The 141,444-nt window shown below is 43.2% G+C and overlaps 6 protein-coding genes and 2 non-coding genes across 12 annotated transcripts in view; 6 read left to right on the top strand and 2 right to left on the bottom strand.

The window, feature by feature from the left end:
- The window catches only part of RFX8 (regulatory factor X8), a 27,700-nt gene extending 2,308 nt beyond the window's left edge, over positions 1-25,392 (top strand). Inside the window, exons 3-16 of the mRNA XM_085533594.1 lie at positions 1,506-1,567; positions 2,643-2,729; positions 4,966-5,025; positions 7,172-7,235; positions 8,208-8,336; positions 8,421-8,498; positions 8,955-9,068; positions 9,783-9,933; positions 11,568-11,626; positions 14,396-14,552; positions 17,163-17,257; positions 18,011-18,125; positions 20,848-21,145; positions 25,032-25,392. Of these exons, the coding sequence (XP_085389720.1) occupies positions 1,506-1,567; positions 2,643-2,729; positions 4,966-5,025; positions 7,172-7,235; positions 8,208-8,336; positions 8,421-8,498; positions 8,955-9,068; positions 9,783-9,933; positions 11,568-11,626; positions 14,396-14,552; positions 17,163-17,257; positions 18,011-18,125; positions 20,848-21,113 (1,437 nt within the window). The 3' untranslated portion in view covers positions 21,114-21,145; positions 25,032-25,392. The remainder of the gene's footprint in view (positions 1-1,505; positions 1,568-2,642; positions 2,730-4,965; positions 5,026-7,171; positions 7,236-8,207; positions 8,337-8,420; positions 8,499-8,954; positions 9,069-9,782; positions 9,934-11,567; positions 11,627-14,395; positions 14,553-17,162; positions 17,258-18,010; positions 18,126-20,847; positions 21,146-25,031) is intronic.
- Positions 25,393-26,077: 685 nt separating this feature from the next.
- On the top strand, positions 26,078-43,574 carry CREG2 (cellular repressor of E1A stimulated genes 2). 2 transcript variants are annotated; one of them, XM_015850325.3, is made up of 4 exons: positions 26,078-26,472; positions 27,312-27,481; positions 37,869-37,982; positions 40,217-43,574. In XM_015850325.3, the coding sequence occupies exons 1-4, from the start codon at positions 26,083-26,085 to the stop codon at positions 40,362-40,364; spliced, it is 822 nt and encodes a 273-aa protein (XP_015705811.2). In that variant the 5' UTR covers positions 26,078-26,082; the 3' UTR covers positions 40,365-43,574. The 2 variants fall into 2 exon arrangements, with proteins under 2 accessions (XP_015705811.2, XP_085389733.1); XM_085533607.1 differs by lacking the exons at positions 37,869-37,982; positions 40,217-43,574 and adding an exon at positions 29,571-29,830.
- A 2,436-nt stretch (positions 43,575-46,010) lies between these two features.
- RNF149 (ring finger protein 149) lies at positions 46,011-67,675 on the top strand. Of its 2 annotated transcripts, XM_032441790.2 has the most exons (9): positions 46,011-46,735; positions 53,980-54,230; positions 55,756-55,824; positions 58,584-58,666; positions 59,127-59,223; positions 59,738-59,767; positions 61,918-62,113; positions 62,426-64,442; positions 67,052-67,675. In XM_032441790.2, the coding sequence occupies exons 1-8, from the start codon at positions 46,276-46,278 to the stop codon at positions 62,482-62,484; spliced, it is 1,245 nt and encodes a 414-aa protein (XP_032297681.1). In that variant the 5' UTR covers positions 46,011-46,275; the 3' UTR covers positions 62,485-64,442; positions 67,052-67,675. The 2 variants fall into 2 exon arrangements, with proteins under 2 accessions (XP_032297681.1, XP_015705824.1); XM_015850338.3 differs by lacking the exon at positions 59,738-59,767 and having other exon boundaries at positions 46,012-46,735.
- On the top strand, positions 64,692-64,805 carry LOC116652827 (small nucleolar RNA SNORD89). Its single transcript, XR_004306046.1, has one exon. It is a non-coding gene; the product is annotated as a small nucleolar RNA SNORD89 (small nucleolar RNA).
- Positions 67,676-69,175: 1,500 nt separating the features above from the next.
- CNOT11 (CCR4-NOT transcription complex subunit 11) lies at positions 69,176-75,612 on the bottom strand. The gene is made up of 7 exons (XM_015850331.2): positions 75,115-75,612; positions 74,804-74,968; positions 71,995-72,147; positions 71,256-71,458; positions 70,431-70,633; positions 70,062-70,158; positions 69,176-69,518 (listed from the first exon to the last, which is right to left on the bottom strand). Exons 1-7 carry the CDS (start codon positions 75,524-75,526, stop codon positions 69,321-69,323), a joined length of 1,431 nt encoding a protein of 476 aa, XP_015705817.2. The 5' UTR covers positions 75,527-75,612; the 3' UTR covers positions 69,176-69,320.
- Positions 75,613-87,019: 11,407 nt separating this feature from the next.
- Positions 87,020-135,342, top strand: TBC1D8 (TBC1 domain family member 8). 3 transcript variants are annotated; one of them, XM_015850356.3, is made up of 20 exons: positions 87,020-87,214; positions 95,744-95,854; positions 99,621-99,739; positions 101,289-101,517; positions 105,195-105,435; positions 119,636-119,843; positions 121,007-121,201; positions 122,060-122,242; positions 122,659-122,809; positions 123,405-123,619; positions 124,471-124,588; positions 127,891-128,176; positions 128,675-128,804; positions 129,118-129,216; positions 129,784-129,852; positions 131,197-131,437; positions 132,152-132,217; positions 132,799-132,888; positions 133,055-133,155; positions 134,368-135,342. In XM_015850356.3, the coding sequence occupies exons 1-20, from the start codon at positions 87,088-87,090 to the stop codon at positions 134,824-134,826; spliced, it is 3,438 nt and encodes a 1,145-aa protein (XP_015705842.2). In that variant the 5' UTR covers positions 87,020-87,087; the 3' UTR covers positions 134,827-135,342. The 3 variants fall into 3 exon arrangements, with proteins under 3 accessions (XP_015705842.2, XP_015705834.2, XP_085389707.1); XM_015850348.3 differs by having other exon boundaries at positions 95,744-95,899; XM_085533581.1 differs by lacking the exon at positions 122,060-122,242 and having other exon boundaries at positions 95,744-95,899.
- Positions 111,088-111,159, top strand: TRNAP-AGG (transfer RNA proline (anticodon AGG)). The gene has a single exon. It is a non-coding gene; the product is annotated as a tRNA-Pro (tRNA).
- Positions 135,343-135,825: 483 nt separating the features above from the next.
- On the bottom strand, positions 135,826-140,637 carry RPL31 (ribosomal protein L31). The gene is made up of 5 exons (XM_015850369.2): positions 140,610-140,637; positions 140,152-140,268; positions 139,358-139,483; positions 137,070-137,182; positions 135,826-135,893 (listed from the first exon to the last, which is right to left on the bottom strand). The coding sequence occupies exons 2-5, from the start codon at positions 140,256-140,258 to the stop codon at positions 135,862-135,864; spliced, it is 378 nt and encodes a 125-aa protein (XP_015705855.1). The 5' UTR covers positions 140,259-140,268; positions 140,610-140,637; the 3' UTR covers positions 135,826-135,861.
- Positions 140,638-141,444: the final 807 nt, after the last annotated feature.

The raw sequence follows: 141,444 nt of genomic DNA, 5'->3' as shown, positions 1-141,444 counted from the left end.
TACTGGGTGATGATCACTCTTACTTCAGGTTTGAGTGACTGATCCCACACAATTGGTTGACCACAGCCTAATGGCTCATCACCCATCAGCCAAGCCATGGGTGGAACTGGTCTGGTTCGGTACAGAGGTCTGCCATGAAGCTCATCGCCTTACCATCACTTAGCAGTCGATGGAGAGAAATAAGTAGTTACATACGGTTCCTCTCACCCTGAATGAGTCATCTCATCAGCTCAGGTGACTCATGCCTGTTTTAGAACTGCCTGTTTTTCTCCATTGACCATGGAGTAAACCAAGAGCAGCTTACACAAGGAGCCACGTAGGTGAGTCCCACCTCAGTATGAGCTGTGGCTGTGCTGCAGGAGACTGAGCTGCAGTTACACTGCTTTAAAATACAGGTGCTCATGTAAGCGGTTACAAGAGGCCGGTGAATAATATGAGCTATTAATAATTTGTCAAGCTGTAGTAACTCGACCGCGCTGTATGTAAGGATTTTTGCAATCAAGCCTTGTGTGAATGAAACTGCAGTTATTTGAGATGGCACTAATTTAATCTGCCTGGTCCCTCTGCTCCAGTATGTCACTGTCTGTAGAGGAGGCCTCAGTTCACAGGATGGCCTTTTGGGACAAGGAGAGTATGTACCACATTGAGAAAGGGAGCAGCTGAGGTGTGTGCATGCAAAAATGTGCAAAAAGCAGAACTATATGAGCACTGTTGTAACATGCAGGTCAGGGGATGCAATCTGACCCTGTGCAGGCCTTTAAGCCAACAAGGTGTATGCTGCACAAAGGGCTGCAGAGAAGGATCACCTGGCTACTGAGCCAGCACTGTGCCCTCATTCCTGTACAGCTCCAGCACCCCTTGTTAGGCTCTGCCTCCACAGGGGAGCTCATGCAGAATAATCGTGGTGAAGTGAGGTATTACCCTGACACTATCATATTATTCTGTAGGGCTTAACCTTGGCAGGTGCTGCCTGACCCCAGTTCACATTACCACAGGGGTGGACTGGAGGTCACTGTGCAGTGTGGGGATGGAACCTCTCAGAAACATCAAGTTAGAGCCCAGCCTGCAAGTGCTTCATGTGCAAGTGAGAGGGTTGTGTAAGTGAACACTGCACAGATGAGGAGGGCTGGACAGGGATGGAGGAGCTCCAGCCCCTCCATAAGCCCCATACAGATGCTTCTTGCAGATCAATTTCCCCTGGCTGTGCTGCACCCAGCCAGCTCTGGGTGGTCTCCTGGGTGTGCTTCAGTGCAGGCAAACCAGGCTGATGTGAAACAAGTCTCACCTGAGGGACGTAATCCATGAAATTACTCTCATTTTGATCCACAAAAGCCTGATTGACTTCAGTTCAGCAGTTACCATTTGAGAGGTACGTAGGGACAGGTATTAGCCAGCAAGCAATGGAAAGGAAAAGAAGTGATCAAGGAGAGAAAACTGTAATGAACGCATCTTTGTGTTTTTGAATGAACTTGCCAAGAATCTCTAATTTTCTGCTTGTTTTTTAGCTTATCCGGTTAGTTTTCCCAGGTCTGGGGACAAGAAGGCTGGGCACCAGAGGCAGTGCCAGGTATAGTGTCTGAATCCTTTGTTTGCAAAACATGGTGAGTGACTGCACTAGTAAAACTGGGGGCAAAAAATGGCAGAATTATCAGCTTCAGCTCTAATATATCTTTTGATCTCTTCCTTCATCTCCCTTCTCTTCCCTTCCTTTTGTCCCTTTAGCAGAAGTATAAGGATTGGTATAGATACACTTTCATTGATTCAGTGTCCAAATATATATTTACACTTTGAATATCCAGACTGGGAGAAACAATGCTTTAAAGGGCACTGAAATGCAGTCATTTTAGAAGCATTTGGAGTGGCTGTAGAACTCTGGCTTTGAATTATAATCTTACTTGATCTGTGATTTTTCTCCACTAGCCTGGACCTGCTGTCTTGATACAGCAGCTTGGAGTGCTTGGCCACAGATGCTCCCAGCATTGGTTGGGATGGTGCGTGCTGCCCTGTAGCCTTGTGCAGTCGTTTCCCACCAGCAGAAGCTCACCCTCTACTGGCTGCTGAAGGCCAGGAACTTCCCCATTCACCCTGTGCCAGATGCTGGTGTACTCCTCCATGACCAGAGCAGAATGTTAACACCAGAATGTGCATAAAACTATAGCAGTTCTTCTAGATTTATTGGTTTTATCTTCCACCTATTGGCCACCCAGTCCCAAACCTATTGTAAACCACTGTGTTGCAAGTGCCCACTGTCCTCCAGCTTCAGTGGGAATGTGGGGTCCTCTGCCTGCTGAGAGTCTGTGACTTCTCTAATTATCCTGTGCAGAGCTGTTGCGCTGTATCTGCTGGCTTATGTTAGTTCACTTCAAAGAAGGTATCATTCAAGGGCAAAAAAAAAAAAAAAGAAACCCCAAACAAGTAAGTAAAGCTTGTTAAGTCATTCTAGAAACACTTGTGTAAATATTTTGTGCCAAGGAAATAAATTTCCGAAAGAATTGATAAAGTAAATGTAGCATTTATCTTTTCACTTTGTCTTTTCTTCTTGTCCAACGATGCTTTCAGTAGAGGAGTATCAATTATTTGCTAACTGTCTCAAAAACCACCTGCTTGTCAGTTCACCTTCTCTTTTAAAACTTATTTTCTAGATATCACTATGATGGAATAGCTATCAAGAAGGACTCTTCCTTTTATGGACGTTATTGCTTTCTTCTGTCTCAAAAAAATTATCGCAGGTTTGTTTTCTGAGTATTTTCTAGATATTGTCTGTACATAGAAGTCTGTTATTTCTCATGGCTGAACATCATCAACAGTATGAGTATTTTCTTCCTCTTACACACACTATAGAAGTGCCGTGACATTAAGCAATACTCCTAACAAGAACATTCAGTTTGGAAAAAGTGCCTTATCTAATCAGATTTCTTTGAATCGGACACTGTAGAAAGGCAGATCATTGCCAGACCGAAGGGAAGAATGAAACACGTTGAGGCTCTAAATGGAAGCTCAGATAAATGACAATTGCTTCTTGACATTGTAGCACTTCTGTTGGTAAGCAGTAGGCTGAAGAGATACGCATTTCAATAGAAGGGACATGGTTTAGTGAGAACAATTGGTGATGGCTGGACTGGATGATCCTGTAGGTCTTTTCCAACCTTGGTGATTCTGTGAGGAGAACACATGCAACGGTGTTAGCTAGTTTTTACTAAAAGATGAGGCATGCTACTTTGAAAATATTGTCTCTGTTTTGTTTTAAAATGTCAGGTTTTAAAGTAACCTCTTGTAAGGGAACAGCAATGAGGTGATACGTAAGACAGGTGTGGAAACTGACTGCGAAAACAGAAAAACAATCTAAAAAAGTGATGAACATAAGGTAGCATAGAAGCTAAGTGAAGACTTGATCTCAGCTCAGTTGTAGGCAGGATGAGGAAGGCCATCGCTAAGGTCATGGCTGAGGTAAATGAGCTACAGACTTGCATTTCTCCTGGGAAGAAGGAAAAAAAAGAAATGTGTATACAAACGAATTCTTTACTTTGGTTTCCATTCTTTTAAATGGGTATGTAATAGCTCTCTATGGCATGAATGTTCTAGGGATACAAGAGAGACTATTAAGCACTCAGATATTCTGGCGATGATGAAAGCTGTTTCACTGTCTGTGGTATTTTATTGTATAGTTAATTGAATACACGCTGCAAGAGAATGGAAAAATTATACCCACGGGTTTGCTGCCTGTCTTTGCTGGTTAGATGGCAGAGCAAAGCTGCAGCAGTCCAAGCAGCCACAGCGGAGCAAGGATAAAGAGTGGAGCAGGGCAAAGGCTCAGGTTCTGCACACAATCAAGTGGCAATCAGTTGTTTTGAGACCAAACAAATTATTCATAAGCAATGTGAGGCTCATTTCACATGAGAACCTTGCTAAAGTGATATCCCTAGCTACCAATGCAAGCTATATTAAATACATATACGTTCAGATAAACATCAGCTTTCTCGCTGCAATACTCTTAGGTAAGTCTGTTAACTATGAAATTATCTTGTGTGACGCTTCCTTTATTTAAGCTGTTGTGTGAAGTCACAGAGCTGCATTTTAGAGCACCTTTCACTCCAGACCCAGCCACGTGCCCCCATCTAGAGCCAACACGTGCACCAGCAGTACCTGGGTGTCACCGCTGCTTCTTGGTGCCTGTTAAAGGACAGCAGAAGGAAACAGAGAGAAGGCAGTAAAAACAAACAAATGAAATGCAGTCAGATGCACGTGGTTATCATAATCCCAGATGACTGCTGCATCTGATGAGGATGCTCTTACAAAGCACCTGTGAGCTGCTCTGTTTTGAAATGTTGAGTATTTCTGAAGATACATATTCTGTTGTGCTGCTGATAATGTGAAAGTAGAGCAGGTAAGCCGAGCTGTGACCAAATGGGTCTCCAAAGGTATTACAGAGATTTAAGAGGGTATGGGATAATTTGAAGTACACTAAGGTGACTTTTAGGAATGGGAGCTTTGAGGATGAGGTCTCCCTACAATGGCAGCTGCTCTGGCAGGTCAAAGTGGTTTGGAATATGGCAGTGCTAAAAAATGCCAAGGAGTTCCAGCTTTATAAGAATAGAATCATATCATAGAATCACCAAGGTTGGAAAAGACCTCTAAGTAAGAGTTACTTCATGATCTAGGAACAGGGGAGGCTTGGGCCTCTTTCTAGCGAAGCAAACCTGTAACTTTTCTGTTACAAATACTAGTGTGTTTCCAGGATATTATCTTTTCTGATCTCAGTGTAATCCGTCAGTCCCATTCACCATTCTCCCTCCATTCATTTTCCCTTCCTCCTTCCCATTCAGCTCAGTCTTTCTGCCATCCCTACAAACAGACCTCCCCTATCAGCTCTCATTCCCCCTCCCCAGCCCCATGGGAGGCAGAGCTGAGCTCATTGCCCTCACCTCCCCACCCACGTTCCACTCTGTGTGCTCTATCTTTGCCCAGGCAGTGCTCTCCAGGGAAGAGTGTTTCTGCGTGGCAGCCAAGCACCCCTGTGGGCACCGGGTGAGTCTGAACCTATTTTGCTAACGATGCTCGTCTCACCTGGCAAAGGTGAAGTAGGGGCAGGTGGAGGGGTAGTGAGAAGGAAGGCTTCAGCCTGCTCCCCAGCAGCCTGCCAAAGGAGAGGTGAGGTGCTGAGGTGTGTTGCCATAGCAGCAGTGGCAGAATGCAGCTGGCTGCCTGCTTGGAAAGAGCAGGAGCTGGAAAATGTTTGTTAATTGTATTCCACAGGCTTTAGGAACCTGCAAGGATGAGACTTTTGACAGCAGTGCATCTGTACTGACCCATTCTTTTGTTTGTGGGGACCAAACACATGCAGCATTAACACTGTGCCAGGTCTTCGGTGGATGTAGTCCTTTGGCTTTCAGCACCAAAATGGGGGTGAAGGAAAAGGGAGGTGGCGTGTGTACCAGCCACCAGCAAGGACAAAACAGTGCAAAAAACTGGCTTCCACCTTCCAAAGAACACAGTCCCCAAGAGCCCAGGAGCTTGAAATGGCTTCACAGACAGGGAGCGCAGGGGTTGGAAGGGACCTCTGGGGATCACCTGGTCCACACCCCTGCTAAAGCAGGTTCCCTAAAGCAGGTTGCACAGAAGAGTCCATGCTTGTTCTGAATGTCTTCAGAGAAGGAGACTCCACAACTTCTCTGGGCAGCCTGTTCCATTGCTCCGTCACCCTCACAGTAAAGCTTTTCCTCGTGTTCAGATGGAACTTGCTCTGTTGAACTTTGTGCCCATTGACCCTTGTGCTGTCACTGGGCACCACCATCCATTTGGCACCTGCCCATTAGATATCTATGAGATATGATAAGATCTCCTCTCAGCCTTCTCTTCTCCAGGCTGAACAGCTCCAAGTCTCTCTTCTTTTCTCTATTCAGGAGATGCGCCAGGTTCCTCATATTCTTTGTAGCTTTCCACTGGACTCTCTACAATAGTTTTCTGTCTTTAATGAACTGGACAGTCCAGAAATGGACACAGCACTCCAGATAATATCTCCCTTGTAGGCCTTTCCTCTGACTCTTATGGAGAGAACCCAATCCTTCCACTGCCATTACCCAGCTCCATGCAGCCCAGACCTTCACTAATGTCAAGGGTTATACCTTCTCTCCTTCCCTGTCCATTGCTCCTGAAGAGCCTGTAGCCATTCATCTCAGCATTCCAGACTTGCGATCCATCCCACCACATCTCACTGAGGCCCAGAATATCCTGGCCCTAAGACTGGACTAAAACTTCTGGTTCACCTTCCTTATTTCCTATGCTCCATGCATTTGTGTTGAGGAACTGAAGTTGGACCAGAAATTGGCTTACTGGCTGGTGTTCCTTCATACTGTTCTTCAAGTGCCCTCCTACTGATATCTGTTCTTCTTGACTCTGGGCAGCTACTGCTGATACTGCCTTCACTGTTCCCCTTTCCCAGCAGCTTTAGGCTTGGCAGGCCTGTAGCCAAAGTTGTTCTCCCCTTCTTTCAACAGATGAACCACAACGCTGTTCACAACAGACAAGGTTTCTCAGGGAGAGTGCCACTGCCTTTCTCTCCTGCAGGATTCACTTCAGCAGCACAGGCGTAGGAGGAGGGAGGAGATGACAAAGCAAGAAAGCAGCCTACTGCTGCCCAGCTCTTGGTTTTCCAACCAAAAGCTGATTGTTGAGCTATTGCAGACCCATGAGAATGCTGAGAGTGTGGAGCATCAAGGAAGACTTTCAAAGTAGGCAAAGGGCAGCCAGGAAAAAGTTGCTGTCTGCACTGATAAAGGGAACAGAAATTGGGGTTACCGTGCAGTCAAAGCTCAAAGACAATTATGATTTCATTATTTCTGTGTCTATGATTTTTATTTTCACTCCAAATGAGTAGCCACTACAAGTTCAAAAGCATGAATATGGTACAAGAAGTTGGAAGAGATTGCGCTGCTAAAGGGCTAATATCTTGCTGTCTGCAGTGAGTAGCTCTGTTTTATCTTGAAATTAGTCTCCAGATTCATTAGAAAATCCTGGGGCCACTGAACGATGGGAAAGGGAGGGATTTCTTTTCTTAAACACTGCCTACATCAGCCTAGTACTCTCAATCCACTTTGAGATCATTTTCTCACTAAACACAGTATAAATTGGTGGGTTTTTTTTAAAGGGCTTTATGTTCTGTATTTTACCACAGTGCAGACGCCTGCAGTTCTGGAGATGCAGCTGGTTACGAGAGCAATAGCAAAAAAAGAGGAACAGTGAGTTTCAGATAGATCAGACTTATAACAAAATGGTTCTCTGTGTGCTTAATTAGAAATTCTGTATCATGTTGTAATGAAATACAATTAACCCATCACATTCCCTGAAGTAACCTTTGTCTGTGTAACCTCATTAAATGCTTACTCCCACTACTCATGATGTGGCTAAGTATTTTTATTGTCTAAATATCAGCTCAAATAATCTTTGTCATGCCAAGTGTTGAAATCATGGCTGACCGCCCAGGTTTCCAACACTGGAATTGTTAGTTGGGCATCACCTTCCTGGTTGGAAGCCCACCACTGCAGGCCCTCTTGCTGTTGTGCCAGTGTCCTTTCAACTCACTGAGACTATATTGGCAAGGGAATTCTATAAAGCACTGTGAGGTGATTAAGAAAAGAGAATGGAAGCCCTGCTCACCAAAGGCTAGGCTGACTGGTGTCAGTTCTCGAATGCAGTAGGGAATTGGCTTGACGCTGTGGTGGTTGGAAGCCAACCCACAAAGCACAAGCAGCGGGATTATAGAGATCACAGCAAGGGAAAAGGAGACTGTGTGTCTTTCTAGTTTTTTTCATGGTGCTCAGAGTGCATGTAACAACAGCTGAAGAAAACCTTGGCAGATAGTTGACAGAGCATTATTTAGAAGATAGCTACCGTCAAAATGAGTGCTACAGAAAATATATGTATAATATACGTGTAGCACGACATATTCACTTGGTTAGAAAATAAATTAATGTACTGTTTGGAATTTGAACTTTCAGTCAACCATGCTTGTTTCCTTCACCCACCTCTACATTTTTCTACAAAAAGAACAAGCATTTCTGTGAATAATTACATCTTATTAAACAATAACAACATACAACTTCAAGAAAGTGCTTAGTAAATTTAGCAGAAGTGATAAGATAACTGTGCTTTTTTGTTTTGTTTTTGTCTTTTTTAATTCTTTAAATTACACTCCAACGCTTTGGAGCAAGGATTTGCACTGTTTTCCATCAATCACTTATCTGAAAACTGAAGAAGACAGACTTGCATACGTTTTGCCTGAATTTGGGCTGGCCTGCCCGTGGGAGCAAGAATTACTGAACAAATACCCCTATGAGATGGTATGTTTAAGTATTCAGTAATCAAGCAGTTTAGCTCTTTGACTACACAATCTGTTTCACACTCTTTTTGCTTACTTTGTCCAGGTTATACAGATTGCAAATGAGTACAATAGCCACTGCCAAGACATTTTACAGGTTGTGAAAATGCAAGAGCTTGACAAGGTATGCCTTTTTCTTCAGTAAACTCCTTGCATGATAGAGAACAAATATGATAATGAAACGGTTTCTTTGTAGCTTATTTGGATGATGGTTTTATTTAAGGTAGACATTAATTTATGAACAAAAAGAGCACTCAATCGAGATACACTGGAATTCTTAATTAATGTGATCAACCCTTCTAAGTCGATCACCTTAGAAGGCCATGGACACATATATTCCATTATATCCACATATCCACAGCACATCTCTTTGTCTCCCTGCTCTTTGTCATGCTTCCTTGCCCGGTTCACCCCAGGATGCTCCCAGTGGTGTCTGAACCTGGCTTAAGTCAGGTGGGGAGCCAACCTCTGTGATCATCTTCCTGCTTACGTGCTAACGTGTATGTTCTTTCACTGAGCCACACATCACATGTCACTAGCATGAAACTGGTGAAATTTCATAAAGGACTTTGTGCAATAGGTGGAAGACTGCATCACATCATTCTGGAAGTCTCTACAGCCTGAAAAAATAGCGTTTATATCCTTGCCAGATATATGCCAGCTGTTCAAGTACTATGACAGATATCTATTCAAGGTACTGTAGACATGTTTGTTGTAATTACTTTATGATTTTTGTCCTAGAAGTTCTACCTGGAGAGAAAGATCAGTTGTTTACTGTGTACTGTACAATGAGATTTTATTTTCAGTGTATATGTATATATAAATTTTGAGCCAGTGAGTTCGGATTTTGAAAGGAGACAGTGGAATTTGAGACTACAGCCATTTGCTTCCGTATCTTCAGTTCACAGAATATGCCAAGTTAAAAGGGATCCATAAGGATCATCAAGTTCAGTTCCTGGCTCTGCATACAACCATGGTTGAAAGTTCTTAATACCAATAGAGGATGATATTATAAAAGTGATCTGGGATTCAAGAATGAGGATATGAATTTGAAGTTCAGCTTGATTGCTGGATTCTAAACTACATGAGGGTTATTTTTCCTTTGGTAACTTTACTGTATTTCTCAGTGACGTTCCATGTAGATGTACACAGTTTTCTGCTCAGAATAATTTACTTCTTATTTATGGCAAGTCATCAGGCATCATCTAGTAATTAATTCAGGAGGCTCTACTTGCTTCTAGGACCTTTTTCCTTCTGCTAATAAATATAGTTTAATTATTGCCTTAAGAGGAGGAAAAAAATGATCTTTTTCGTGACATAAATTGTAATCACAGGTAAAATGTGTTTCATGCTGCTGTAAAAAACCTGTAGTGCAGTGACCATGCAGCTCCATGTATTTACATTGTAGGAAATGGATAATATTCTCCTCGGTGACTTCTTGGAGGAGGTGTCTGTCCACTATCTGAAGTCAATCAGAACATTCAGTAAAAATGTTAAACTCTGGCTGCTTAACGCTTTGGAAGAGCTTCCAATGCCACTCCAAACATCCAAATGTAAAGGTGAGTATGAGGAACAGAGTGATTCTCATAAAACAACTTTTGCTTCAACTGCAGAAAACACTGGGTTACAAGGCTATTAAATTATTTTATAAACATTTTAGCTGACGACCTTGATAGTAGGAAGGACTAGAGTTAGTTGGCACACAGCTAAAAATAAATGGTCTCAATTGATGTGAGAACAAATTTAAGCCCAAATAATTCTGAGTTCCTGGTTAATTAAAGTGTACTCGAATCTTTTTAAAGACCTGTCTTTTGCCACACTCACTTTGGCTGTGTTGATGACTCTGAAAAATAAGCACCCTGCCCTCTGAAGTTTAGGTAGTGTTCTGTCTCTTCTCCTTGCAAGTGGTTTTATGCAGATAAATTAATTAATGACTGTAGGGCACTCCAATATAAAGTACAAAAAAAGAATCCAAAGGCCTGTAGGGAAAATGTGACTGTCATTAGAGCAGGATTAAAAAATCTTGTAATATACAAAGGTGTGTGATCCTAAATATGTACACACATACATACTTTGTTTTATGTATGCAGATATGTTCATAGGTACAAAACGTTCAAGGTCATGTTGGGTGAGGCTTTGGGCAACTTGATCTAGTAGAAGGGGTCATTGCCCACAGCAGTGGGACTAGTTGATCTTCAGGGTCCTTTTCAACCCAAGCCATTCTATGATTCCACAGTTTATATATTACTTAGAATCATGGAGTGGTTTGGGTTGGAAGGAACCTTTAAGATCAGCTAGTTCAGTTATGCTGAATAATTAGGCTAAAGCAAAATGCTGCTCCGTTGCTCCATGAATGAAAACCATTTCTACAGTGAGAAAGATGGGATCCTGCACGGATACAGGTCTGTTAGTGCACATGTGCTCAAGGATGACTTGCAGTCGGTCTCAAACCCGGCAGTCCTTACATTCAAACAATTGACAGAGCAAATTTAGTAATCTGCTTTTAACACACTTCTGTGCATGAAAGTATAATACGTAATTAATCAACTACAACACTTTCGATGCATATCCTAGGCTTCGGGGCTTGTACAAACTTCAGAGAAACAGAGTTTACTTGAAAACCATTGTCTGTCCACAGATTTAAGTTATTTTATACTTGATTTTCAAAATCAGATAGTTATATTTTATTCTTAGAAAGGATACCCTTGGACCACGCTGTTAGTAATTCTAATGCATTATAGACAGGATCAAGTAGAGCAACAGAAATCAGCTTTTATTAACAGTGCTGAAGAACTGTAGATACATAAGTGTGAAAATGCAAACTCTAATCAAAACAGAACATTTAGAATTCATGCTGCCATCAGTCGTGACGGCATCTAAAACCATACTCATAAAATAATGTTGCTCTTGCTTGAGAAGTATCTCATGGAAAACATATTGGAAGCGTTTTTCCTCTGCATCGTGGATTAACATATTTCCAGTGGAGGAAGAACAGTTATCGGTACTGCTTGCAAGCTTTAAACTTGCAAGGTCCTCAGCATAGATAGCAGCTCAGATATCTCTCTGTGCTCTGAGTTAACCTGTCACTCCCACAGGGATCTACTTTACAATTTAAAGAGATCTGTCTTCATCAATATCTTTAAGAATGCAAAATATTAACCATATGAAACACCTGCCTCTTCTTCTTTAACAGAAGTTACAGTGTTTATAAAAAGACTCAGGAGAAAGACAGATCTTTCTAATATGGCCAAGGTATGTTCCAGAATCCATGGAAAAAAAACCAACCCTGAGTATCTCATTCTCTAAAGAAGCCAACAGACAGTAAGGATCATTTATGAGATGCTCCACTGCAGTAGAACAACAGCAGCACAGGTGTTATTATCTGTATACTAACCATGGTCCAAACCATGCTCACCACCCTACTTATTTCTGCCCACAGTAAGTATGCTGAGGGGCCCTCTGGGTTCTGTGAGAGCCTCCAAGATGTGGTTAGTGGTTGCTATCCTGTACTTTCTCAGTGCTGCATTATTATGATGGGCTGTGCCCTTCCTGTAGCTTTTCTTCCATTGCTGTCCTTAAATACTTGCAAAATCACAGCACAAGCAGTACAAGATTCTCCTGGTATAGCCCATCTGGATTAAATGACTTCACTGTATCCCCACGGCAAAGGAGTAAAAGAGGGGAACTATGGCTCCTTGGGTTATATGGCAGCATCACATCTTTCCTTAATAAATGTAGTTTTCCTTTGTGGGGAAGCTTCATCACCAGCAACATACAAAAGTTAAACCTCACACTTGCAAAAAAAAAAGTCATTTTGGGGGTGGTTTTTTTTTTTGTTTTTTTTTTTTTTAATAATAATAATTTAAAAAAGCATAAATGTGCATAGGTGTCCTAACATGAGCAAAGGGTCTACTTCTATCAAATGTCAAGGACTTGTAGTTGCCATTTCCTGAAGCAGCACTTTGGAGATGCTGAACTCTAGGAAAAACTCAGCTTCATAACACTGTATGCTTCTTAACAGTGCTTCTTACACATCAAACCACCCCATCCCACACAGCTGTATGTGCCAGCTGTTCCCAGTCATTTGGACCTGATTGCTGTATTTAGACTTCATGCTGTTGCGCTTGGTCTTGAGTTTTAAACTAGCTGGAGGGAATTCTCCAGCAGCAGCCCTCTGCTTTACATTGACTGCGCACTGTTTAACCTGCACAAAGTGAACATTCTAGAACTGAGAACCTGGCTCAGGTCTACACTTAACATAGAGCACACTCTGAGCCTGGTTCCTCTTCATGCTAACTGGCAGTCTTTGCACAGGTAAATGACATTTGCACCTTCTCCAGAGCCTCTTTAAAAATACAAGCGAAGGGCAAGGGTATTCCAGAGTAACTGGAATTCCTGGTTTTAGCCTTCACAACATCTCGGGGTAGTGAGCCCCCAGGATTTGGTTATTTCTCATGTGAAAAAGTACTTTCTTTTATTAGTTGTGAAATTTGTGCCCTTTTTCATGCAGTTCTTCCTGCAGACCTCTGTCACATTCTTTCTCAGTTATTTCTGTCTCAACCTGAAGTTTCATTCTCTCATATGGGAGTCATTTGGTATTTCTAATCGTCCTTCAAGGTTTTCTCTCCCTTGAAAAGCACTTTGAATTTCAACCAGACAGGTGGTCAAAGCAGGTGACAGTGCTCCTAATGAGAATGGTTATTGAGGGACTGTGCAGCTGCAGCTTCTGAATGGTGTAAACACACTGTGCCTCGTAGAGCACTTTGCAATAATTTAGCCACCTGGTGAGAAAATCTGAACAATTTTGGCAGGGTCAGCATTCAGAAGGAAAAAGTAACTTTCCCATCGTGTGTAGATAAAGCAGGCTGATATTTGCTATTACCTGATGTACGGATATAATTAGAGTATAAGAAGGCGCAAATTCCCTGTGAGAAAGGAATGTGACTATAATGCTCGTCATTTCCAAGGGCTGATTCCTGCCTTTGGTAAGCTGTATTTAAGTGTTGTCAGGGCCAGCTCTTAGTAATTCAGAGTATTATGCTTTGTGAAGTGTAATGGGTAAAGAAAGAAAGCGGCCTAACATACTGGGGTATGGAGCTGTGTTGCCAGCGTTCTCACTGTGTGCTCTTGCTGCGACCAGCAGCTCTTCTTCCAATGCTGGAAACTCCATGTGAAGCAAGAAAAGAAGCTTTGTCTTTAACTTGGCTGAAAAAGACTACTGAGAGTCAGGCTGCTTGTGATATTTGAGTGATACCAACAGAATAGTGGAAAACAAAGGTATTGGGCTGAGGCTTATACTTGCAAGTGGGTGTAGTGTGATAGAAAGTAATGATCTCTACCACACACCCAATGAATGGCTTTTGTTCTAATGTTCACCAATGCTGAAGTTTTCACTGAAGTTTGCAAGTAACTTCAAGAAGAAAATCCTCTGCAGTATCTGTGTATGTAATATTTGTGGGGACAAATATGAAACCAGATTCATTCACAAATGACTCGCAAGCAAAGACATGGGACAAATTCCTTACTCGAACTCCATATTACGTGAACTAACAGAGTATTTCTAGCCTTATTTTTGCCTTCTCAAAGGCCAGGAAAACTCAAGAAAACTCACTTTTGAATGTAATCGGAACATGTATTAAGGACAAGTGGTATTGAGGGAAAGTAGATCCCAATACATCATTTCATTTTTTCAGACAAAGTACCATTATTTGGCATAACTGTACTAACTGCAGGCAAAAACAATTGCCCAGATGCTTCAAGCACCTGTCAGCCTTGTCTTCTCCATCACAGACACTACCACAAAGTCTCATTGAGAATAATATCACCCAGAACAAAACCCACTCAAAGACAGCTTAAGATTCATCTTCTTTGGTGCTTTTATATTTTTTAAATCCCCATTTGGAGTCTAGTGGTAAATTTAAAGCCACACTTCTAACTTAGCACTGAATAAGGGAAGCTGTTTTGGCTGAGTTAAGGGCTCGTGGAAGTGAAAGACGTTAACTGTTTTCTTGATAACTGCAGACAATGAGAATAGTCTTGAACAACTACAGCAAAGTCACCGTTCTGATCTCGGACTTGAATGCTGTCATCAGTCAAGGATTGCTGGATGTGCCTGGAAACCTCTTTCAAAAGAAGTATGGAAATCCAGATGAACTGCGGTACAACATAGAAATCAAATGTAATTTTTTTTTCTATGTTTTTCTATCCATTTAAGCCTCTGCCTGACGTTGTTAAAGCTCTAGCATGTTTATTCATGGCATCTGCCCTACTGGGAATTACAGGCTTTCAGTAACCCTAAGTACTGGAAAAGAGCCAATAAAATTGAGAATGGAGCACGCAGTTATATCCGTTTGATTTTAAAGGTTAAGAATGAAAGGCTTTGATTCTCTCTTAATGCTTCCTATGGCAGCGGGAGTGGGTTTTGTGCTCCCAAATGATACATCTTCCAAAAGAAGGCTGATAAACAGGGACATTCACGTTTTATGATTTGCTTCAATGAAAAAGAATTTCCTAGAATTACGTTTTGCATTTTCCCCTCTTATTAATCACAGTACATGAAATCATCTGCTGTTGGATTTTACATGCCCGTATGCTGAACTGGATGAAGACCTTTCAGCTTCCTCATCTTTTTGCTCTGTTAGGGCCTGCGGAATTGATGCTGCACTGTAAACACTAAAATACAAGGTTTTCATGCAGCCATGACATGATATATTTGCCAGTCTACTGAAAAGCAATGGGAACATAATGGCAAGTTAATTCTAAGCTTAACAGACTGCCATTTAAATCGTTAGCAAGAAACAGGCGAGATGGACCGGCTGTGCTTAGAGCTGATGGAGGAATCCTCAGCTCTTTGTTCCTGGCCCGCCGCAGGCGTGCTCCCTGACAGGGGATGCACCACCACCTGCCTGTGACGGCTTTTGGCAGGAATAATGATTCTCTTTGTTCGTAGAGCCATCAAGAGAACCATCTGAACAACATTCATATGAGCCTTAAAATCAAAAACCATGCACGGGAGTTTTTTATTACATCCATTTCATTCATCATTATCCTTTCATAAGCAGATTTATTGCATTTTCATTTTCCACATCTTTTCCCAATTGCTATTAATAATTAACAAAGTTTATATGTGTATGTTTTCTGACAATAAGTCCTGTTAGCTAGAAGGGTGTAGATTCAGAGAGATGCAGTCATGATGCAGCTTGTAGCACATAGTGGTAGCTTCTAATCTTTTGGGGAAATGTCTGCACTGCTTTCTGGCATTGCTTTATATATTTCCATAGAATACTACGGGATATCTGTAGATTTTGTTATTGTTTCAAAACAGTTCCCTCCTCCACAATGGATTTTTCTTTCTCAACCATATAGAAGCTAAGATAAGAAAGTTGGTATTGCATATAATAATATTCCAGCTTGCACTTGTGCACAGTTTACCCTTTCCACTTTGGCCATGATAATTAGATTAGTGCAGGCATGGTAGCAATGGCTATGGGGCTGGATGACCTGCATATCAGGGTCCTAAGGGAAATGGCTGATGTGGTTGTTGAGCTGCTCTGCATTGTATTTGAAAAGTCGTGGCTGACAGGTGAATTCCCTGGTGACTGGAAAAAGGGAAACCTCACTCCCACTTGTAAGAAAGGGAGGAAGGATGACCTAGGGAACTAAGGGCCAGTGGAGCCTCACTTCTGTACCTGGGAAGATGATGGAACAGATCTATGGCTCTCCGTCCACGTGGAGGCCAGTAATGTGTGGTGTCCCCCAGGGGTCCATCTTGGGACCAATACTCTTTGACATCTTTATCAGTGACATAGACAGTGGGATTGAGTGCACCCTCAGCAAATTTGCTGATGGCACCAAGCTAAGTGGTGCAGTTGATACAGCAGAGGAAGGGATGCCATCCAGAGGGACTTTGATAAACTTGAAAGGTGGGCCCCAGTGAGCCTAATTATGTTATGTAGCCCTGCTGAGAAGGACTTAGGGGTCCTGGTAGATTGAAAACTGAACATGAGCCAGCAGCATGCAGTTGCAGTCTGGAAAACCAACTGTATCATGGGCTGCATCAGAAGAGGGGTGATTGATCCCCCTCTACTCTGCCTTCATGAGGCTCTTCAGGAGTATTGTGTCAAGTTCTGGACCCTCAACACAGGAAAGATGCCAGATCTTTGGAGAGAGTCCAGAGGGGGGCCACAAAGATGATCAGATGGCTTGAGCACCTCTCCTGTGAAGACAGGTTGAAGGAGATTGTCTTGTTCAGTCTAGAGAAGAGAAGGATTTGGGGACACCCCATTACAGCCTTCCAGAATTTAAAGGGAGATTATAAACATGAGGGAAATCAACTTTTTACATGGATAGATAGTGATGGGACAAGGGGAAAAACTAAAGGAGGTAAGATTTGGGTTACATATCAGGGGAAGTTTTTCACTTGAGAGGGTGGTGAGGTGCTGGAACATTTTGCCTTGAGAGGCTGTGGTTGCCCCATCCCTGGGGTGTCCAAGGTGGATGAGGCCCTGAGCAGCCTTATCTACTTGATCTGGCATTGAGCAACAGGGGGGGTTGGAACTTGATCATTCTTGAAGTCCCTTCCAATACAAGCCATTCTCTGATACTATGATTCTATGGTTCTATGACATAAGCTTGAATTCTGACCAGTTTCTAAGAAATTGCACAGTTACACTAATCAAAATGCTATAAACAGAGGTCTTAATATATTTAAAGCCAAATATAAAAGAAATTAAAAACATCTAGAAATGGCAGCAAGCCAACCGCTTGATCTCCCTTCTTTATTTCACAGGTTTAAATGACCTATTATCTTCGCTGGCACAGTCTACAGATATTCGAGTTCTCCTAAGCTGTGTATCTTCAAATCTTCAGGCTTTTGTCATTCAGGTACAAGATGAATTTAACAATGTCAGAAAAAGAAGAGTGATGGCGGCATTTATCCCTCCGCAGCCTGTCAAAAGTTTGCAGGAGCTACATTGTATACTAGCAACATGACCAGACTGCAGATTTGCATAAATACAATTTATGCATGCTGCACAAAAAGAGAGAATTAATTGGCATACAAAACTTCCATCTGTGCAAGCAACTACAAATGTATTTCTATGCATATATCCGCTTTGGTGATTTCAGTATCTGGTCTCATTTTGTAGACGCAGTCTGTAACACTGCCTTGTAAATCAAGATCTATAAGAAAAATGTCTGTATAAATAAAGAGAACACTTAATGACTCCTGGAATTGCTGATTTATGAAACTGTTCATTTTCAGCAGGTTGTAGGAGAGTGATAAATGCTAGTACAATGGTTCTAGCTCTCATGAAAGATTCAAGTACCATCATCTTTGTGTATAGATCTCTCATGAGGTTACCAGTTCTTGCAACGCTTGTGCATCAGTGATCCAGAACTAGTGGTAGTTTGATAGTAGAGACAGACTTGGAGACATTCAGAACTTGGCTGGAAAAGACCTGAAATAAGATGACGTATACAAAGATCCATTTCAACTTAAGTTATTTTAACTTAATTTTCCATCTTTGTATGCAGTCTGCACAGGGAAATAGTCCACAACACAGTAAGGGACTCTTTTAACCAGCTTCATCATAATGCATTTATTTTTTATTTTTTACTTTTTCTCTCTATTTGCAGCCAAGCAGGAATAAACAGGAGTTTAGAAAACTGGCTGCTGATTTCCAGTTGAGATGGAACTTCCTACTATGCGCAGTAAGCAAGGCGATGACACTCAACTATGCAGACAGTTTTGGTAAGTGAGAGCCTTGTGCCTGTCATCTGATGTGACCTCAGATGGCTGAGGGACCAGATCGTTTCAACAGATGTGCAGTCAAGCTATGATCCAAATGAACATCACCTCTCTAGGATGAGCATAAGGGAGGAAGGGAGAAAGATGCAGCTGGAGATGGCAGAGGGGCAGGGCTCCCTGTTTTGGTAGGGGCTATCATTTGACGTAAAATGGATAACAGCATCCTTAGATGCAAACCCCTCTTCACCTCCGTTGCAGGAACTCCATCAGGAAGGGGTGATGGAGAGCTGGGGCACCAGCATCGCTAACCATAATAATTCCATATATCTCAAGCGGTAGCTTTCAGAATCCTATATTTTTTCTGTATAATACAGTAACAGCAGATCCAGATACTAGCCAAATGTGCAGCTAGTTCTTCCTAGAGAAGGTATAGGCTCCTTCCCTTTGCTTATGCCTTACACTGACACGTTAGGCTGACTGAAAACTAGACACTCTTTCAGCTGGATGAGTTTTGTCCCCGTTGTAGTGCTCAGAGCTGTCTAGCACCAAATCACACACACACTAATGCAAAGCAGAAGTGAGGGGCCTTTGCAGTCACATTTATTGGAAGTGCCTTGAAGTGGTACAGCTGTGTCTTGAATCAACTGTTCCTCTTCTATACTGCATCAATCCTAACTTCCTTTCTCTTTGTTTGTAAGACCTTTCAGAGGCTATATGTCTTTTATTTATTCTGGAGCAACGCACTCTCTCCTCTGGATAGCATCTCAGCCCAGACTGCATGAACTACCTTTCAGACTTTCAAAGAAGCACCTTCATAATTTTTCCTGTTCTGTCAGCGAGAGCTTCACACCAACAGCCAAAAAAACCCCTCATTATCTTCTTAGACATTCCCCTTCAAAGCTTAAGGCTTTGTGTTTCCTACAAAGACATAACAAAGGGCTATGCTAAGGTTGCTGCCTTTTATGTTCTTCAGTATTCTTTCCCTATTACTGGCTGTGCTTGTGTATGTACATGCACAGCACTTTTCTGCATCTAGCTGCTACCTTTTGCCTCATAATTAGATTACGAACTCCCTGGAGAAGGACTGAAGGTTTGCTCTCTGACTACATGGGACACAGCACAGTCAGGTCCCTTGTCCATGAGTGTCTGCATCAGAGTAATAGTAAAAATCAGTCTTCTACCTCTGCAGAAGTGTTCTGCACAAAACTCCCCAAAGTTAGATGCAATATTTTGTGCATGGAGTGAAAATTGTGAACAGATTCCAAGAACAGCACTGGAAGCTCAATGTTGATTGAAATTGCTAATGAAGATGAAATCCTCTCCCCTCTTCGTACCTCACAAAGAGTTTAATGTATTGCCTCCCTGTTCTCTAGTAGTTAATGGCTGGGGACGTAATTAATACCATCTGATGTAAAGCATCCTATCCCCCTGCTGAGCCTGCCTCAAACTAGTTACAAACACTGTTTTCATCTCACATAAGACAGTCTTATTACTGCACTTCATTAACACTGAGATTTAATTTATTTTCACATATGACAGAGCCTTTAAAATGCCTTTTAATCTTTCTCTGTGATGTCCCAATTAAACTGGTCATTATTATCTTCTTACCTAAAACCATTGGTTCCTTTAGACATTGCGTCATATGATGTAACAGTGTCCCGTCTTTCCCAGGTCTCTACTCCCACATTTCTACTTGAAGCCTTAGTGAACAACTCTGCACTCAGGCCATTGCTTTTTGTAAATGTCTTAAATCTCATCATTTCGTACAGAAATTGTGGGGATCCTGCAAGTCAGAATATGCTGCACCCACCGAGGACACACACTTACTTAGGTAAAATGTAGAATTTGGGGTAAATGTGTGTCATGTTAATACAGCATGCATCCTCACAACAGAAGTCACATACCAAAAAGCAGATCCAAACTCACTTCTGTCTAGGGCTCTTGCTTGAAACTTAGCACTACTGACACACAGAACACATGCTTCTGAGCTCGGGATTGTCTTTTGCCTTATTCCAACCCAACCTCCTCATGGGTGATGTTCAAGTGCAATGGAAGGAACCTGCAGTAAGTCTCCTGTAAGGCTGAAAGAAGCATCACAGCAGTCAGGATTAATGGGACTTCATGGCATTAAGGGACATGGTTTACTGATGGGACTCTGCAGGTCAGGTTGATAGTTGGTTTTATGATCTTGAAGGTCTTTTCCAACCCAGACGATTCCATAATTCTATGCTAAAGCTCTTCCATTACCACCTCCTTTCCAGCACATGTGCCTCTACTTACCTCATACACAAAACCTTACATCAGCTTAGTATCTTCTCTGAGGCATTCAGGGGAGCATTGCCAAGCCATGGTGGCTGGACAGTCACCTACAGACACTTAAGCACTTCCAGCCACAGATACAAGTCAAAATCCAGTGGCCTCCATGAGTCCTTCTTTCGGCTTTTGGCAACTGTAACTTGGTATCTTGGCATACCCAGCTGCAAGGTAGGCCATTTAATGTCATAAGTATTGAATAAACTGAAATCTGTATGAGGGTTAGCTTGGGGAGAAACTGAATAATTTATCTGTGTTAGGAGGGAATGGGGACAATGCATGCTAGTTAATAAGCTCTACAAGAGCAATGAATCTGGGGGATGAAGTTGAGTAGAAAAGTGAATAAACACAAACATATTCTTCTCTGTTGGTAAAATTAGGGATTTTTTTTTTTTATTTTCTTCAAATCTAGGATCCTGGCATTTGTTTAATTTGCTACTCTTGGATTACGTTGCTCACGTCTTCCAGTCCTATATAGAGGAGGGAGAGGAGGGAGAAGAAAGTTTTTGTGTCACACAGCAAAGCGACCAGCCTGTTCTGTGGGTTTATGAGCCCAGCTACTTTGGGGGCTACTTTGCAGAGGAGGAACCTCCAGCTGAAGCTTCTCAGTCAACTCTCATAAGTTTGATGCTGAACCAGAGTGACATCAGATTAAGCAACGTATATTCAGAGTTCTGAGCTGTCTGGGGGAGAAAGCCACAGAAATCAAGGTAAGATAAAATATTAGCTCTGAAGAAAGCTCGAAAGAAAGAAAGAAAGAAAGAAAGAAAGAAAGAAAGAAAGAAAGAAAGAAAGAAAGAAAGAAAGAAAGAAAGAAAGAAAGAAAGAAAGAAAGAAAGAAAGCATTAAGTTGTGGAAACTGGGAGAGGTGTAGACTTTGTAGTTTTGCAATGTGTGTGAAGTAGCACTAATGAAATCTAGGCTTGCATGGAGTTATGTCCAATGTCATCCGCACTACAAGCCAAAAGCCATCCTCCCACAATCCTTGTTGAGGGATTATAACCTTCACATTGCCTATCTCCCACTCGCCACAGTTCCCTCATTCTTCCTTCATTTTCTAGAAGACTTTCATCTTTTTGTTAGGTTCTCTGAGCATCACCTAAGCAAGAGCAGCCTTGTTCTGCTGGGTTTGGCACAGCTCAAGGGTTAGCAGGCCAAATGGTATTTACTGATCAGAAGAGAAAGCACATAGCATAGCCTTCTCTCATTGCTGGGAGCACTGAGAAACTCTCTTTCCTCCATCCAGCTACTACTTTTATCAAGAGATACTGCAGTGCAAAATGCTTTAGATCTTTCTGCCGTGCCAGACTTTCTTGCAGTCAGTCCCCTGGTTCCAATTAGCAGCATAAGGGATGACATACAGGTAGAAAACAAAATGTCTGAGTCTTCTTAGGACACAAAGCTAAATCTTAGGACATATCAGAATGCAGATCAAGCCTTTGCGGTTAATACAAGTGATATATACATCACTGTTTTCAGATTTCTGTGTAGTAAGAGCACTTAAGACTCAGAGAACAATGTGTTTACTAGAACACGGAGAAGAGCAAATGTTAATGGCACCAAGACTAATGAGGAAATAACATTTTCGAGGTGATCTTGCTGTTGTTATTTTACAGCTTATCCTGCATCTCCCAGGATGTAGTCAGCTTCCATAAACTAGGACCAGGACTGGAAACTGACTGTTTTAAATAGCATCTTTATTAGTTATAAAGACTCTTGGAAGGCTTTTAAATATAAGATACACTACAACCAGTTCAGTAATGAAAATCAGAGGGAGAAAGACACAAGGGAGACACACAAGAATGATTTACATATGTCATGGGCATGCTGGATAGATATTTTCACTGTTGGAATGCAGCATAATGAGCTGTCCTCCCATGCCACCTTAACTTCAAAAACAAACTGAGCTGGATGCAGAGTATGACCAAGGAATCCCTCAACCACTGATGGTCAGAAATTAGGAGATAACTAGTAGAGAACTAACTCAATATCTGCCCAGCTTCCTATGCTCTTTCACCGTTCTGCCCTTAGGGGCTTTTGTGTGACCTCTAGGACATATGCAGTGCTTTTATTTGACAACAGGTAAAGATTTGACTGGGTTTTGCTTTGTATAAGTGACATGCCTATAAATAAATGTGAAATAAATAAATGTGACCTCAAGAATAGAGCAAGGCTGGTTAGATTGTGGGATGAGTAGTGCCAAAGCAGGAGCAAATGACTGTAAAACCCAAAATGGGGAGTAATGTGACTTGTCAAGGTATCAGGGAGGGAAAGTAAAAGTGAAGGATGGAGAAAGCATAGGAAGAGCTTGGAGAGGAAAATCTTGCCAACTAAAGGACCTGAAGCCCTTGGTTTCACCAGTCCATGTGCAAGATGCTGATAGTGGAATGAAAAACAGAACCCAGTAAGAGCCTGTTAATGCTGTGCCTCAAGTGTCTGCAGATAGTGAGGGAGATGAAAAACTGAAACCTGCAGCTCAGAAGGGTTTCAGGAGCTGTGATAGGGTGGGCGAGTATTTCTGGCACTGATGTCCTTCGAATGGGTGGTAGCTCCCACATCAGCCATTACAGGCTCTCTCTCCATGGGTGTCATACTAACTCCATGGACTGATGAAAAATGCAGTTCCACAAGCATCTCCACCACCCACCACTTTGCTCATATTACCATCTCTGTAGACCCCTGATCTAGATATCCTGGAGATTCCCACTGCAAAGGAGTTTGTCTTCTGTGACTTTGGATCACCTTGCCATTCTCCCAGGCAGCCATCTGTCCCTGCTCCTACTAATCCCCCTTCAGCCAGAACCTGTGTATAAACCCTCAGCAGCTCAAACAGCACCCAGCAGCCAAGATGCTGTCTCCTAAATGGTATTTCAGCTGCATGACTTACTGCTCTGTGTTTCAAGGGTGTGTTTTGGATTTTTTCCCTTTAAATCCTTCACCTCACACAGCCTCTGCAGAACTCTTGGGCCTGGTGTCTCTCCGTAGCTCCCATCCTCCACTTCATCCTCTGCCAACAGCACCAACCTCCGTATCTTTTTCATCTTGTCCCACGGAGCATTTCTGTGCCTGTTATGCTCAGGGAAAAATCTGTTCATCGCACCTCCACCCGCATCTCATTGAAATTAGTGCTAAAAACTCAGTTCTGCTGTGAAACCCTGGAAAAATGAGAGGGAGGACTGGGAACAGAAATCAGAAGAGAATCTCCCAAGCTTGCCCTTGCATCATCATCAGCAATATGTGCCTGTGTCTTAGCAGATCTCTTCATGATCTTTTGGTTGCCACCTTTATTTTTCCTTTTCCTTCCCCATCTGTTTTTGATTCCCCCACCTCTCCTTCATGCTGAATATAAATTAAACTCCTCAGCAGAGACACCATGTTTTTCCACGTATTTTGAGCAATGCAGCATATACATATTGTGTAATTTGAAGCAAGAATACTGTTGAAAATCTTGAGAATGGAAAATATATTGCGAGCTGGTGTCATCTCCCAAGGAAAATATTCTTGTATTAAAAAACCAAATAGGGAGGGGAATGAGACAACACAAGATTTAAACAAACTGGCCTGATGGACAGCATTGCAGATTGAACTCCATCCAGCCAAGTGCAAGTAGTTTGAACTAATAACTGTTGGAACAAACAAAGATGCTCTGAGTGAACGTCAATATGTAGCAGGGCAACTCAGAGAACACTGGACTGATCTTCACTCCTTATCACGGAGCTTCCAGTCGCTTTCTCTCAGCAAGAGTAGCAATTTTTCATCTTGAAAATCCTATTTTGTGTTTCCTCTCTTTGTTCGCTTGTTACCAAATTAAAATCCTATTAAATTGCACACCTGCAGTGGGTTTATCTGCAGAGCGCTGCGCTGTGGCTTTTAATCCAATTCCACGCCTCTGTACCACACAATATACTGCAAATCAGAGCAAAGAGGATGAGGGAACACTGCTCATAGCTCTACTGGCAAAAAAAGGAAAGCAAATACTTTGGTTTGTTAAAAAGGGGGGGAAAATAAGGAAATAGTTAACTGCTTTACTTAAATGAATAGTGAATGCTCATCTGAATAGTCTGTGTAATACAGGGTATAGAAATCAAGTAAAACAATTGACTAAAATGATGAAAAATAAGAGCAAAGTGTTGACCATGCTTAAATTCATTGGCAAAATTTCCACTGATATTAAGAAAGACGAGATTTCAGAATGGAAAAGCAGCCCCTGGGAGGGAGGAGACAGGACTGGGATCATTTGTTTTGGGAAAGAATAGTTGATAGTAGTCACATGAAGTGTGAGAGCCAACAAGTTGCTGTGTCCTACCATTACACCTCTGCCGTCCTACGAGGAGGCCCAGTGAGGATATCCTCCTGTTGGGTTGACTGATGTAAAGTAGTTTGGGTATCTGCACAAAAACCGATAGCAAACAGCCAAAGTCAATCAATCAATCAAACAATCAATAAAGCAGAATATTGGGCAGGAAAGTAGACAGAAGACTTTCTTGTTTAACAAAGTTGATTTAACAAAGACTATGAAGTTGTTTAACATGATGATTTACATGATTTACAGTTCCTCCAATCAAAATACTTACACGTTTCTTTCCTAACTCCCAGCTCGCCCGGGTCATTTGGAAGACAAAACAGCCAAAACTTCCATTCAGTTGCATCTTGTGGTCAGAAGAAAAGCGTTTCTTACTCAAAGAGATGGACAGAATTTTTCTTTTCATTTTTGCCTCCCGTTCCCAGTTAATTTTCAGAGAAAATCAGCCTGACTTCCAGAAATACTTTTTAAGCGTAGGCCATCCTTACTTTCTAAGACAACTTCAAGAAATAATACTTTCATTCTCTTCAATTCAAGACCTTTCTCTGTAAATACTAACTGCCAAACTGTGCTAGTGAGACAGCTATTGCAAGCTGTCACGTGTTTTGGTTATTAGTCTTAAATTAAATAAATCTTCAGAATGAAAAAGTGAAATACGGGTTTATTGTTATTATTATTATTATTATTATTATTATTATTATTATTATTATTATTATTATTATTATTTCTTGGACGTTGGTCATCAGGGAAGCAGAAGGCCCTGCTTTGTCTTGAAAAACTCCTGCTTTGCTTCCCACTTGTGAAGGATACAAGAGTCGAAATCTCAGACCTAATTCTATTAACTGACGTGAAATAGGTTGCATATAATGTTATCAACTCGTTTGTGTCAGAAACTAAGCTGGTGGAATGTGCTCTACAAGCAGAGTATGAGCAAAGAATCTACACAGAGGAACCTGGAGCAAAACTATGTGTAAAGGTAAACTTAAAGAGTGAAATATATGCGGCGTTGAGGCATTTAAATAAACTCAGTATTCACATTTTAGCCTGATTTAGCCCTTGGTCAGCGATCATGGCTCTGGGCAGCATCTCCACACACATCCAGGGCGGCACGACTCGAGCTCTGTCCGCCGCCGTGTGGGGCTGTCCGAACGCAGCCATGACGGCGGCCGTCCCGCGGTCTCTCTCCCGCTCTCTCCCTCATCTCAGCGCCTTATCCCCGTTTCTCGCTGCTCTTTCGGGTCTCTCCGTGTCACAAACCGGCCCGGGGGGCGTTGTGGGAGGCCCCGAGGAGCCGCACTCGCAGCGATCGGCCGCGGGAGGGTGCTGCGGGCCGCGCCGCAGAAGATGTCTGCGCTGTGGTGCTGGTGGCTGCCGGCGCTGCTATGGGGAACCGCGGGCGGCTACGTGGTGCTCAGCTCGGTGTCCTGGCCGCTGCCCGAGGAGGGGGGAGCGGCCGACGAGCTGCACAGCTCCTCCACTGAGGAGGCTCTGCCCGGTCTGCTGGAGGAGCCGGGCGGCCTCTGGAAGCAGAGCTTCCCGGCCTCGGCGTACCGGGAGGACGCGGCTCTGGGCTCCGGGGCGGCGGCGCGGCGCTCGGAGCAGGGGGCAGCCCCTTCCCGCATGTTCTCGTACCGCCGGCAGCCCGCAGCACCGCCGGGACGAGCCGCCATCGCCCGCCGCATCGCCCGACACGGAGCATGGGGCTTCGTGGCCTCCCGGGCCGCACACGGAAAGGTAACGCGGGGCGGGGGGGGCGGGACGGTGTTGGGGGTGGGTTCTGGCTTTAAAGTGTTCCCCTTGGTGCTCCCTGGCACTCAGACCCACTGAGATAGCTGTGGCTGCCTCCTGAGCTCGCCCGCAGCCTGCTTCACTTGGTCCTGACTTTGTATTGTCATTTTAAACTTCAGAGAGCTGGGCTGAGCCAGCGGGAGCCTATGTTAGTGTGAACCAACACACGTTTAACACTGTATCGTTAATTACACGTATACAGCCGCACACAAAACTTCTGTCTGGTTCCACATCAGGCTGTCAGAAATTCCCTTGAGCCCTAAGACTTCAGCGCTGTTGGTTCATGCACTCGGCAGAACCCCTCGGTAGGACAGCTCCCATACGGACTGCAGTCACCTGGAGCATTGCATAAGGATGGGGGATAGGGACGGGGGCTGAACCAGAGGGCGGTGGGCATGGAATGGGCTGCACAGGGCAGTGGGAACGGCCCTAAGAGCTGGAGTTCATGAGTGTTTGGACACCACTCTGAGATACAGGGCTTAGATTTGGGGAGGTGCTCTATGGAGCCAGGAGCTGGATGCTGATCCTCATGAGTCCCTTCTGACTCTGGATGTTCTATGACTGTGTAATATTACTGACAGCTGCTGTTTTTGTGTTCTCCCCCATATCTGAAGACACTAGAAAGTAGTAATTCGGTAAATATATGTCTCTTGATGACAGCAGAAGATGGGAGACTGAGTAGCTGGGGGTTGCTGTCCTTCCTGCTAGAGCCCCCTATGAGATGAACAACACTGGGAACTGTCTGTGTGCAGAGATGCTGACCATGACTTATTTGGGTTTTGCAGATCCAAGGAATGCCCTATGGGAACCTTTTGCCTATCAGTGACGGTCCTGTCAATAACAGCACTGGGATCCCTTTCTTTTATGTGACACTAAAAGATAACGCAGTGGCAGATCTCCTGAAGGATCCTGTAGCTTCACTGACCCTACCAGAATTGGATGGAAATTTCTGCAGGTAACAGAATTTTATCTGCCAAGTATCACCCTCAGTGAGAACAAATGCAGACATATACCCTAATGATTCAGTGATTCTATTCAGGAACATTGTTTGCTGGGTGACATTGGTGGTAGGTGGATGGTTGGACTTGTTGATCCTAGATGTCTTTTCCAGTCCTAAGGATTCTATGATTCAATGACTTCAGCTTGGAGGTGTCTCCATGAAATCCAGGTGTTCAAGATCCAGTTATAACTCATAGTGATCTAGTCAATAATGTCTGCAGAGTTTCAAAGGCTGTTGAAGTCAGACTATCACAGAATCATTAAGGTTGGAAAAGACCCCTGAGATCACCCAGTCCAACCAGCAGCCCACCCCCATCATGCCCACTGCCCACATCCCTCAGTGTCACATCCACACGGCTCTTGAACACCTCCATGGATGGTGACTGCACCACCTTCCTGGGCAGCCTGTGCCACTGCAGCTCCGCTCCTTCTGAGAAGAAATCATTCCTAATAACCAACCTGAACCTCCCCTGGTGTGACTTAAGGCCTTACCTCTCATCTTACCATCCTGGCACTCTACACGTGTATATCATCAGGTTCAACTGCCAACCCATCACAACCACGCTCACTAAACCATCATAGAATCACTGAATCACAGAATCACCAAGGTTGGAAAAGACCTACAAGATCATCCAGTCCAACCATCCACAAATCACCAACCAGCAATCACTGTGTCCCTGAGTGCCATCTCTACTGCCACCTGACAGCTCTGGAAGCTCCACTGGCTGTGTTGTAGCTCCCCAGGATGGAGCTTGGTAAACAACAGTCTGTATTTGTCTCCAGAATATACTCTTTGTTTTCTTAAGAGTTAGATGGTGGTGCAAATAATCTTTTCTTAGTCCTGAGCATTAAGAGTCATTTCAGGCTAATGTCCCATTCCCAAGGAATGGAAGGCTGCCAGGAAACGACGGCTTCCTCTTGCAATGTAAAGCACCAATACATACTTTCCATCACAATATTTATTAAGGTAATTTATTATTAAGATAATTGATGTTTATTAAGGCTCCAGGAAGACCTCATTGCGTTCTTCCAGTGCTTAAAGGGAGCTTATAAACAGGAAGGAGGCCAGCTTTTTACATGGGCAGATAGTGATAGGACAAGGGGAAATGGTTTTAAACTAAATGAGGGGAGATATAGATTGGATGTTAGGGGAAAATTGTTTACTTAGAGGGCAGTGAAGCACTAGCACGGCTGCCCAGAGAAGCTTTGGTGCCCTATTCATGGAGGTGCTCAAGGCCAGGTTGGGCAGCCTGAGCTGGTGGGGACTGGGTCTGGCTGGGCTTTGATGTCCTTTCCAACCCAAACCATTCTGTAATTGTATGATAATTCAGCTTTGAATGGTTGAAAAGGTCAACAGAGTGGTAGAGCTAAGACTCTATTACTCCACATTACTCTGTTGCCTAAAATTATTTCATTAAATATTTTGAATTAATCATTTCAAATTGTAATTAAATTTATCAGTTGTTTCATAAAAGGCTAATGGAGCTTATTCTTGCTTCCTAAGCTCTTTCACTCAATCAAATAATGAGCGGAATATCTAGATCAAGTACTTAAAAATGTACGGCCAGCTCCATGTCCCAGCAGCAACACAGATGCCCTATTTTCAGAGGCTCAATACTCAGAGGAGCTGCCATTGATGTCAGCTGCTGGTGATGAGCACTTCTGAGAATTACACATGCATTTAGGCACTGGAGTGTGGCCTTTCATCCCTGACTTTAAACATCCACTTTTGAAAGTCTTTGCCTTTTATGTTTTAGCAGCATTGCTGCTTGATTTACCTGCTTGGGAAGCACCAATTCATGATTCATGATTTATAAAAATATGAAATTCAGATACATCACAACCCTTCAAGTATATTTATTCACTGTCACCCTATCAAGTACCTATTAATTTCCCTAACTAACCACTGGTCTGTTGTTCAGTGTGCTTGTGCTTTGTGCTGCAGCACTCTGGGCACTGCTAACCCCTATTCCAGGATGGCTGAAGCCTCTAATTGCCAGTGGCCACATTTATACACTTCTTGCCTCCTCTTTCTCTTGCATCAGCTCTGGGATTTGCCTGACCTTGAGTTCAAGCATAAATCTGAAGAAACTTGCAGTAGCTCACCGGGAGCCAGAGGAACACAAAGGAGAGTGGAGGAGAGAAGGTGGGAGAAAATAGGACACTCCCATTTTAGCATGTAACCATACTCTAAATATCGAGCTTGCTACTGAACAGAGTACAAGGATTCAGAGCCTAATCGCTGCTCCTTGCATTATTTATTTCGTCAGTCCTTTCAGTTTGTTTTTCATTATATCACTGTTGCAACACCGTAGCCTTCTGCAGCATCCCAGCACCCCACAGGAAGGCTTCAGCAGCTTCTGCCAGGCTTCTCCTATGGGTACACTGTGTCTGCCAAGGTGTCCAGAGCAGTCGTGTGAGCAGCAGGGAGCATCCTTAGAGAAGGACTTTATGGGGTGACGTAGCAGGCTTCTCTCTCCCCCTTGCTATCCCCCTGTTATCCTGGCAGACCTCATATTGTGCTAGATGTTAAGGCAGCATCTGTGAGATTTTCTTCAAAAAGGGAAGTACCCTTTATAGATGGTATTAACATCAGAAGTTCTCTCAGTCTAGGACATTATTAATTGTTTTGATTCCTAAATGATGATGCAAAATAGCTAAAGGAATAATGCTCTACTTGAGAAAGTTCACGTCCTTATATGCCAGCAATGAATTTGGCCTTGCAGCTTGTTTACATGTACAATTTTATTAGAATGTAACTATTAACCTACTCAAAGTTGTATGACTTAAAATAACTGAAAGCTGTTTGACGCTTATAGTCAGTGCTTGTAGGAGTGTTTGGTGCTCTCCTGGAGAATGCTGATGACCTATAGCATACAAAGAGAATCTCTGGCCTTTTGCAAGAAAACACTGCTGTGGTTTTGATAGTCTTCTTGAATCTAATGAGTATCAAGTGGCTTGTGTGCTTGTACATCTGTTTGATATTAAATTTAGTTGTGGATTTCATTTGTTCTGGTTCAGAATATACTCAAGTCTCAAACCTTGACAATAATACCCTCTTTCTGGGTTGTGAGGGGATATAGAGTGGCCTTTTTGGATTTCCAGCCTCAGTACTTAATCATCTGGGAAGAAAGAATTAGACAGCTCAAACTAGTCACTGTGCTAGCTTTTAAAATGAAAGAAAGAGAGCTGTGATACATGGTATCACAGTTGCAATACATCGTGCTGTTGCAGCTATAGCCTGGATTCCTCAACTCTGACCTAGAGATTTCCATTTCCCAGAGGGACACAGGCTGTTCCTCTCTGCAGACGCTCTCTGATGGTCAGGCCGCAGGAGTGTTAGTTAGCGGCGACACTGTCTGATCTGATGGCAGATAAATGGATAATGGAGGCAAGAAAAATTAAATGGTTCAAGGCTATAAATAGACTACACAGGCATGCCTATTCTGCAGAAAAACTGAAAAGATCGAGTCTTATTCTTACAGATTTCAAAGGGAACAAGACTGGGCCCTATACTAAAGAATAGAGAGGCTATTGTTCTGAATAAATTTCCCAACACACAAGCTGCTCAGAGGATCTCTTTCCAAGTAAGATCCTGGACCTGCCTCATTACAGCTGCAGTCTGGAAAACGGGCAATTAATTTTAAACATGTGTTGTCTCCCTGACATCAGGTTCAGCACATTCAAGGGGACCAAATGCAGCTTTCTGAGACGAGGAACAGTTACATGACTGCCATGGGCTGGTTTTCACACAAGAGGAAAGGAAAGAGAAGGGATGAGCTGAGTCCATAGGTTTGTTTCCCTTTGCTGTTAGATTGAGGATGGTGTTTCAAATCCAAACTGGGAGTGATTTTGAGTGACCCAGATTCTTCTGCTGATTTATGATGTGCATCAGAGATGGCTCCTTCTGAGCCATTCCACCCACTGTGTTTCATCTTCTGCTTGAGGTACAACACTGGCATGAACTAAAGCATCTCCAGCATTTTTGGAGAGCAGCAGGCCACCAGAAGGACTGCTAGAGGAGAGCACTTTGGTAGGTGAGAGTTCCTGTTTTTTGGCTGGTTGTTGGCTTACATGAATTGCTGATTTTATTCCTAAGGCAATCCTGAGAGAAAGACATACTGCCCTGGGTGACAGGCACAACCATTGAGGGGTCAGTTGGCAATGTGACATTTATCTGCCTCTCAGCACTGTCGTTGAATCCAAGGATGAACATAACAAAGCAATTTGGCATTGCACCTTCACACAAGGAGACATTATGCATAGAGAAGACGAAAGCTGAATCCAAGCATCCTTTAGTTTGTCAGAAGTTGAGAACAACCTCGTGGTGTTCTGTGGCACAGACACATTCCTAGTTCTGGTATTTATACTGGCCTTTTTCGAGTCATATGCAAATAATTATGTCAGGAGCTGTTCCTGAAAAAAAATATATCTGTATTTAAAAATTCAGGAAGACATCAAATTAGAAAGTCAAATATGAAACCTACTATCATCATGACCCAATGCACACAATATAGCTCCAAATTACTTTGTTGTTTTTTTTTCTCCTGTATTCTTAAATAACCAGCTTCCCAAAATCCCTGTCTGCTACACCAACATGTGTTTCTATGACTGTGCTTACAGAAACAGTTGATGCTATGATTCTGTTTGTTTTCTGTGAATTGTCTGTGGTTGAACTATATAAAACCTTCCTGGCTTAACCATATAGTTCAACTAAAAAAAATGGTTGTTACATTCAACAAAGACAGACAAAGTATCTGATATGATGTAAGAAATTACAATTAAAGCATTCTAGAAAGAATTCTCTTCTGGGAACAGACTTAAAACATTTAGACAGGTAGACTATGAGCACTAGATCACTAGGATGCAATGAAGCCATTGTACTCTTCAGCTTCCAAGCCTGACTTGAGGTCCATCATGAAAGACAGCTCTTCTGAAAGCCCAGGTCTTTTGAGTGTCTCTGCTGGCTCTCAAACACGGCTGATAAAGAAATTCTTGTCCAAGCCAGAGCAGAGCGAAACTGCCCTACCATATCCAGCTAAAGGCCAGCAACAGCTTTTCAGATTATGAAATTGCTTTCAGCGGAGATTTTCTTTGACGTTCATGCTGCGTGGATTAGCAGCACCAATGCACTCTTTATGCCTGGGAGACTCCATCAGTTAGTGACGAGCAAATGAAATGAATAAGGAGAATAACTTGCTTTTCAAAATTAATCAGATTTAATAATCAAAATTATGTGCACCCTAAAATAATTCCCAAGGGACGTAGCATTTCCTTTGTTTTTTTTCATGTAGATTTTAGAAGACAAAAAATTCTATGATGCCATAGTAGCTATTTGGGGCGAGGCAGATAGGGGTCCTGCACAGGAGGACAAAGTGCCTTCCTTGTGTGGATGGAAGCAGATGGGGATGAGCAGTGCCAGCAGCAGGTTCATCCTCAGCCAGTCCTAATGGCATAGATTTGTATGGATGCAGCTACCACTGCAGGACAGTCATGGCCCTTATGCCACACATGAGGTTCTCTAAAGTACCAGGAATAGGAATAGGAACAGTAGAGCTTTCTTCTTGACTCCCCCTTTCTACAGTTGCAAAAAGCTTTTACAGCTTCTTCTCTCTTTTGTTATGCTCAAGAAGTAGAGGTGTAAAGTTTCCTACTGGAAGGATGGAAAGTTCTGTCTCTTCAGGAGAGAGAAGTAGCTCCTCAGTGGGAAAAGCAAACTGGGGGAGAACAGAGAGATTGCCATCTATAGATCCCTGTTTCCTCCACCAGTCCCTGGAGCATCACTGAATACTCCCACCTTCCTACTGATTCCTTCTTGGGAACACTTGGTAGTCTTTCTCAAGTGCTTCCCAAACTCTTCTTTTGCTTTTACTGCTGATCTCTGCCAATCTGTTTTAACTTAGTAATGGACTGTAGAGGCCAAGGATAAGGGTAATACACAGGGAAACCATGTGCCAGGTCATAATCAGTCAAAGAAGGGATCTCAAATACAAAAAGGATCCCTAACAAAGTCCCAATACCATCACCTTGTGAACCCATAGAATGACGTCAGCCTGAACCATACATTCATCAGATCTGCACTTAGCTAGTTTTGGTACAGGAACCTTCTAATTATAATCTACAAGGTGGCTTGTGCAGTAAACAATTTAATGAGTAGGTAGCACTCTTTGCCCTGAACCACTCTTGAACTGTGACTCAGAAAGTGCAGAAGCGGTATGCAGTAGAATAAGTGGGACGTGTTCATCAGCAGAATGCTTCCCATCATTATTGAGAAGCATATTCACTTGGACACTGGTTTGCCCATAGCTCAGCAGAGCTAGCTAAGAAGGAACTCGGAGGCTCAGCTCAATGGAAGGGAATGCAGCTCTCTCTCCAACTTCACGTGCTCAGAGAAGAGAACTGCCCAGGCTGGGTCTAACTCTGCATACCTCATTTGTTCACCAGAAGCAGAGGAACAGAGAAAATCAATTCTTCTCTCTTCACAAATCAGATGAATAATTAAGAGAATGTCTCTTAATGCACCATGTTCTTATAAAGTGCATAAGCTGAATCCTCTTCCATTTTCATCTGGCTTCAGTTAATTTCTGCAAGAAGGTGTATATATTTTATATAAGCATAAATAAATAATCGCGTTCCTTATAGATTTGTCTTGTTCCACAAGTCGTTGCTTTCTCTTCCCTTCAGTTCTTATCACAGCCTTCATGAAGCCCTCTCCAGGGCTGTAGAAGACCTGATTCTCTGTCCAGGACCTAAGAAGTCATCTATGGTTTCCTTGGCATGGGGACTGTGCTGTCAGCATGCCTTCCCTTCCTATGGCTCTGCCTCCCCCACAGCCCCCATCAGCAGTGCACAAATCTTATATAAAGCTGTTCTTGCACTCCTTGTCCTTGAGCCAACCAAGGCAAAAGGAACTCAACGACTGAGAGCTGAATGTGGATCTATTTAGATAGAAGGCAAGAAATAACCAGGGAATGTATGAGTCCACATCTATTGATGTGAAGGAGGGGTACTTTAGTAAATATACCTTTAACTTTATCCTTAACATTCCTTCATTATCTTTAGTAAAATTATAAGCCATGTCACTGTATCCCCTTACTCTTAAGAAATAAAACCCATGTGTACATAAATTACAGCAGTAACACCAGTGAAAATTCAAGACCCATTCACAATACAGTTAGAAGAGATTTAACTTTTAGGGTTTTATTATTCTTCAGAAACTATGAAAGTAATCACACATTACTAGGGAAATCCTATGCCAAAAGTGACACAGAAACAGATTTATCTCCGAATTTGAAGAGCTCCTTTGACTGAAAAAAGTACTAATGTTAGTGGAAGATTAGAATACAAGGTCAGTGTTCTGAAACAGAAAACATATGATAAGAGGCAGTGTTAAAAGCAAAGCCAGACAAGTAATAATACTAGATCCATATGTGTGGTTGTCCTTGTTCAGCACTTCTAAGCTTCATCGTGCATGTTTTTAACAAACAATTTGCCTCATTTTCCAGAAAAATAAACTTCTGCCTCTCCAGAACGTTGCTCAGTTGTGCAAAATTCAGTCTGAATAACTTCTACTGGGAATGGTAGTATTGTGTGTGTCAGTGTAACACCCTGAGAAGAGAGAATAACATACAGAAAACTAAGGACAGAAGGAGGCAGGGAAAAATATACAGCAATAAAAAAGATTCCAGATATAGATGCACAGTGTGTGGGTTTTGTCATCAGCCATATATGAAGAGTGCTGCTTTTCCTGTAAATCAGGCGAAAGACACATCTGACACCCTACCAGGCAAAGAAATCTCTTAAGAAAGGCAGGTATCATTCACTGCATACCAGCAACAAGTCAATTGTCAACTCAAAAATCAGCAAGTACTGAGAGTTAATGATTATTTGCACGAGAAGATCAAATAATTGCCATTTGAGAAGGTATCAAACCTCTTGCTGCTCCTATGTTCAGCCTCATTTATCACCTTGATCACTCTGTGAAATGAAGACATTCTTTAATATAATCCCTGAAAGCAGCTAACATTTTACCTAGGAGCTGTACCAGACAAAAGCAGTTGCAAATAGTTCTCCCCGCTTCCAGCTGTTTTATGGCACTGCTAGGCTATGGATAAAATGGTTTTCGTATCCAAAGGGTTATTAGTTTAAAGCAAATGTTTTAACTGCAGTTTTGCTAGTGAGAATTTCCCTTCCATATTCTTAAGACTCAATGAGTTAAAAGTATAAAAATGCATATGGTGCCAAGGTGATAGGATGATGGCCTCAAGTTGCACCAGGGGATGTTCAGGTTGGAAAGAGGGAAAAAGATTATATCAGGAAGAGTGGTGAGGCTATCACTGGAACAGTGGAAGTGGAACAGACTGCCCAGGGAAGTCTTGGAGTCCATGGAGGTGTTCAATAAATGTGTGGATGTACTGCAGAAAACTGGGCTGCTGTTTATGGGTCTGAACAGAAAGTTTGAGCTTGATTCTTGGTGGCTGACCTTCACAGAATCACAGAATTATCAAGGTTGGAAAAGACCTAGAAGATCATCTAGTCCAACCATTACCAATACTTCCCAGCTAAATCATATTCATCAACACAACATCCAGACGTTTCTTGAACACTCCCATGGTCGGTGACCTTCCTCCCACGTGTGACAGAGGAAAAGGAGCGCAAGTGCAGTTTGTCCAGACATTGTTAAGCTGAACACTACCTTCAGAGAACAGCTGCTCCAGCTTGAACAGGATGCTGAAAAAACAGCCTAGAGATGATGCGACTGCAAACAGCTCTTTGGATCTTGGGCTACAGACTGTGCCAAGTGCTCACTGGGCATAGCTGAGTATCAATCAGCCTGTTGTATTTCCTTGCATATTTCTGTTTGTGGTCCTATCTATAAAAGCAGACACTTTATCCAGTAAGCTACGCAGTCTTTCATAACCATCTGTGGGGAATCTGCAGGTGTTAAATTAGCTGCAGGAGGATGCCCATATGTTTCCTGCATGTGATAGGCACATATTGAGAGTTACAACAAAAAAAGCCATTGCAGACTGCACACAGTTAAGGCTAAAGGGCTCAAGCCGAGATCTTTAAGTAAAACTGCACACAAATGAGATGTAATTTACTGCACTGCTTCAGATTAAAACGGAGAACAAGAAATGCAATTTTCATTTCCTAAAGGGCTTATGTTTGCGAGTGGGGACCCAGTCCTGGGCAATGCTGAGCAGTCTCGGTGTGCTGACAATGAGCCATGGAGATGTTCAGCACATTCAGGAGCAGGCCTTTGTAGTCATTTCATGAAACTTTTTAGCAATTTGTCAGTTTACGTATGATTTATATCACTGTACCATAAAAGTCAGAGTCAGCGGTTGTGCCGTAGATACTAATGGGAGTTATTTGTTATGACTGTATAGAAAGAGCCAAAAAGCAACAAGTACCTTCCCTGTCTCAGTTTGAAGGATTAATGCAGTTAGATATATTTTTTTAATAGACCTTCCTTGTCTCTCTTTCTCTCACTCTTTATTTTTTTATTCGTTCTGTGGTGAAGAGCAATGTAAAGCAGTTGAAAAATGGAAAGAAATGAACAAGAATTGATTTTCTAGGACAGGCAAAAGGAAAAATGACACACAAATACAAGTATGCGTAGTTATTTTGTAGGCACAGCCATATGTCACCTCACTAATTCTTTTCAGAGTCCTGAATTAGAGTCTGCATGTATGTCTGGAAAACCTGCCACAGGGATCTCTTGGAAAGAGTCTACTGCAAAGATGGCGAAGGGCCTGGAGCATCTCCCCTATGAAGAAAGGCTAAGTGAACTGGGTCTGTTCTGGCTTGAGAAAAGAAGACTGAGAGGGGACCTGATCCAGGTCTATAAATATCTGAGGTGTGGGGAGCAAAGTGGCAAGGCCGGGCTCTTTTCAGCAGTGTGTGGAGACAATGTACAGTGAGGGTGACGGAGCACTGGAACAGGCTGCCCAGGGAGGTGGTGGAATCTCCTTCTCTGGAGATATTTAAGACCCGCCTGGACGCCTACCTGTGTGACGTGGTGTAGGGAGCCTGCTTTGGCAGGGGGGTTGGACTCGATAATCTCTGGAGGTCCCTTACAACCACTACAATTCTGTGATTCTGTGATTTTCACATTTTAAAAATATATTTATTAAGGCAGTTTTTAAAAGCATACACTAAGGCTAAGCAAATGTATAGAGCAGAGATCTACATCAGGTGAGTATTCTGTCAACAGACCCCCCGAACAACTGAGGGCAGAAAAGACCTGCAAGGTGTGAGAAACTTTTGTAGTTCTTAATATTTATGTAAAAGCAAATAAAACAAGCTATTACACATGAGCATTTTTTCTCTGTGCACAGAAAAAACGTAGTTGATCCGGAGGATCCAAGGTGCGCCAGACTGACACTCACAGGACAGATGGTCACAGTGCCTCCAGAGGAAACGGAATTTGCCAAGCAAGCAATGTTTTCTAGGTCTGTATGTGATATGCATAGAGTGTAGTACAGTCTGCAAATTTGAGACAAATATGTAGATGTGGCCATTTGGTATGGAAAAGCTGAGAAGTAACAAGCCCAATTTACTTTGGGGGCAACAAAGTATGCTGAGACTTTGCTGCTTTGAAACCACGGGCAGAGCTTCACAACCTCCTTTTACCTACTGAGGCAAGTAATACGGAGACAGTTACTAAATGTTAGATATAAGTAGAACATGTGTTTTGTAATCATGTGGCTCTGAGGAGAGATTCCATGAGTACGGAGTGCATTTGTTAAGTGGGACATTGCATTTAGTAATTCTGCCTCAGCACAGCACAGGAATTGCTCCTAATCCTGACAATAGCCAGAGCTCTGCTTCCTTCCAGGTACCAGACAGAAGCCTATATGCTTCTGTAAGGCCAAACCTAGTGGTTTGGAAACAAGATTATGGATTGTCGGCTTCTCATCTCCTGGAAACTCTGCAACCCGATAGCAAACAATTTGTCCTTCCCAGCACTGCAGTTCTTGACACCTCCAAATGAGCTACACTGGAGAATAAATGAGTGTGCTGTCAGGCTGGGCCTGAGAGAAATATAGGTCCTAAAAGACATAGCAAGTGGTTGCACAAAGAGATTGTGCATAAGAACTACTTCCAAAGCCATAATATTTACAGAACACAGGCTCCGGTCAACAAACACAAAGCACAACCCTGACACCATTCACCTCATATCCAGTGTGTGCCCCACACCCTCAAGTCTGGCCTGTTTTTATCAGTGTAACAGGTATTAAAAGCCCAAACCTCAGTTGGGACACACACCTACAACACAAGCTGTCCTCCAAGCCTTGTCCTGACCAGTACAGCAAGTACTGTGGGGAAACTGGGATGTGCTGACATCCAGCATGGCCCAGATGCAATGTTCTCTCTGGCCTGCTGGGAAGGATCTGGGTAAACAGGTTTTAACAGGGTGGCATGAACAACAGGGTCAATCTTGAGAGAATGAGGAAGCTGCAAGAGAAAAGCAGGCAGGACAACTTAATTCTAGTTCTAGGTAGTGGTGGTCCAGCATAGAAGAAGGGCGCACCAAATGAATGTGATCACAGAATAACCAGACACAGTCCCCCATCATAAAGTCCAGTGCTGCAGACCAGTGCTTCTAAGCAGCCTTTGTTTTTTCAGATGCTCTGTAAGGAATAAACATATACACTGCAGCTGCTCAAAGGACTCCTTGGGGAAAACCCACAGGCAGCTGCCAAAATAGCTGGGTGGTCGTGGAGATGAATGTAGTTGACTTCAAGGAAGTGGGCTCTGCTGTTAAGCCAAATTTGGTCAACACCGTCAGAGTGCCCCGTCATCCCGGTGGTAATTAATGGATAAACAGAGAAGCTGCTCCAGGTGATTGCCTGGAGGTGATGCAGGTGGAGGACTGAGCTGCACCCTCAGCAGAGCCATAAGCTTCTCCCAGAATTAGGCATTAAACCTTCCGTACTATCCAATAGATCAGACACAGATAGCTGTGCTTAAATATGTGGTCTGGGTGCCTGTAGGACACCAGCAAATCTGCAACAAAATAATTTGCCTGTGGCTGCTCAGGAATTGGTATAGGTTGTAATAATCCCTGCAGCTTTTCCTTGGCCTGAGTGTGAATACTGCATCTCCAATGACCTACACGTGGCCTCAAGCTTCCACCCTCCTTCCTTACAAAAAATATAGGCTCACCAAGGAAGGAAGTGGAATACTGAATAAAACCACAGCCGAAACCATACTCCATATATGCCTTTAAGGCCGTTGTTTCTTGTGGACCACCATCATCTGGAGCCAAAAGGAAAGGAGCATCTGGGAACAGCTCAGTGAAATAATAACACACCCAGCAGATGATAAGGTTGCTGCTTGTTTTTGCTCATAACCATGAAAAGAACAAAACAGCAATAACAAAAACCACCTGAATTCTGTCAGCAACGCCCTTGAGATGCCTACAGACAGCTTAGGGGAGGCTGAGTGGACAACAGGGAGTTACTGGAACCCCCTCATCATGTTTTAAGCTGTAGTTTTAGTCACATTGAGGCGTGGAACACCATAAACCTTATTTCAAGGCAGAGCAAAAAAAGATGAATGATGGTGACTGTCAGATTTTGAGTTTCCTTCTGACCAAGCACACTAGGCTGAAGAATAAAGCAGACAAGGCATATGATTTGGTGCATCTTTTAATATATATATATATTCTTTGTCCTTCCAGGCACCCAGTGATAAGAAAGTGGCCTCGTAGCTACGAATGGTTCTTCATGAAAATGAATATTGAGCACGTCTGGCTTCAGAGCTGGTATGGAGGTGTTTCTACCATTGCAGTAGAAGAGTATTTAAAAGCAGTTCCAAGTAAAGCTTGATTGAATGGGCTTTGAGGGAGAGATTGATAGTGTTTCCTTTCTGAACACTTTACAAATTTCACTCTGAATGGTTATTTTACAGTGATATATATATACTTTATTTTCAAAAGGCTTCAAAATAGCTCTGTCTTACGTGAAGCAGGGTGAAAATAAACCAACACAGACTTTCAAATTATAAAGGAGAGGTAGACAGCAGCCCTACCCTGCAATGTAGAAACACGTCATTTCAAACAGGCAATGTATCATCTTGAATGCTTTATGTGTTTGTTTAGAGTTTCAGTTTTTCTTTTCTTTACATGCAGTCACTCACTAACTATAATGTTCTGTTTCACAGAGAAGGCAAACTTGCCTATTCAAAACCCTCCATGTATTGTGGAAGTATTATTGCTGCTCAGTCTCTCTGTCTAGAGGCGCTCTCTGCAAAACCTAATAACTGCACCTTTAGATACTGAAGTTGTTGAAGGATTGTGCTAAAACTGCTCTCATTTGCTAACTTGTATTTTCCACATGCATTTTTTTCCTAGTTGCCCTAATTTGATATTTCACTCGGAAATTGAGTAGAAAGGCTCCAAAGACTATTTGTGAGGAATAAAATGCAAGCTGCTCAAACAACACAACTTCAGTAGAACTTGTTTTCTACTGACACAAAGCTGGTTATACATGTTAAGAGCCAAAACCAAACCAGGCTCACAGGGATTATCCCAATACAACCATAAACATTATCCTAAGAAGAACTGAAGGATTCTCAGCTAGTCTGTTTCTGTTATGAAAGACAAAAAGTCTATCAATAGCCCGCAGTCCCCAATTTTTTGTACCCCATCTCCAGCCACCCCTTTATTTTTTAACTTGTTTATGTAATGGGCTTCTGTAAAACCTCACCAACAAATCTAGGTGTGGAGCCAGTCCCTTAATTCCCATTTCTTCCCTAAGTTTTAAAGGGTTTGTTCATGGTTGGTTCGTTCGTTCGTTTATTTATTTATTTATTTATTTATTTAAGAAGTCTGAAGAGAGATATTTCAGACCATAGAATGGCCTGGGTTGAAAAGGACCCTAATGATCATCCAATTTCAACCCCCCCTGCTATGTGCAGGGTTGCCAACCACTAGATCATCAAAATACTCATTTTTCTAGCAATCTTATTCTGCAATTCCTAATGGTGTGATAGTGGAAAAGGTCCCGTGGCTAGCTGGTCACATCATGACACAGTTTGAAAAGGCTGCTTTCCTTGTTAGGTTAAGAAAGAGGCAGATTGAGATGGCTTTCTCTGTGTCTCTGGGAGGGAAGCAGAGCCCTTGGCACTAGTCCACACCGAGGCAGGCATGAGTAGTGTGAGTTTCTCAGTGAGTGACCTGAGTTTTTACAGGTTAATCCCTGGCCAGAGCTCCAAGGCTGCTCAGGGAGCTGTGACCACCTGGAAGCCAATTAAGTGTAGCTGAGCTTATTTTGGTTCAGGCATGAAGAACATAATTCTCTGAACAAATCTGGGCACTGTGCTGTTTTAACTTCCAGGGCTACTTAGATCTTGGCTTCAAGTCTGCAGGCATCACAAATGTTCCTAATATTCTGTAAGAACTGAAGGAAGATGTAGGGGAGAAACTTTCTTTAGACATTTGGTAAGCATTTTTTTTCTTGTCTTATTGCCAGCGAGTCTGCAGATCTCTTGCAGAGGTAATTACACAAGAGGAGGAAGTGTCCTGTCTGAATGTATTTCCCGTATTTTCTTGGCAGATGAGCAGCATCCTCCCATCTAAACTTGTCCCTGAATCTGGTGCTGTGTAGTCCCGAATCAGTACAAATTTATAGAATACTGTTCAGTGAAATCATTCTTGATTCAAATAATTTTGCCACGGACATCTTTGTGCACTATGGAATTGACCCTTTGTCCACTAGGTTTAATGGGACTTTCAAAACAGAGGTCAGTAGGCAGAGTCCTTGGCTCTCAAAGGGAATCTCCACAGGTCCAAGCTACATATTCCTGTGCTTCCATCCTTAGGCAGCTTGGTAACAGGGATGTATTATCCATTACTGACTAACGCTCTTGCCTTAAAGCAGTAAGGGGGTGTATTTAGATATTTAGATAAAGAGCTTTACCTGTTTAAGAAGTGTGTGCTAGAAGAAAGGTTTTGAATTCATACTACTTGCTGTGTCCCTGCACAGTTAGATTAATTGGAGGCATATACCGTGTTATAAATTGACACATTCATCGGTGAGCTTTTCTATACCGACAAGCCTTGAGATTCTTGACAGAAGCTCAAGACACGAAGCAGGAATGTCACGTAAAGTGACAAAAGAGCCTTCATAAAGAAACACTGCTGTAAATCACATCTCATGCTTTCTTCTTCCAAGGAATAGCTACCATTAAAGTTCTTGAAAGTCTACAGAAATTCATCAAAACTATCATGTGCAGACTTTTGAATGGAATTTTCCAGAGCACAAAAAGGGGAAGACACAGTCGGTGATTTATTTAACCGTGCTTTACATTATTAATCACTCACTGCTTCCATTTTCTCCTTAAAGAGGCAAATGTATTGGTGGTATTGGCCGTCATAGGCCAAATTATGTTTGTAAAAGCTCTTAACTGAAAGAGTCTTATTAAGATAGAATAATGAGATCAGATTTCCTTGAGACTGTGAAGGGTCTCATCTTGCTTCAGCTTAAGTCAGTAGCAGAACTCCTATTTATTTGTTGTGCTTTGGTTATTAGATCAAAGAACTATTTTTAGAAGGCCTGGATAAGCCCTGGCAAATTTATTTCAGCTGGCTGATATGTAACTTATTGCCACGTGTCCTGTATTTTACTTATTTCTTTAGCTTCCCCAGAAACACTTGTTGTGCAACACCTATTATTTAAAACTTCAGCTGGGGTTTTGCAATATTTAAGAGATGCATTTAATCATGTCTGTGTATTTGCTGAGAAAAAGGAAGACAAAGCTCTGAACCCTGAGCTCAAATGTTTTGCTAAATTGTGCACACATCATGCATGCACAGTATTTAAGCACAGCTAGTCTCAACTGCTGTTCTTATTTAACCAAAGAATACTCCATTACTGATGAAATTTTCATCACTTAGCTGGATGAAGTCCCATATGTTTTATTTCTGGATGTGTACTGCAATCTGCAATGCATTTTGATTTCTAAAGATACTGAATGTTAACAAAACATCGAGGCCTATCGAGGACAAAATGCAAATAAAAACAGTTTTCAAAGAGGAACTGCAGTTAGTATATCCTTAAATGTGTGGTATGAGCCCGAGTAGCTTACTACTATTTATTATTATTATTATTATTATTATTATTATTATTATTATTATTATTATTATTATTATTATTGTCAGCCATTCAAATTTCTGCTATTTTTCTGTTTTCCCAAACCAAGCTAATTTCTTCCAAAGTACTTCTGGGAACAGAGAATCAGATCTGTCTCAGTGTAGCTTCCCATCTCTCTGGGGATGAAGCAGCTGGGCATCTTCTATCTCCCTTTCGTCTTCTCAGTTCTATCAGCTCTGTTTTCAGCATGGCAATTAATTGTTATTATTAACAACATCCGTTGTTCCTTTCTGCCCAAGGAGACTGAGCCGGCACCTATCAGGTGTGCATTAATGGTGTTTTGGAAGATTCCTCAGTGCTATTTTTTTCCACTGCAAGCCTTACTCTTGTAAGTTCTTGTTACAGCTTGTTCTTTTCTGTCTGCTTCCCTCCGGCAAGATTTCTTAAGCCCAGGCTGACAATTTACCTTTTCATTCTGTTTTCCCGCACCATCTCCTTTCAACAAAATCCAAGCTCCTCCACTACAGTCTCTACTTCATTAAAAAAAGAAATAAAAGAGGCATAGGGAACAGATTGTGCTTCCTATTTACACCTTACAATCTTTGTCCTGTCATTGGTTGGACTTCATTCTCTGTGAAGCTCGTGACAATAGTTTCCTAACCTGTACAAACCGCAATCAGCATCATTTTCTTGTTTTCAGTGACTCCATACTGTCCAAAGAACATTCCACACAGACGTTCCTTTCATTTTCACTTAATTTTATTTTACCTCCGTCCCATTTCTGGAGCAATGTCTATTTTGATTACACAAAGTACCTTTCACTTTTTTTTTTTTATCCAGAAAATTCTCACATGAACTACACTTTTGGGTTCACTAAAAATACTGGCATTTTTTTTCAACCTGCTTTTTGCCAAACACCTTCTGGCTCCTTCCAAATTCTGCTGCGTGCTGTTGTTCAACACTGTCAGTCTCTACCTCCTCTGCTCTGCCACTAACTCCATTCACCATCTCCCATTTAATGTCCTCTGGCGTTTTCCCTCATTTTTTCCTTCATTAACTACTTTTGCAGTTCAAATTTATCCTCCACAACCCCTTACTGTGCTCCATAGATCTGTCCTGACTGTCATCTTGACTTTGTTACTTTGATCTGGTTCTCACTATGCTCAGTGCCTTTGGAGAGAGTCCCAAAACTATACTGCCAAGTATTTGGGGAGAATGCTTGAGTTACTTTGAAGAATAGTTGAGGGTTTAAGTTTTGTGGTTTTTTTTGTGTTATTGTTTTTTATTTTTAACTGGATTTATTTTACCACTGACTGTAAGCCAGAACATGGGGCACAATGGCCTTGATGCAGACAGATGCAGTCCTCCTGGCACTAAGGATTTACTGAGCTCAAGGCCTTTATCCCAGTACACCCTCCTCGGAAAGTAGGCCAGGTGCTGCCAGATCTACAGTTATGATTTAGGAAGAAGACAGAGATCTGTCAACACTGTTGGACAGCGTACGTAGCCAACTGTGATGACACAACTGTTGACTTTTCAAAGAAAACTGAATGTGTGAGATGGTTCAAAAAGGCTGGTGAAAAGGTGATCCACTTCAGTAGCCGGAACAGTACATAGAAGCCTTTGTAGAATCACTAAGGTTGGAAAAGACCTCTCAGATCACCCAGTCCAACCAGCAGCCCATCCCATGCCCACTGCCCACATCTCTCAGTGCCACATCCACGTGGCTATTGAACACCTCCAGGGACGGTGACTGCACCACCTCCCTGTGCAGCCTGTGCCACTGCAGCACTGCTCTGTGTGAGGAGAAATTCTTCCTAACACCCAACCTGCAATACCCAGCAGGCTGACAAGGCGTTCCCAAACGTGCTATAGTGCTGTAGGAGGCTCAAGTACCTCTCTTATCTCAGCTTTTAGCTTTACTGACTGCCTTCCCCCCCTGCCCTGCCTCACACCGCGCTCTATTCCCGGCAGCCTCCAGCCGTACCTGCTGCCGTCCCACCCCGCTTCCTGCCCCACAACCCGCCTCTCCCTTGGGAGGACGCTTATTCTACCCTCGAACGTGGGTGAGGAAAAGGGTGGAGGCGCTGACTCACTCCATTCACGCATGTACCGCTGGGGCTCGACTGACCGGACTTCATTTTAAAAATAGATGGGGACAAGGGAAAACAACACCGGGGGACCCGCTGGTGCGGGGCGACGGCACTCGTAGGGCTATAGGGGCAGCTGTCAGCACACGAAGCTCCTCCATCCTCATACCTCCCGAGGAAGACGGGCAGATGGGACCCGACTGAAGGGGGGCAGTTGAGACCCACCCGCCCCCTCCCCACCGCCATTCCCGGGGTGGGCGGTGCCGTCCCGGCATCCCCCGGAGCGGGTCGGAAAGGCGCCTGCGCGGTCTCCAGGCCCGTCCTCCTCCTCGCCATTAGCGGCGCCGGTGTCTCGGCTCCGCCCGGGGCGGGGAGCGGGCGGCGGGCGGGCTCACCTGCGTGGCGGCGGGGCCAGAGCAGGAGCCGGGTGTGGAGCGAGGCGAGAGCGGGGCCTTCTTTTGTGTTGTTTTTTTTGCCCCTCCTCGTCTTCGTTCTCTCGCCTCTCCCGTGCGCTGCCCCCCTTTGAGCCGCCCCGGCGTGGCGGCGGCGGCCGGGCCATGGTGCGGCGTGCCCGGCTGGCGCTGGTGGCGGCGGCGCTGGTGGCTCTGGGGGCACCGGGCGGGCAGGGAGCCCGGGCTCTGGAGTGGTACACGGCGTGGGTGAGCACCAGCTACGTGGAGCCGCTCAGCAACCGCACGGTGCGGGGCAACACGGAGAGCGGCCGCTATGGGGACAGCTCGCCCAAGGAGAGCGCGCAGGGCCTGGTGGGCATCCCCCGCGGCGCCTCGCCCCGGCACATGGAGGGCTGCGCCGCAGACACCGACTACGACGTGCCGCTGCCCGCCGGAGGACGAGCGGCGCCCGACGGGGACCCGCCGCCCTGGATCGCACTGGTGGCCCGAGGCGGCTGTACGTTCAAGGACAAGATCACCAACGCGGCCAGGAAGCGGGCGACCGCCGTGGTCATCTACAACGAGGCTCGCTTCGGAAACAGCACCGTCTCCATGTCCCACCTCGGTGAGCGGGGAGGAGGCGGCTTTGTCTGAGCAGGCGAGGGGGGAAGCGGCCCTCGTGGTAACGCCGCGAAGAGCCGGTTGTATCCTCTGCTCCATCCCTTAAATCGCCGCTGAGAGCAGGGTTTGATGGGCCGTGGCTCTGTTAGCCCGGGGCAGGTGGGCTGTGCTCACGGGATCCGCGGTGCTCAGGTGTACACAGCCACAGCCCTGAGAGGAGAGATGCCGGGGCCGGCTCTGCTCTCTGCTCGTCGTCCTCTCCTGTGAGTGTCTGTGAGGTGTGGGAGGAAGGTAAACGTGCTTGGGGCTGAGGTGGGAAAACTGATGCTTAGAGAAAAATGTTGAGCTGGCTTGTCTGAGCGTGCTTATCTCTAGCCTGCGGAAAGGAGCCGTGCTGGCTGCAGATGTCAGAACTGGGATGGATGCTGCAGCCGGGGCTCAACCTGTGCCTGGAGTGCAGCGCTGGTTTAACAGATGTGACAAGATCAAATGCTTGAGTGAAAGAAAAAGATCCTCGAAGCTTTCCTATAAAAATCTGTTAGTGTTTGTAGGCTTCAGAGAAAGATAGAAAGGTGAAGCAAATCGCATCAAAAGTATTGGCAACATGCATTTTGGGTGTGATGAGTTGGATGGTGCCCAGGCTGTCCTGGTGGTGAGGAGGGAGAGGACCAGGGATTTGGTTGAAATAAGGTGTTTCTGTAGAAAACAGAATTATTTGAATGTGGCAAGCTGAAAATTGCCTCATAGCATACTGGGGGAAAGGTAGCTCCTGCTGGCACAGCTAGGACTGTCATCACTGTTCCTTCACGCTTGCTTCATGCTTGGGTATGCCGTGAAATCATTAGGGCTAGAAAAGACCTCTAAGATCATCTAATCCAACCATCAGCCACCACCACCATGCCCATGTATCCCTCAGTGTCACATCCACACATTTATTGAACACCTCCATGGACAGTAACTCCACCACCTCACTGGGCAGCCTGTGCTGCTGGCTCACTGCTCTTTCTGACGATAAATTTTTCCTAATATTCAACCTGAACCTCTCATTGTGCAACTTGAGGCCATTCCCTATTGTCCTGTTATTGCTACCTGAGAGAACAGGCTGTTCTCCACATCACCACAGTCTCCTTTCACATCACTGTAGAGTGTGATAAGGTCTCTCCTGAGCCTTCTCCAGTCTGAACAACCCCAGCTCCTTCAGCTGCTTCCCTTGTTACTTGTGCTTCAGGCTATTCTTTACATGCTGTGAAAGAGAAGGTGGGCTGCTAGCTAAGGTGGACTTCTGATTTAGATCCTGTGTGGCAGTTAAGGTTCTTTCTTTTGCAACTATTTTGTTCTTTGCTCATTTTTCTTGCCACTGGTTGATAAGTACAATATTTTTTTTGTCCTGTGAGAATTTTCTTGCACTGTTATAACCTCTTATGAATATTTGGGTTTGTTTTTTCTCTGAAATCTCTCTTATCTTGCCTTTTTATGTTTTTTTTTTTGTCATCTCTGTGCAGTGGAAGACCTTGTATTGACTTGCTAGTGTAGTTGCATCTGTCAGCAATATGAAGACAAATGCCTCCCTGACTGCTGCCGTTCTGTGAACGTTTCTCTTTGTAAACTGTTGGAATTTTGCTGATAAAAGCTCTGTCTGTGTGAAGAATAGGCTTTAGTGTACTTAGATACGTTCCTCTGAACAGATTTGTGAGGTGACATATGAGGAAAATCCTACTAGTGAGCAGAGTGCATGGAATGCTGTGAGAAATCTGTGGTACTGCACGTGTATGAAGAACATCCACTTAGTGGATTTGCAGCTGTGGCACTGGAAAAGATGCAAGACAGAGCAGTCATTCTAGTCAATAGATGTGCGTGCAGGTGGTACATGGAGGACTGTTCTGGTCTTGAAGGTTCATTTTTCTTCTCATTCTTCTGAAAATCCCAGCTTTTAAGATTCCTTGTGCGCATGTTGCCTGTGTGGTGGTGGCTGTTGCGTGTATTTAGGCTTACTCCAGCTTGTGTATAAAGGTTGTGGGTGAGGCCAAGCAGTGATTTGTGCTAGCTGGTGTCAAAGCATTTGACTAAAGACCAGAATTCCAAATAATCTGCTGATTAGTTGTTTGTTTCATGGGTGCCCTTGTGTGCGTCACAAGAATGCAGTGAGCAGGGATTTCAGTTAGTAGGTTTGGAGCTTGGCAGCCAAGAGTTTGAGCATGTAGCCTTGCAGTCTTGGTCCTTTCCTCTAAAGGACCTTCTTCAGATACGGCTTATTACTGTGTTTCAGGCCTTATCTCTCTGACTCTGAGTTAAGCTCTTGAGAATGTTGCATGCCTTGTCTCCCTGAGGGAAGTAATAGTGAAACCACTTCACCTGTGTCTGAGGAGCTTCTTTTTTTTTTTTCCTGGTGGAAAGCACTGGTTTCACCTGGATGACTCAAGGAGTTTGTCAGTCCTTCATTTAGTGTATCAGAACAGTCTAAACTCCATCTTCAGGTTCACAGAAATGGAGTTTGCAGGCATTTTGAACTCTGTTTATTGTGATGGTGGGGAACTTAATATAATGCAAAGGATTACAATTGCCAATAAGTATTGTATATAAATACTAGCTGGAGAAGCTGGGCAGGAGTCTGGAGTGGCAAGGTGTAGAATATTGTAGGGAGTAGGGCAATGAGCCGGGGTGTGCGCTGGCTTAGAAATAGGGAAGTGAATAGGCCGATACTTTGTGCTGGGCATCCAGCCATTTGTGAATCCTCTCTCAAGCTCTGATTTTAGGATCCTGATCAGAATGTTAATAGGAGTAAAATATGAAGTATTGCTCTGCTTGACAGCTGTACTATTGTGTGGAGGAATAGGGACCGGCTGCAGTAGTTAAAGACAAGGCTGGAATGGAGCTCCAGTGCTTGGCTTGTGGTTTTAGGGGAAGCTTGAACGTAGCTGAAATCATACACTTAAGACGCTTTCCTTTGTGTAACTTATTTTTAATGAGGCTTTGCCAAAATACACCCAGCTAATTCTTTTCTTCATTGACGTGTTTTTTTACGCAGCTATATTGAACAAAATGGGTGTGAATGATTTTGTACCGACAATTCTAAAAGCTCTTGCCAGCTCCCAAGGGGCAGAGTTAAGATTATTTTGGCACATACTTGAACTCTTTGCCACGTTTCTTTCAGAGACCTGAGTGCTGCTTAGGATTCTCAAGTAGCACATAACTTCTTTATTAGCAGTGCTTGCTACTCAAGGCTTCAGTGCTGCTTTAGTGAGAGGACTGAACTGAAATTGCTGGCTTACTTAACCTGGACGGCAGCTGTTGAGTTGGGCTGTTAAGTTGTTCAAAAGAAAGAAAAGGAATTTCAAAAGGCTCATGTTATTCTGTATGTAAAAATACAGACGTGTTGGAAGCCCATGTGGAAAGAGGGCATGAGCCTGTTTTGGTTGCTTGGCTACTTGACTTTTCTGATTGTATACCTTGCTTCTTAAGGCATGTGACAACACACAAACCCAGGACCTGAGGAGGTGAGGTGGGGCTGGGTGATTGGGCACAAGCTCCTCATTGCTGCTGTAAGTGGCACTGGTAAAGATCAGAGACTTTGTTTTGCTGCCAGGAGCAAAACATATTCAGTGTTAATTGTGGCAGTGTAAGGTGGATAAATTAGCTCTAAGGGCTGAGCTCCCTCAAACCTTGAGAGCCTGCTGACATTTCTCATGAGGACAGAAACTGAGCATGGCTGTGGTCGGTTTCTGGATGATAGAAGATGATCTTTACATTATGCGTGCTCATGAATGGGAGTAAGTGTGGTTGTGAGTTGACAGAACTAGGGGTAATGGGATGAAACTACAGCATAGGAATGTGTGGAAGAACTTTACAGTGAGGGTGACGGAGCACTTGAACAGGCTGCCCAGGGAGGTGGTGGAGTCTCCTTCTCTGGAGATATTCAAGACCCGCCTGGATGCCTACCTGTGTGACGTGGTGTAGGGAGCCTGCTTTGGCAGGGGGTTGGACTTGATGATCCCTAGAGGTCCCTTCCAACCCCTACCATTCTGTGACTGTGTAGACTGTAATCACGGGTTTCTATATGTATGGCTTTCTCCTTGTGAGGACAGTGCTGGCTGCAAGTGGATTCTGTAACAATATATGCAGTAAAACTGACCTTGGCTCAGTAGCAGGATACATACCTTCATCTCCACAGAGTTTCAAACGTGTCCTTATTTCCAGGTATCTCAAGGATTTCCCGGCACTCAGTTGAGATGATAATGGTTGGAAAAGAATATACCAGATTTAAAATCTACCTGACTCTGATGAAGCATGAAGCAAATATCTTAATCCAGGTTTATTGTAATGGGGTAAAAATGTGCTTGGTTGTTGCAGTAGAAACAAGTATAGAACAGCAACGCCAGCAGAGTGATTTTCTCAATGAGTGTTTGTGACTTTGAGGTTTTGAAGTGTGGTGGTTGTTGTTGTTTAAGGTCTGTGTTGTGTTGCAGTTGAAGCTGATGGAGTGACTCAACACCGTTTGTCTTTGAATTATGCTTTTCAGAACAGAAGTCTAAAATTAGAGTGAGGAGTGAGGTAAAGTCCTCAGTCCTGCAGGCTGCTCAGGGCAGCTGCCTCTCTGAGATTGCTTTTGTAATGGTGGATCTCAGGTTTTTTCCTTCCTTTCCGTACATCTCATGACCTTCAAGGCCATCATGTTTAACTGCGTGCATCTAAGCACGTTTCTCTCCAAGTCTTTAAAGCTGCTAAAATGCTTTCAGTGGGCAATTAATAAAATATGCAACAGTTATATTACACAGAATTGTAGGGGTTGGAAGGGACCTCTAGAGATCATGGAGTCCAACCCCCCTGCCAAAGCAGGCTCCCTACACCACGTCACACAGGTAGGCATCCAGGCGGGTCTTGAATATCTCCAGAGGAGGAGACTCCACCACCTCCCTGGGCAAATTAGTTTTAAAGCTGGAAGGTGTCACAGTACCTGGCAGCTGTTGTGCAGAAATACCCTGTTTTCCAATTGGAGAAAGTAACTGGCTGCTACTTGGTCATGCCCCTGGCAGAAGTAGGCATTGCTAAATGTTAATGGTTTTAAAGTACTTTGTGTGTGTGTGTGTGTCAGAAATTGTGTGGAGATCTATGCAGCAGGTTTAAACTGAGGTGTAGATTTGGGGCTTGAAGAGGAAATCTGCATTGGTTGAAAAATCCAGGCTGCTTCCAGCCTTCTATTCTTCAAGTCAGAGTGAAAATACATGAATGCTGGTGCCACCCATCCTGGTATTTGTGGACTCTTGCAATTAATTAACTGTATGCCTAAATCAGGAGATGAAATCTTGTGGGGAATGGTTCTTGGCTGTGTGGGATACGTTTCTAACTTAATGTGTTCTTTTATTGGTGCAGTGCAAGGTCACAAAGCAAGCAGAATATCACAGCCTTCCCTATGGGATTCATTCGTTTATCTGGTAATGTTTTTGTGCTAGTTTAGGGAGGAAAACAATAATTGTTGCTCAGTTCTGAGGGTGCTTGGACCTGCAGTATTGTACAAATAATCACTTTGTTGGTGAGTGGAGCTAATTAGGGAGCAAGCGGCTCCTGGATTTACACTATTTGTCTTAAACTTGACTGCTCTGCATCCCCTGGATACACCCAGTAGGCAAGACAGCACATGCTGGCAGCTGGGTGAATGCTGGCTGGGAGGGTGGCTGCTGGTGAGCAAATGCGGCACAGCTGAGCAGGGACATGAGCTGGGCCTTGTTCCAGCAGCACCTTTTTCTCAGACCTTTGAGAAACCCAGCTCTGTTTTGAAATGCTGCTCTTTTGCCAGGTCTGGAAGCGACTGGTGGGTGTGATGGTTCTTAACGGTGGGTGAACAAGTGGGGTGATTGCATAAGGTGGAGCTGGAAAAGGTTACCTGGCATTCAGACAAGGGGGTTATTCGGCTTGTGCTTGGAACTTGCAACATTTTGTCCACAGTTGCCCATCACTTCTTTGGGGGGTAGAGAGCTGCTACCTGCACTGTGAGCCCATTCCCTTTTGAGAGTTACTGAGGTGGCGGGGTTGCATGGGTGTCTCAGTCTCAGCTGGAAGATGTCCTAAACATTTAAGGCACATAACTCCTCATGGTAATAGGCAGCAGGTGAGTCCAAAATGGTTTGTCAAGTTTTCAAAATGCCTGCTGAACATAACGCCATACATTCAAAGAAACAAGGACTTGTCAATAGTGCTACTAGTGCAGTTGGGAATGGAAAAGGCCTTTATGTCTTCAGTGGGAGGCTTTACTGCAAGTAGCAAGTTGGTAAAGTTGTGAAGCTGAAAGGGTAGCTGTGATATTACAACTTTATATTCTCAGCTGGGGAAATGCTATTCTTTATTCCGTGACTTTTTCCCTGGCTCAAGATTCATTTTGATGTTTTTTTTCTCAGAGGCATGAGTTGAGTGCAAGGCAAACTAGAGAGCCGTAATTTACCAAGGGCGTATAGTAAGAACTGTTCAAATAGAAACAGCATGGACCAGTGAAAAGGTGACATTCATAACAAGTATATTTGATTTCCATTTGTTTTGTAATACCGATCAGATGTTTCTGAGACAATACTGGAATCGCTTCCAGACGAGACTGAGTGAAACCCTTGTCACAAGGACTCTTTGTTCGTGCCATTTGGTCTTGAAAGTATCTTAGCTTGTTTGGCTGCAATATGGTGCTTAAAGTCTTTTTTTCTTTTTAAGTCCCATTAGATTGTGAATATTTAGTATCGAAGAATGGAATTGTGAATATTATCCAGTCTTTTTTGTTGTTGTCTTGCGTCCAGTCTAATTGTGCTGTGAATTCCAATTCAAACTTGACTGAATGTCTCTCGTTTTGTGGTAGTTTACATCCTGTCTACAGCTGCATTCCTACATTAATGAAGACCAACTGTTTTTGAGTTGTATGTTATAACCTTAGCATATTCAATATAAGATGTGTATTCTTTGTTAGTGTTTTGCATGGCATCTACACCTTCTCTTGCTGTGTGGAATGAGGAGTGTAGGACCTTGATAAAAGCAAAGTGCACTTTTAATACACTTGGTAGTGTCAACTCGCAAAGTTTATCTCGCACTTGAGTTTCGTAATGTAAGTAAAGGGTTCTCTATTATTAAACTTCACATAAATTCTTCTGTACTTAGAAAAAGAAATGAGGACACTTTGCTGTAATTTTACTCTCTGCTCTTAATTGAAGAAGCCCAAATTACTGTCAAACCACAATGCCAAAATTTTTACTGTTTTCTTTTCCCCTCCCCTGACAGGAACAGGAAATACAGTGGTGATAATGGTTGGTTATCCGAAAGGAATAGAGATATTGGAGCCAGTACGAAGAGGCATTCCTGTAAGAATGACCATTGGTGTCGGCACACGTCACGTGCAGGAATATATCAGTGGCCAGTCGGTTGTGTTTGTTGCCATTGCCTTCATCACCATGATGATTATATCGCTTGCTTGGCTGATCTTCTACTACATACAGCGTTTCCTGTATACAGGATCACAGTTTGGAAACCAGGTAATTGGAGATGCAGCTTAAAAGTACTTGCAGTCTTCTATCAAATCAGTTGCTTAACTTACTGTGTTTTATTGAAGCGTTTTTGAAGATCTGTTCCTTCTTGTTACTTTACTGTCATAGAATTGTAGAACTGTGTAGAATTAAATGAGGTCATCTAGCATTAGGCTGTTATGCCCCGTTCCCTACTTCATTCTCTTTTATGGCAACTGTTGAAAACAAATTTATGAAACTGAAGCTTTAAGATGCTTTGAATCTCTTTGGTCAAAATTTGATATTAGGAATATTGAGAGAATTTTGGAAATGGGAAGTCGCTCTTGCAACCTAAATCTTATTTGTTTGGCTTATTGACTTCACCATCATTAAAACTTTGTTAATGATGAGGTGGTATGAAGCAAACTACTCCACAGCTGCTAAGTGAGGCTGAGGAAGGGTGTCTTGTGACACACTGTAATATCAGTTCAGAAGAAAATCTTTGAACGCATTCTTGCTGTTGGAGGTGAAACAGGACAGTGCAGGAAACCTGAGCTGGTACAGAAGTTGGAAGAGGCTGCTTCTGGTTCAGAAAGCTTCAGACTACTTTCTATCATGGGGTTTGGAACATGATTATCCTTGGGGGTCCCCTTCCAACCCAAGCCATTCTATGGTTACTTGAGAGGGGAGAAAAAATGTACTTCAAATATGTATAAGGGATATAAGTAGTTGTGGTATCATTATGAGGAAAAACTGCTTTTTTAAATTATTATTATTGTATTTCATCAGTGGGAGTTCTTGCTAGATTGATCAAACTCTTAATTGGGAATGTTCAGTTTCACAGTTTCTAGCAGTAGCTATGTCTTTGTCTTAGAATACAGTACTGCTTTATTTGCTTGCTTCCCTTCCAAGCATAATTAGAGCTGTTACTGTATAGGAGTCCAGTATGTTGTCTCATGTCTGTGAAGCCTTTCTTGTCGTCTCCTTTACATAATGTGTCCTTTCAGTGTAAAGCTTTGGATAATGTGTTAGACAGTGTTTAACGAGGGAAGGCATTAATAGCTACAAGCAGCCTTTTGACCTGGTAGCCAGCTGTAGGCTACTCGGCAGGATTCCACCTACTCTCAAGCTTGTGTAAAACCTACAGCCTGCTCGCTTATTGCTTGGCCTAACAAGAAGGTCTGGTTAATTCTGTTGTTGCAGCTCTAAAGCATAAATTAACTTCAATTTTCCTGTGTGGGAAGGCCCTTAATGCAGGCAGCTACTGTACAAGGCTGTACATCTGTTTGATCTGCTTAGTTCTGTGCCAGCTGAGGCCGTTGTTAGAGCGGTATGCCTATAGATAATGTTTACTATTGTGCCCCAAGAATGCAAGACTTGTAGTTCTTCAGCATCTGCTGGCTGGAAATACTTTGTAAATAAATTATCTGGCCAGCATTGAATTTTCTGATGCATTCAGAAGGCTTAGTGTAATCCATGTGGAAAATATTTAAAAGCTTTGAAATGTAGCTCTTGATGCTCGAGTCTATGCTAATGCTTCACATTTTTATTCAAGGGACACAGGAAAGAAACCAAGAAAGCAATCAGCCAGCTTCAACTGCATACTGTGAAACGTGGAGACAAGGTAACTTGGTGGCTTTGGTTTTTGATGAATGATTTGAAGCATGTTGTAATGCCTTACTTGAGTTTAGTCTGAAATCATCCCAAAATAACTAAAGTGAGATTCTTACAATTTTAGGCTAATTTCATTTCTATTTCCTAGAAGACCAATTTTTAAATTGAAGAGTCAAAATTCATCTGCTTCTGAAATGGGAGGCTGGTTTGTTGCACTCAGTATCTAGTTACACAGAATGTTATAGTAGTATCAGCCCTCTTTCATCTCCTATAAAGATGAGGAAACTCTGATCTTGCCAACACTTGAAAACATCAGCAGATAGACTGCAAAATTCTTCCTAGGACCAACTGATTGCATAGTTTGTAGCTGTTAAAACCTTTTCATTGAAGAGAACGTCCCATTTTATCTTTCAGAGGGCCTTACAGATCTAAAAGCTCACTTCATCTTTTTCAACATACGATACGTGAGCTATAAAGACTTAAATACAAATGCAAAAGCTAAAACAGTTCTACTTAGAATAAGTGATTCTAAAAATTGAGTATAGCTTTCCTGAAGTTAATTTTGACAGCTTAAGACCTAAACTAATATCTCGCAGAACAAATGAGGTAGCAAAAAAAGAGGTTTTGAAAGAAACAATTTAGCTTCAGGCAGCTGTGAATTTAAAAGCGGAATTAACTTCTGAGAAGATTTTTGCTGCCATACAGACGTTTCTTTCCCAGCCTTATTTGTTTTATTTGATCAGCTTTTACTTAAGGACTGACTTGTTTAGAGATGAAAACAAGAGTTCTCTTTAAATCCATGAATAAAATTAAGGTGAAAAAGGGCACTTAAGAACTTCAAAAGATGTGATACAACAGAAGCTGTTTGGTTTAAGTTATATGCTATGGAAAGTATGTCCTTTGTGTAGCAAAGTAGCTTGAGGTTAAAACAGTCTCAGAGCCTTCCTTTTTTTCCTCTTGTGCATTCAGAGTGTTTGGTATTTTAAAAGTCTTTCTTTCAATTAAATTGTAAACGGCATAAAAAAATAAGCTGCCAAGCTCTGAATGGAGAAGGAGTACCTACTCCTTACAAAGTGAAATTAGACAGGAGGAAATATGGAACTGGATAACAGCTTACATGAAGTGTCAAAGTGTAACATCTGCATAGGAAGAAATGGATGTAGAAGAGTCATGATAGAGTAAACTCTATCATGAGGACCACAATGCAGCTGTTAATTGCTTTTAAGCTGATACTCAGTTGGCTTCTAGAAAGGATCATTTTGAGAGATTTTGCAGTGCATCAATTCATTCCTATTAATGTATCTGTGAGCAAAGTAAATAAAATAGGGGATTTTAACAAGGTTATTATGCAGTATGCTTGTAGCAGCTATTAGTGGTGTGTAGCTCAAGCAAAGTAAAAGGAAATTAGATTAAAATATCTAAATTAAAGATTTTTCTGCTTGATAAATAATATCATACCAATTGTCTTGAGTCACCTGACTACCAGCGAATTTTGGTAACTTAGTGGTGCAGGTACCTTTGAACTAATGTAAATGTATCTGAAAGCATCAACTTGCCTCTAGAGAAAAATGGTAACATTCATATTTCCAGTCATTCTGTCCTTATGACAGAAAGAGTGCAATTATTCTGTCTGTGACAGTTTTTTTTATTGTCTCTTCTCTCGGAGTTGAAATATTTAACTAAAAATAGGTCAGCCTGCTAAAAATTGGTTGCTATCGTGTAGATCTTTCCTGAGAAGCTTATGGGATTATTGCGAAATGGACACTCATTTGGTTATGTGCTGCACGCTTGGGTTTTGTCTCTTGTGTAGAATAAGGAAAAACATTTATGATAGGGAAAATGTTTATCCTTAACTACTTATATATAAAAATAAAAAGATTTAGGAATTTGAGACATCATGTGAGGTAATAGCATGTAAAGGAGGGAGAAAGTTTGCCTAAAGTTGAAAGTTCCCTCGTCATACTGATTCATTTGAATGTTTGTGGCAACTTTTAACTGTTTCAGACAGCAGTAAATGTGAAATATTTCAGTGGAGGATGAAAGGAGTTGGCCCACCGTGTGTTCTTCTAATACTTACTTTTAAGCAACCCAGTTAACAGTGAATTATTTCTCTTGTCGGGGTGGTATCTATCATACCTGTACTTTAACCATAAGTAAGGCTTCAAGGAGGCAGTAAGGCCTGCTAAGAAAGTTTAGATAACCCCTAAAAAAAAGAGTAGGGATAGGGGGAATCCTGTTTTAACTCCTTGTGTTATAAGCTTGGAGAAGAGACTTAAAAACCATTACACAATTTTACTTCTCCTCCTTTGGCCTCCAAAGGATATTTTTTAGGATGTGGTAGAAGTAAAGTAAATATGGAAAAAGATGGTTCACAGTATTCACCCTCAAGAACCATTCTCTGATTAATCTCTTGCAAGACTTGGGTTGGTTTAAAAATTAGATCAGATGTTCATTGTGTTGACTTCTTTAAGAGTTTCTTGATTTTTGTGTGTTCTTTTATTGTAAATCGTTCATGGAAGCCAGTCTCCAAGCCATTGTTTTAAGTCTAACCAATGCCATATAATAATATAATAACATATATATAGTTATTTCCATTAGAAATTAGGGACCTGGCTTTTGGTATTTGGTACCACTTGATCAAATCACCTCATCTAGAATTAAATGAGGGACACATTTGTATTTGCTAAGCCAACTTATGCCACCTGTTGTAGAAACTCAGAAGTTTGATCTATAACGACATGGATGTCATTTAAATGTTATTGTCTTCAGGGTCTAGATGTTGATGTGGAAAACTGTGCTGTGTGCATTGAGAACTATAAACTGAAAGATACTGTCCGAATTCTGCCATGCAAGTAAGTTAGTGTTGTGTTTCTCTTCTCTCTGTGCTTTGTTTTGTCTAATCAAAAATTGATGAGACTTTTGGAAACTCTTTGAAACTTACACTGGGGCTTAAACCCTGCCATTCCTATGGCCCATTACACATGGGAGGGTGCTGGGAGGCAGTAAAGAACTTCATATATATGGGAGGGAAAGAAACAATTGGGATAAGAGTAAAAATGAAATAGAACTGTAAGTTTGAATTGTACACAGTTGAAATGGTACTTCAGTGGTGTCTTTGTAATTAGCTATCTCTTATTTTAAAGATCCTTCTAGAGATTATGGTTATATCTGTCCTAGTAAATTAAGCAGTACCTAAACGTCAGGGTTATGGAGGATTTGCTTTACCTGTCAAGGCAGTGCTTTGCACATCTTGTGAAGAAATAGAATGTGCTTTTCATAGTAAGTTCTAAAAGGTGTTTGTTTTTTTTTCAGGCACATCTTCCATAGAACATGCATTGACCCTTGGCTTTTGGATCACCGAACTTGTCCAATGTGTAAACTAGATGTTATCAAAGCTTTGGGATACTGGGTATGTTGCACGCTTGTTTTAATCCTCAAGAAAAAAGTATAGTGCATTAAGCAAGTCTTCATATAACTGTTCAGAATGAGAACAGTTATTTAACTAGCTGGAGAAGCTGAGTACAGATACAAAAGTGAATGAGAATATGAACTATAAGGGAATTTTGTAGATAGGTGCTTAAACAGAACATTGAACTGTTTGTGAACCCTCTGTGTACTCTGTGGTAATCATTTCTGTCATCAGCTGACAATAGTAATGAAGTTAAAGCAAAAGTGAGGCAATTTGCTCAAGCTATAGAAATCTAACTTAGTTCAGTAATTTCAAGTATGTTTTCAATCTTGTTGAGAGCTACAATTCAAAGTACATCTTGTGTAATTTTCAATTGATTTGAGCACATATATATAAATTCCACATATACCCATTGTTTTATCCCTGTAAATGAGGCACTAAGAACCTTCCTAAAGACATTGATTGGAAATTGGTTAGATAGAGAAAATGATGTGCTCTCATTTCTTCCTGACAGCACCAGAAAAGAGAGATGAAGACACATGCGGTAGGTTACTTGGTCATTGTTGATAAATAGTCTTGAGTTCCATTAAGACGCCTTAGACACAAATGTACCTCTTCTCTTCTACTGATCTGCAGAGGCCTTCAGGAAGAGGGGTGTTGCTTGGATTCAGGGGCTTTTCTTTCATTGGCTAGGTCTGCATTATGACTAGCTTCTCTCATTTCATTACAGAGACTTAGAACGTATACGGTTGACTGACTTTTTTCTTTTGTGAAGGATGGCAATATTTCTGCTATGTAGTATGTGTATATATACATATTACATTGTATGTGTATATACATGTACACCAGATTATGGTGGCTCTATATAGCAAGTCAGGCTTTATCCAAGAATTGCAATCTTCTCATGTGAAATAACTACATTACTATTGTTAATAGTTTGATTTTTGCTTGTTTTCAAGTCTTGATGTTAACATAACTTGTGTTATGTGAAAGGTTATAACCTTTTGTATGTGGTTTCAAAGCCAAAACACTTCAGACTTCAGAACACTTGTGTTCCTTGCATTCCTGCTGTTGCAGGGGTACTGATACCAACACTAACCAAGAAGTTTAATGACTTCTCTGCTTGTTAGATAAAAGTATTGGAAGCAGGTTGGATGAGGTGATATTAAACACAGAAGCCCAGTTTGCTTTTCTGGTGGAATGAAGGAAATGTCTTCCCAGCCATGCAGGTTGTGCTGGAATTAGCAGTGTGAGATAGCATTCAGTTGTTTGGTCTTGACCCTCATCTAGGTTGTACCTACCTGATACACAGAGTGATGGTGCGAACGTTTTGCTGATGTGAGCAAAGAAGTGGGAAGAGCAGGGCAGCTCTTTCAGCACTGTGCTTCCTGACTTGTAATAACAGACGTGAATGTGCAGCATTATTACAGAAGTCTCTTGAGCCATGCTAAGAGTCTGAAAGCTGAATTCAGTTTTATGGTAAACACTTGAGATGCTTGTGTATTTCTAAATGCCTATGGTAGAAAGAAGACAGGAAGTCCTGTTACTTACCTTGTGCTTTGTAAACTGTATACTTAGTGGACTAGTTATTACTACTTATGAAACAAGAGAACTGCAGTTCAGCATGTCTGACTTCCTGGTGTAGGTGAGCATTGTCAAATCTTTTGTCTTCAGCTTATTTAGCTGCTGAAGGTTTGAAAACAAAAAAATCACTGATCTTTTCCCTGACACTGAGACCCTTTGGAGCTTAGTATCATGTGTGTCTCAACTTGTGTTCTAATGTAATTTTTCTACAGCTCATTACGGTTCAGAATGCTATAAAGTTTGCTGTTCTAATGGCAAAGGAACGGCATAGAATTTCTTAAGACAGGCCTTTGCTAATTTTTTGAGGAGGGAGAAAATGGTCATTCTGCAGTCCACAGAAGAGTTACTTATTCTGTGCCGTACTTGTTTAACTAGTGTGATTAACTTATTAGCAATAACTTGAGCACTGGAACAGGCTGCGCAGGGAGGTGGTGGAGTCTCTTTCTCTGGAGATATTCAAGACCTGCCTGGCCGCCTACCTGTGTGATGTGGTGTAGGGAGCCTGCTTTGGCAGGGGGGTTGGACTCTATGATCTCTAGAGGTCCCTTCCAACCCCTACAATTCTGTGATTCTGTGAACTTAAGGTTCAGTTTTAGGAACACAAAACTCTAAAAACCCTCCGCTAAATCGTATCCCTGAGCACCACATCCAAACAGCTCTTAAACACGTCCAAGGATGGCGATTCAACCACCTCCCTGGGGAGCTTATTCCAGTATCTAACTACCCTTTCAGTAAATAAGTTCTTCCTAATATCCAACCTAAACTTGCCCTGGCGCAACTTGAGGCCGTTGAGGCCTCAGTTTGCTCACTGAGGACTTCATATATGCCAAGTGTGCTCCTAACCAGACTGCATCAATAGTGTTGCTGAAGTGTTGACATACTTCAGCTGGATGGGTTGACTCCTGCCATTGCCGCTCTTGGTTTTCTGAGTTTTCTGGGAATCTGTCATTGACATTTGAAGTAGACGCTGCTAAATACTGTACCCGTGAGCTGATAGGCAATGCTAGCTGGAAAGAAGACATTTTTCCCTCTATGGTGAAGATATGAAGTGATTGTATGGAAGAATGCTGATGTGTCAGAACTGTCAGTTAATGTATTTTAATTTTGAAGGGGGACCCTGAAGATGCACTTGAAGTTCCAATACCTGAATCAATAAGTGGCAGTGTTTCAGTTGGAAGTCTGAGTATTGCTTTACAAGAAGATGACAGAAACGAAGTAAGCGAACTGTCAGCTTCCTCCACCAGTGAATCTGTGTTGCAGTGTACCAGTTTAAAAGAGGATGCGGGTGAAACCACAGCATTACTTGGTAAGTAATAATTCAGTTGATCACTTTATAATCCTTGGTGCCACTATTGGCACTGAAAGATGGCTTTCTCCAAATGATGGTAGTAGTCTTAGTACTGCACTGCAGTGCAGATTAAGCATTGTTTGTATAACAATACAGGCAGGTAGATCCTGAGGCAGTCCTGCCAAGACTGGAAAAAAGATGTTTGGGGAGGGGGGAGATACAATCTTGAACCTTATATATATATGGCTATTTAATTGTTCCCAGAATTTAGATAAGGCAATTTAAAAGGTGAACCTAGAAACAAATTTTCTTTTAATTTCTGACTTGTAGATGTGGATGTCAGTAATAACCGGCATGGAGAACATCTATCTAATGGAAGTTCCCACTGAGCTGCTTCATGGAAGATACCTTGGACAGATTGTTGAAGAACTATTTTTTATTTAAGTAGTTTGGACTTTTGTCTGGTTAATGGAAAAATAACAATGTAAATTATTTTACCTTTCGAACTTTTCTAGCTGGTGTTCCAAAAGGGCTAATAACTAAAAATTTTGTACACAAGAGGATTTTATAAAACTTCCTCTGGATGTCTCATCCTATAAAGAGATGCAATAACCCTTTTTCTGTAAGCATTATTACAATGTCATTGTGTTTCAGAGGGCTGTAACAAGATGAAGACAAGGCAGTGAGACAGTGTAGAATGTCTAATGTATACATATTTTGGAAGCACTACTCATGTTCAGCATGTATATATGGAGAACACTTACAAGACTACAACAATTAAAATGTTCTGAAAGTTCTGATCTGTTGTAATTGGAGATGAACGTTGTTAAAAAAGATGCAATCTAACCTTTGAAGGTATCAATGGGTATATTACATATCCACTTTGGTGATGAAAAAATTAGTAGTTGCAACTGTCATACGTATAATAAATACTAATTTGATCTTGTAATGTGTTCCACTGAGAGCAAAAGGAGACTCTTGTCTCACTAGCTTTTTATACTGAATTTGGCAGTAATAGGTTGTGCTAGGTGGTCTTCATGTGCTGAGCATGTAGACTTATTTAGGTATATGCACACTGGTTACCTCTTTCAATCTTAAACTCAGTAGGACAGAGGTAAAGGGCTAACTATGGCTAAAATGTATTTATTAGTCTATTTATAAGACTTAATTCCTTCTTATTCCTGCTCCCATCTTTATGTGCAGATTGGAACTGTTTCTTACGATCTACAGACACTTTTCCTTTGTGTAGAGATGCTAGAATTCTTCTCCTGGAGATTCCATAATAGGGGTTTTGACTGGGTTTGTCACTAGCTTTCATTCCTTTCTTTCAGATTAGCAGTATTGTGCCTTATAGTCAAACACCTGTGAAACCTGGAGCATCTGAGAGTAAAAAATAAACCCTGACATCTCCCAGTATGACCTCTTACTCAAATATTTATATACTCTTAAGCGATATAGGGAATTGCTAAACTGTTTTGTAAAGAAATATGTATATTTAAAACACTGCTTAATAAGGGTATTAATGAATCGCTTAGGGTTTTAGCGTTGTCATGTTATAAATGTGCTACGTTCCTCAATTTTTTTGGGTGAAGCTGTTCTTACAGGTTGCTTAAAACGGTGTCTGTTACCAGACGTCTGGTTCAGAATGCATTTCGTTTTTAAAATGTACATTTGGAATGTTTTTTAAGAAAATATGCAATTCTTTTTTCTAACTTACATCGAGCTTCAGTAGAAGCAATAACTTTTCTTGAGTTTAGAACGAGTGTTCCAGAAATGAGAGATTTCATCTGGGGAAATACAGTCTGAACTTCTACTTTACAGGGCAGATGTTTCATCCTAAATTTCCTTCCGAATGGTCCTGTTAACGCTTACTTACAGACAATAATCTGCCTCTTCCTTGTAGGAGTGTAATTTGTAGGTTTACTGGAAAATTATCAGGTTGTAGTTCTGATGTCACCAGCAGGTGCAAGTTTCTGTGATGCCTTTATCTTACAAGAAGCACATAAGAATGGAATATGACTGACCAAGCATCTCCAAAACTGAACAAGTAAGAAAACAGCCCACGACTAAAACAAGCATCATACAGGGACGTTTGTCTCCAAAAGAAGCCTATCCACGTTTCCAGAACTGCCTTTTCAACTATCTCTTCAACGTTATAAACTAAGTCTTCTCCCTCTTCCTTAACACAAAATTGAACATTGTTGTTTTTTGTAGTAAATGTTGAGAGGGTTTAAACTCTAGCTCAAGGAGGAACCAAGAGGAATTACCAAGAGAAGTCTTGTTAATCTGTGGATCGTATCTTGCTGATATCTGCAGTGCAGTATTCATGTTGGAGGGGAGAACTGTGGTAAGTACTTTAACTTTTAACTAATTACTCTAAAACAAAAAGCTTTGGTTTAGAATTGAAGCTAGAATCTGGAAGGAGGGGTAGAGAACCTGCAGATTGACAAGTGCACTTAGGAAGTCTGAAGCCCTTATAACTTTTGCAGAGTGTACAAATATTAAAGGTTCCTGGAAAACATCTGCTGCTGTCACTATACCTGTTCCATGGCAAATGTCATGGGAGTCTGTGTGTGTAGTCTGTCATAGCTGTGCTGCTGAGGAATGATGACAATAAAAGGCCGAATTGCAGTGCCTCCAATAAGCAGTTTGCTCTCCTTGGAAGCACGATGACAAAGTTGTCTGAAGCGAATGTTGGTCTGACCTCAGAAAGCTTGTGTACTTCAGCCAGAATAGTGATAGTGCGAAAATAAAGAACAGGAAGGAGTCAGTCTATGGAACTTAAAGTGGTTAGCAAGAGGCTTAGAAATGTATGGTTAGAACTGAAACAGACCATTTAGAGTAAGTGGGTGAAGGCAGCTCTAGGTAAATACAGGTACCCAGATTAAATATCTGTAATTTTACTTATGGTAGGGCAGGTGTTCTTTAACTTCCTTCCCCACCATTTGGAGAACCTATTATCAGCCTCTCTGTTGAGGCTATTTCCTGCCTAATGTGTGAGCTAATGCTGTGTGTGTTGTGGGTTCTCATTCTAGCTGTGTTTTTCATAAAACATGCGAGGGCTGGGATCTGTCCCTTTGTTACATTATGCTTTTAGACCTGTTGGCAACAAAAGAATGAACTGTAGGCATTTCAAATCTAAATGCATCTTAACTGTGAGTGAAATTACCAGTGGTACCAGTTTAACTAGACAGTTTGGATTTTTTCCTCTAACTATCTCTAATCGAGGCTTCATTCTTCTAAGGAAAAAATGGGCTCCAAGCAAAGCTTAGATGAGGTTCTCTGCTGTAGTTGATTAGATAGCAGAAACTCCTTCTGCTGGCCCCTACTGCTGAGTGCATGAATGCCATGCAGTTGCCTGTTGCCAGCAATCAGTGCTAGATTAAGAGAATCACAGAATTATCAAGGTTGGAAAAGACCTAGAAGATCATCTAGTCCAACCATTACCAATACTTCCCAGCTAAATCATATTCATCAACACAACATCCAAGCATTTCTTGAACACTCCCATGGTCGGTGACTCCACCACCTCCCTGGGCAGTGCATTCCAATGCCTGACTGCCCTTTCTGCGAAGTAATACCTCCTAATGTCCCGCCTGAATCTCCCCTGGCGCAGCTTAAAACCATTCCCTCTAGTTCTATCACTATAGCATGCTGAAGGAGTTGTGGGGTGGTTTAATCGCAGTGAGAATGTTTTTAAACTCTTTCTTACCTGTTGAACTGGGTGCTTGTATATTCCTACCAAAGCTGGACTCTTACTGCTCTTAAGGAATTTCTTTCCTATTCAGGGATGTAATTGGGCATAGAGAAATACTGTTGCAACAACCTTAGGGGAGTGTGCCAGGTATCTTTTATTGACCTCTTCTTGATTTAGGGGTGCTCTTCTGGTTTTCTGCCCAGCTTTCTGGGTTTTCTTTAAGGCAAGGCAGTAGCAGATGTTCAGAGGAGCCCAGCACACGTGTGTGGTGATGGCTGTCCCCTTCTATCCCTGTGCTTCAGTGGGTGCTTGAGACAAGTGAAATTTAAGCTTATAAGTTTTGATAGGCTCCATCAGAAGCTTGTGTTGGTTTTACATGATTGTGGCAATAAATAGGATAGCATACTGAGCTGCTCCATAAAAACAAACTTCTTTTGCCTAGCTAAGCCTAGACATCTGCTGTTAGCAGTACCAATCATTACTTGAGGTTAAGGACAGTGTCAATCAATAAATGCAGTTATATCAAAGAGCTATAAGAGCTTGATCATCTTCTGGATGAGGAGGTCACATGTAGTTGTTGGAGGTTGGATGTCTTTGGTTGGAGTTGGTAATTTCCTTAAGTCTCAAGCTGAAGTCTAAAGCACTGGGTACTGAATGCGGCATTTCTGTGCTGGACAAACCTGATGTTGTTAAGGAAGTGCTGACTACAAGGAGAGGTACTGAAACATAGTAGAGGAGGATAGCTGTCATTATCTCATCAGGTTAACCTGGAGGGAGTGGTGTTCTTGATGTTGGCAGCTTGACAACAAACTGTTCTCTTCCTCATGTTTCACTTCAGCCACCAGTCTGGGTGAGACTTGACAAGATGCCTCAAACCAATTGAACAGCTTGCTGATACCAGAACAGAAGAGTGGCCTTTACCAGTTTTCCTTTTATGCATCAACTGTTCACTTGCTTCTGGCTGTCACATTCAAATTTAGGAGTGTGATAAACTAACTCGGCTTAAATGGTAGAAAAATAGATCAATCCAAGTGGTATTTTGACAGGCTAGGAAGCTTCATATCCTTACTGTGTAATAGGATGAGGTGTGAGGGTTAAGGGAATGAGCCACTGGGATGGAGGAGGAGGGCAGGGCAACTTCTCTTTGGGTTGAGATGTACTTTTATAGTAGGGCCACGCAGAAATGAAACTTAGAAGTGGCAGCAGTAATTTTTCTGTCCTTGATGCTGCTCATTACTAGTTGTTCTTTTCTCTCACAGGTGATATGTGAAGATTCGGGAATTGGAACTGTAGCTTAAACATGCACAAATCAAGCTGGTGGCTTTTGTTTTTGTTCAGTATGGGTCCTAATCTCTCTCCTTGGATATCCCGCTGCATTGCGAAACTCGATTTGAGAAAGTTTAAAAGTAGAATGTCTCTACGATTGCATGTGTTTGTGTGGAGAATGCATTGCCTGGAAGCTGTTTGTTATACTTCCATTGGAGCTGAAGCTACTTTTCACCATCTGAAACACGGTAACGATACTATCTTTTTAAATGAGTGTATCCTTCTGAATTGACAACAGCAAAATAATTTGAGTTTCCATCATTGCGTTAGTCTGAAGCTTAAGTCCAAAACTTTGAATTCACTTCTACCAGTAACACAAGTGCAGGTAACCACTTGAACTTGCTAGTGTTTGTCAACAGCTATTGACAATCAGCTGTTACGGTAACCTTGTACTAACTTGGTTGCGTACATTGATTGGATTAAGCACCAAAACAGTTGGGTTTTTTTCCATTGTGTATGTACAATTATAAGAATGTCAAGTTATGCATTGTTGATGTAACTTAATGGCTAAAAGCTCAAATTCCATAATAAATTATACAGACCTCTTAAAAAGCAAAGTTCTGAGCAACTTCAGAGTCTTCTTTATTATACATGTGCAAACAGAGCTGTGGTGGGTTGACCTTGGCTGGCTGCTGGAGGCCCACTGTGTTGTTCTCTTGCTTCCTGTCCTGGACAAGAGGGGATTAAAATTGGGAGACTCCTTTCCAATCATAGCCATGGACAAAGAAAGCAGACTTGACTTTGGGAAGATGTTTTTTTTCCCTAACTAGGAACAGAATTAGGGTTAGTGAGAAACAGAGGCAAAACAACAAACATCTTTCCCCTGCCTTTCTCAGCCTGTTTCAGTCCTTTCTCCTCCTCCTTCCACCTCCTGCCCTGGGCCCCCAAGGGACAATGGGGACTGTGGTTTTTAAGGCTTCACTTTAGCTGCTCCTTCCTCACTTTTCTCTTGCTTAAGTGTGGATTACTCCTACTGGAACCAGTCCTTCACTAAATAACAGTTCAAGAGATTTCCGCATTGTTTACTGATAATAAATGAAACATGGGGTGTGGGTTATGGGAGTTTTTAAGTATTTCTGGAAGGATAAAGGTGGGCCCAGCATCTGCACCTCAGCATGGAGAAATGCTACTTTAAGTGGCCATCATATCTCTGAGATACTAGCAGTCTAACCCTATAGTGCCTAGAGAGAACTGCTTACAGAACATCTCACAGAGATTATGTTGTATAAAGTAGGAGATTGGGGAAAAATCCCATCAATCCAAAGAATTTAGCAACAGGCAGTACTCAGGTAACACCAAAAGCCTTGATCTTATGTTATCAACCTTCTGCTTAGTAAAAATCTGAGAAGCAGATTGAGATTACATTTATGGCTATCCTGTAACTACAGAAATGGCTTTTGTTTATCAGGCAGCATTAGATTAGGACTAAGCTCCCTTCTCATATTTTTTTTTTTCCCCTCAGATCTGTGGGCTTAAATATCAGCAATTATTTTACCATCAATTTAAAATGAGACTTTAGTTGACCCTTTCCCTGCCTTCCCCAGCACTTAACCATGGTATTAATTTTAATTAATTTAAGCCCATCTTAATTTTGTTAGCCACAAAGCAACTGCCTGTGCAGGTTCTGAAGTGAGAACAGCTTATGACTTTAGTTTTTAGTTTTAGATTCATTTTGTGGCAGAGTATATTGCATTGAGCATACAGCTCACACCTCAACACACTTTAATGCATTAAAGCTTATCCTTTATCTTATTCTAAACATCAAGACAGACTTTTCCTTACCTGCTGAGAACTACGTGCCTCATTATAAGTTGCATCTGCTTTTCAGAAGGCCCTAACAGAGCACAGAAAGGACATGAAGTTACTTATTTGGATACCAATTGCCTTCAGCTATTTGTGAACGGTTTTAGACACAGTGAGTAGCAGTATCTGAATTTAAGGTGGAAGGGGAAGTATTATTTACATCCTTCTGTAGGAATAGAGCTTCTAGTTCAGCACCTGAATGCAACCCCTGGAATTTAAAACTGAATTGTGAAGTTGTAACTTAAGCACACACCTGAGAAAACAATTATTTATTGTTTAAACGCGTAAAATGCTATTTATAGTGTATTACATCATTAATCCAGTGATTTCTGTTTGAAATATACAATTAATTGGTACAGAATGCTGACAGGCTTTTTCCCCTCCACTGACAGCACAGTCTTATTTAGAAGCTTTTGTCTCTGATGGGTTTTCCCCAGTGTCCAGGGTTTTCAGCAACCTGAAGAGGCCAGCAGCTTCTCGGATCCGGCTGAACTCAATGCAGAACGCTTGCACTTCTATGAACAAGTCCTGAACGTTGATAATTTTGTTTCTGATCAAAGACTGAAGAAAGACGCAAACAAGGCGTACCAGGCGGTTCTGAAACAGAAGAGAGATGGTTTCACAACCTTCATATGTATTTACAGCTAGTGCAGTTGTGTGTTGGCCCTCAGCAGTGCAACAGCCCCTTCACTTCAGGAGTAATTTTGGTACAGCAGTCCTCTTGTTCTCAAGCTCTGAACATGCTGCTCATGCTCTTCTACCTCTCCTTTCTCTACTGTATCTAAAAAAAGCAGGCTCCTCTGCTTTACAGTACTGTACTTCTTTATTATGTAACCTTATAAAGTCCTGAGAGAAGGGATGATAGCTTAAGATGCTGTCACAACTAGGGACATCTCAAACCATCTGAGAGCTACTGCAGGCACTCAAGAAAGAAACCAAAAAACTTAAAGGAAAGTAATGGCTGCTTTGCACAAGCCTGATGAGGTTGCAGTCCTTCAGCATGGAGAAAAGAAAGCCAAGGGAGGAATTGGTCAAGACTCACCACACCTGGTGTGAGCTAAGACTTCATTAAGCTAAGCATGTATTACACAGAGCAAGATATGGGACCTTTTTTCCTAACCCATTTAGTAGGGCACTCACCTGCATGTATTTGTCTTTAATCTGTTCGCAAGTGGAGATACAGTTGGAGATGTAGAGATGAATAAATTCAGGAGGGAGATCAACTGCAGTAGTAAGCCTGTTCAAATTAAAGACATCAAATACTTCATGAAGCCATAAATTCAACGATTCCATTGCAGAACAGAGTCAGACCTGTGATATTAATCTACTGCCGATCATGTTTCATTTTTAAACCCAACCCAGTACAGAAGCAGAGTTGAATTTGGGCTTCAGTACATCTGACATTAATGTTTGTATTACAGAAGTGGATCAATATAATTTCAGTCCTCCACATTGCCTGAGTACTGAGATTCTTCATATCATTTGGCTTATCCACTCTCATCCACTTACCGATTGACAACTTCCATTGAATGTAAGGACATGTCCATGTTGACCAAGACAGAAAAATACTCTGTTATCTGACTGGACTGCATCAGTTTGAGCAGCATTTCGATGGCTACTAAAGGATTGTTTTCAACGAGGTCTGGCAGTTTGGCAGGAGTGAGACCGATATGGTAAACAAGCTTGGGGTCCTTTTCCAGTTCTCCAAGGAGCTGTAGAAGGAAAAAGGAACTTGGTTATCAAGAGATTTCACACACAGAAATGTATCAGTTCCGCTTGCTTACTGATCAGCTTTTAACTACATCCAGTCAACGCTATGAAGTTTAAAGACTTATCTTGTTCATATGTACCATAACCAAAAGCACAGAATCAGGTTGGAAAAGACCTAGAAGATCATCTAGTCCAACCATTACCAATACTTCCCAGCTAAATCATATTCATCAACACAACGTCCAGACGTTTCTTGAACACTCCCATGGTCGGTGACTCCACCACCTCCCTGGGCAGTGCATTCCAATGCCTGAATACCCTTTCTGAGAAGTAATACTTCCTAATGTCCAGCCTGAATCTCCCCTGGCGCAGCTTAAAACCATCCCCTCTAGTTCTATCACCGATTACATGAGAGAAGAGGCCAACCCCCAGCTCACTACAACCTCCCTTCAGGAAGTTATAGAGAGCAAAAACGCACTGAGTTTTGAGAGGTTGGATTACTTGATGCTTACCCAATCATTACAGAAATCTGAATTAGAAAACTAGGATAATTGAAACTGAAAACATGTAGGTTTAACAGCCTGCTCGAAAATCAATTTAAGCGGGATATTGCACAATACTTACCTGTGTTTGCTGTGGGGAAGTCAAGGGACTTTTAAAAGCTTTTGCCATAATTCTTTTTATCTCAACTCCGGTGCTGTTTTTAACACACATTGACTTGTCCCACTGAATCGCGTGGTCTGGCTCTATGGGATTTAACCATGCCAATTCATCCTCACATATATGCAGCGGAGGTGGTGGACGAATGAACTCTGGCCGAAAGTGACCTAAAAAAGACAACAATGTGAAATACATTGAGCTTCATTTTATTTCAGTACAAGGGTATCTCCAAGGTTCTCAACTTTTTAAGCTAGAGCAACAGTGGGAAGCACATGACGGTCTTATTTTCCTCCCAGGAAAGTATTCCTCATTTTTAGTGATGCTGTTACATCAGCCTGTTTTTCCTCTTGAATTGGATCGCTACGTTACTGCTTCTTTCACTGATGAATGGCCTTTTTCTCTCCCATGCTACTGACTCTTTGATGTGTTACAGTAGAACTTAGTGCAAGGGGCTGCGAGTTGAGGAGCATCAGGTAACACATCTATCAGACTGAGGCAGACTCCAGGTTTTGAAAAGCCTGGAAACAGGAACATGATGGAGACTGATCTGGAGACAGTTTAATACAGTTCTGCTCTGCTTTGTTCATCTTCATTCCCATTTCATACCTTGAAAACATTTTGAGTCATACTATGCTTCATCTGGAGATGACTAACAACGTAGCACACCGTGAGGTTAAACAAAAAGATGTGAAAACGTACATACTTTCTATAGGAGGCTTTGGTCCGCTCACTAATGCTTCTGTGATCTGGGAGGCAACAGAGCTGTCAAAACCGGAGTTGGAAGAATCTGGGTCAGGATCGCTGAGGATGCTGGGGAAGCTGGCCTTGCTCTGTGTCGGCAACTCAGACTGACGCTCTGCAAGAAGGACAGTCCACAGTATTAAAGCATGGAATTGAAAGAGATGACAAAATGCTAGAAGCTAAGCAAAAGCTTTTTTAGCTGCAAAAAAAACCCACCAACAACAAAACCTGCACAGATAACAACATGGAATTTAGTTCTGTATTTGCTACTATTGAGACTACCAGCTGATAGAAGGCAGCCAGCAGCAAGGATGAGGAAGTAGAAATGAATCTCAGACTTGACTTTAAGTAACTGATGCAATGTGATATTACAAGCAAATCAGTACATCCACATGATAGTCCTAAAAGAGTTCGCATAACTCAATCTACTTTTGCAATCATTTCTCAGAGCAGCGAAGAGAGAAACCTGCGGAGATACATTTACTTTCTGCAATGATAAGGGTCATACTAGAACTGAAGTCACCTATTCAGATTCAGCCAACACACTTCAGTGGCACCACGTAAGCTGCTTTTGCATAGGAGTTTAATTGATACAGGATTCTACAGTTACAGCTATAAAGTCCTGTAAGAGCATCCCTCTAAAGCCCAAATTACAGAGCATAAACAAGGTACATAGAAGTAATACTAAATTTAGCATATGAAGCTGAAGATGTGAAAGAGTGGTCAAGAAAACTATCACAACCAATCAGTACTTGCACTGTCAAATTTTAGGTGTTCTTCTGTCACAGTCTCTCGCTCTTCCATACCTGAAGGCTTAAGGGCTGACCTTCCATATTCTCTGTATTAGTGAGAACCGTGTTTCCTATTACCTTGGTAAAATCACACCAACAAAAGCCCAACAACATGCAGGAAAGCCAAGAGCCTGCCACACAATGCCATCTTATGTTCCTTCCCTCCCCCTCCCAAGGAGGATATTAAGTAGCAGATAAAGTCTCAAGTAATCTGAAGGCCAAATTTGCTGGTCCCACACGAAATCAACACCATTTCTTATCCGGATGATTAATTAAGTGTAGTGCCCTCAGCTTCAGTACCCCGTCCTTATCTCTTTTAACAAAGCACACTTTTTTGTGCAGCCATATAACCCTTTGCAGCTCCTCATCTGTATGAGACTCTATTTCAGATCCATGAGAGATGCTTACAGCAAAACTCCTGTAGGTAACAAAAGGACACAGACACAAAGCTCTGCCTACTGCTAGTTTATACTAGAAATGTCCATCTTCCAATTATGTCAGCCCATGCAAACACCAGAATATATGTTCAAACTTTATACACTGTTGGAAATTCCAGCTTGTGAGTTCTACCATTCAGCTCCTACAGGGATCAGCTGAGTTAACGTAACAAGTTCTCTGAGAAGAAAACAAGGTGACATACTGGGTGTCCTTCATTGTCATCCAGAGTCTAAAACTTACACCTATATAGGTATAAAGTCATGGATTGGTTGTATACCCTCAAATCCCCTCATCTCAAATGACTAATGATGCTTAATTAGAAGAACAAAAGTTTAAGACATAGTCTTTTGGTTCACTGATATTTTCTTTAAGCCTAAACGAGCCCTTTACTTACATGCATTAGGGTTGAAATTCTGACTTCCACTGCTTCAAAAATCATAGGATAGAATCATAGAATCACCAAGGTCAGAAAAGCCATCCAAGTCCATCCAGTCCAACTGTTCACTCACCACCATTATTGTCCACTAAACCATGTCCCTCAGTACAACATCTAAATGTTCCTGAATACCTCCAGGGATGGTGACCCCACCACATCCCTGGGCAGCCCAGTGTAAGCAGAAGGAAGGGGTGAGCGCTGTTAGCTAGAACACGGTTGTATTTCAGAAGAGAACACAGCAACTTGAACCAGTATGTTCAAATTGAAGAAAACAACTCCTACGAATGCAATCACTTATGTTTTATCAGGCTCTCTTGATCTGGAGAATCAAGATGCTCTATTCTAGCAACTGACATTCAATAGAAGAACCTACAAGAAAAGTTACCACAGTGAATCATAGAAAGGCCTGGGTTGCAAAGGACCACAATGATCATTTGGTTTCAACCCCCTGCTATGTTCAGGGTCACCAACCAGCAGACCAGGCTGCCAAGAGCCACATCCAGCCTGGCCTTGAATGCCTCCAGGGATGGGGCATCCACAGCCTCCTTGGGCAACCTGTTCCAGTGTGTCACCAACTGAACTGAAGTTTAGAAGCCAAGTACTGTATTGTGCAGAATAGAGTACCTAGGAAATAAACTGCTTGAGTTGGCAACTCGTTCCAAGCAATATTTTCCATTTCAGATCAGCTCTAGATGCAACTTGTTGCTCCACACGATCAGAACAATCCTATTCCTGCCCAAGAATAAGCACTGAGTTCCATATAGCCTAGTAAAGGCAGAACATTTAGTGTGAGCTAACACTGCAAAACCTGACCACAGTCCAACTTCTGCCACACAGACAGAAGCACCTCAAAGTCAAATAGCAATTAACATTTCACAGAATCACAGAATGACCCGAGTTGGAAGGGACCTCAAGGATCATGTAGTTCCAACCCCCCTGCCTGGCAGGGCCACCAAACATACACCTTTACTAGATCAGGTTGCCCAGGGCCCCGTCCAACCTGGTCTTGAACACCTCCAAGGACGGGGCATCCACAACCTCCCTGGGCAGCCTGTTCCAGGGCCCAACCACTCTCCTATCACAGCACAGCCACATCTCCTCCTTACCCGCCAATGCCAGCTGTAGCCCGCTTATATCCACCGACTGGGCCATGTTGCCAACGTCCATGGCAGCGATCTGGCGCGGGGTCTTCTTGAACAGCTCCCTGGGGGGGGCCAGCATCAGCTGCGAGAGGAAGAACTTCTCGGGCGGGGTTATGGGCGGCAAGAAGCCTGCGGGGAGAGAGGGGAGCGGTAAGATTCCTGAGGCCATCACTACCCTGCGTGCTCCTTAAGCGTGGAGAGATCATCTCGTACAGTAACGTTACGGCAAAACGAGTGACCCTTCCCGCTGCCTCCGCCCCGGCCGTTCCCGGCACCTGAGAGCGGGGTGCGCTCCGCCTCGTCGCCGCCGCGTTCGGGAGCGGGGTTGAGCAAGTGGGCAAATACGGCGGCGAAGGGGTTTGCGGCGAGGGGCTCGGTGCGGTACATCTCCCATAGCAGGTACAGGGCGGTGAGGCGCTGCGCGGGGCTGGGCAGCAGGTCGGGCTGCTGCAGCAGCAGCACCAGCACGGAGCCCAGGCGGAAATGCTCGGCCTTGCCGAAGTAGTGGTGGAAGGCGCTGGAGAGGCCCTCGAAGGTGCTGCCGCCCGCCTCCTCCGACACGATGCCCAGCAGGCTCGTCAGCTCCTTCGGCGACAGGCTCATCCTGCCGCCCGCCGCTCCACCGCCGCCAGCCGCTCCTCCCGCCTCACCGCCCGCCTCGGCCGGGCTGCCCCCGCCCCCGGGCATCCGCCTCACGGCGCACGGCCCCGCCGCTGCACAACACCGGAAGGCCGAGCGTTGAGGCGCCGGACGCGCTTTACGGCACGGCAGGGGATGGGCCGGGACATTGGGCCGGGCCAGGCGGGGCGGGGACGGAGCGCGACGGGCGTTGGGGCCAGTAGGGGGAGTGCAGCCCGTTCCGTGCACACCGCCGTGTGGTGCTGTCATCTGATAGGACTAGGGGTAATGGGATGAAAGTACAGCATAGGAAGTTCCGCACGAATGTGCGCAAGAACTTCTTTACAGTGAGGGTGACGGAGCACTGGAACAGGCTGCCCAGGGAGGTGGTGGAGTCTCCTTCTCTGGAGATATTCAAGACCCGCCTGGACGCCTACCTGTGTGACGTGGTGTAGGGAGCCTGCTTTGGCAGGGGGTTGGACTCGATGATCTCTAGAGGTCCCTTCTAACCACTACAATTCTGTGATTCTGTGACCTGAAACTGAGCACCGGATTTTGTGCTTCTGGTGTGTGCAAGTTGTCTGGGTGCTCATCCACTCTCAAGTAGATCTGTGGTGCTTCTGCTCAGGTAGCAACAGAACTAGGCAGCATGAGGGAGGTGAAAGAAAAAGGTGGCAAAGAAGTGATATTAAATTGACCTGCTCCACAGCAAGTGTTTGAGTTTCTTCTAGCGAAGAAGCTGAATCCTTCAGCTAGGAAACAACTTCCACTGGTGTATTTTTATCCCACATTTCACATGGGAAGAACACGGTGGGAAGGAATTAAGTCACACCTTGAAGTCAAAGGGGAAATCAGAACACATCCAGATTGTTTTGTTTATTCTCACAAGGCTTTTCTCTTGTACACAGATTCCTTCCCTTAGTAATTTAAGTGACCCTGCCCATCTACAGTGTATTTTTAATAGCAACGTATCCAAAAGGGGAGAGGGAAGGTAGGTTTCGTGTGAGCCTCTCCATATGCAGCTTTCTAGTGACCATTGCATGTTATCTTTCCTAGTTCAGCTCTTCAGTTCAAAACCTACCATGAGACAACAGAAACAGATTTATTATTCCTGGAGTAATTAACAATATTGGCGTGCTAACAATGCCTGAAAGCCTTCCTGAGTTACTGTGAGAATACAGCTTCGCGTGTTCACCACACCTCAAAGATGTCAAGTGATTCTTGGATGTACTTTGTAAAAACACCCCAGATATGATTTTACAATGGCTTCATACGTGCTGTTCCATGGTCATTCAGAAACAAACATGGTTGATGATGAATTCTTGAGCTTCTGTGAACTGTAGTGACACTTGTGTATTTTAAGGCAGTTTTCAAGTATCAGCCCATGTCAAGTCATTATTATTATTTTCCCCAGGGAGGTGGTTGAATCGCCATCCCTGGATGTGTTTAAGAGCCGTTTGGATGTGGTGCTCAGGGATATGATTTAGCAGAGGGTTGTTAGAGTTAGGGTACTGGTTAGGCTGCGGTTGGACCTGATGATCTTCAAGGTCTTTTCCAACCTGAGTAATTCTATGATTACTTGGATTCCTATGTGAACATCACTTGGAAACTCTTCACTCTGAACTTGAATTGGAGTATTCAGCTTTTATCGTCTGAGCTCTGCAATTGCACGCCTGACTCACTTGGCACTATTTCTGTTCCCTGGTTCGATGACTCTGACTTACGCTTTGTTTCTGTTTTCATCTCAAATCAATATCAGTTGGATCTTTGCAGGAGGGAGGGCTTTGTTTGTGCTTAAACCACTAATCTGAAATCTGCTTTCTGATAAAGTGTTCAATAATTCAGAGCTGATCAGAGCTGATGCTCGAGAAGGGGGGACTTTCAGCTTCTGTTTCTTCCTCTGCCTGTAGGGTGCTGAACTCAAATCCAGGCTATGGCTCTAGTAGGAGCAGGGGGGGATATTCATCTCTGTCTGAAGTTACTTTTCTTTGTTTATAGGAACTGAGGACTCCTGGAAGGAAAGGAGAAAAGCAGGATCTGATGGTTTTAGTGAGAAAGTGCTCAGTGAGGTGCAGGATGAGAGTTTGTGTTCTCATCCTGTGCCAGGAACAGTGCAAGCAATGGCGGTCAGGTATGAAAGCAGAACAACGTGTGTGTTTGGGGACTGGAAATGCGTTGTTCTTCTTGCCTGTTTAAACCCCAGACACCGAGAGAGTCCCTCCTCGTTCTTTCCCTTTAGAAAGAACAAGTATTGGGTGATTTTGCTTTCCTCCAGCAACAGTGAAGCTCCACTGTTTTGTCTGTATCAGAGGTTTGTCTCATTCATTTTGTAATGTTCCCATTTATTTCCTGTATCTACTAAGCTCCTTACAGGGCTTTCATTCCATCTGCCTACCAAGTTTCTCTTGTGGCCGTCTCTAAGTGTGCTGCGCTTCCTCAAAACATTCATCCCATCTCCCATTTTGCATTGAAAGCTTTTAAAATACATTTTAATGATGCATCGCAGCAATATAACGAGCCTAATAGCATCCTATTGATTTTCATTTGCAACGTTGGCATTCGAACATTTCAATAGTGTTTTAAGAGTGTGTATATTTAATGTGATTCAAAGACGAGGCAAATGCAGTACAATATTTATCTACTAAAATAAACCTTCACTATCTCTTACCAATTGAATCCTCCCTCCATCCTCCCCCATGCTGTTTGTTGCAATCAGCTGCATTAGAAGTATATTGTTTTCAGTGTCTTCAAACAAGCAAGCCGTAATCCTCAGCACAAGGAAGTAAAAGGGGAAAACAACAGATCACTGTATCTGCATGTATCTTTGTTTATCTGCTGTGGTCACAGTGAAGATATTAATGACGCAGACCCAGTCAGTGCTGTTGGTGAATGCAGTGTTTTATCTTCAGAGTGAAGAAAACTGCTCCAGGATACTCCGTAGATAGGAATTAGCTGAGTTATGGAACACACTAACTCGGGCTAAGAAAAACAAACAGCAAAATGAAACGGGAAGATAGACACATCACCATTCTCATTTGCTGAATAACTCGGTTGTTACACCCTGCAGAGAGCACTGCTTTCGGGGGGAGCTTCTGTATATTCAGTGAGCAGGATGCGAAGCAGCCATTCAGTTCACCCAAGTGTCACTTGCATGTATGGTCACTTGGAGGTGATGCTCTAACAGTAGCATTGACAAGCTGCACCAGCCACACACACACACACCAGATGGCTGTGCTGCCATTCAATGGGACCTGGACGGACCTGTTCCCTTTTTGTGGATGTTGTGTTGGCAGTCATGTCTCACAGCAATCAGAGGTTTCTGGAGGATGTGGAACTACTTGGTTCCCTGTCCATTAAATACAGCTATAAAAGCACACCCCCAGTGTGGGTCCAGCTGATAAAACAGCGAAATAGTCATTTTAGATCTCATAAACAAAAGGCATTTTCTATGCAGAAACAGGCCTTTCTGGGGAGCGTTTCCTCTAAGGTAGCTTGTCTTGGTCACCATCAGACAGGAATCTCTGGATGGTAAATCTGATCAAACACAGCAACTTCCATCTGTGAGAGTCTGCTGACTTCAGAGTGCACACAGGGTTTGATCCATGTTCACCAAAGAAGAAGCGTGTTCATTCTGTGGGGAGGTAAAAAATTGCCTAACAGGCAGGTTGGTTTGCAGGCCAACAGTTGACGCATCAGTAATGTGGCACTTGTGTGCAAGACCCTTCCTGTATTGCTGTGCTGTATGTCTACAAGTATCCCGGGTTTTCAAACTCATGCACCTCTGGCTCTTCCTTGTAATTTTCTTCTCAAAACCCGGCGCAAACTTCCTCTCCCATCCTGACTGTTTATAAGTACACATAGAAACAAATGTTTTGTAAAGATGTGAGAGACATTCTGCTTTATTCCCAGGAGCAAATAAAGCCTTTTTATTTTTAGCCTAGTTTCCTAAGGAAATGAGACTGATGCAATCGCATTGTCTATTTGTCAGTCTATCAAACCAGCCCCCTTGGCTCCTTCCCTCCCCCCATCATCTTCTGACCATTCATCTTCTTTAGCTGGACATGACCAAAAGGCAAAAGTATTTCAGAAGTGTTAAATGTGTGCACGCTTTATGACAGTCAGTGGCTGGGACAGAGACCTTATCCATTCCCTCCCTGGAGAAGTCAGCTGGCTGAACTCTGCTGATAGGCAGCAGCACCTTGATAGCAAGTCTACTTCTGTGCAGCTGTAACTCTGCTGTGATGTGTGTAACCCCCTCAAGTCTCAAGGATGGGACGGGCTGCAGTGACAGCTCAGAGAATCATAGAATCATAGAATTACCCAGGTTGGAAAAGACCTTGAAGATCATCAAGTCCAACTGCAGCCTAACCATAGTACCCTCACTCTAACAACCTTACACTAAATCATATCCCTGAGCACCACTAGGTGTTCCTAGAGGGGCTCTCCTGGGTACCTGGCAGTATTTCAGAGATAGAGAGAGCCACAGCACAGGGAAGAGAAGCAGCTGGGGTTGTTGGACTGTTGGCTCAACCTCAAAGTGACTGAATTTTGAGGTGATGTTACAGGGAGCTTCTCAGCGGTGGCTGAAGGAACATGATGGAAAAGAAATGCAAAGCCAGTGCTAGAGAAGGGTTCATCCCCATCTCCGTTATTACCTGGCAAGTGTTTTATAGGTAAATGCTGCTATGGAGAACAAAATGCACAACAAAAACGGATAGGTTCACATCTAACCAGTTATTTTATAAAACCCTCGCAAGCACGTATGTTACCTCAAAAAGAGAGTGTAACCTTGACTGATGTTCTTGCAGAAGCAGAGTGCTGTGTTAACACCAATGGCACGGAGCACACTGGCATCCAAACAAGTTGGGAGGCTGAGCCATTTTGCCTTCAGCAGCTGAAACCATTCTGTAAGCGTTTCACATGTAATTAAACCATCTTTTCCCATCAGGTGATCTGACCTCAGCATATAACTACGCAGGCCAGGACAAAAGATGGTAAGGTGGTTCAAATAATGGAACAGTGGGCAGAAACCTCCTATTTGTAAAAAGGCATTGCTTTGTCCAGAGGGGGAAACACTGGCTTTTCTCAGGATCCTTTTATTCATGAACTATGCATCCCATGCTTGTGTTCATAAATGTTTCCCTGCCATCAGCCACCATCTGCAGACCTATCCAGCCGTGCCCCTGGCTGCCAGTCATTCCCATGCTTCTCTCAGAGATCACAATAAGGACCCACGCATGCAGTCGGTGTAGCTGGAGAAGTGCACTCTCTCTCAGCCACCTACTATTTCTCTGGAGCCTGTGGTTTGGCATCAGCAACCACAGCACAGACATCCTACTATCACAGCATTAAAACTCATCGACATGACAGTGGTTCCCTCAGTCTGGCGCAGCCATCTTGCAGGCAGCAGCGATGCCTCATTCACGCGCTGATCCCCCTCTCTGGTTCATTATAGCACTGGTGGGTCAGAGCAAGCTCTCCATAAGGCTCCGTAAAGGCAGCTCTCCTCGTGCACTAAGTGTAGCTGCCGCCCATCACTCCTACTCTAGATATTCCTTTAAATTCACAACTGTGGCACCAGAGACCTCAGCTGGCAAGGGCTGAGGCAAACAACAGCCGTCTCCGTTCTTCTATGTCAGCGTGACTTCTTTGCCAGGAACTATCACTGTCAAGTAAGGGTTAAGAAAATGCACTGCTGAAATGCCCTTCATGGGCAGAGCCTCCTGTGTGCATCCCACTGCGATAACATCACAGCCCAAAACAGGAACAGCGCGCTCATTGGTGCGGGGTCTGTGTCTGGGCAGCAGCTGGAGAGGACACATGGGAGAAAATGCTGAACCAGAAGTGTTTTATTTTTGGTAGTTTAATAATGAGCCAGGAACGTTTGTGAAGAGGAGCTGAAGAAAGACAAACACATCTTTTCTGAGGGGCATTGAGACAGTCCCCTCAGTACTTCATGCCAGTGAGGCCTTGAAGCCCTCACCATCTTTCTAAGACTCCTGGCATAGACTTGCACACACAGGCATGAACCAAATGTTTTCATTCCAGCTTGGCTCACCTTGGTGTCCACACTCATATTTCATCCACATGAGAGAGGAGGTCAGAAGCCTGCATGAAGTCCAGCCTTGCAAGCTACATCAGCTGGGCAGGGGAGAAGGAGGCATGTGGCACAAAGGGGACCAACCATGCGAAGGCCATGCAAGGGTTTGGGGAAGAGGTATGGGGAGCCTACCATGGGGATGGGGAGATCGGAGGCTGTTATGTGTTTTGCTGGTTCTGCCACTCACAAAACATTCTTCTAGGACAGGTGAAAGGAATGTGAAGGTGCAAGACAGCAGGAATGAATAAATAATCAGAAATGCTCCGTGCTTTTCAATTCCGAGTGTTTTATAAACATTAACGAATCTTCATGAGCTGTTGGAGAGGTATTTAAGCCACATTCCATTTTTATAGATAAGGAGATGAAAGCTCTGGCTTAAGTCCAGAGTTTTGAACAGCACAAACTACTTTTAGGAGCTCCACTTGATGCTTAGCACCAGAACTCCAAAGGGATTGATTTCACATTTGCCATCGCTGTCAGTGGGATACTGATTACTTGTACAAAACTAGGTTTTAACCTGCATGCTCAAAAGCAGCTTAGAATGACTGCTGAAGGTTCAGGCTCCTTTGGCTTGTTGGGTTTCCCCAGTGTGTATAAGGAGACACTGCTTTGGGAGATAAATGGAATATTATTGCCACAGTGAAACATACTAAGATTAAGATTTTGTGGATTTAAGATTTACAGAAAGGACTGATTAAAACTTGAGGTGAGAAGACTTCCAAGTAACCCCGTTCATCCGCGCAAACAGGGAGGGAAGTGGAACATGTTTTTCTGCTTCTCCCATAAAGGATAGGCAGATGGTTTGGGTGCATTTCCCTATGTGTGTGATGAATAGTTTATTCCTGAGAAGTATATAAACCAGGAATGTACCTACAGTTACTGGCTTTGCTGAAGCGAGCAGAAGACTTCCTTTGAAACCACGTGAACTGGTAGTCCAGTAAATACATACGTGTATATATATAGCTGTGTAAAACACAATTTATAGCAGAATAGTTTAAGAATAAGGAAGAAAAGTAGCTATTTTCATTGGCATTGGAGTTTCACCAGTCTTAAAGTTGTTTATCAGGTCCTGTGTTCACAATGACAGATCCCATGGAGCAGCAGTGCAGCATCAGATCCCGCTGGTACAGGCAAGATGGAGACCGCTATAGCTGTAAGCAGGACCAGGTACTTTTATGCCTTTCTGGGCTGTAACTGCTGTGTGCCTTGAGTCATCGCTGGCAGAGAAAAGGGCACAGCTATTTCAAGGCTTCAGAAAGGCTGTACTGACCACATGTGTGGATATTCGAAGGAAAAACACAGTAAGAACCTCAAGGAAATCTTCAGATCAACAAGGGTCCCTGGCTCCAAGTGCTGCGAAATGAAGTGTAAATTCTAATTCTAAACCATTGTTGAAGCTTTGAAGAGTTTTTCATCTTGAAAAGTGAATTAGTGTGGGGATTTTGGATCAGGAAGCAGCCTTGGAGGAAGTCGCTACTAAGTGGCTGCTGCACTTTAAGCTTTCTTTGAGGTTGCAGCGCCAGCAGCCGCACTCCAAGTGGTGTGTTGGCTCAGCAGTACCTCAAGGTATTGACCAAATACCTCAAGGTCACTCGCTTTCCCAGCTAAAACCTCACTGCTCTGCAGAAACTTGCAATTAGAGAAACAGCAGGTTGGAACCGCTGCTTATGGAGTATTGTCCTGCTCACCCCGGGCTTTTCCCCTTGTCACAGCTTATAGAGCCTTTACTGCTGATTCTTCTACCACTTACTTATTTCTACTGTTGTTCTAGATCCCACATCACTCAGTTTAGTTCATCAGATTCTAAAAGGTACCAAAACATTGCCTGCTTGTTTCATTCCCTTTGAGGAGTGCCGATGTATTTTAGGAGGGCAGCTCTTCCTTTCCCACTATAATACAGCGACTATTGCATGCCAGAAATAAATGATATTCTTGGAATGCAGCATCTTTCTTGGGGCTGTCCTTTGGCACAGGTATAATTTCAGTGTCTTGCTTCAATGTCAAAGCAAGTAATGCAGAAAAGTGCTGGGAGGACTGGTCTACCCTCAGCTGTGTACTTAAGAAAAACACCTTTGAGTCCAGGTGCCCTGGAAGATGAGCAAGGAGAATATCATGGCTGGGATTGTGAGAAGTGCCTTTTCTCTACACCAACAACTGCCTCTGCTCCTGGCTTCCAGGGATCATTTACCAAAGGGGTTTGGCAACCTGTGGTGTAGAGATCTCTGCACCTACTGCAGATGGGGAGGAAAGCTGGTGAGATCCCACTCACTGTGGAGCTGGTCAAGGGGCTGGCAGGGTAAGAGATGGTCACATCCCTGTGCCATCCTTTGCAGAAAAGTGTGACTTGAAAACCCCTGCCTGGGTTTCCCCTCGATCATCTGCTTCCCAGAAGAGGTTTGTCAGTCCTAAATTGCAGAAATTGCAACTGGAAGTCATGGAGCGATGCTGGAAGTAAAACAAGAAGTGGAATCAGCAACAAACGTAGCTGGGACAACTGAACTACTTTCTCTCCTAAGTATTTCAGTAAAAGACCTGAGAAAAGAACTGAGTTTGGCTGGTTGAAATATAAACATGTTTATTATCATGTTGTTGACAGGGAAAAAGTCATGAAATATTATTGCACAAAACCATGAGTCAAGACCTCTAATCTGTTTTTACAGTGATGCCTGTAGCTTAATTGCACTTACTCCTGAGAGTATATTATAACTTCTTATATCTTCATTATTGCACAGGCATTAATTTAATCAGAGATAATAAATGAAGCCTCTAATTACAGGTCATAAATTTTGTTACTTTACCAGAACAGGTGGGAAGACAAGAAGATGTGGCCCCATAAACACGAGCTGGCTTTTGCAATCCTGTCATTAAGGACACTGGAAACATAGCTGAGAACACTTCAGCTCTTCCACAACTGTCCTTAATGCAGAAGACCTTTGGTGTAGAGTACCTTTGCCACCTTCTGGATCCTTACAAACCCACACGTGTCTTGTGTTTGGATTTCTGAAGTAGATCTAAGCGTAAGGATTACGTTTGTAGATTCCCGGGATCTGATATGTCTAGAGGGAAGGTCTTTGCAGAGTGGTTTCAATGGAGGCATGCTGCCAGGAGCTGGGAGCTCCTCGTGAATGGCTGTGATTTCCCTTCAGGCCCTCCTGTTTCTGCCAGATTTGAAGTGAATTTTCTGCAAGCGAAAAGCAAACGTGGCCCCTTTCCAACAGGACAATGTCTGGGAGGGCGTCTGATGAGGAGAAAACTTTGCGGAGGCCTTTGAAAGCATCTTAAAAAATTCTCTCCTGTAGGGGATTTCTTGTAGTGAAGGAAGCCATTAGATGGGCACAGGAGGCATTAACTTAGTTATCTAATCTTTCTAATCCCCAAATCACATTAGAGGGAATGATCCATCTCTTACTATTTCTAAGATGACTCTGGTCCCTCAGTACACTGTCCTGTGGTCAGCAGTACCTGCTTAGTATTCAACCTAGCCTTCAATTTTTGAAAGAAACACCTCTCTTTCTGCTTTTACTGAATGACTTTTTAAGAGCAGTAAATACATTGTCTTCTTTCTGTTCAACACACTGATACTTGTGGGCAGCTATTTCGTACTCCAGTTGTCGCGTTCAGCCAAGCTACTCATACATCAAATGCACCCAATCTGAGCTCACGAGTCAGCTTTGAACCTTTAAGAACTTCTGTTGTTCATTTCTTAACCTGTCTCCACTAGAACTACACTGTTTAAACACTGAGGTATCCTGAAATTGACATGATATATCAAGCACGGGACACACAGCTTCAAGAAGCGAGAGCATTGACACCCGCATCCATCCCTGCAGGGCTCTGTCCATTCTCACAAACCTTCCCTTGGCTTTGCCTAAGAGTGCCTGGTTAGCAGGTTTAGGTTGCATCATACAGCAGCAAGAGATGTATGTTTGGTGACTTTTTCCTTGCAAGTTTTTTGGCTAAGTAAGACAATAATAATATAATACGCATGCTCAGCTCCTCTCTGCAACCCTTGCTGACCCAGGATTCTTGCTGCAGTGGCTGTGTTGCTTCTTTCCCATGTCTGTGGCCATCCTTCCCTCTCTTTTTTCCCCCTCCTCAGCCATTCCTAGGAGGTTCATTGTGAAGCCCCATCTACAGATGCCATGTGTTGGAGAAGCCGCTGACACAGAAAGCATGAGCTTTAACATTCTGATTGATGATGGCTAGGCCAAATCTGATGTAGTCAGCGATCCTGTTGGTTGGACTCCACAAGATGGACTAGAAACATGTCTACAGACAGCATTAACTGAAGTGAATGTGCACAACGTGGTTCTCTTCTCCTTCAGATCTCAAATCACTGTGACCAAAAGTAAAGGTGAATGTAAAAAACTTCCAAGAACACTACTAGAAATTACTGATTAGCTGTGTGAGAAGGGAGGAAGTACCACCACACCAAACATTTAATAGCTTACCGTCCCCAGGATTGTTTTGGGGGTGGGAGAACCTTTGGGCTATTCTTATCCTGTAAGAGCTTCTTAAATAACCACTTCTTACTGTCATTAATTTTTAAACACATTGTTATATGGATGCCCATATAATAGCTTTTAATAGCTTTTCTTTTCGTAGCAGACAAGTAGTATTCTCACAGCCTGTACGTTGTAGAATCAGACATTCACTACAGTTGGAAAAGACCTCTCAGATCACCCAGTCCAACCATCAGCCCACCCCCATGTACCCACTGCCCACGTCCCTCAGTGCCACATCCACACGGTTCTTGAACACCTCCAGGGTCGGTGACTGCACCACCTCCTTGTGCAGCCTGTGCCACTGCAGCACCGCTCCGTGTGAGGAGAAATTCTTCCTAAAACCCATCCTGAACCTCACTTGGTGCAACTCGAGACCACCACCTCCTGCCCTATCGCTGTTACCCGAGAGAAGAGGCTGACCCCCGTCTCTCCACAACTTCCCTTCAGGCTGTTATAGAGAGTGATGAGGTCTCCCCTGAGCCTCCTCTTCCCCAGACTGAACAATCCTAGTTCCCTCAAATGCTCCCTATGAAACTTGTGCTCCAGACCCCTCACAGCTCCGTTGCCCTCTCAGGATACGCTCCAGGCCCTCAATGTCTTTCTTGCAGTGAGGGTCCCAGAGGTGAACACAGCAGTCGAGACGCGGCCTCCAGATGGAGACGGAAGCCCGGCATTACACCGGGACGGCAGCGTTTACTATACAGCAGCCCAGCCGCCGTCCACCCGCGATCGTTTCCTCGGGTATCTGGACTCCCTCACGGCCACCGCCGGATCCCGGGCAGCGGTTCCCGCACAGCTCGGATAACCCGAGCTCCCTCAGCACAACCCCAACCACCCCAAACTCCCCACCCACGACCCGAACCCGAATAAGGGACCGTGCCCCCGCCCCGCACTCAGCCCCCGGCAGCAGGAGGCCGGCCCCCTCCTCCGCTCCGCCCCCCGCCCCTCCCGGCGGCCGGGCCCGCTCGGAGGGAGGCGATGTGAGCGGGCGGCGGGGGATCGCGGGGGGCGGCGGGCCGGACGAGATGTGGCTGAAGCCCGAGGAGGTGCTATTGAAGAACGCCCTCAAGCTCTGGGTCACCCAGAAGAGCAGCGGCTACTTCGTCCTGCAGCGGCGGCGGGGGCACGGCGACGGCGGGGGGCGCTTCACCGGTACCTGGGCGCTGGGAGCCGGGGCTGCGGGCGGGCGGAGTGGCCGCTTTGTTCGGGCAGCTCGGGGAGAGCCTCGGGCCGGGGGCGGCTTCCCCGGCATCCCGTGTTGGGGAGCTGCCTGCCGGCGGCTTGAGGTTCGGCTCCGTGCTTCACTTTCTAATCGCTTTGCCTGCTCTCCGGAGCGGGGCCGTGCTTTGTGGCGGCCGGCGGGGTCCGTGCGAGGGAGCGGACCCGGCACGGCGAAGTCGGAGCGAAGATCCGAACAGCAGCTCTCACACCGAGACTGGCGATCCCAAACGCCTGCGAGAGGCTGTGCCCTCCCGGCAGCGGGGCTTAGAAGCAGATAAAGGCTGCTCTCTACTTTTTAAACATCGCCATTTGGAACAGTGGTCGGTGTGATTGGGAGAATGGTCAGGTGTTCTCACTGTATTTTCCAGGTCTGAGTTATCAGGTCTGTGTTATCGGAGCCTCCTGCTCTTGAACTGTCGACCCTTGCCAGTAGGTAGTGCTGCTTTGTGCGTGTTTGCCTCCCGAAGTTTGTCCTAGAGGCGGATTCAGAACGAAGCCCCCAACCTGAAGTTGGCCGGGCTGATCCTGTGCTGCCCTTGCGTTACTCATCGCAGAGTAACACAGTGGTTTGGGTTGCAAGGGCCCTCGAAACTCACCCGGTTCCAGCCCCAGCCTACCTGTACGACGTGGTGTAGGGAACCTGCTTTGGCAGGGGGGTTGGATTCGATGATCTCTAGAGGTCCCTTCCAACCCCTACCATTCTGTGATTCTGTCCCCACCGAACAGGCGCTAGATTCAGGTTGAAGCACAGGCTCTGCTAAACGAAACACAAGCGCTGGTAACTTCACGGCTTTCTCTCGCTGTAAGACAAAAGCCTGTCCCCAGGTTTTCCCCTGCCCCCTATGAGGAAGCTGCAGGCCGCTCTTTTGTGACCGTAAGGGCTGCGTGGATTAATTTTCAGAGTTAAAAATAACCTTTTACAGCTGCTTGATTCGAGTCCAGCGCAATCATGAGGTTGGGAGCCGCAAATACTACTCCTCGTGCCCGAGCTCTCCATGGCAGAGGTTTGAGAGCTTAAAAGAAAACAAAATGCTTCTCTATCTGGTTACGTTTCAGGTGAATCACTTTCTGAACCTAAGGTGCACGGGCTTGCACAAACCCTTTGGTTGGCAAAGCTGAGCCACTCCTGTCTTAGAAAACAGTTCTCTAAGGGAACTGTGAATTCTGACTCTCTCCAGAATAATGGCTCCACAGCTTGCCAGCACCAAGTTAGAAGGGTTAGTTTGTTTTGCTGATGAAACAAGGCTTAAGTGGGAACGTTGTCCATATCTGTTTTCTTTTCCCTTGAGTATCATAGAATGGCTTGGGTTGGAAGGGACCTCAAGGATCATGAAACTCCAGCCCCCCGCTACAGGCAGGGCTGCCAGCCTCCCCATTTAATACTAGACCAGGCTGCCCAGGGCCCCATCCCACCTGGCCTTGAACACCTCCAGGAACAGGGCATCCACAACATCTCTGGGCAGCCTCACCACTCTCATAGTGAAGAACGTCCCCCTGACATCCAACTTAGTAGCTTGAGCCTTGGCCAGTGGGAGCTGAATTGGACAGAAGGGCAGAGGTTGGAGAGAGGAGAAGGCCCTGTATGTTTCATGAAAGCAGGTGACTGTTAAAGGAAGTCTCTCAGCTCCTGCCCTGAGGCTGCATGTACTCAGACTATGTTAGAATCCATCTGGGATCAACAGGGGGAGAAAAAAAAAACAAAAAGGAATAGCCAACAAAACCAAGGCGGCCAGATTTCATAAGCAGGGTGTGCAGATGGTGCAGTGGACCACCCAGCATAATTAGCTTTGAGCAGTGGTGTTAGGATCTTGCAACAGCTGAGCTGCCCTCGTGGTTGCTGCTGCAACGCGGTGTTTTCCCTCAATCTACAGGAGAACATCTGTTTTATTGCCCTGTTCTCATTCTTGTGTTTTGTTTTTCTTCTAGGATGCTTTTCTCTCCTTACCAGGGTGTTTTATCCATTATGTAAGAGTAAGTTAGCACAGCTGGAGGGTGTAATTTATGTGGATTTAATAAGGATGGAGTAGGGAACATCTATCAAAGCAAAGTGCTTTTCTTCCATACCCACCTTACTTTCTTTGAGCAGTGTGTTTCAGTTGGACTCTGAGCAGATGTTGGTAAGAGAGAGACACTATTTGCTACTGTAATTTGATTTATGTTCTAGGGCAGTTATTGAGTGTACACTGGATTTGCAAACAGTAGGTACAAAAAATGATGGAGATGGTGTTTAACTGTTCATGACGCGATCAGTGCAGCTCCATCATTGGCCACTTTGTTAATGACAAAAAGACTTGTCATAAAGCCACAATTAGTAGGTCAAATTGAGTTGGATCTGGTACTGGCTGAGGTTTTTGACTCCGGGGTTCTTAATGTATTAATGATAAGCTTGAGATGCCATCAGTAGACAAAATCACTTTCAAATACTTTGTGGTAGAATAGTGTAAGACCGTTTAGCCTGTAAGTTCATCACTATTTTTTGTTGTATTATGGAACGCTGAAAGTTTGAATACCTTCCTGTTTGATTAGATTAATTTTACCTTTTATAATGTTAAGTAAAATTTTAAAAACAACTTTGAAGTCTGTAAACTGCTTCAAGCAGCTTTTTGTCTTGACTTTTTGAGGTACCTTGCTTCTTCAGCTTCTTCCCTGAAGCAGATAAACAGGAACGAAATGTAATCTTTTATTTTACTGGTGTTCTTAATTTAGTTATGATATTTCTCCCTAATGTTCTTCTAGTATCCAACTGTTTTCATCTCAGGGCACTTTACAAGATGGATGTGGTCTTAAATCTTTTGTAATTCTCAGAGGATGAACATTTTAAAGATAGATCAATTTTTCCTTGAGCTTAAATAAAGCTTTATAGTTCACAATCTTAGATGTCAGATAGTACACTGGCAGAAAGAAGCATCTTCTGTATATGAATCTGAACCTTATTGTTTTTTCAATAAAAATAAATGTGATAGCCAGCTTGAGCTATTGGCAGCAGTTGAATTTAACTCCCCATTTTAGGATTTTATTTTTTATTTTAAATAAAGTTCTTGCAGAGTGATGGCTTTCAAGCTGGTCCATAGGGTACGTCCTAGTTGTGAGTAGAGATCTGTTTAGTTACATGGGAATCATAGAATCACCAAAGTTGGGGAAGACTTAAAAGATCATCCAGTCCAACCATTCACCTATTACCAATAGCTCCCACTAAACCATGTCCCCCAACACAACATCCAGTCTTTCCTTGAACACCCCCTGGGTCGGTGACTCCACCACCTCCCTGGGCAGCCCATTCCAGTGCCTGACTGTTCCTGAGAAGTAATACCTCCTAATGTCCCTTGTTTTCCCCTTGACTGGATTCTAACATTTTAATGCATAGACCAAAGTGAGTGTTCGTAAATTCTGTGTCCTTTTTTTGGGTAACTGAAAAGCAAAGGGTGATTTGCTGCTCTTTTGTACTTGCCAATCCGAATAGTACTGCAATCATCTTACATACATCAGCTTTTATTAGCCCTGTTTCTCTCCCAAGGTCAGGATAAATAATCTTGTGGTACAGTCTGCTTCAGAGAAAGACAGGGAGACCACAGAAGTTGAAGGTTCCTGTGACTAAGACAGTAATCCTGTATTGATTTCCCCTACTTAGTATACTCTGGAAGGAGGGGGTCAAAAATGCAGCCGAGACTTCGATTTTCAGTAGAATATGCAAATGCATGTCCTTTATTATTATTTTTTTAACCTTCTGAAAGGCATGGAGGCAAAATAAGCAGTGTATTAAAGTATATATCCTGATACAGACCTCAAAATAGCTTGCCTACCAGAATCGGAATGCTGTAGACCAGTCAACAGCCACAGTGACTCTTTATTTTTAAGTTGTGGAGGCCAAACAGACTAGAAGACAACAGGAAAGTAATTGAGAGTGTCTAGTGGCAGAGTTCAAATAACACTGCCTTGTTCACTTTAGCATTATTTACAGCATCTGTCAGAAACACAAGGGGTGGTTTTTTATCACAATGCCCAGAGCAGCAGCCTGTGTTGGGTAATTTACAGGGCTAGATACTTGTGTGTTCCTCTTCTAGATGGTTTTCAGGCTGAAATCTGTTTTCATGTGTGCTTTTTGCAATGCAGGGGGCAAGGCCTTCAGTTCTGCGGCCTTTGCGGCTGTGAGAACATGCAAGGTATGCTGTGAGTGAGGCCTGTATCACCTGGTGCAGGAGCCAGGGCAAGCTCCGGCTGGGGAGCAGCAGTTAAACCCTGTGTTTCTATATGCCAGGTTGTGAAGATGTGCCTAAGTAGTTCTCAGGGTGCCTCTGCTCTTTGTCTTGCCCTAGACAAGAAGACCACCCTTCTACTACAGCTGGAGTGGACAGATGGACAGTGGACTCCTGGTTTCCATCTGAATCACTATGCAGTGGTCAGCAAGGGTGCCTGCTGTAGTGCAGCTCATACTTTATTTCTATGAACACCTAAACTGTTTGATTTTCTCTTTTTTTTTCCCTTCCAAAATCTAATGCCTGGGCAGCTGAGCATATAGCTACTAACTCTCCTTAACCAACCCGCTCTGTTGGCTGCTTCCACTTTCCAGTGAGAGCGCTGTGGGCAGATGTGGGTTCAGGTGCTGTAGTGTTCCTCTCGCTGTGTTCTCTGGAGGGTTCAGTTTGACAGAGAAGCTTAAAGGACACCTTATTGCATCCCTGCCCAGTTGTTCTGGTTTCCAGTTCAATGAAGATCTTTTGTTACATCCTTCAGACCTCTTAAACTGTGATGGAGGTAAGCAGAGATGATCTCATTGTTCTGTGGAGAGTCTTTATACCTAGCAGAGCAGCGTACAGAAAAATCATTAGTGTCCTTGGTTGTCTCTTGAGCATTGTCCTAAAAGATGAAAGTAACAGATATTATTTCATAAGCTAGTTCCAATTTTTAGTTGGAGTTCAGCCCTGATCACCCTCTATCTAGTTTCTCAGAGGTTTAAAAGAGTTCTTGATGTTGGTGAGGCTCTGGCACAGCCGCCCATAGAAGCTGTGGTGCCCCATCCCTGGAGGTGCTCAAGGTCAGGCTGGATGGGGCCCTGGGCAGCCTGAGCTGTGGGGGGCAGCCCTGCCCATGGCAGGGGTTGGATCTGGATGGGCTGTGAGGTCCATTCCTGAGCCTGAGCCATTTTATGTTTCTCTGAATTTTCAAAGTATCTTGTGGATAATTAACACCGATTCAGGAAATAAACCTGCATTTTTTAGTTTGAAAGATGTGATGTGTTCAGTAGAGAATGGTGTTAGATTAACTTACTGTACACATGTTTCATTGTCTAGATTGTAAGCTACGGGCATGACACAGGATAATTTGTAATGCAACTTTTTATCTTTTTGTGGGGGTATAAGGAAACTTATTTTTAAAGAATAAATGTACTGCACATATGAGAACCAATTGGTTATAAAATACCCTTGGTTAGCTATTTTTTTTTTTTTTCCTGTGAAGAAATGATCAACAGATTTGTTCTGCATCACTTGGCTGAAAGTTATTTAGATAGCAAAATCTGATTGCGTGATTCACAATATCCTGCTTACTTTCCATTTAGTTATAGATTGACTTCCATAGAAGAGAGACACTACCTATCTGTTGCAGAATGGGGAAAGGATCCCCAGATTCATTGCTATTCTTTTATACCTGAGTGTGTTTGTGGCATTGTATCCATAATGCGCAAATAAGATTGATTCGCAATTTGAAGTAAGTATCGCACTGTTGTCTTAATTCAAGGTATTCTAATTTCCAATGTCAGGGCAGTAAAATAAGCACAAAGTTAGATGTTTCAAAAGTAGGGATGAAGTGAGGTCTATGGTGTATGGTGTGGGATTTGCAGGGAATTTTTGATTTCTAGGTTTGCTTCTTAAAGAAACGTAGGCAGATGTTCCCACTGTCTGACTTTCCGCTAAAAGGACCAGATTTATTGAGGTGAAGCGTTTAATTTCAGTGGAGATGTTTCCTTTTCCGCTTCTGTCCTCTCCTCGTATCTGTCAGAAGCATGCATTAAACCTGAGTTTTGTGCCTGAATTTTAGCGTGTCAGTGTTCTTTATGTGTGAGGAGCCTCGTATGTTTTGAATAGCCTGAGATGTTCTCTTGATGCTCTGCAGCTGACCCTTCAAGTTGGTATGTGCGGTCAGTGCAACATTAAGTGCTTCCCTGAAGTAGTTCTGCATCTTGGGAGGACAAAAAGTTGGTGAGGACTTGGTGGAGGAGCTTGTTAAGGGCAAAGAAGTACTTTTAAGTTTAAGTTTCTTCCACAAGTCTTGTTCCACAGAGAGTAAAAAACCCAACAAAATACCACTAACCAGGAACTTTGGGAAGGGAGGAAGCCTGTGTAGCAGTTGATTCTTTGCTTCTGAATCCTTCTAATTCTTAACTGTCCTAGAGATATAAATGGTTTCCCCACTGCCTATGGTAAAGATCTGCTTCATCCTAGAATCTGTGTGTGCATCAGAGACATGCTGATTGGATCATTTCCTCTAGATTACCATCAGCTTGGATGTACTTGTGAGTGTTGTGTCCTTTTACACCCTAGAGAATGCATCCTCAGAAGTTCCATCCCACTGACCCTCAGCCTCCGTCAGTCTCTCCTTTTGTCAGTTATACGCTCAGGTACCAGCTTTCTTGCTCTGATTGATCCTCACTCCCCTTTACTGTTCCCCAACAAAGGCCTCCAGGCTGAGGGCTGTTGGGAAGAGTTGATGGCTGAGACATTAGGGACAGGACTTTCATTTTTCATTTGCATGGTTCTCACTTGAAGGAGGAAACTTCTTTTTTCGCCATAAGTTGATAAGCAAGATGGAAATTGTAAGCAGAAGTAAGCAGTGAGAAGAGGAATTGTTTCTTCTCATCAGTTTTTCAGGAAGAGAAAAAGGAATTAATCCAGTGCAGGCTGAGAAGTGCAGCTTTGCAGCTCCTTGTGTACTTCCATGGCTTTTTTCATAGCTTCTGAAAACAATTGCTTCACCAATCAGATGTTCGCTAAGTGTTCTTTGGGGATTTTCATAGCGCTGTTAGTTGACTTTTTCAGTTACTTCAGTCAAATTAAAGAGGAGTTCTTCTCCTAGACCTACCACCAGGGGATTCACACGCAGCCCTTCATAAGTATCTTTTTTCTTTCACATGATGTCTCAAGTCTTTTGAAGTTTGGCGGTTAAACCATAGTATTGTTCTCTGCATCGTTTGATGCTGTCTTAGTGGCTTTCGTCCAGCTATTTTGAAGACTGCACACTGAAGCTGGGGCTGTATTTTCTGTGAGCGTGGATACGTTGCTACCTTTTATACTTACATATTAAATATGTGGGATCTGGTTGTTTTATTTTTTTGGGGGGAGGGCATTTTGCATTTTTTGGTGTCTTTTATTGTTTCTATTAATCGCTTACAATGACGGACTGGTGAATGCAGCTATAAAGGGCTGGCAAAACCTTTGGAGACTGAGAACAATTCATTTTGTTTTGGATCGATGGTGAAAGAGCAAAAATACAACTGTAAATACAGCGTTTTGGTTGGAAAAGCTGAATGTGTAAAGGGAAAATGAAGCTTTGCATTGTATTTAAATCAAGTGCCAATTTAGAATGGGATACTGCTGCAAGCCTATTTGGATACGGTTGTGGGTATGCAAAATACAGGAGGAGGTTTTCCACTCTTCATACAGCTGAGAACTTACTATTAGCAAGCATTGCGTCCGGTTTTGAGTGTTAGACTTAAAGGTTAGCTCGAGAGCAATGAAATGTTTGGAAACTATGACCTGTAATGAAGAGATGAGTCAGCTGAGCTTCATTTGGAACAAGAGAAATTGTGAAGCAGCGGCAAATTATGTTGATGCTTTTTGAGTTTATCGAGTATTAACATCAAAAGCTTTGGCCAATTAGTCTTTGTGTTCTGGGGAGCAGGATTCGTTTCCAGCAGGAAGGTTTAAGTTTGCGGTGGTTGCTTTGTTTGTTTGTTTTTGCTGTAAGAATACATCCTCACACTGTTGGTAGCGGTCTGCTGGGGAGCTGGTTGAACCTTGGCTGTGGGAGGTTTTGAAGAACAGGTTAGGCAAATGCTATTTATAGCACAGGTACCTTTATCCAGCTTGAGAATGGGGGCTGGAACTGTAATATTTTTTTGGGCTCCCTCGGGTCTTCACCGTAGTTCTGTGATGATATACATATACATGAGGCAGAACCAGAAGTGCAAAATACTTCTGATGTGTTTGATCGTCTAATCTGGTTTGCATCTTGCATTTTGAGTAACTGTGATTTGCAGCTTAAAATATGGACAGAGCTGTTGTTATTGTGTTCTGTGTTTAATTTTCTGGCTTTAGATGTGGAGACTTGCAGGCATAGAATCACAGAATTGTAGGGCTTGGAAGGGACCTCTAGAGATCATCGAGTCCAACCCCCCTGCCAAAGCAGAACTGGTGAAGGTTGGCGCTAATGCTCTTTTCTCCCACTTTTCTCTTTGCACGATTGCAGGTCGCTTGGTGGGTGCCTTGGACGCTGTGCTGGATTCCAATGCGCGTGTCGCTCCCTTCAGAATCTTACTGCAAGTCCCAGGCTCACAGGTTTACTCTGCCATTGCATGTGGTGAGTTATTGAATGGATCAGAAGTTTACTGGGCCATAGCTATTGGTGAGTCACATACAAAAAAATTCTGAGCATGCTCAGCATCTGCATGTCCAAGAAACTCAAGGTAACCCCAACTGGTCGTGTGCAAGTGTGAAGCTCTTGGCTACAGCTCATGTAACATTCTGATTAACCTTTGGTTAGAATCCCGGGTATTGATTATGAAAAAGGTGTTAATGAGGGATATGTTTCAATAGAAAGCTTGCTTAGGTGAGGGTGTTTTCCAGTATTATTTTTTTTTGTCTCTTGCAGAGCGTTGTGATTCTATTTGTATGCCCATCTTTTTGTATGGTAGTCATAGTTGCTTACAGCAAGAAACCGTGTAGTCTTGGCTTTCATCTGTCTTGTCTTTTGCTTGCTGCCTGTGATATATCTTACAACACTTGATAACAAAGTGTAACTTTGACACTTAGAAAACGCGACCTGAAGTAGATAATAAATAGAGTTGTCAAAGACAATGTCTAATAGCTGGGTCTGCAGTGAGCTAATCCATTTTACAGTGTTTCTGCAACTTTTGAAAGTCAAACCCATCTTCAGGAAATTGATATGGATGTGAATTGCAGCAGCCTTACTGGGGCATGTTAAATGCCAGTGTTTAAACTCATCTTGTCCTTGCTTAAGCAGTATGAAGGGCAGTCCTCATCTATTTTTCCACTCTCTGAAATCTTAGCATTGAAATTGACAGCATGTGCTTTGCTTTCATTTCTTACATGGATCAGGCCATGAAATAATTAGCCAAGGTAAATGTTGGTGTGTTTTTAAGTTTTTTGATATTGCAGTCCTTCAAATGAAAGGGGCAATCTGTGTATTCTCACCCTGCTCCCATACGGGCTCATTCTGTGTTTCTTCCATGGTTGCAACAGAGATGATCCCTCTGCATTTCTCTCACAGATGTCTGTGAAGAAGCTTGTGTAAAGTCTGTGTCCTATTTTGTTGTGGTTAGGTTTTCTTGGTTTTGGAATTGCTCTATGCTTTGTATTTCCGCAACTTGCCACTCCCTCTCTTTGCTTACCCCTCACCCCCTTTTTTTTTTTTTTTTCTGAATAAGGCTATTTCATAGAATCATAGAATTAGCCAGGTTGGAAAAGACCTTGAAGATCATCAAGTCCAACCGCAGCCTAACCAGTACCCTAACTAACAACCCTACACTAAATCATATCCCTGAGCACCACATCCAAACGGCTCTTAAACACATCCAGGGATTCATAGAGAAATTTAAGATCTTCTTGCTGTTAAGCCCTCTGATGAAGGCAGTTGGCTTCCATTGGAAGAATAAGCTCAGTGTTGCTGTCTAGGGCTTCTTGATCATTTAAAAATATGTAGTCTTCCTTTCTGAGGTTGATCCTTGCCCTATCCATACTCTTACTGCCCAAAAGCTTTTTGTGTTAAAGCAACTACAACTCAAAAGCTGGTCTGGTTGGAGCAGTTGAGGATTTTACTGAGATAAACTTAATTGATTACTGCTGTCTAAAATTATCTTTTGCTTTCTTAAATGAATACTCAGCACTGAGAAAATGAGATTTGCAGTAATGAGGTGGAAGGCAGAGGGATCTGTTTTGTATGCCGTAAGGGCACGACGCATACACTGCTGTGAGAGCTGCACAGAAATCAAGAACCATGGTAGCAGGAAATGTTTCTGAATAATATCTCTGTTGTGAAACTCTGAAGTGAGCGGGGAGAATGGGCTTTGGCAACAGCAGATGGAAGAACAGCACGACCTGACCCTTTTCTTAGAAAGCTGGAGCTCCGCAAGGGACTTTATTCTCCCCAAGGCTGCAGAAGTGGCTGTCACTGGTTGCCCAGCTCTGCCCTAGCTGGGCTGTTTGCTCTGTGCAAACAGGGTTTTGTTACCTGATTTGGAAGGAGCAGCAGGTCAAATTAAGTTCCTGCTATATAGCAAAGACAAGGAGCAGCTCCAGCAGCTCCTTCCAGTCTTCCAGTGTAACTGCATTAGGGATAGCCATCATAGCATTAGGCAGTGAATTAAAATGACATTTTCCAATTATATGTTGGCGGTCCTGTGCTCCACGAGCTGTAGTCTGAAATTATAATTTATGCATAAGGGTCATATCTGTGTTACAGACTTTTGCAAATCTCCAAGGGCTGCTGGCAAGTCTGATCCTTGCCCAGCATGCCTGTTCTGGCAGAGATGTTTCAGTCCAGATGGCTAATCATCTTATACCACTACAGGGGAAAAAAAAAAACAAAGCCTGACCTCAGGCCTTGTCTCCATCCACGTAATACTTCAGAAGACTTGTGGGAGGCGAAAGAGAACCGCATGGAGCAGCCAAGTGAGGTATCTCTTGTTCTCCAAGAGACAACCCAGCAGCCATCTCATACAGTTGGTATCTTTTAGTTTGCTCAGGCGTAGGGAACCAACTCAGTATTTTCTTTGTGCAGCCTTTTCAGTGTAAATGAAATATTTTTCATATTTCATATAAATAAAGTATGTTTCTGGTGTCCTTAACAGTTGACATGGCATGTTTCCATCACAAAAAGGCCATTTGAGTTTCTCTTCTGTCTTGATTTTTATTTATTTATTTATTTATTTTTAAGATATCTAACCTTGATTAATGATATTTATGAAGTTCCATCTCAAGACCTTCCTGTCAAGGAAGTTAAAGCTTGGAAAGTTTCCCTGCCAGTTGGCATTCCTTATGGAAAACAGAGCAGAGGAAGGTGGAAAATTCATAGCTCAGTTTGCCTTCTGTTGTTGTTGTTTTGAGGCAGTGCGATGCATTTCTGAGGTACGCACAAATACAATTTGGAGACAACAAGTTTTCTGTCTGTGATTCATTTTATAAGTATATTCCTCTATGCTTTGTATGTCTCTTCATCAAACTACTTTTCTCCTTTCTTCCATAAATAAGGCATAAGAAAAGCAACTTTGGCTGTACTTTTTTTACATATAACATTTAACTATTGACCTGTAAGGTCGAGAGTGGCCTGATTTTCCCTTAATTGTCCTCTGTGTCACCTTTCTTGTTCTAACACTCCTGTCATAATGATAAGCAGCAGCAGCAGTTCAGTTTCAAGCAGAAAGAGCCAAAACAAATAGGCAGTGTAATGACTGAAATATTATTTTTGAATTTAGAGCGAACACATTACGTTTGAAAGTCTTCATTTTTCAGTGATTTTCTGTTCACTGGTTTTCTCCCCTAAACCTTGAAAAGATGCTCTTACAGACCGCATAGGTGTTATGGAATCCTTCATTTTTAGGTTTTTTGATTAATACAAACCACTTTTCAAGTAGGGTCATGTCATGTATGTATGCATGCATGTGTGGCAAGTGTGTGTGTGCATGTGCATACCAAGGGAGGAAGGATGATCATGGACTTCCGGGGACAAGACATATAACAGTGGTTTTTGATGGCCCAGTTATGGAATACTGTGTCAAAATAAGCCATGTTCTAACAGATCAGTGAAAAGTTTTGCTGTTTTTTCTGCTTTGGCTTTTAATGCAGCATTTGCTGGCTGAGAATGTTTGAGAAGATAAAGCTAAAAGCACTAAAACTTTTCCTAGAACAATGCGTTTTGTTTTTTTAACAGTATACTGTTACAAATTAGAACTTTTTGACCTCTTTGCTACTGAGATTTTTGCGGTTGAAAGTTCCATTTCTCGTAATGAACTTCAGATAATAATGCATTTTGTTACTTTCATTTTTTTCTTCCTATCAACTTTTATTTTATAGGTTGAATTTTAATACATTACTCTTTCCCTTTCTAGGTGCCACTGCTGAGGAGATAAATCAGCACTGGGAATGGCTGGAACAAAACTTGCTGCATACTTTGTCTGTTTTTGACAATAAAGAAGACATTGTTAGCTTTGTTAAGGGGAAAGTAAAGGTAGGGAAACTGTCTTACTTTTGTCCAGTTAGTTGTAGGAAGTTACTGTCATTCATATATGTTTTTGTTCATCTTAATACTATTTTTTAGTTGAGAGTGCTGATCCAGCTAGTGTTCATCCTGAATGCAGTTGATCACCAAATTGCCTATTTTTCTTGCTTGTGTTCAATTATTTTACTTCTTCAGTAATCACTATAAGTAGTCTTACTGATTTGTTTCCACGCAGACTTGTAAGAAGCAAGAAAGTGTTTGTGCAATTGTATTTTCATACAATGACTATATAGGTAGAGGCTTCTTGTTGTAGAGCAGTGACTCCTGGGTCTTCCTTTGGCCAAGTCTCTCTATTGGCTTGGCATTGCTGACTGTGCCTCCAAGGGGAGCAGGAGGACCTCCTGCTTGAGCAGGCACCTCACTGGTGGTGTTACCCATAACACAACTTCTAGGGTAGAGGAATTAGGTGATGAGGAACAGATTTAAAGTAATAATGGCACATGCGTTAAAACTTAGAAAGCTTGGCATCCTGTGCTCTGCTTTGAATAAAACACACTCTTCAAGGGCTGGCAGTGGTGCAGGTCTGCTGGAGACCACTGTAACTGATATCTTGCTGTAGCCTTCTCCTCAGTAAGAGTAATGCTCTCCCCCCATATCCGCTGTATTGGTCTGGAAAATTGGTGGGAACGGAATGTTTCTGACAGATTTCCACCCTGCTGCTGCAATCTCAGTGGTATCTGAAGTGGGAAAGGAGGCAAAACACATCACTGTGTAAATCTTAGCATTTATCCTGCTTTCTTAAAAGGGCAATTTTGGTGTGCTGCACCTTGCTGAAATGTTAAACTTGCTGTGGCCGCTTCTGTTGGTGGTGCAGAGGCCTTCTCCTGGCACAGATCACATATCTAAGTGCACTGCCAGGTTCAAATAAAATTAATCTCTGTTGATAATGCTGTGGCAGCCAATCGCCTAGTACGGAGAGTATCTAATATTCTTCAGGTTTCATTACTTAATGTTAAACTCAGGTGCTGGACTTTGTCCTCCGGTTAATTCATTTGTTGGAACATCACTTAAAATTCTCAACATTTAATTGTACTGCATGGCTTCTTTGTAGGAAACAGGACCAGTCAGCATACGAAACTGTTACTGTATCTTTGCTCCATATGCAGCAAAACCCAGTGATTGTAAACTGTAAATAGGTGATTTTGCTGGACCTTCTGAAAAAGTCAAAGAAAAACAACAAAAACAAACAAACCCAAAATAGAACAGTGGTGACAACAAGGACAACAAAAAACACAAAAAAAAGAGCTCCAAAACACAGAACACCCCGCAAACAAAATCCCAGGAAAAACCACAACTAAGAGTCTCGATCTGGAAGCGTTCAGAGTGTATGAGATGTATCCGCAGCAGCAATGCACCCCTTTGTGAAAACTGCAAATCAGCTTGAATTTCTTCTTTCTGAAGGAGTTGTGCTATTAAAATTGGAATGAAAAGCTTGTAGTAACTTGCTTGAAATGCAGATACTGTAGATTTGTCATCTGTTGTCTTCTTATTGAATCAGGCACTGATTGCAGAGGAAACAAGCAGTAAGCTTGCTGAGCAAGAGGAAGACCCCGAAAAGTTCCGAGAAGCCCTGGTCAAATTTGAGTCCAGGTTTAATTTTCCTGAAGCAGAGAAGCTGATCACCTATTATTCTTGTTGCTGTTGGAAAGGAAAAGTTCCTCGGCAAGGCTGGCTTTATTTGAGTATCAATCATCTCTGTTTTTATTCCTTCTTCCTGGGCAAAGAATGTAAGTGTAAATATGTAAGAAATCTAGCACTGTGGAGAGAGATAAACAGAACTGCTTTGAAATGCAAAAGGAGTTGGGATTTTTATGAAAAGTGTAATTCTTCCCTGAGATTTTTATTATTCAGATGAAAGATCTTATTTAATTTGGGTTTTACTTCTTCCTTTGTGCTTATATTTCAGCACTAATCTGGTAATAAAAATGAGAACACAAGAGTTTGCAGTCACAGTTACTCTGCAGTCCTTTTTCCTTTTTTTTTTCCACGTGAAGCAGACTTAAAACGTACCAGACCTCCTACAGCTTCAACAGCTGTTTTTAGTGCTGCAAACAGTCAGCCGAGAGCTGATGGGAGCACATCGCCGCCAGCACCGCTGAGCGCAGGGTCGGGCGGTGAGGCAGGAAAGGAAGCGCTGCCTGGGGGAAAGAGCGTGGTGCTAGGAGTGCGTGAGGCTGCCGTGGGGCTGAAAATAGCACAGGAAGCACAGCAGTGACACTGTTGCTGCCCCGAGTCCTCTCCATCCTGCTGTAGTGAGCACGGTAGTATCGACCTACACTGCCATGACTGTAGCAAGAACTACGTAGCGATTAGGGAAGCTGTAGCATCTACTGGTGCGCTAGTGCAAACGTAAGAAATATAAAAGAGAGAAAATGGCAATTGTGAAGATTTAGAATCATAGAATTAGTTGGATGGAAGGGACCATTAAGATCATCTTGTTCCTACCCCCTGCTGTAGGCAGGGACACCTCCCACTAGACCAGCTTGTTCACAGCCCCATCCAGCCTGGCCTTGAATGCTTCCACAACCTTTCTGGGTTACCTGTTTCGTTGTCTCACCACCTTCACAGTAAAGAATTTGTTCCTGTTATCTAGTCCAAATCTACCCTCTTCCAGTTTAAAGCCATTTCCCCTTGTCCTATTGCTACACGCCCTCATAAAAAGTCCCTCCCCAGCTTTCCTGTAGGCCCCCAACGTAAAGTGCAGATGTACATACCAAGAGTTAGGGGTCCTTTTTCTTCATACTTTGTTTCATGCCACTTATTTTGTCATATCTGCAAAAGGTGACAGGCAGAGTTAGATTTAAAATACTGTTATGCCTTGTAAATACAGAAGCTGAATTTTGCTTGGAAGACTGTAGCAATATTTCTGGATATCTGAGTCCTTGATTAATCTTTTTGTTTTCTGTTTAGTGTCAAATGTTTTGCTTTGTGATTTGTTTCTGCTTGCCGTCATTGCAGACTTTCTCTCATTAAGCAGAGATATCCAGTCTGCCAAAGCAGGCAAAGCAAAAATTACACTTACTAATGACAGATAATGGGGGAAGGAGGAAGCGGAGAGAAAAACCCTTTGTACTGTTCCATAAGTTTTGTTTCTGCAATATCACAAATCACTAAATGATACTGGAAGTACAATTTCACACAGTATTCTTTAAGAAGAAATAGCTTTTTTTTAATAACTCATTGTGAAAATGCAAAAACAACATCAAAAAATCCAGCTACAGCCCAACCTCAAATAATTACATGTTTGCAACCTTTCATTTTGAACATGGGAAATAGGCTGTTTGCTCACTGTTACAGTCAACGGCATCGCATTTGTGGTCCATGCTCGGAAAGGTGAAATAAAAAGCAGTGGGAAGTCTTATATGTTGAAATGCTATCTAGCTCCCTGATTCTGATAAAGAAGATTGCTTCTGTTTAAAACCCGATATTTTGTCAGATTGGTGAAATGCTTGTATTACACTGAATATTCAGATTTGCTGTAGCTGTTCATTTTTCTTTGTTGAGTCTCTCCTTCTCTGGAGATATCCAAGACCTGCCTGGATGCCTAACTGTGCAACCTGGTGTAGGGAACCTACTTTGGCAGGGGGATTGGACTCGATGATCTCTGGAGGTCCCTTCCAACCACTACAGTTCTGTGATTCTGTGATAAGTAGAACAAACGATTCATTGTCTTTCCTTTTTTTGGGTAGCAATCACAAATCTGGCTAATTCCGTTCAAGCAAATATTGCTAATAAGTTGCATTCATTGGATTATTTCCCATCTTCTTGGGGGGAGGGGAAAGAGGGTTTCAATAGAAATAGTTCTTTTATGTGTTTTAACTCTATAAAAATTCCCCCAGACTGTAGATAGAAATCTCTTTATAGAAGTGCTAAATCTTCAGCTTCTGGCAAGCCTGTTGTCTTCTCCGTGTTTTATTTTTTGTTGAAACGACCTGGAATGCAGTACTGGAACCTGTTTTCAGCTTGTCATAAAATTTATGTGAGCATAGGCTATGTGGAACATATTTTCAAGACAAGTCTCCTTTTAGCTGAGTTTTTAAAGTATTTGCAGCACTCGGTAGGATTTGCCTGTCAGGTTTCTTGCAAGGCCATGCCGGAGTTTCTTTCTTTACATTTTTAAATTACACTTGTATTTTGCTAAATCCTTGAAGACTTTGTACCTTTCAGTCAGAAGTCAGGGCCTTGTACAGTGTGCTGCTTCTGTGACAAGCACTGAGCAGCCTATTTGCTCCTGAGTTGCTTGAACAATAGTGCTATTGCTACAGCACTCTTTTAATCTTTCTTCCCTTGGCTGTGCCGATACGGATGACTTTGTGACCATTTGCAACAGTTTGTGTGTGTTGACGCAGCTGTGCTTTATGTAAGTAAGAAAAAAATTAACCTGCAAATAATCTCGACAGCTGTGGTTCTTGTAATACAGAAAACTTGCTGAGGGTGGCTGCTTGTATAATTAATGATTGTGGATAAGTGTCATACATACATGACAATGCTTGTTATTACTGCCTTTTTATTACTTTATTGGCATCAGGAGACCAGCTAGGGATGTTAGGAGATGTAGCCTTGATGTTTATTGGCGCATAGAATACTGGGAAGCATCCAACAGCTAAGTAGAAATTTAATCTATTTTAGAGTTCTTTCCAGACTAATTTCTACCCGGGGGTTCGCATGAGAGGCAAGTAACGTCTTTGAATGGTTGTCTAAAATAAGCTGATTCTTTTCTTTGTATTTATATGATTTGACAGAGTGTTTAAGTATGGAGAACTGTGTCCTGTACTTTTTCTTTTCCATAAACAACTTTAAATGCATTTAGTGTTTATAGCAAAACTTGCCAGTGTACTTTTTAAGTAAAAAGCAACCAGAACAGGAAGATCCCAGTGCCTAGTTGGTTTTCTTTGACACCTTGTTTATGGTAGTACTTAAACTTTACAAAAGAAATTAATGTACGAAAACTTATTTTTCAGGGGAGTTACCTTTATTTTAATTTTAAAATACTGTGTATATAATTGGAACTGCCTAACACTTCACTTTTGCAAGGTTACAAGCCCTACCCCTTTTTTCTCCCTACTCTTGAAATCCACCATTTTTTTTCTGGTAGTAATGAAAGCTGCAGAAATTACTTCCAAAGAAGTTAAAAGCAAAGGGTTCAATAGAGACAGAACTCTTTGGTCTAACGCTTCTTAAGAATAGAGATGAAATTCTGAGGGAGAGATTCTCAACAACATAGTCTGTTGCAGTGAAGGAGAACAAATGTATAGTAATACCAAGCATTTCATCTTTTCCTTAGCCTTTGTAAAGATGAGCTTATCCTCTTTGCTGTTTGCATGTCCTGAATTTGTGTCTGTTTCAGATATGAACAATTTAAATGGGAATTTCTAATTCACTCTTGGTCTTTCTGCAATGGCAGTGAAACTCATCATTCCTTGGGTTGAGGTCCAGAAGTTGGAGAGAACCTCCAATGTCTTCATGACTGACACAGTCCGCGTCACCACGCCAAATAAAGAGCGCGATTTCTCCACCTTCCTCAATATCACTGAGGCATTCCGGATCATGGAGCAGCTGGCAGATGTAACTCTCCGAAGGCTACTGGATAATGAGATCTTTGAGCTGGATCCAGGCCTACAGGATCCTACTCAGATTACCAAGAGGTAAGAGGCAGAACTGCTCCTCCATGCATGAGCAGAGGTTCATAAGTGGATTTTCTGGATTGCATTGTTAGCTGGGTAAGGCTTTAAAGGTTTACTTGATTGGGCAAAAAAAGCCCCACAGATTTTACCATGTACTGCAGTGTATCAAATAACGTTGTGTACAAGATACTGTTTTTTTCCATTTTGCTTTTCTTCACTGAATATTACTGTAGTTTTTGTTTGTTTTATAAGTACTGTTTCTTGTAGTAGCACAAATAACAGTAAGGGATATTTATGGTTGTTCCTGAGGAATGGCAATCCTTTGTTGATAATATCAGTAGTGTATAGGCTTTCCTAGTGCTGACAGTAGAATGGTAACTGACACATGGAATCTCCTGCTATGAGGATTGCCATAGCTGACTTAGCAAGCATTTGTAGGACCCAAAAACAGACAGGCTGTTGCAACAGATTAATGTACCGATGTCAGCTTTAAACAGTGCATCCCTGAAATGCATCTATGCATTCGTCTCCCACTGCAGAAATGCACTGAATGCTCAGGGAGAAGATTGATAACTATTTTCCTGCCAGTAGCATAAGACAGAACTTTGTGTTTATTTGCTGGTATGTGAAAAGGGAAGAGAAACTGCAGGGAGGAATTTTAGGTGGGCATAGTGTAATCTCCAAAACTGGAATTTGCCTGGAGCATCAGTGTTTGTGTGCTCGTCCATAATGTATGTTTTCTGAATGGAGTGTGTTTGGAGTGCTGATAACGTTTCCTGCTCTTCCTTCCTGTCCTCCTGTCAGAGGTACAAAGGGAATTACCCAGGTGTTGCTTCCAGGGTGAAATGTAGGGAATGCACAGTGTTGTTTCCCAACAAACAGAAATGTGCCCAGTAGCCATTGTATTGCTTTTGGGTGGCGTTTTTGCAGTGATGTCAAATATATGTCTTAGGGAGACAGTTGTGCAAAGTTTAGTATTAAACTTTTAAAGCCTTACTGTTTTAAAACTGTTTAAAGCATGAAGACGTCGGTGGTTCTCTCCAGCTTTCCCTTTAATTTCCTATGTACACACAGTAAGGGAAATGACTGACACCAGGATTCCATCCATGATATCATCAAGGAGTTCATTGGGGTTGTTTGTTAGAGAGATACAGTGGTGAGCAGCCATGAACTTCCTTACAGGCTTTTTTTATCGTAGCCAGGACTTCTCTAAACACAAAGGCTGTCATTGTTTTTCACTGTGTGTGTAACTGGATATTGTTAACACTGTGGGCTTTTTGCCCAAGAAATGTAGTTTATGTCCTTTGACTAACGTAGGATATGACTTTGAGTAATAGGTTTTATTGAAACCCATTTCCACGCTTTACAACTCCACCACCCTCCTGCTTTTGGGCTGAAAAGTTAGATCCATAAAACAAGGGAAGTAAATCCAAAAGAAGTCTAACAATCCGCGAGAGACATTTTCGGCATCTACTTATTTTTAACTCTTAACTGTCTCTTCTCAAAGGAGTTTTAGTATCAAGTAAACGAACAGAATGAAAAGCAAACAAAAAGAAAACGAAGAGGCCCACCAACCTAAAATGACAATTACAAAAAGATTAGAGGCTCAATAAGATGCTGTAATACGGAGCTGTCAATGAATCAACCTCTGCATGCCTTGTGGGATTTTTGGAACATGGTGTGTCTATTAGCAAACAAGTAACAGAAACCGTCCCACACGTTTAGTCAGAAGATTTTTTTCTTCTTCTTCCTTCCAACTTTAAAAACAAACAGAAAAACCACACACACACACAAAAAACCAAACCAAAACATGAAAAAAGAAAAAGAGGAGAGGAAGGGAGTAAGAAAATACTGTTGATTCCTGGGCAAGATGTTCTCTTAACCACGCTGATATGCTGTAACTTGAGATGGCAGAAATAAGAACGTGGAGGATGCTGAAATCCCATTTCCTCTGTGTGATTTAGAGAGGTAGTGCTTGGATGAGCTGCTGTTTCTGGTGCCCTTTGTCACACTTCAGCAAACACTTTGATGTGATGTGATTAAGCAAGACTGCAGTTAGAATAGTAGATAAACTGGTTTTTAACACTAACGTGTTTCAGGGGGGTGAACTTCTTTTGGTTTTTGTTGCTGCTTGTTTTTTTTTGTTTTTTTTTTGTTTTCCTGAAACCATTGTAGTAGTACAAGAACAATTATTTTTCACTTGACATTTTTCCCTAATGATTATATTTGGTATTTCTTGTGCATGATTAGGAATCACGTAGTAGTCTATCAAAATGAAAGCAGTAATCCACGCATCATTAAAGTTACTCCTGCTGTGGCAAATTATGCTTTAGATTTCTTTTGTTTGCTCGATTTTCTTTTGCAAGAAGCTCATCGCAATGTCTTTGTGTATAAAATGCATTTTTAATATCAGTATGGTCTATATACATTCTAAAAACAGCAATCTTTGATACTTTCCCTGAGGCCCTGGGGGTCATCCTGCTGGGCATGGACGAGACTCCAAGAGGTTGGGGGATTAGACCTGCAGTCTTTGACACCAGTTATGTCAAGACCAGAGTCAAGTCCATATGCAAGTTTTAGTGCTGCCTGATGAAAGGACAAGGCTTGGAACAATGGATTACATAGGGATTAACGACAATTAAATTAATTGCCATAGAAAGCAAAGTAAAGCAGAGGTGTTGGGGAACTATAAATGCAATTTCTTGCAGACATATTCATATGCACCATACAGTTTTACTTGAATGTGTGGTAAATGTTCTTCTTTTCCAGTAAGAAGGTTACTAAAATCTCCAGTATGGCTTTATTGTATTTCTTATTTCCATCTCTTTCAGGATGTAAAGATATTCATCACATTCTTCAAACATAATGAGGAAATTGGTCACATGATTTAAAAGCTTGTGTGCTTCTGTCAGTAAGGTTTCAAAAGCATAATACATTTTTCCAGGCCTGGTTTATTTCCTTCATGTGTAATGCCGAATTTCTAGGGAGGATGGATTTGTTTTGTGTGAGAGCAAATGGGGTTTTTAACACTGACCTAAAGTGAACAGAAACTGAAGTGTCTTGAATTGTAAATATCACTTCAGTCTGCACTGATTCCAGGAACACCATAAACGTTGAGGAAACACGGAAGATGTGACAAGGAAGAAGCTCATTTTATTCCTCTGCTTGGCAGAAGGCATGGTTTGGATTATCTCTGCATGTCAATCATCCAGATGATTGCCTAATACATTTTAATGATTTCCAGCAATGGCAATGCCAGAGCCCATAGTGGTAATTCACTGCCTTATCGTTGTTTGGAAGGGCTTCCTTGAAGTCTCTTGGAACTTTCTTGCATGTTTTTGAGTCTAATGCTTCTTATCCTATTCATTACAATGGCAGAGATCAAATGTTTCTCTTTAGGGCAACCACTGTATATTTGGAGATTACTGTGCATCTCCTTTTACTTCTGTAATCTTCACTACTCTGGTTTATCCAGGTGTTTGTTACCCGTCTTGTCTTTAGCCCCTCTGGTAGCTCCTCTCTGGACGCTGCAAGAATGTTCCATTGAACAGGAGAGGTGCTCCAGCCCTCTGATCATCTTAATGGCCCTCCTCTGGACCTGCTGCCAGAGCTCCATGTCCTTCCTGTATTGAGGGCCCCAGGCCTGGACTCCAGATGGAGCCTCACAAGAACCAAGTAGAGGGAGACAATCACCTCCCTCTCTCTGCTGGCCACCCCGTTTTTAATGCAGCCAAGAACACAGTTGGCCTTCCAGGCTGCAGGCGCACGCTGATGGATCATGTCCAGCCTCTCATCCACCAGGACCCCCAAGTCCTTCTCCACAGGGCTGCTCTCAAGGAGATCTTCCCCCAGTTTGTATAAATAACGGGGATTGCTCTGCACTTGGCTTTACTGAACCTCATTAAGTTTTCATGGGCCCACTTCTTCAGCCTGTCCAGGTCCTTCTGCATGACCTCCCTTCCTTCCAGTGTATTGATTGCACCTCTCAGCTTGGTGTCATCTACAAACTTGCTGAGGGTGCACTCGATGCCATCACTACATATTGCTTTTTGTCTGCACTACCCATCTCAGCCTGAATTCTGATCCTGTTCTTTTACTCATTTGTCTCTACCAGCTTCATGTCGTGAGCAAATTTGATAAGAACGATCTTTGCTCCACTGCACGGGTTGCTAATGAAAATACTGAACAGACACCAGTGTGAGACAGACTCCCAGGAGATCCTCATCATACAGCCTTACACTTTAACTGTGTGCCTTTGAGGGCTGCTTTTTGGGTTCTCTTTTTGGATGCAACAGATTTTCCTTGCAATCTGGTTGCATTAGTTTCCTTGTAAGGAAATATCAAGACTTTCATGAAGTCTGACTAAAATATCTGTTGCATCTCCTCCATTTACAAGTCCAGTGTTCCTGCTGTGTGAGGTAATGATGTTGGGTTTACATTTGTCCTGACAAGTCTACGTTGGCATTCGTTGGATGGCTTTTCCTAGCTTGCTTATGGGAAGCCTTTCTTGCCACAGAAATTCAGCAGGTTTTCTGATAAACAATTTATATATTGCTGTTATTTTCAGAGTCAACTTTCCAAAGTCTGGATAGCAAGAACAGGGCAGTGATCGTTCTGTAAAAGTAAGAGAGGTCAAGCAGTCTGTGGGGTTTTTTTTTTTGTTTCCCTGTGTCTGTTGCTTGACTTTATGCCATACAGTTCTTTGTCTGGCAACAGGCAGTGGGTGACTCAGCAGGGCCAAAGTGTTGCCAAGTTGACTTCTGTAGGACTGAAAGCAGAGTGAAAAGAAAAGAAAACCATTTGATGGCAAGGACAGCATTTTAAGTGTCCTGATACTTTTTTCTTAGACTCGTGTGTTATTTCCTGTAGTTTTAAACCCTTGCTAGGTGACGGGTAGGTCACACACACGGAGTTATCACAGCTTTGACTTGGCAGACCCTTTGAAGTGCCAAAGGCAGAGGCAGTGCAGGAACCCCATCGCCTGCAAGTCAGGAACTGCGTTTGGAGAGAGCTGCTGATTTTTCTGTAGAGCAGGGAACAAAGCAGTTTCATCCTGTAGCCTCTTATGCTTCTGAGGCACGTGTAAACATTTGATCTATGTTAGTTTTGTGCAGGGATAGCTTTCCTTCTTTTCTTAGGTGTAGCTGAGTGTACTGCATTTGCTTACAAACCAAACCACTTTAAATACTGTGAAGCTAGAGAAGAACATTTTAAGCAGATTGGGCAGCGTATGGAGGAGTTGTGTTTCTGTGCAGCGCTTCAGGTATTGTGAAACTCAAAATGGAAGTTGTGGGATCTGGCCTGAGCTGATGCTGCGTCATATTTAAGCAATTGCTGTCTTGTTTTCTCTTTTTTTTTTTTTTTTTTTGCTATTTCTGAGGGTGAGAAGCCCTTCAATTTCCCTGCCTAACAGGAAATATTGTCACGACGTGCCACTTTCCCTCAAATGGATTCTGCAGCAGTAAGTGCTGCTCGTGTTTCTGCTACCGTTTTTCTCTCCGTGCTCCCAGCCTCCAGCAGGCTGTCCTCCCTTTTCAGCACTATTTTGTCGGGCTCAGCCCCAAGCTGCCGGAGTCGAATAAGCATCAGACAGTGCTCTCACACATATGGTTTGGATTTTGGGTGGTGCTGCGCGAAGCTGGGAATTGGGCTGAAAAATGACATCAGCCAACCGGCTCGTTGGTCTAGGGGTATGATTCTCGCTTAGGGTGCGAGAGGTCCCGGGTTCAAATCCCGGACGAGCCCTCTTTTTTTTGGGCAGAGAGGAACCAGATGGGATTCATCAAGAGCCAAGTGTGCGTAGGGTTCTGCGGCTGGGGAGGGATAACTGAGCGTACCAGTGCAGTTTCGGGCTGACCTGTTGTCACGGGTTACTTAGATTTACCTATGCCCGTGACAGGGGAAGCCACCCCACGCCCCCCCCCCGGGGCCCGGAAAGGAGGGGGAAAAGGGGAGTGGGATAAAACAGCGACAATCTAAGGAGGAAAAACTTATTTTACTAAATATGATATCGAAATACAAGATAACACAATATAATATAATTAAGGCTAACAAAATCGAACGAAACAGAGAGAGAGAGTCTCCGAAAACCGAGAGGCCTACTGTGAACTCTAGGCGACACGGCTGGAACGCTTCCCACTCTCCGAGAAGTTCGAGAGAAGAAGGAGGGCACTCCAGCCTGGGAACGAGATTATATAGAGTCCTGGTCCCGTGACTTATTGTTACTCCTGTTGTTCTCTGGGATATGTAGTCTTCTTCTGTGGACTGAACATTCAACAGAAGTATCCATACTTGACATGATGTTATGATGTGGAATACTGATAGCAAAATTACAAAATTACAAAACCATGACATTCCACCCCTTATTCTACATTATTACATCATGGTTAATATATACATATATATACATATATATACACGTATGTAAAATTGTGATAGCTAAATAGTAGAATTGCATGTAACATAACTAAATGTACAACTATAATAACTAAAATACACTACACATGCAAACATATATATATATATATAGATACATAAAATTATTGACTGCACTCCCCCAGCATCAAATTCCCTTGTGGCACACATTGAACATCCCCATCCTTCTGCATTACCCACCAAGTGCACCCAGGTCCCTGGGCAAAGACAGTTCCACGGATAGGTTTGCCCTTTCCAGAAGCTGGAAGGACCCAAACAGCTTTTCCCAACATGTTCTTTACATGTACAACAGGGACCTTATCTCCTTCTACAGTGTGTAGGGGGCTAGATTGACTAGGACCATCACGATTGACAGATCCTCTAGTATTGACCAACCAAGTGGCTTCTGCCAGATTCTTCTCCCAGTGCTTAAATGTTCCACCACCCATTGCTTTCAACATAGTTTTCAACAACCCATTATATCGTTCAATTTTACCAGAAGCTGGTGCATGGTAGGGAATATGATAAATCCACTCAATGCCATGATCTTTGGCCCAAGTATTTATAAGAGAATTTTTGAAATGTGTCCCATTATCAGATTCAATTCTTTCTGGGGTGCCATGTCGCCACAGGACTTGTTTCTCAAGACCTAATATGGTGTTTCGAGCAGTTGCATGGGGTACTGCGTATGTTTCAAGCCACCCAGTGGTTGCCTCTACCATAGTGAGTACATAACACTTACCACTGCGAGATCGTGGCAAGGTGATATAATCAACCTGCCACGCCTCCCCATATTTATACTTTTGCCATCGCCCTTCCTCCCAGAGAGGTTTCATCCTTCTGGCTTGTTTAATTATGGCACATGTTTCACAATCATGAATAATCTGCGCAATAGCGTCCATGGTTAAGTCCACCCCTCGGTCTCTGGCCCACTTATATGTTGCGTCTCTTCCTTGATGGCCTGAGGTCTCATGAGCCCATCGAGCTAGAAATAATTCGCCCTTATTCTGCCAATCCAAGTCGATTTGAGCCACCTCAATTCTAGCAGCTTTATCTACCTGATGGTTGTTTTGTTGTTCTTCAGTAGCCCGACTTTTGGGCACATGTGCATCCACGTGACGCACCTTTACAACCATATTCTTTGTTCGGGCAGCAATGTCCTTCCATAGTTCAGCGGCCCAAACAGATTTTCCCCTCCGTTGCCAGTTGTTTTGTTCCCACCGCTGTAACCACCCCCATAAGGCATTTGCCACCATCCATGAGTCAGTATAGAGATACAGCATTGGCCACCTCTCCCGTTCAGCAACATCTAAGGCCAGCTGGACAGCTTTTACCTCTGCAAACTGACTTGATTCTCCCTTACCTTCAGTGGCCTCTGCAACCTGTCGTGTGGGGCTCCACACAGCAGCTTTCCATTTGCGATGCTTCCCTACAATGCGACATGATCCGTCAGTGAATAGGGCATATTTCTTTTCATTTTCTGGTAATTCGTTGTATGGTGGGGCCTCTTTAGCACGTGATACCTCTTCTGCTGGTGATGTTCCAAACTTTTTATCTTCAGGCCAGTCCATGATTACCTCTAGGATTCCTGGACGATTGAGGTTTCCCATTCGCGCTCGCTGTGTAATCAGCGTAATCCACTTGCTCCAGGTGACATCGGTAGCATGATGGGTGGAGGGAACCTGTCCTTTGAACATCCAGTTCAGCACTGGCAGTCGAGGTGCCAAAAGGAGCTGTGTTTCAGTCCCGACTACTTCGGAAGCAGCCCGAACCCCCTCATACGCGGCTAAGATCTCCTTCTCAGTTGGAGTGTAGCACTCTTCAGACCCCTTATATGATCGACTCCAGAATCCCAGGGGTCGGCCTCGGGTCTCTCCTGAGGCTCTTTGCCACAAACTCCAAGTGGGGCCTTTCTCTCCAGCAGCAGTATAGAGGATGTTCTTTACATCCTGTCCAGTCCGTACTGGCCCCAGGGCTACAGCACGGGCTATCTCTTGTTTAATCTGTTCAAAAGCCTGCTGCTGCTCAGGGCCCCATGCAAAATCATTCTTCTTCCGCGTTACCTGATAAAGGGGGCTTACAATGAGGCTGTAGTTTGGAATGTGCATCCTCCAAAAGCCCACTGCACCCAGGAAAGATTGTGTCTCTTTCTTGCTAGTTGGTGGAGACATGGCAGTGATTTTGTCGATCACATCTGCTGGGATGTGACGACGTCCATCCTGCCACTTTATACCTAAGAACTGAATTTCCTGGGCAGGTCCTTTTACTTTGCTTCTCTTAATAGCAAAGCCAGCTTGTAGAAGAATCCGGATTATCTGCTCTCCTTTTGTGAAAACTTCTTCTGCTGTATCGCCCCACACAACAATGTCATCAATGTACTGCAGGTGTTCAGGAGCACCACCCTGTTCCAGTACAGTTTGGACCAACCCATGGCAAATGGTTGGGCTGTGTTTCCACCCCTGGGGCAAACGGTTCCAAGTATACTGAATGCCCCTCCAGGTGAAGGCAAACTGTGGCTTACATTCTGCGGCCAAAGGAATAGAAAAGAAGGCATTGGCAATGTCAATGGTGGCATACCATTTGGCTGCTTTTGACTCCAGCTCGTACTGGAGTTCCAACATGTCCGGCACAGCAGCGCTCAATGGGGGTGTGACCTCATTCAGGCCACGGTAGTCTACTGTCAGCCTCCATTCTCCACTGGCTTTACGCACTGGCCATATGGGACTGTTAAAAGGTGAGTGAGTTTTACTGATCACTCCCTGATTCTCCAGCTGGCGAATCAAATCATGAATGGGGAGCAAGGAATCCCTGTTGGTGCAATACTGCCGTCTGTGCACTGTCTTTGTAGCAATCGGCACCTGCTGCTCTTTTACTCGTAGCAGCCCCACAACAGACGGGTCCTCTGACAGGCCAGGCAAAACAGACAGCTGCTTAATGTTGTCCATGTCTACAGCAGCTATCCCAAAGGCCCATCGATACCCCTTAGGATCCTTGAAATGCCCCCTTCTGAGGTAATCAATACCCAGTATACATGGAGCCCCTGGGCCAGTCACAATAGGATGTTTTTGCCAGTCTTTGCCAGTGAGGCTTATTTCAGCCTCCAGCACAGTCAATTCTTGAGAGCCCCCAGTCACCCCAGAAATATGGATTGATTCTGTCCCTTCATGACTGGAGGGCATTAGGGTACACTGTGCACCGGTATCCACCAGCGCCTTATATTCCTGTGGTTCTGATGTGCCAGGCCATCGAATCCACACAGTCCAATAAACTCTATTATCCCTTTCCCTCCCCTGACTGAGGGCAGGGCCCCTCTATTGGTTACCTGTGATGACTGGAGCAACTCCACTGGTGGTTGGTATGTCTAGTAGTTCTTTCACCCGTGCTCGTAGTGCAGACGTGGGCTGATCATGCCACTTCCTCATGTCTTCTCCACGGTCACGTAGGTAGCGCCACATGGAAACACGCGGTGCAATCGTACTGTTGTTCTTTGCTCGAGCTGGGAAGCGTGTGCGTTTAACAGCTGAGACTTTTGATGATGCAGGTGGGGAGTAGGACTGGAATACTTTGATCAGATCCTTCATTAGACCTGGAGGCCCGTACGAGGATTGACCTTCATCAGTTGTTTCTGATACTATTACGGGATCATTACAATTAGTTGATGGAAACAATTTCTTGCACATTTCATCTACTCGGTTTTCTAGCCGTGAGATGGCAGAAACTGCGGCATGCAGTTGGGGGAGCTGCTGATCGGTGGTTTGAAGCATTATAATCAGCTCAACAACTCGGGGCCATCTGTCCACGAATCCTTTAGATCCTGATACCAATGACTGTGCAATTCTCTCTGGTGCTGTACTTGTGATTTTCTGCCACATGTCAGGATCGGCCCTCACTCTCTCAGGGTCAAGTTCGCTTGGATCAGGGCTGTACAACATTTTCGCCATGGCCAATTCCCTCAGGCGCTGAATGCCTTTTTGGACGGTATTCCAACTATCAAATTTAGGCTTCAAAGCATCCTTATAAGGGTACCTTTCTCTCACGGCTTCTAACAGCCGCAACCAGAGAGTGGCAGCTCCATCCGAACATCTGCTAATCCCTCTGTCGATACCTGCATCTTGGGCAATGCTTCCTAGTTGGCGAGCTTCATTACCATCTAGAGACAAGCTGTTGGCCCCGTTGTCCCAGCAGCGAAGCAACCAAGCAAGGATACCTTCATCTTGACGCCGTGTGAACTCCTTTCTTGAGCCTTGGATTTCAGTCAGCTTCAGAGGTCGACAGTAGGTGATTTCCTCCTCATCATCAGTCTCTTCTTCATGCCTCTTGGTTTTTGCCTTTGCTTTTTTTGGTACTGCTCCATGCCCGGCACCTGGGTCTTCTGCTGCCCCCCCCTGTGCTTCTCCTTCTTTTCGTTCTAGACGCATGGACACCCGTTTCCATTTCTTGCCTTCCACAGGGGCAACTGATATTGCTACTGATGCCTCCTGTGACTGATCAGAATTAACTTGGGCTTGAATCTCAGATCGGAAACTCTCTCTCTCCAGAATAGTATGATACAAAGCACGGTATGCATAAGCCAAACCCCACATAAGGTTTACCTCCTTAGATCTCTGACCCAAATACTCACTTAATTTCTTAGGGTCCCTTAGGTGTTCAAGAGTGAAATCCCATGACACTGCGGGTCCCCATGCTTCTAAGACTTTTCCTAAACCTTTCCATATTCCCTGCCAGTCATCATTCTCTGGTTCTGGAGGAGACTTCCGCATAGAACGAATGCATAGGAACATATATGCATGCATTGATAGTGATAACATGAATGCAAGTATGAACCCTATCTCAGTTATTGAAAAGCGTGTGGAAATCTGAGAGTACAACCTAAATAAAAAGGGTTTATTTAGCCTGTACAATGAATTAAACATGGTGGTGTTTGTAAAATTGCCTGTTCCATCTGGGATGCAAGTATTTGTAAAATTGCCTGTTCCATCTGGGATGCAAGTGTTTGTAAGATTCACAATTCCATCTGGGGTGTAGATGCCAAAATTCTGACCATACCACATCTCGTAAAAGTACCAGGCAGGTGTCTCCATCAGTATCCACCTTACTAGGCTATATATCTGCACAATTCCACAACACCAAATTATGGTGTTAATAGTTGACCAATACTTTAAGAAGATCATAATTGCTTTCAATCCCTTAAACAGAGCAACTGGGATGAAGAGTGGATTCATAGCTGGCAGGCTCTGTAAAAGTCAGAGCTAGCTAGCTTTGCTCTAAGGGAGAAAGAAATCCCTTTGTTTTCTACACAAAAGTTAGATAGCAGTGCTGAGAATGTACAGCAGCCCTTAATGTTGACAATTTGTCTGGTATTTCAAGGTCACGTTCTCCGTGAGCAGCTACGGAAAGATAACACTCCGAACACTCCCGTAACGAAGCTCTTTAAGAGCAAAGAGAGAGTTGTTCTAAAAGCTAAAAAGCTCTATGCCCGCATTCTCCACCAAAAAATCTGTCACGGGTTACTTAGATTTACCTATGCCCGTGACAGGGGAAGCCACCCCACGCCCCCCCCCCGGGGCCCGGAAAGGAGGGGGAAAAGGGGAGTGGGATAAAACAGCGACAATCTAAGGAGGAAAAACTTATTTTACTAAATATGATATCGAAATACAAGATAACACAATATAATATAATTAAGGCTAACAAAATCGAACGAAACAGAGAGAGAGAGTCTCCGAAAACCGAGAGGCCTACTGTGAACTCTAGGCGACACGGCTGGAACGCTTCCCACTCTCCGAGAAGTTCGAGAGAAGAAGGAGGGCACTCCAGCCTGGGAACGAGATTATATAGAGTCCTGGTCCCGTGACTTATTGTTACTCCTGTTGTTCTCTGGGATATGTAGTCTTCTTCTGTGGACTGAACATTCAACAGAAGTATCCATACTTGACATGATGTTATGATGTGGAATACTGATAGCAAAATTACAAAATTACAAAACCATGACACCTGTTGGAGGGAAGTTCCAGGGGGAGGGATCTGGGTCATCCCTCCCTCTCCAACACTGGTGGGTGGGAGGTTGACCATTAGCCAGTAATGTCCCAAGAAGGCAAATGGAATTTTGGAATGCATTGAAAAGAACATAGCCAGCAGGTCGAGGGAGGTGAATCCTCCTCTCCTCCCCCTCTGCTGTGCCCTGCTAAGACCACAGGTGGAGTAATGGAGTTCAAGAAAAATGGGGATAATCGATTCTCAAGTAACAAACAATCTCTGTCTCAACAGAGGTTCCGCTCTTTGGTACAATGCATTTTTAACATAAAGGTATAGGAGCTGCAGTAGCCACGTACCTTCTGGGAGGGTCTTACCTTCCTGGCACAATAGCAGCAGAGAACAGCTCCACACAGACCTGCCTGCAGATGCTATCAGTAACATTCATCTGTGCTGTGCAGGAATGGAAAATATTTTTGTGCTGAGTTAACTAGGAGGCATATCCTGATCTAGCTTTGTCACAATAGCAGTTCACCGTGGGCACTTATTCGAGTTTCTTTTGCTGTGGAATTTTAACTTCAGAACAAACTTTTTCTCTTCCTTTACGGAGTGTGCTTTTCTTTGTTCTTTGTGAAAAACAGGAGGCTGTTTTTCTGTTTTCCTTGGATAATCCCGTGAAGGATGATAATGCTTCAGAAGGAAACAAGGGCCAAATGCTGTGAAGTGTGGTGCGTCCGTTGTCACAGCGACGGATCCGCCCCTCTCATTGCTCAGTTTGTTTTGGGTTGTCCTTCTCCCTTTTTCTTTGCAGAGTAAACTGAAATGAAACACACAGTTTTATTTGCTGAAGAAGAGGCTACATCTGTGCAAACTTCTTCAACAGCAGGGCTGGTGCAGGGGAGGGTGTTTGCAGAAGGGAAGGTGGGGAAGGGAGGAATGGAGAGGGGATTTACAGCAACACTGTACCACTCCCTACTGCACTTCAGCCCCTGCTTTAAATCCTCACTGTGGAACAAAATAACAAAGTCAAAGGTTTGTTTTGTTTTGTTTTTTCCTCCTAAGGTGAATCATGTTTGGAAAAATTTACTTGTGAAGAGGGTGATAGAATTTGAGTCCCATAGATTCTGGAACTGCTGTTGGCAAGATAATAGTTATGGCCTGATTCTACTGTAATTGCATAGCTTAATAAACTATGGAAACAAGCTTAATCCAATCTGGTTGTAGCTGATGCTGTTGTTCCTTCCTAAATCTAAGTGACCCAGAATTGTTTTGCATTTGCAACCCTTCTGAGGCAGATACCTTTGTAAGTTAGTGATGCAGTTATGTCACCATCCTTAACTCTTCTGTTACTGATTGTTTTGCGTATTGAGTAAATGCATCACTTTTGGATGCAGGTGCAAATCCCTGGGGTGATGTTGGTAATGCTACCAGTACAGGAAACAAGGAACTCAAAGCTGATCCCTGTTGCTCAATATACATTCATCAGATGAAAGATTTAGTTATCTCCCGGGCATTGAAACCTGTAACTCTTTGAGGCTGGAAAGTGGTATAGCAGCCAGAGAAAGCGTATGGCTAAATAATAATGGTAATAAAAAAATCGACTCATTTAAATTCATTTTCTTCCCTTTTCTAGTCATTCAAGTAGTTGCTTTTGATCTATTGATAAGAAAGTGTTGATGATGATTCTTTTTTATTTCTAAGTTAGGCAGTAAAGGTTGCTCTGCGTGGTGCTTTTGTTCTCTGTCCCTTGCTGTTGGTGAGCCTAAGAAGAAGAACCTTGTGCATGGTGCCTTGGCTTTCAGAGTCCTGTGATTTTCTTTTAATGCTTTCTCCTAAGGGATCTTGAAGCCAGAGCACAGAATGAGTTCTTTCGGGCCTTCTTCAGATTGCCCAGGAAGGAGAAGCTACATGAAGTTGTAGACTGTTCACTCTGGACACCATTCAGTCGCTGTCACACAGTGGGAAGGATGTACACTTCAGACAGTTATATCTGTTTTGCCAGCAAGGAAAATGGCTCCTGCAATGTTATCATCCCACTTAGAGAGGTAGAGTTGTTCATTTCAAGTCCTTGTCTGCCTTTATCTGCTGTCACTTAATTTATCCACAAATTATTATTTGATAAAAAGAGTGAGGTGCTTGTGTGTATCATGCCTGGAAGACTGTTTAAAGTTCATTCTGGAACTCATTAGAACACGAGTTCCCAGGATTATGCATGAGTAAGTTAATGAAATTGTCAAAATGAAGCTTGGGTAGTAGGACAGGCCACTGCAAGGTTGGAGTCTGATTGCTCCAGGACTGGGACAGTGCTCCTGTCTCAGCTCCACGAATGCCTAAGTCCAACTTGATGTCACTGGAGACTTCAGCTTGGACCCAGTCTGGCAACATCAAAGCATCCTTCCCCGGGGTCAGTACTTAGAGGTGTTGAATCTCTCCCTCCTCAGATGGACTCTAGCAGAGCTATGTGTACTTTGCAAACCTGTGGGGCAGTGAGAAATGGGAGAACTCTGGAAAGAGTGATAAGTTGCTAAATTTCCATAAAATTAGAGACTTATTTAAATAGAGGGAGAGTGCATGGGAAGGTGGTGGGAGTGAAAGAGGAGAAGGGAATTGTCAGCAAACATCTGCCTGATCTGCTGTGGATATGTTATGATCTCTTAATTAAAGCTTTCCTTTCATCCTCAACTAATAACAGAGTAACATCCAAATGATATAGATCCTAACTGCAGCAACTTATCTCCCACTCTTACAGAAATAGAAAACAATAAGAGAGTAGTGTTAAATACTTCATCACAAACAACTAAGCAACCATTTTCGACCCCCATCTTCTAAAGTTTGAACATAAATTTCCTCCTCGGTCCCATTGAATTTGATTGAGTTGACCTTTTCTAAATCTAATATTAATCATGGCTCCCTTTTCTTATCTTTCCTCTCAGTCTGCTCTGCCAGAGTGGGTGGCAAAGTTGAAATAAAAGCAAAACAAAGGGAAAAACGGCTGGGATACTTTTGGCTGCCCGCTGTGAACTTCTGAAGATACCATAAACTTTGGGTGGCAGAATATGTCTGGCTAAGGAAAGCGAATATGAATAACCACTTTTAAGACATGCATGTAAATGAATGCCAGTTTTGTAAATGGTGGTGCATGTGAAATGTTGGAAGATATTTCCGTAGATGTGTGCATAATGTGTTTTCTTTGATGTTTCTGGAAAAGGTAATCAGTATAGAGAAGATGGAGGACACAAGTCTTCTTCCTAATCCCATCATTGTTAGTATAAGGAGCAAGACTGCCTTTCAGTTCATTGAGCTGAAGGAACGGGATGCTTTGGTGGAGAACTTACTCCAGAGGCTAAAAGAAGTGAACTCCAGCAACCCAGTGCACTGTAACAACCTGCAAAGTAAGAACCAGGTACTGAACTTATGTGGCTTTTTGAATTATGAATTCATTGTGTTTATACACTGGTCTGTTGTGCTGCTCTTTTCAGGGATTGGTTTTGGTCTGGTGCTGTCAGATGCTTTTGGTATTGACCAGTGCAGTGGTGCAGAGGGTACCCATGGTGCAGTTGTAGCCTGCACCATTTGAGGGGAGCAGTGAATACGCTGGGGGCCAGCACTGCCCTTCACAGAGGCCTCAAAAATCTGATGGAGTGGGCTGATTTTGTGAAGTTCAACAGAAGTGAAAGTGAGATCTGGCAGAGTAGCCTCATGCAGAGGAGAGGCCTGGGCTGGTTGGCTAGGGAGCAGCTGGACAGCAGAAGCATGGAGCTCATGGTGGACAGCAGGCCAAGCACATTGGTCAGCAGTGCCCTCTTACAGTGAAGAAGGCCAGCGAACTGTGGGGTTGCGAAACTTTATGAAACTTTATTGCTTTCCTTTATTCAGTGCTTATGAGTGTGATCTTGAATGCTGTTTCCAGTTTTGACTCTGCCTCACCAAGCAAGAAAAACAGTGACAAACCTTAGAAAGTGCCCTGGAGGGCCACAAGATGACTGTAGGTTGAAGTACATGACTTATGAGGTGAGGCTGAGGTCAGCAAGGATACTTAGAAGTTACTAACAACAGTGGTTTCAAAGGAACAACTCTTCTCTGGCATACAAATAAATGATAATATGAATAAAGTCTTGAGTAAGACCTTTCCTCCTGGAAATATTTTGATGCAACAGGCAAAGCTAGTCCAGGAGGCAGGCTGCTGCTTGTTTTGAATGCTGTTTGGGAGATGGTTCTTAACCTCTTCTTGTTTGTCACCTCCTGTGGACCTGCACTGCAGAACACTCCTGTGTTCACGTCCACGTGTGTGCTTGGGGGCTGTGAGCCTGGCAGCCCAGGAATGGAGGCTGCCCAAAGCAAGGACAGAAGTGAATGCGACAAGGAGAGCAGTTACTTGCTTAATGCTGAAGCACTGAGATCAGACTTTCATCAGTCGGGAATGGCAGGCCTTGATTTTGGAAAGGTATGGACAGTTTTAGGAATGTTGTAAGTTTCTCTTTAAAATAAAAAAAAAGAAAAAAAAGAAAAAAAAGAAAACAGGTAATTCAAAATTCAAACAGGTAATTTCAGTGTAGTAAACTCTGAATTGCCTGGAGAAGTTACATGTGCGCTAAGTAAGGAGTAGCCATTTTTAAATTTATTTGCATGTCTTCTTAATTCTTCTTTCCCCATTCCTTTCTGATGAATATTTATGATGTTTTTCCCTATCTTCAGTTGTGTTCTCCCTCCTTATGCATTGTTTAACTCCGTAGAGCAGTCTTTCCATATCCTTTGGTGATGGAAATATCTCGTGGAATTTCTAAGATGTAGAATGTTTCTTGTTTACAAGATCTCACATGCATGCGATTTGGTCTTTTAAAGATACCTTCCTGTTTGCAGTCTAGGGAGCAAATCAAGGAGAGTCTATGGGATGACCATTTTGTGGAGTATGGCAGAACCGTGTGCATGTTTCGCACAGAGAAGATCAGAAAACTTGTTGCTATGGGAATCCCTGAATCCTTAAGGGGAAAACTGTGGCTGCTCTTTTCAGGTGAGCACCTGTAGATATGTTGGCTGTAGTCATGTCTGATTCTGTGCGTGGCAAAACATTTAGGTAGAAAATTTCACAAGGGCAATTAAATATCTTATGCATGGAGATTATGTGCTTAAGGAGGACAAATGATCAAGTACTGAAATAAGAACAGCAAGTAAGTACCTCAGTGGATGGTAGGAATTTTGTCTCAGGGCATGATGACACAATGTGCAGAAAAACATAATATCTGCTTTATCTGTGTAATTTAAAATTAACGTCATGTTTTCATAAAGTAATGCTCTTCTCTAAGGAGCAATTTGATTTTAGCATAAATATTGATTTAACTCTGCTCAAATCATATTACTGCAAAATAATGACATCTTCAAGTCAGCAGCGCTGCTCCTGCTCCATGATGAAAGCTGGCAGGAATAATAGAAACTAAAGATGGAAAAAACAACTCGTTTCATCCATAGATCTGGCAGAGCCAAAAAAGTTCCTGCAGCATGATCTCAAGTTTAGTCTTTAATCCAACATATGACATGTTCAAACAATTGCGAAGCGTATAAATTTTTAAATCCACTTGTGTCTTATCTTCCTTTCTGGCTGCTTCCAGATGCTGTGACGGATCTTGCCTCTCATCCTGGTTACTACGTACATTTAGTGGAGGCATCCATGGGCAAGTGTTGTATGGTGACAGAGGAGATTGAGCGTGACCTTCACCGCTCGCTGCCCGAGCACCCCGCCTTCCAGAGCGAGACAGGGATAGCAGCGCTCAGGAGGGTGCTGACTGCCTATGCGCACAGAAACCCCAAAATAGGATACTGCCAGGTAAAAAACTCCTAGCGGGATAATGCTGCTTTTCTTTCTTGCTTTTTCTTTTTTCCCTTCTTTTTTCTCTTTTTTATTGTTCTAATGGGAATAATTTAAACTGTGTTTTTGATAAATAATGGCTTTATAGTTATGGAAAACTTATACCTTTGGGCATTGGCTGTGAATTACTCTGGAAAACAAGCATGCTCTGCTTTACGAGAAGCATTCCCTCAGCATTCTGCAAACTGCATTTAGAGTTAGAGGAGGGGAAAAAAAACATACTGATGCTTTTGTTTGTTTGAGGGTGAGTTTCTTGCACAATACTTGGAGACAGTGCAAAGGGAGCTGGCCTATGCAGATGAGATTCGCACAGTGCACTTGAGCAGAGGTTTAATGAGGCTCTGTGCTTTTTTCCAACACTGATGACAAATGATGAAATTCTTTACCCGCTGTCACCTAAATTAATATCTGTGCCTTCTGTGCAGCTCTGAATTCTAGCTAACGTCCTAACAGTCCCAGATTCCCACTCTTCTTTTGAAATACAAATATAGAAAGGGGGGAAAAGCAGGCCCCAAACATCTCTCACTGTCAGCTACCTACTTTGCATCTGGGCAAATACAGAATTGTGCCTTTCTTAGATGTTTCCTATTACTCTTAGGAAAAGCAGCATTTGTAAGCTTGAAAAACTCGTTATGCCTTTTTTGGGGTTGTAATTATGTATTCACTGTCTGTTACCTTTCCTTGGCTGTTTTTGCCAGCTGCTTACATCAAGTTAGGCTATGTTTACTTAAAAATATCCACAACTTAGCTTTTGCCAGTAGGTTTTGCTGTCACTAATAAATCCTGATTTTCTTTTTTCCCCTTGTAAGTCTATGAATATTTTGACCTCTGTGTTATTGCTGTATGCCAAAGAGGAAGAAGCCTTTTGGCTGTTGGTTGCTGTGTGTGAACGAATGCTCCCAGATTACTTCAACCACCGAGTGATAGGTAAGCTGATGTCTCTTCCACTCTTCTTGCTAGCTGGGAAGGGTCAGCTAGGTGGCACCGGGAGAACTAAGGGTGAGATGCAGAACCCATGAGTGAGGTGGTTCATATGCTTGTGTACTGTGGAAAGACAGCAGCTGTGACTGCTTAAGTTCCAGTGTTATTTTTTGATTGAGAGAGTTTGAGCTGCAAGAGCTGTAAACGTACACTCTGCTTCTTATAGTTTGCCTATTTTTTTCTCCTGTTGGTCAGAAGGTAGTAGAACTTTTGCCTGCTAGATAAAAATAGAAGAGCTTGTGTGTCTTGGTTAGCAGTGATAGAGATTCTAGATGTTTCAGATCGGTTTAGGAAAGATCTGCAGGCTGTTTTTGAGCTGATGTGTCTGCATTGCCTAGCTGCTAGAGTAATTTTAGACATGCATCTAAAATGACCCTTTGTAATGAGTGCTGGTACAAAACCAGATTGCTAAAAGTGAGGCACAGCAATAAGAAATAGCCCCAGTTCCTCTGCAGCATATGCTTTGTACTGCACGTGTCATGTCTTTGCTTCATTGCAATGCAGCTGTTCTAGAAACTGTTGTGAAAATAATCATGTAAAATGGTAATGCCTGCCTCATGCACAGGAAGAGAGGAGCTGAGCTGCTTGACAGAGTAATTGCACACAGACATGCAAGAAAAAGTATTTGTTCTTTGCAGTCTCTTCCTCCTCTTACAGAAATATCTCATAGCTTTCTCCTCTTCAGTGCTAACATTACTCTTTAGTAAGTGTCTGCCATTACACTGTTGTTGTACTAAAGGGAGGGATCTGGTAACTTGTGACTTTGTGCAAAAGACTGTAGCATGGGGAGTGGTCAGCTCAAGAAGCTCTTCTCTTCCCCCTAGTAGAATGGTAGCCATGCAGTTTTGCACCATGATTGGTTCACTGAGTAATTATTTCTGCTGCTTTGATTTATTCTTGACCTTATTGTGGCCAAATTGGTGCTACTAATCTTCCCTACCTTGCCTTCTCTGGTTCCTGTTCCTTGAGTTTGTATTCACATTTCATTTGACCTTCATTTTTGATTTGCAACCAACTCTTATCTGAACTTTGTATTGTTTCTTTCTGCTCAACACTTCCAAGACCCAACTTTTCATCCATGCTGCCAAAAATGTTGTCCAAATTCTGATCTCTGTAACTTTAGTAATCTCTGGCCTTGGTATCAAGTCACTGTGCTTTTCCTCTTGAAGTGTGAGTGAGTAAGCTGTACAGTCAAAGCAACTACTGAATTAATGGCCTTGGTTATTCCAGTCCTCCTTAGCTCCATCTTTTTTTTCGGCCATTTTCTTTATGACATACAATGTCTGAGGCACCTGTACAGGCAGTTGAAGCAGGGATGTATGGCTTGAGAATGCAAGAGTGCTGTCTGAATATGTGGCGATGGGATCAGGAAACCCAGAGCACAAATGGAACTGAACTTGGGGATGGATGTGAAAAATAATAAGAATGGATCCTACAAGTGCATTGGCTAGAAAAGATAGGTCAAGGAGAGCCTCTATTAATTGAGAAGGGAGAACTGGCTACAACAGACATGGAGAAGACTGAGGTACTCAGCAAGTTCTTTGCCTCTGTCTTTGCTGGCAACCAGGCTTCCTGTGCCTGTGGTGTCGGGGAATCAAAATCCCTCCCATTGTAAGTGAAGAGCAAGGCTGAGACCTGCTAATGAAACTGAAGCAGATGACATGCGTTGCAGAGTACTGAAGGAACTGGTTGATGTGGTTGCCAAGTCACCCTCCATAGTATTTGAAAAGGCCCCAGCTGGAGTACTGTGTCCAGGCCTGGGGAGCCCAGCACAACAAAGTTGTGAAGCTGTTAAAAGGGGTCCAGAGGAGGGCCATAAAGATGATCAGAAGGCTGGAGCAGCTCTCCTGTGAAGAAAGATTGAGGGATTTGGGCTCCTTCAGCTTGGAGAGAAGGCTCTGGGGAGACCTCATTGCAACCTTCCAGTACTTGAAAGGTGCTTGTAAGGACGGAGACCAACTTTTTACATAGGCAGACAATGATAGAATAAGGGGAAATGGTTTTAAACTAAAAGAGGAGAGGTGTAGATTAGATGTTAAGAGAAAATTTTACTCAGAGGGTGGTGAAGTGCTGGCACAGCTGCCCACAGAAGCTGTGGTGCCCATCCATGGAGGTGCTCAAGGCCAGGTTGGATGGGGCCCTGGGCAGCCTGAGCTGGTGGGAGGCATGATCAATTAAGGATCCTTCCACCCCAAGCCATTCTGTGATTCTGTAATACTATGATGATACGTTAGAAACAAGTTATACTTGAGTCAAGAATGGAGACAAGAGTCATGCATGTTCAGTTCTCATGTTACCATAACTTCTCCATCCTCTTCATAAATGTATGGGCCATATTTACTACACTGTATTTGTTAGATTGTCATCACCTTGCTATTATCATTTTTCAGACAGTGAAAACCCCACTTCATTTCTCTGAATTCCCTTTTCAGTCCTGAAGAAGTCATTTGGGTCATCCTTTTTTTGAATGGATACTCTAGTATTCTCCTACCTACCAGGTTCAATTCTGCCTTTGGATGGTGGATCTTTTGAGTACTGGGGATATACATGTATCAGGGTTTTGATGGCAATTGAAGCTGTTTCCTGTTATTGTTGTGGACTGTGATAAGGAACAATTGCCTGCAATAACTTGGAAGATAAAATTACTGGAATTTTGTACTCAGGATCATTTTCAACTTTTACTGTCTTCAGCTGATGCTCCTGGGGGTGTATCCTGCTGTATCCAGCACTGACAGCTGAGAGGACGTGCGTGTGTACGCATGTATTCATATACATCTAAATCTTTTTCTTCCTGCTTAATGAATATTGTCACCTTCTATATTTTGTTACCTGGAGTGAAAGCTCTGCTGCCTGCTTGCTTGAGCACATATGCTGTAGAGGAATCTACTGTTTCATTACATAGACCCCAAGTCGAACAGTAAAACACTTTAAGATTGCTTTTCTTACCACTTAATTATTATGTGCTGTTTTAGCTAAAAACAACAGCTACTACTATTACTGTTTTACTGCACCCTAAAGGCACTTAGCAGAACCAACACGGTCTTCTTGCAGAACGTTGCAGTGAGGATCACAGACATAAGGGTTGGGGCTGAGATCACAGCAGGAAGATAGTGGGAATTTCATTGTAGCCGTATGCATATCTTGTCAGTGTAATTTTTAAGGAATGTCTTAAAACAGCGATCATCGTTAGCTTTAAAGAGTATTTTTCCTGTGTCAGTCCTGGCTAATATCACTTCTTGCACTTGCAGGTGCTCAGGTAGACCAGTCGGTGTTTGAAGAGCTTATAAAAGAGCAGCTTCCAGAACTGGCCGAACATATGAAGGATCTGACTACCTTAGCTTCCATTTCTCTTTCATGGTTCCTCACCCTTTTTCTTAGCATTATGCCTCTAGAAAGTGCTGTGAATGTCGTAGACTGCTTTTTCTATGATGGGATCAAAGCCATATTCCAGCTAGGCTTGGCCATACTTGAAGCCAATGCGGTGGACTTGTGTAACAGCAAAGATGATGGGCAGGCCCTGATGATTCTGAGCAGGTACCGTCACGCATCTGGTTGTAGGAACGTTGCTTTCCCTTGCAAATCTTTCTGCAGTCAAAGGAATTTGGGTGCTGTTGTCATGACAACTGCAGGCACCCTCTGTGTTAACATGCCGCTGCTGCTTGCACGGTGCCTATCTCAAACAATGGACTTTGTAATTCTGACAAATATATGTCCTGTGACATTTCCTGACATTGCCGAGACATGCACGGACTGTGTCAGTGTGCAATATGTATTGCTGCTCTTCATGTCTTCCCTGGAGTGACGAGCTTCCTGCTCCCGACTTCAAGGAGACAGAAGTTTTCTTCCTTGGGCAGCGTTTAGTCATTTGTCAGGCTTGTTGTTCCTAGGATGAGCAATATTGAAGGCATTTCTAAAAAGCATAGCAACCTAAAGAAAAAATGTGTTCTAAATATGAGCCGTAAGACTTATTATTTATATTGAAAAAAAGCATAATGTGGAATAATCTGTGTTGCTTGTACTTGTTCCCTCTAGGTTTTTAGAGCACGTTAAAAATGAGGAGAGCCCTCTGCCACCTATTGGTAATCACCACGCATTTTTCAGCGATGATCAGGAAGCCACTCCAGTGACTGAAATAGCTAATCTCATTCATGATTCTTACGAGGTAAAATCCAGCTTGGTGTCTGCTGGTCAGATAAGTTATAATGTTGTAAAAGAAAAAGGTTAAAATTCAACACGGATGTTAATACACATTTTTAAAGGTCCTTGAAGAAGTGCTGAAATGCAGAATGCTCAGTGCAGAATAAATACATAAACTGAGAGGCCAGTTAGAGACTGAATATGCTTTAAATTGTGAGTTCTTGAGAGAGTCACGATACTTTAAAAGCTGTATTTCCCATCTTCTGGTGATACAGTTTACTGGAATTATCAGTGTAGAAAAATGTGTAAAGCAATAAGCTGCTGTTCCTCCATTCTAGAAATTTGGAGACCACTCTGTGGAACAGATAGAGCATATGCGCTACAAACACAGAATCCGGGTTCTGCAAAGCCATGAAGACACGACCAAGCAAAACGTGGTGAGTAGAATGTTGTTTAGGTGGAGTTTTAACACCTACCCTCAGCCCTGTCGTTCTGTGGCAACCAGCTTTCAGTCTTTTTAAGGTGCAAGATTATGAAAAAAGAGCGAATCATTATTGATTCCGGAATAAAGCTCTTTTCTGGGATGCTTGATGCTTTTGTTTTGCAGCCACGCATGTTATTTTTTAGGGTGGCTATAATATAAAGAACAGCTGCAGGACAGGCCAGCCTGATGCTTTGTATGTGGCGGTGGCCCTGGGCAGATGCCTGGGGAAGAGCAAGAACAGGGTGAGCGTGATGCGATGCTTCCCTGGCCTCCTGTGACCTGCAGCTTGGGGACTTCCTGCCTTTGTTTTTAGTAGTCCTTGGGGGATTTCTCTTTTCACAGCTTGTCCAACCAGTGAACCTAGAGAAGGGGGGTTGGAATTGCAAAGATGTTTCAGTGCTCCAGTTTTCACCTGTACCACATAAGAACAGTCACTGGGAGGGTTCCTGTGCTTGCTTGTTCATGTCAGTGATGGCAGGAGCAAGCATTATGACTAACACGCATTCTCTTTCTTCTTAAGCTCCGAGTTGTCATCCCAGATGTTTCAATTCTTCCTGAAGATTTAGAGGAATTGTATGACCTATTCAAGGTTGGTATACATAAAGAGTAGGGGATTAAGCTATTTGAGGCTTCTGGCTGTAACCTCCAGCCATCGTTTAGCACAGCCATCTCAGATTTCATGTCTGGAACATCTTGCAGAGTTGTTCTGTGTTACCTGGATGAGTTCTTAGCTGGAACTTATCATCTTGTCCTTTATGTGGTTGTCTAGTAGAGAGCAATACTAATGTACTGATAATTCAATGGAGAATTATTGAGATTACTTTTTCTAACTTGCTGCTTGGTAGTAGTCTGTGAGAAATTAGGTCCCAGTAATTTTCACTCACAGACAGGACTTATTATGTAGTTCTGCTCACTGCAGATCCGTAATACTTTTAAGTCGTGCTCTCTTACTGCTCTTTAAAGGCACTCTCAATCGTCAACGGAGTGAGGAGGAAACCCAGAAACTTACATATTTCCTATTAGCTCCCAATTCTCCTTTTTTATTATTTTTCTTCTCATTTTTGAACAACTAAAAGCAGTTTCTAGTTCAGTTCCTTAATGTCAGGATGATAATTGAAAGAGCTGTTACAAAAGATATTTTGAGATGGAAACATCTAAGATTACACAGATACCCATGATTTAGAGCTCCACGCATGTAATGGACATTTAATATATGTTTCTTTTGATCTCTTGTTCATCCATAAATATTAGGCACTGAGAACATTCCTGTGGTATATACTCAGTGTTAAGTATCTTTGTGGCTAAGAGCAGCTATATTCCTGTTCCATTAGTTGTGGTAAGATAATGCTGCTGGGGCTCACTCTGTAGTGCCTCCCTCCTGCTCCTTGCTGCTGTTTTTTATCCTTGACTCTTATTTGCACTCATCTTTTCTCACTTGGATTCCTTTTTTTCATTACCTCCTTTGCTCCCTCAGGACAGCTTGTTTTGTTGGGGACTCTTTGTTGTGCATCAACGTGTCCCTAAGGGAAGAATAATGGGAACAGCATCCAAACTGAGAGGTCTGGGAGAGAATTAATGAGCAGGTCGAGCATGTTTGACACCTTGAATTTTCTCCCTGTACCTTTGGATAGATGTCCTGAGCCAGATGCAGCCAATGGAGTGTCAGTAGCTCTTCCTCCCAAGAGTCTGTCCAGTTTCTTTTCAAATTTATTAATTACCCGTTGGCAATAATTAGAGCACTTGGATGCTCTAATTAAAGATTCATACTTAGCTTTTTCTCACATGAATAGTCTCGGTATTATTATAATGCTACGCACAAAGAGAATTCTGAGCATTTCCAGCACACTTTGATGTGAATGCCTTTTTCCGCCAGTCATACTCTCTTTGATATCGCAGACTGCAATTCGGTTCTCCTGCATTTGATTTCTCCTAGAGGGAACATCTGATAAGGTGCTACTGGGACATGGTGGGGCCTGCTGCTGAGCGACACGACCCCAGCAGGCCGTACGCTGAGCAGTACCGGATTGATGCCCAGCAGTTTACTAACCTCTACAAGCTTGTTTCACCCTGGACGTGTGGGGAGCACACAGACATCCTCGCTGAGAGGACATTCCGGCTCCTAGATGAGAATATGGACCACCTCATTGAGTTCAAGGGCCTTGCCAGCTGCCTAGGTATTGGCTTCTCACATGGGGTGGAAAGTGGACAGAGGTGTGGTGGCTTGGGGTGAGACAGATGTCACATAATTGGCAGACAGTGATGAGACAAGGGGGAATTGTTTTAAACTAAGGCCAGGCTGGATGGGGCTGTGAGCAACCTGCTCTAGAGGGAGCTATCCCTCTAGGGGAGTTGGAACCAGGTGATCTTAAAGGCTCCTTCCAACCCAACCCATTCCATGAATCTCATTTCATCTGATCACTGAAACCATTAGCTCTATTACAAGAGAAGCAGATCTCTTGTTGGGGCTTATTTTATGCAATAGTGGTAAGGACTAAGGGGAAGAAATTAAAAACATGATGGCCCCCAAGGAAGTTTTCTGTGTCTCCCCCTTTCTTGTTCCTGCTTATATTGAAGCAACAAACAGCATTCACTAGATTCCCTACCGTTCTCCCTGATATTTTTAAATGGTGATGAAGTTCCATAGGGTAGGTACTCCCAGTCTGTTTGACAACAAAGAACACAACAGATGCCTGTCACCTGCCGCTCCTCATTAATAGGCACAACTTAAAATATTTCAAAGTAATATGCTTGTTTTCATATATTGTTCTTGCAAACAATTCTCTTTTGTGCACCGAGATGGTTCATTTATTTTAAGCTGTGGGAGTAAATGCTCGAGTCCACTTCCTTATTTTTCTTCTCCCTCCCCCCCCCACCCATTCTTCTCACAGATGTCATGTACAATGGAGAAATGAATGAAAAGATAAAGTTCCTGTATAAGCTGCACATCCCACCTGGTAAGAAACTTGAAAGGATATACTTCGGTTTCCCTTAAAAAACAAACAGCAAACCAGCTGATGTAAACCGTTGGGAAGAGGCTACTTAATGAACTGTCTTGCTCCCTTCCCGTCTTGCTGGGATCTGTGTCTGTAATTATGCTCACTCCAGTTAACAGCTTCTTGCGTGGGATTTATGGATACAAAATGTTAAGGCTCACATCTGCCACATCTCGCGATGTTTTGTCGCCAGTTCTATGGTTACTTCTAGACTAAATACAAACTGGGATTGCATTATGATGTACCCAGTTTGCAGTAGAAATGTCCTCATCACGTCTCAGTCCAATTGTGATGAAGTGAAAACATTTTGCAGTGGTTTCTCTGCAGTTTTTAGTTCAGTGTGCCATACCTTGCAGACTACCTACTCTTACTGCAGCTGCAGCCTTACTTACATTAATGTAATTTTACATTATGATTTAATGAAGTAACCGCTTGAAAACGTATTTGCCCTGCTATTTAGCTTTCTTCAAGTATTCAAGTTTTACAAACACAAATAACCACTGTGCAGCCTTAGGAGGATTAATGACACCTCTTTTGGACAGCTCTCACAGAAGATGAAAGAGAAAGCCAGTCACCACTGAAGAATCCTTTGCTGTCAACTTCAAGACCATTAGTCATTGGGAAGTCAAACGGTATGGCGGAAGTGGTTCCCTATTGTATGCATGTGTGTATGAGATAACGAATTTCCAAGTGTCACCCCCACTCCGTTGTCTTAACTCTCGAGGTTTTATTCTGAAATGTTGATTTACTGCAATGACTTTAGAACTAATTCTCCTTTTTGTGTCTGTTCCGTAAAAGGAGATGCAGTAGATTACCAAAAGCAGTTGAAACAGATGTTGAAGGATCTAGCCAAAGAAAAGGATACTAAAGCTGAAAAAGAATTGCCAAAAATGAGCCAGGTATGTATGTTAGGGGCTGTGGTCTGTTTTTAAAGTAGAAATCATTCACAAATGAACTATCTAAATACAGCAGCTTAGCTTTTAAGGTAGCTTAAGCCCAAGCTCAGATTCAGTCCTGTAGTTATCTAGGACTACATTATTCTGATGGAGGGAAAAGATGTCATGTTAAAAAACAATTAGCCACCTTTATGGGCATCTTCCTCTCCAAGGACTGGCTGGTAAATACATGTACACTGTTAGGATGTAAAAAAGCACTCTTCATAAACCCAAAGTATTCTTGAGAATGCATATTGCTGTTCTGTCTTTTCTGATGTCTTCCCCACCAGATGGGTAACTTTATTGATCCATCACCAGCTGAGATTTGCTCTGCCTTAGCCTAATGCTGACCCTGAACAGCAGGGCACAGCCAAAGGCTCTTGTCATCTTGTCATCTCTTCCCTAACGCCAGTATTGCGTATGTTCTTGGTACAAGAGAACCTACTGAGGAAAGGGGGCCCTGTATTATTATAACGTGTATGCACATCCAAAGACAAATGAGAATTTACCTAGAATCCCTTCTGTGATGGTATAGCTAAAAGTTTTTAATGGTTGGCCTGTCCCCAGCTTTTCATAAGCTTAGCAGGACTCGCAGCATCTCTCTGAGGGCAGCATTTGATTCAAGTTCCTGAGATCCCTTTCAACTTGAATTAACCTTTGATTGTGTAAAACTTCAGGTCTCACAGGTGGCACAGCTCATAGCCCTTAGGCTCCGTGAGGTGTGAGTGAGTGAGGGAAGGAGTTTCCTTTTTTTTTTTTGTTTAAATTAGAAAAAAACATTACTGGTGAGAGCTGGGGAAGCAGCAAATGGGAAGGTATTTGCAGGTCTATGAGTGGCTGCTGTGGTTATAATCATTCTAACAACCCATGATCTTTCTGCCAGTAACAGACCGTATCTCCACTTGTCCTTTGGTCATGCACGAGGTCCTGTTCTAAGCAAGGAAGCAGAATACTTTTCTGCTCTGTTCCCCTTTTGATTTCCAGTAAAAGTGTTTCCTAGCTTGACTAGAGGTTGAAATCCCTTTGCTTGCAGTTTTCTAAAGCAAGCAGAAGTTAAAAATGTGCAAGTCTACAGGCAGTATTCTGCATTCCCTTGCAATACTCTGCCCTCCTGACTACTAGTTACCCACAGCATGGCCGTTCAGCACCTTACTTCTGATTTTTCATCCTTTACAGAGAGAATTCATTCAGTTCTGCAAAACCTTGTACAGCATGTTTCACGAAGATCCGGAGGAGAATGACTTATATCAAGCCATTGCCACTGTGACCACCCTATTGCTTCAGATTGGAGAAGTAGGACAGAGGAGCATCAGCCTGGGGAGCGGATCGGATGAATTCAGTGAGGACCTGCAGGCCCAGGCCTCTGCTTCTGACCACGATGCTGTTTTTAGTGACACTGTGAAGACCCTTCAGAGAGACTCTGAGTCTTCACCTGTGACTGAAGGGGACTGGACAGTCTCTTTTGAACATATTTTAGCATCCCTCTTAACCGAACAGTCATTAGTTAATTTCTTTGAGAAACCCCTTGAGCTAAAACCAAAACTTGAGAACGCAAAGCTGAATCAGTACAGTCTCAAAACCAACGGGATGAGCTGCCAGTCACGGAGCGAACATACGAAACTGAACACGCAGTAGCAACGCACCTATCCAAAGGAACGTGCACTGAAAGAACACCAAAGCACGTACTGTACGAGGCTTTCAGTCAGCTGGGGACTTCTGATCAACACTTCGTTACGTTTGCGGCTTTCGGTTTAAGAGTTTTAAAGCTAAAAGTTGTGTGAGTCATTTTGTGCCATCCACTCCATGTTAAAAGGAAACATCTGTCTGCAGTGCCAAGACGCTGAAGTCCTCTTCCATAGCGGGAGAGCAGAGGCTGGCTCCTGTTGTCCCTTTTTTGTTTTGTTTTGTTTTTTTTAAAGCAAAACAAACAAACAGGAAAAACTATTCAGCTACTGTCTGCAGTTTGTTTAGGTTGCCTTTTTTGCACTAATAACTGAAAACCGTTTCAATGCTGGTAATTGAAACTATTTTAATATATTTGACTGTATTCCGATTTGTATGTCTTGCTGAACCATTAAGTGGACATGGACTGTGCTTCTGATGTTGGTCTCTGGAAGTATGCACTTTTCAATAAACCCTTTTTGTACCAGACCTGCATTGCCTGTTTCTGGATTGATGGGAGCTAAGTGCAATTAGTTTCTACTTCACATTCCCTGAGGTTGTGTGGTCCAATTTAATGGCCTGGCCAGAGCTCTGTCTCAGTGCAGTACGCAGACTTCACTGGGACAAACCTTTCAACCAGAAGCCCAGCAGAGGAAGAACAGCTACAGACCATATCCAGGAGAGATGACATACACAACAAAGTACTGTTACAATACCCGAGTCACAGCTCTTCATTCCCACAGGAACAAAACCCTAGGACTGTGCTAACCAAACACTATCTTCCATATTACATCCACATGTAGCAGAAGTCTACAGATTTCTGTTTGTTTTGGCTTGTATTGTTTACATAGTAATAAAAAAATACCACCATTATGCAAAGCCCCAAGAAAACATGTTGTCACCTGTTCGATTCATTGCTTCATGGGCGAGATCTTGAAGAGACCAGAGAATAAAAGAGATTTAAGAGTAAACTTTCTTCTTAATAGTTTTATTGTTACTAAAATCGGTTTAATTTTCATCCACATTGACTGTCTGCAGACCTGCAAAACAAGAAGTTGTACCATCATCTATTTACTTCTACTATAACTCCCCTTCACATACATAAATCCACCTATGGTATGAAAGCTAGTTTGGTGATCTACTTCTGGAAGAATTCACCAGGGAAGTACTAAGGGAAGCTTCACGTTAAATCCATTCTGCAGATAAGGTATTTTTCAGCTGACAAACATGAAGGCTCTACCTGCTTGTGCCTTCAACATCAGAAGAGGAAAGGGACCCAGGGCTGTTGTTTGATGATCAGCTGAACATGAGCAGTGTGCCCAGGTGGCCAAGGCCAATGCTATCCTGGCCTGCATTAGAAATAGTGTGGCCAGCAGGAACAGGGATATAATCATCCCCCTGTACTCAGCACTGGTGAGGCTGCACCTTATGTTCAGTTTGGGGCACCTCACTACAAGAAAGGCACTGAGGCCCTGGAATGTGTCCAGAGAAGAACAATAAAACTGGTGAGGAGTCTGGAACACAGATCTTACGAAGAGTGACTGAGGGAGCTGGTATTGCTTTCTGGAGAAGAGGAGGCTCAGGGGAGACCTCATTGCTCTCTACAACTTCCTGAAGGGAGGTTGTGATGAGGAGGGGCTCGGCCTCTTCTCCCAGGCAATAAACAGGACCTGAAACGGCTGCAAGTTGTACCAGAGGAGGTTTAGATTGGGTATAAGGAAAAACGTTTTCTCTCAGAGAGCGGTCAGGCACTGGAATGGCTGCACAGGGAGGTGGTGGAGTCACTATTCCTGGCAGTGTTCAAGAGGTGTCCAGATGAGGAGCTACAATATATGGTTTAGTGGTTTGCTGCAGCTACAGTAATGGGAGGACAACTGGACTAGATGACCTTATAGGTCCTTTCCAACCTTGTGATTCTATGATCATTAGACATACTTTGTATAGGAAATCACAAATCTTAAACAACTCTAGTATCTACAGTGTTTCTTTGGCTTTCAAATATATTTGTATATATTATTTCACACAATTCCATACTTACAATTTTAACGCTGACCAAGCAAGCTACCCTGCTGTCTACAGTTAAATCAGCAGTCTGGCCCCTTTCTGCACCCTTTTCATCCTAACTTTGCATTGCAGGAGGGGAGCTGTCCTATTCCACTAGTTGTTCAACACGGTGCACGACTTCCTTCATAAAGAGAGACACTGTTCAACCTTACCTTTGAATGTTGTGACTGGTACATAGGTAACCAGCGTGTACAGCTTGTTTGGGGAATCTTCATCCTCATTGCGTTTTCTGGACAAACGCACACGGATACGGTAAGGAACATTCCTAAAACAAGACATCATTAACCATTAATAAAACGTGTACTATAGTCAACAGGAAAGAAAAGAGCCCTTTGTTCCATGGCTACTAACCTCTCTGATTTCTGAAGCTCTGCCTATTTGTTCAAAGACATGGGCCTGTACCTCAGAATTTATGCTGCTTGCCTCAGAGGAGCTTCTATATTTAAGGGCACCATTAAGAGTCAGCTGAGCCTTGGGTACTGATGATGCACTGGCATCACAAGTGCACCACTGCTCTACTACTTATTGATCCAGCAAACAGACTATGAAGGTCTTTATCAACAGCAAGCAGCTGTTATTAACCATCATTTCTTACCTGAAAAGAACTGCCCGACCATTTCTGGGCTAGCAAGAAATTAAAGCATTTTAATTGAAGGCACTGTCCAAATGCCTCCTAAACAGACAGGCAAGGGATATCACCGACCTCTCTAGGTAGTCTGTTCCAGTGTTTGAGCTCCCTAACAATAAAGAAACTGTTCCTAATGCTCAGTCTGAACCTCTCCTGGTGCAGCTCTGAGCCATTTCCCTTCTGCCACTGGCTCCTGGGAGCAGAGCACCTCCCTCAGGGTATCACAGGGAGCAGTGAGGTCGACTCTGGTCCTCCTCCAGATTGTGCAGCCCAGTGCCCTCAGCTTCACAGGATGTGCCTTCAGCCCTGTTAACAGCTCTGGTGCCCTCCTCTGGGCTCTTTCTAGGACCTTAACATCCTTTTTATGTTGTGGAACACAGAACTGCACACATATTTAAGACAAGGCCATAACAATGCTAAATATAGTGGAAGAATCACAGTTTTCAACCAAGTGGCCATGCTGTGCTTAATACAACCCAGTACACAGTTTGCCCTTTGGCTGCCAGAGCACAATGGTGGCTCACACAGCCTGCTGCCACCTGCACCACCAGCTCCCTTCCTAATGAACGGCTCCAGCCCCTCATCTCCCTGTCTGTATCCAACATTCTTACCTGAACAGAAAACAGCGAGGGGAAAGAAATAACAAAAACCCCACAACTACTTTGAAAGCCCAAGGGCCTTGTTAAAGAGTCAGAGTATCACTCAACCTGTACGCCACGAGTCAGTGCAACCTTGGTACGCATTAGAGCTAAACAAAGATCTTACCTATCCGACATACAGTTGATCAGCATTTCTTCCTCAGAGCCCACGGAATGACAGCTGAACTGCTCTGTTGGTTCTGTGATACTCAGTCACAGCCTAGCTTCCTCCCTTCATACTGCACTAAGTCTGATGCTGAGGCTGAAAGCATTTATTACTTTGCCTGGCTCACTGACCATCGCAAGAGCTGACACTGTGATTTTAGTCTCTCCTCATCCCTTCAAAAGACACTGATCTTGAACTAGCAACAACTGCAGTTAAGCTCACAGTGGAAAGACAGACATGACGATTCCCTGCTCTTTTATGCTGAATGCACTTAGCAGCACTTTTACAAATGAACACAAAGAAGTCCTGGATTGTAACATCATGACTGAGTTCTGAGGTTACGCAGTCACCTGACTAAACAACTACTACTTCTTTACACATGAACCACAACAGCTTAATACTAAGGGCAGAAAAACAGCCCATCCAATAACAGTCCCATCTTCCCACTCTGCTTTGGAAGGAAGGGCTGCCACAGCACACAAGGACCCTGAATACAACACGAGCCAGACTTACTTACACTTACCGTACAAATCCCTTCCAGATAACTTTATTAAGGTGTAAAAGATCCCACTCTCTACACCCAGTAACAGCCTTTGGGCTACTTTAACAGGTGCCAAATGCTGAACCAGCTGCCGCTCTGGCAGCAATTTAACACCAGGTTTTATTTTCTGGCCCCAACAACTTTATTATTTGTATTCTCAAACATAAGAATAACAGCCCTATTTAGAACACACCACATCATTTTCTCGTGCAGCATTTTGTCTGTTCACCATGCTTCAGACCTAATTCTCTTCAGGTGCATTACAGACCCCAGGTACCTGGCTGGTAATGCAATGGGTTTCAATGGGTTTCCAAAATCTTCCTGCCGCGATAGGCACTGGGGTAGTACAGTACTACAGTAATACTGCAAGAAGGTTACACAATTGTCCAGCCCTTTAAGTCCTGCATATATAAAAACATTATTAAGAAGTTCCTCCCCACCCAACCCAGAGAGCAGCAGAAACGTACCTTATTCCTTTTGCCCAGACTGCTTTGTTCAGCCTGGTGTCGATGCGAACATCAGGAGTACCCATTTCTTTCATTGCAAATTTACGGATTTCCTTGAGCGCACGCGGTGCTCGCTTCTTGAAGCCACTGGGACAAACACAAGAACCATTTATTGAACTGTCAGCGCTGGACACTTGTTGCAGCAAACCACCAGCATTCTCTAAACACGCAACACAAATAACTTCAACCATCACTGTCAAGTTTGCAGACTCATTTATCTCTTGCTTGAGGTTCATTTCTGCCTGTGTGACCGCAGCCATATGCATATGAAGAGAACCAAGGGAATTCTGCAGTAAGTCTCCTCAAACACTTTGCTGCTGCACAGCTGTATGCGCTTCATGTTGTTGTCAAACACACACAGATCTCAACAAACACTGCTCAACTCAAATCATACCCCAACTTACACCTCACTCAGCTCAGCAACGAGCACAGATCCAATTATACGACTACAGCACTACTTCTAAAACTTATCACAGTGGGATACATTTTATACTGCAGCTGGGAAACAACAGTGCTTCGGGCACAGAGCTAAAGTGCTCTCCTTTCAAATTAAACCCAAGAATACTCCCCAAAAAGACCAACAAGTGTCTTTCATAAAGTCATCTCCAAGTCCAGCTCTGGTCCTCTGGGATACAACTGTAGGAGAACAGAGAACAGACTACTCGCAATCCGTGTCAGTAAGCACTGCTGTCCTCTGTAGTTCCAAATAGCACCTGCACACGCAATACCTGACCGACAAAAAACCCACCACTTACACTCCATGGATCCGCTTGTGGATGTTGATGGTGTACTCCCTGGTCACCACCTCGTTGATGGCAGATCGCCCCTTCTTCTTCTCGCTGCCTTTCTTTGCGGGAGCCATCTGAGCACCACTGAAAAGCATCCATGCACACGTCAAACATAAACCCCTATCACTGCTCCCACAGCCCAGGAGGTGCCTATGTTCTCTCATAAAGAACAGAGACCGCAGCCCCTGTACAGCGGCCCCGCGGCCTCAGTGACTCCATTCCCCAGCCATCCCCGCTGCGGCCGGAGGGGGCCGAAGGGACATGGCCCCATCCCTACGGAGCGGACGTTCTTAGAGAGGAACTCCCCGCCGCCCCGTACTCTGAGCCGCCCCCCGCGCCGGGACAGAGGGAGGAGAGCTCCCTCCGCCGTCCCTGTGGGGAGGATGGCGGCGGATTAAGGACGGATGGGCCTGCGCCATACTCACCCCGCTCGGGCACAGGCCGGAAAGGAAGGCGGAAGGGAGACAGCGAGAAAGGAACTGTTCCGGGTTGCGCCTGCGCAAATGGAAGAGCGGGGGAAGGAGAAGGGGAACGGGCTGGGGTTGCGTTGCGCATGGGCAGTGGGTTCTGTGTGATGGCGGCTGTTTCCCTGCGGGTGGTTGAGGTTTAAACCCTTGTATTGGGACTTGGCTTGAGGATTATCCCACTGGTCGGCAGTTTCACATTCAGTCTGCACCTCTCATCCCTGCGACAGAAAGGGGCAGCAGCTGGCACAGGGCAACGTGATGGCTTCCCAGTCTGCCCTTTGGAAATAGCCAGAGCTGAGCGATTATCACAGAATCACAGAATGACCCGGGTTGGAAGGGACCTCAAGGATCATGTAGTTCCAACCCCCCTGCCTGGCAGGGCCACCAAACATACACATTTACTAGATCAGGTTGCCCAGGGCCCCGTCCAACCTGGCCTTGAACACCTCCAAGGACGGGGCATCCACAACCTCCCTGGGCGATTCCATTGGGACAAAGCAGAGCCCAGCTATACTACACCAGAACAACAACCCACTCTGTAAAATAGGACTGGCAACCCATGCAACAGGGAGCAAGGGCAGTAACCCAGAGCTGGAATGTGTGTCCAGAGAAGAAGTGAGACAGAGCATGAAAAATGAGATACTGACGTAAATCTGCTCTCACAAGTGTGTCCTTCCAAACAACAATGTAAGCCAGCTTATGGGAAGGCAACCCCACCCTACTGACAGCCTGTTAGCTGCTGAGGTACTGCTGATTTGAGGCTGAGTATCCAGAGAGATGTGGGAGACTAAAA

The sequence above is a fragment of the Coturnix japonica genome, chromosome 1, assembly GCF_054131305.1.
Source record: "Coturnix japonica strain WE chromosome 1, WE-NBRP24, whole genome shotgun sequence".
NCBI classification, from domain to species: Eukaryota; Metazoa; Chordata; class Aves; order Galliformes; family Phasianidae; genus Coturnix; species Coturnix japonica.
Note: the sequence above shows the minus strand (reverse complement) of the source record. Positions and strands in the feature narration are given on the sequence as shown.

Bases quoted from the DNA above. Each gene is read 5' to 3' on its own strand.
- CREG2 (XM_015850325.3), top strand. From the start codon at position 26,083: ATGTCTGCGCTGTGGTGCTGGTGGCTGCCGGCGCTGCTATGGGGAACC. The intron at 26,473-27,311 runs GTAACGCGGGGC...TGGGTTTTGCAG, and splicing joins CCCGGGCCGCACACGGAAAG to ATCCAAGGAATGCCCTATGG. The intron at 27,482-37,868 runs GTAACAGAATTT...CTCTGTGCACAG, and splicing joins TTGGATGGAAATTTCTGCAG to AAAAAACGTAGTTGATCCGG.
- RNF149 (XM_032441790.2), top strand. From the start codon at position 46,276: ATGGTGCGGCGTGCCCGGCTGGCGCTGGTGGCGGCGGCGCTGGTGGCT. The intron at 46,736-53,979 runs GTGAGCGGGGAG...CTCCCCTGACAG, and splicing joins CGTCTCCATGTCCCACCTCG to GAACAGGAAATACAGTGGTG. The intron at 59,224-59,737 runs GTATGTTGCACG...TCTTCCTGACAG, and splicing joins TCAAAGCTTTGGGATACTGG to CACCAGAAAAGAGAGATGAA.
- CNOT11 (XM_015850331.2), bottom strand. From the start codon at position 75,526: ATGCCCGGGGGCGGGGGCAGCCCGGCCGAGGCGGGCGGTGAGGCGGGA. The intron at 74,969-75,114 runs GTGCCGGGAACG...CTCTCCCCGCAG, and splicing joins GGAGCGCACCCCGCTCTCAG to GCTTCTTGCCGCCCATAACC. The intron at 72,148-74,803 runs GTAAGGAGGAGA...TCCTTCTTGCAG, and splicing joins GCTACAGCTGGCATTGGCGG to AGCGTCAGTCTGAGTTGCCG.
- TBC1D8 (XM_015850348.3), top strand. From the start codon at position 87,088: ATGTGGCTGAAGCCCGAGGAGGTGCTATTGAAGAACGCCCTCAAGCTC. The intron at 101,518-105,194 runs GTAAGTGTAAAT...CTGCAATGGCAG, and splicing joins CTTCTTCCTGGGCAAAGAAT to TGAAACTCATCATTCCTTGG. The intron at 131,438-132,151 runs GTATTGGCTTCT...TTCTTCTCACAG, and splicing joins GGGCCTTGCCAGCTGCCTAG to ATGTCATGTACAATGGAGAA.
- RPL31 (XM_015850369.2), bottom strand. From the start codon at position 140,258: ATGGCTCCCGCAAAGAAAGGCAGCGAGAAGAAGAAGGGGCGATCTGCC. The intron at 139,484-140,151 runs GTAAGTGGTGGG...TGTTTGTCCCAG, and splicing joins CACAAGCGGATCCATGGAGT to TGGCTTCAAGAAGCGAGCAC. The intron at 135,894-137,069 runs GTAAGGTTGAAC...CTTGTTTTGCAG, and splicing joins ACCAGTCACAACATTCAAAG to GTCTGCAGACAGTCAATGTG.